Raw genomic sequence first — 144,179 nt, 5'->3', positions numbered from 1 at the left:
AGATTTTAATCCCGGCTCTGCAATGTAGTAAATATATGACTGAGGGCAAGTTACTTATGCTATCTGTGCTTCAGTTTCCAAATCTATAAAATTCAGATAATAGCGTTAACTTCATGAGTTTGAGTATATATATGTATTAGTGTTCAACATGATACCAGGCACATAGTATATATTATACAAGTGTGTTGCTAGTATTATCATGCTGGCAACACTAAGTTGTTTAACTCCTTCGTCACTGGAAACTGGACTGATCACAAACTGTAGGATTGGGTTTGTGACTCCAGATATGAAGAATTAGAGGCACCCCATGCAGGCATCTAGGCAGGTAATTGCATAAACCATCAGAAAGCTACTCCACATTGACCACAGCTCAGATTTTAATTCATGTGAGAAATGGACAGAAAAAGTGAACTTTTCCACCCCATTACTACATTCTAATCACATATTTGCACATAAGAAAGCAAACTAATTTGTTTAGGAAACTAGATAGACCCTGGTCATTATCTCTGTTGACCAACTGAAAAAAGTATGTAGAGTCAGTTTTATCATCTCCACTAATCTTGTTTTCCTTATTTTCACATTTGGTATCAAAGTAAAGGTATACATTTTTCTTATGCATTGTATACCAGTTGTACAAGGCCCTTGGTTTTCTTGTTTTGTTTTAGGTTCAGTGGTTTCCATTTAGATAACATATTTCTATTGATAAAAGAAAAACTTCAGCTGAATTAATTTAAAGAAGTTTAATTGAGCAATGAAAGATTCTTGAATCAGGCAGCCCTGAGAATCACAGCAGATTCACAGAGACTACAGAGGTGCCTCGTGGTCCTCGTGGTCAGAACAAATTTATAGACAAAAAGGTGAAGTGACTTACAGGAATTGGAAGTGAGGTACAGAAACAGTGAGACTGGTTAAGCTTGACGTTTGCCTTATTGGAATGCAGTTTGAACATTCAGCAGTCTATGAGTGGTTGAAGTATGGCCGCTGGGATTGGCCAACACTCAGCCGTTGTTACAGGTGCATACTATTAAGTTAGGTTTTCAATTTTGTCTGACTATTAAGCTATGTTACAGTTCATCCACAAGGACTCAAATAGAAAAGTATGGAGTCCTTCTCAGGTCATATTTAGTTTGTTTTAACAATTCCTCACTTTCAGTCATTTTCTCAATTTTGAGAAACTGACCAAAATCTTAGTCATCGATGTTACTATCACTATTGTAAATGTACTTATATGGTTTTGAAACTCACTGGGAAACAGTAGAATAGTAGGTTTTGCAAGGAGAGAATAAGAATTGAGTAGAGGGTACCTCCTTGTGCTGGAACATCCTGTTCACAGGAGAAAAACAAAACCTGATCTGTTCTAGGATCTATGTGTTTCTTAAAGCCTTAGTTTGGTTATGTCACATTTAGCACATGGGACTCCATTTTAGTTTGGTTTGGTTTGTTGGGGCCTACTGCATAAGCTCAGTCCAAAATAATGGCCTCCTATAATTTTGTTTAAAAAAACACCTCCTGGGGCGGAGCAAGATGGCCGAATAGGAGCAGCTCCAGTCTCCAACTCCCAGCGCGAGCGACACAGAAGACCGGTGATTTCTGCATTTTCAACTGAGGTACTGGGTTCATCTCACTGAGGAGTGCCGGACGATCGGTGATGGTCAGCTGCTGCAGCCCAACCAGCGAGAGCTGAAGCAGGGCGAGGCATTGCCTCACCTGGGAAGCGCAAGGGGGAAGGGAGTCCCTTTTCTTAGCAAGGGGAACTGAGACACACAACACCTGGAAAATCGGGTAACTCCCACCCCAATACTGCGCTTTAAGCAAACAGGCACACCAGGAGATCATATCCCACACCTGGCCGGGAGGGTCCCACACCCACGGAGCCTCCCTCATTGCTAGTGCAGCAGTCTGTGATCTACCGGCAAGGCAGCAGCGAGGCTGGGGGAGGGGCGCCCACCATTGCTGAGGCTTAAGTAGGTAAACAAAGCTGCTGGGAAGCTCGAACTGGGTGGAGCTCACAGCAGCTCAAGGAAACCTGCCTGTCTCTGTAGACTCCACCTCTGGGGACAGGGCAATAACAAACACAGCCGAAACCTCTGCAGACGCAAACGACTCTGTCTGACAGCTTTGAAGAGAGCAGTGGATCTCCCAACACGGAGGTTGAGATCTGAGAAGGGACAGACTCCCTGCTCAAGTGGGTCCCTGACCCCTGAGTAGCCTAACTGGGAGACATCCCCCACTAGGGGCAGTCTGACACCCCACACCTCACAGGGAGGAGTACACCCCTGAGAGGAAGCTTCCAAAGCAAGAATCAGACAGGTACACTCGCTGTTCAGAAATATTCTATCTTCTGCAGCCTCTGCTGCTGATACCCAGGCAAACAGGGTCTGGAGTGGACCTCAAACAATCTCCAACAGACCTACAGCTGAGGGTCCTGACTGTTAGAAGGAAAACTATCAAACAAGAAGGACACCTACACCAAAACCCCATCAGCACATAACCATCATCAAAGACCAGAGGCAGATAAAACCACAAAGATGGGGAAAAAGCAGGGCAGAAAAGCTGGAAATTCAAAAAATAAGAGCGCATCTCCCCCGGCAAAGGAGCGCAGCTCATCGCCAGCAACGGATCAAAGCTGGACGGAGAATGACTTTGACGAGATGAGAGAAGAAGGCTTCAGTCCATCAAATTTCTCAGAGCTAAAGGAGGAATTACGTACCCAGCGCAAAGAAACTAAAAGTCTTGAAAAAAAAAGTGGAAGAATTGATGGCTAGAGTAATTAATGCAGAGAAGGTCCTAAACGAAATGAAAGAGATGAAAACCATGACACGAGAAATACGTGACAAATGCACAAGCTTCAGTAACCGACTCGATCAACTGGAAGAAAGAGTATCTGCGATTGAGGATCAAATGAATGAAATGAAGCGAGAAGAGAAACCAAAAGAAAAAAGAAGAAAAAGAAATGAACAAAGCCTGCAAGAAGTATGGGATTATGTAAAAAGACCAAATCTACGTCTGATTGGGGTGCCTGAAAGTGAGGGGGAAAATGGAACCAAGTTGGAAAACACTCTTCAGGATATAATCCAGAACTTCCCCAACCTAGTAGGGCAGGCCAACATTCAAATCCAGGAAATACAGAGAACGCCACAAAGATACTCCTCGAGAAGAGCAACTCCAAGACACATAATTGCCAGATTCACCAAAGTTGAAATGAAGGAAAAAATCTTAAGGGCAGCCAGAGAGAAAGGTCGGGTTACCCACAAAGGGAAGCCCATCAGACTAACAGCAGATCTCTCGGCAGAAACTCTACAAGCCAGAAGAGAGTGGGGGCCAATATTCAACGTTCTTAAAGAAAAGAATTTTAAACCCAGAATTTCATATCCAGCCAAACTAAGTTTCATAAGTGAAGGAAAAATAAAATCCTTTACAGATAAGCAAATGCTTAGAGATTTTGTCACCACTAGGCCTGCCTTACAAGAGACCCTGAAGGAAGCACTCAACATGGAAAGGAACAACCGGTACCAGCCATTGCAAAAACATGCCAAAATGTAAAGACCATCGAGGCTAGGAAGAAACTGCATCAACTAACGAGCAAAATAACCAGTTAATATCATAATGGCAGGATCAAGTTCACACATAACGATCTTAACCTTAAATGTAAATGGACTAAATGCTCCAATTAAAAGACACAGACTGGCAAACTGGATAAAGAGTCAAGACCCATCAGTCTGCTGTATTCAGGAGACCCATCTCACACGCAGAGACATACATAGGCTCAAAATAAAGGGATGGAGGAAGATTTACCAAGCAAATGGAGAACAAAAAAAAGCAGGGGTTGCAATACTAGTCTCTGATAAAACAGACTTTAAACCATCAAAGATCAAAAGAGAAAAAGAAGGCCATTACATAATGGTAAAGGGATCAATTCAACAGGAAGAGCTAACTATCCTAAATATATATGCACCCAATACAGGAGCACCCAGATTCATAAAGCAAGTCCTTAGAGACTTACAAAGAGACTTAGACTCCCATACAATAATAATGGGAGACTTCAACACTCTACTGTCAACATTAGACAGATCAACGAGACAGAAAGTTAACAAGGATATCCAGGAATTGAACTCATCTCTGCAGCAAGCAGACCTAATAGACATCTATAGAACTCTCCACCCCAAATCAACAGAATATACATTCTTCTCAGCACCGATCATACTTACTCCAAAATTGACCACGTAATTGGAAGTAAAGCACTCCTCAGCAAATGTACAAGAACAGAAATTATAACAAACTGTCTCTCAGACCACAGTGCAATCAAACTAGAACTCAGGACTAAGAAACTCAATCAAAACCGCTCAACTACATGGAAACTGAACAACCTGCTCCTGAATGACTACTGGGTACATAACGAAATGAAGGCAGAAATAAAGATGTTCTTTGAAACCAATGAGAACAAATATACAACATACCAGAATCTCTGGGACACATTTAAAGCAGTGTGTAGAGGGAAATTTATAGCACTAAATGCCCACAAGAGAAAGCAGGAAAGATCTAAAATTGACACTCTAACATCGCAATTAAAAGAACTAGAGAAGCAAGAGCAAACACATTTGAAAGCTAGCAGAAGGCAAGAAATAACTAAGATCAAAGCAGAACTGAAGGAGATAGAGACACAAAAAACCCTCCAAAAAATCAATGAATCCAGGAGTTGGTTTTTTGAAAAGATCAACAAAATTGACAGCCCACTAGCCAGACTAATAAAGAAGAAAAGAGAGAAGAATCAAATCGACGCAATTAAAAATGATAAAGGGGATATCACCACCGACCCCACAGAAATACAAACTACCATCAGAGAATACTATAAACACCTCTACGCAAATAAACTGGAAAATCTAGAAGAAATGGATAATTTCCTGGACACTTACACTCTTCCAAGACTAAACCAGGAAGAAGTTGAATCCCTGAATAGACCAATAGCAGGCTCTGAAATTGAGGCAACAATTAATAGCCTACCAACCAAAAAAAGTCCAGGACCAGATGGATTCACAGCTGAATTCTACCAGAGGTACAAGGAGGAGTTGGTACCATTCCTTCTGAAACTATTCCAATCAATAGAAAAAGAGGGAATCCTCCCTAACTCATTTTATGAGGCCAACATCATCCTGATACCAAAGCCTGGCAGAGACACAACAAAAAAAGAGAATTTTAGACCAATATCCCTGATGAACATCGATGCAAAAATCCTCAATAAAATACTGGCAAACCGGATTCAGCAACACATCAAAAAGCTTATCCACCATGATCAAGTGGGCTTCATCCCTGGGATGCAAGGCTGGTTCAACATTCGCAAATCAATAAACATAATCCAGCATATAAACAGAACCAAAGACAAGAACCACATGATTATCTCAATTGATGCAGAAAAGGCTTTTGACAAAATTCAACAGCCCTTCATGCTAAAAACGCTCAATAAATTCGGTATTGATGGAACGTACCTCAAAATCATAAGAGCTATTTATGACAAACCCACAGCCAATATCATACTGAATGGGCAAAAACTGGAAAAATTCCCTTTGAAAACTGGCACAAGACAGGGATGCCCTCTCTCACCACTCCTATTCAACATAGTGTTGGAAGTTCTGGCTAGGGCAATCAGGCAAGAGAAAGAAATCAAGGGTATTCAGTTAGGAAAAGAAGAAGTCAAATTGTCCCTGTTTGCAGATGACATGATTGTATATTTAGAAAACCCCATTGTCTCAGCCCCAAATCTCCTTAAGCTGATAAGCAACTTCAGCAAAGTCTCAGGATACAAAATCAATGTGCAAAAATCACAAGCATTCTTATACACCAGTAACAGACAAACAGAGAGCCAAATCAGGAATGAACTTCCATTCACAATTGCTTCAAAGAGAATGAAATACCTAGGAATCCAACTTACAAGGGATGTAAAGGACCTCTTCAAGGAGAACTACAAACCACTGCTCAGTGAAATAAAAGAGGACACAAACAAATGGAAGAACATACCATGCTCATAGATAGGAAGAATCAATATCGTGAAAATGGCCATACTGCCCAAGGTAATTTATAGATTCAATGCCATCCCCATCAAGCTACCAATGAGTTTCTTCACAGAATTGGAAAAAACTGCTTTAAACTTCATATGGAACCAAAAAAGAGCCCGCATCTCCAAGACAATCCTAAGTCAAAAGAACAAAGCTGGAGGCATCACGCTACCTGACTTCAAACTATACTACAAGGCTACAGTAACCAAAACAGCATGGTACTGGTACCAAAACAGATATGTAGACCAATGGAACAGAACAGAGTCCTCAGAAATAATACCACACATCTACAGCCATTTGATCTTTGACAAACCTGAGAGAAACAAGAAATGGGGAAAGGATTCCCTGTTTAATAAATGGTGCTGGGAAAATTGGCTAGCCATAAGTAGAAAGCTGAAACTGGATTCTTTCCTTACTCCTTATACGAAAATTAATTCAAGATGGATTAGAGACTTAAATGTTAGACCTAATACCATAAAAATCCTAGAGGAAAACCTAGGTAGTACCATTCAGGACATAGGCATGGGCAAAGACTTCATGTCTAAAACACCAAAAGCAACGGCAGCAAAAGCCAAAATTGACAAATGGGATCTCATTAAACTAAAGAGCTTCTGCACAGCAAAAGAAACTACCATCAGAGTGAACAGGCAACCTACAGAATGGGAGAAAATTTTTGCAATCTACTCATCCGACAAAGGGCTAATATCCAGAACCTACAAAGAACTCAAACAAATTTACAAGAAAAAAACAAACAACCCCATCAAAAAGTGGGCAAAGGATATGAACAGACATTTCTCAAAAGAAGACATTCATACAGCCAACAGACACATGAAAAAATGCTCATCATCACTGGCCATCAGAGAAATGCAAATCAAAACCACATTGAGATACCATCTCACACCAGTTAGAATGGCGATCATTAAAAAGTCAGGAAACAACAGGTGCTGGAGAGGATGTGGAGAAATAGGAACACTTTTACACTGTTGGTGGGATTGTAAACTAGTTCAACCATTATGGAAAACAGTATGGTGATTCCTCAAGGATCTAGAACTAGATGTACCATTTGACCCAGCCATCCCATTACTGGGTATATACCCAAAGGATTATAAATTATGCTGCTATAAAGACACATGCACACGTATGTTTATTGCAGCACTATTCATAATAGCAAAGACTTGGAATCAACCCAAATGTCCATCAGTGACAGACTGGATTAAGAAAATGTGGCACATATACACCATGGAATACTATGCAGCCATAAAAAAGGATGAGTTTGAGTCCTTTGTAGGGACTTGGATGCAGCTGGAATCCATCATTCTTAGCAAACTATCACAAGAACAGAAAACCAAACACCGCATGTTCTCACTCATAGGTGGGAACTGAACAATGAGATCACTCGGACTCAGGAAGGGGAACATCACACACCGGGGCCTGTCATGGGGAGCGGGGAGGGGGGAGGGATTGCATTGGGAGTTATACCTGATGTAAATGACGAGGTGATGGGTGCAGCACAGCAACATGGCACAAGTATACATATGTAACAAACCTGCACGTTATGCACATGTACCCTACAACTTAAAGTATAATAAAAATAAATAAATTTAAAAAAAAAAAAAAAACACTTCCTCCTTTTTAGCCAGGTTCTCACTTAGGTGAGAGTGTGACCAAAACTTAGGGCCTCAGCACTACTCTCAGTTACCATCATTTTGGGTTTCTAGTCTCAACATGTCATTGATAGGTTACAGTGTCCTCATGGTCACACGTTTCTTTCAGCTTTTATCATTCTAGTTGAAGAGAGACCATTTGACATTCTAGAGATGGCTGCATGGAAACACTTAAAACCTTTGAGAGAATACAGTGCACCAGGGAGACTATTACTATGACTATCAGGAGGATAATACTAAGAGTTTGGAGTATGCTCCTTACCCAGAATTCCCATAAACCAAACCACATAAAATTAAATAGATTAAAGAATGAGCTAGATGAAGAGTCTACTCACTTGACTAAGTGTCTTTTTCATTAAAACCCTACAATTGAATTTTTATAATCTACATTTGATGTATTTCTCCATCAGCCACAAGTGTCAGCATCTGCACAGGTACTTTTCTGTTTAGCCAATTGATTTATTTAGCATAACTTTCACAAGAGGAATTAAAGTCTTTTGTGTAATGACAGCCTTTAAAGTAGAATTTGCTGTAGAGCCTATTGTGAGGGTGACATATCTAAGTGTTGCCTCTTTCATTCTAAATCATGGAGAAAGGGCCTATGTTCCTCTAGAAGAGTGAAAACCTCCCGGCAATGTTCTCTTGAATCCATGATATGGATTAAGAGGAGTTTTGACCCCAAAAGTTTCTTACCTACATGGGGCCTTCATCTTTTATCTATTAAAGTCTAAGTTTATTCACATATAAGACTGGCTGCAAATTCCTTCACAAATAAAAGTATGCCCTATAAGTTCAAATAATAGACCCCCATTTTATTTCTGTTGGTCATAGAGGCATAAACAGAGACAAAATATTCAAAGATAAGAGTCTGATGATAATAGAAGTCTTGATCTGCGATTTTGGGAAAAGCTGTTCACATCAAGGGTGTCCAGCTTTTTCTGGGGAGAAACTTTCCTGGTTAGTTTTACCTTAAGGTTTCTAATGGGTGTACAGTTCCAGAAATATGATGGGCCCCTTGTCAGTTGTGAGATTATGAACCCAAGGTTCATGGCCCCAAAGATTTGCTGTAGTGTGGATGGCAAGGACAGTCTTTCTCTGATGTTTTCAGAAAATCCAATCTTCCTATTCTGAATTGTGAAGGGATTGTCCTCAGTGAACTTTACCTGGCAAAAATACACTGTGGCATAATAACCTACTATTATAACATCAGTCTTCTTGCATGGGAAAGCTTTTATACATCCAGAAAGCAGGCATTGAAAATGACAATTGAATGAAATCCCTTTATAAATGTTTAAATGGCCAATCAGGTAGCGAAATGTATCTGAAGCTTTGATTGTCTTCCCAGGAATATAGAACCGAACATTGGTTTTAAACTATTTCTGCAATTTATAAGTCACCACATCAATATGTTCAGTTTGGATTATTTTATCTTTTCCATGATGAGTCATGGAATGCAGAACCTTTAATAACAAAAGCTCTAAGGAATCAGAAAGGACAAAGGTGGCTGTCCTGGTTCTTCAAGAGTCCACGCTTAACATTGAACTTATGTCCTCTTGAATATCATTTGTTTCTCCAATTTAGGTGCATAGCACTGATAACTAATGGTTTATCACAGGTAATTTGAGTTAGATCATGGAGTTCACTCAAATTGTATATTTAAATAATTTTAATATTGGCTTATGTAGCATGATAATCTCGAGCTTGATTTTGAAAGGTTTGTTAAATACCAAAGGTTTAAAAACATTGGATATTACAAAATAGAATCTTAGGACTATAAATCATTCATTAAGCAAAATGATAACTCAAAACTTCTTTTAAGTAAAAAACATTATTCTGATAGAGAGGAGACTCAGCTTTCCAAACAAGACCCAGTGAAGATAGCATGAAGCCAACTGACTCTGCCTCTTTTCTTTCCCAGCTCCCCTTTTTTTTTTTGTAGTTCACTTAAAAGGTAAACAAAAACCTTTTGTTATCTTTTAATATTACATAAAAATCCTCTTTAGAAGACCACATTTTATGTTTCCATTAGTGTATTTTTAATGTTAAAGCTAGTTTTTCATAACATTTTATAAATCTATTCAGCTTTAATTAGTTTGACCATAAGGTAAGATGTTTATAAACCTTTTATAGCCCTTTACAATTTTTTTCTCAGAGTAGCACAATGCTCTATGAAAACTCTGTTGTGCTTCTATTCCAATGTCCAATTTATGAAAAAAACCCTGAATAATGCCATTTTAGTTTTAGCCAATATGTTCACACGTATAATCTATTATAATTAGCTGTTATAAACCTTCTACAACTTTTTCAAACTTCATTTAATTTAAAACAGTCCTTTAACCCTCTAACCTAGGCAAAAGTTTACATTCCTACACTTTCTTATAATCTTACAAAAAACACATTTCATTCTCCTTACACACCTTGCACGTAAACCTATTTTTTCAGTAATCTCAATTACATTGTTACCATGTTGACTCTTAGAAACTTTTACTTTTGGTGAAAGCCTTGGTAAGTAATGGATTTTAATTATGTACTAGGTATGGAGCCTAGGACCCAGACAGAAATGCAGATAAGGTCTGACTCTTTCCAGCATCTAACACCATGTGTCCCATGTCTTGCCTAGCTGTAAAACAGGCAAGCTGTACAGTTAAGAGTCATAGTGGCCTTTTACGAAGCATTTGGGAGGCCTCATCACCTTTAAATTGAACAATGTTTCTGGCATGAACTTTTCATAAATTCTTTCACAACTTACATAGCCCATGTACAACATGTTTAGATATTCTGACTTGCCTTAAACATGTCCCTTAAACTAGTCATTTTACTTTAGGACAAGAATTTACCGTATAACATCCTTTCTTATATAAAATATCCTTATAACATTCTTTGCATAGCTAGGGGGCATGGCTAATTCCATATATCTCCTCATCTTATTTAGAACTTAGTGCCCCCAAAATAAATTGAACAATTTTCAAAAGTCAAAGTAGTTTATGACCTTAAAGCATTTAGCAAACCTAATATCTGACCTGCATAATTTAGACAAAAATGTATTTATTTTATCAATAATCTTAAAAGCTGTTTTTCCCCAAAGATTACTAAAGTTACATAAACTAAAAGGAATTACAGTTTTTATTTTGCTTTCAAGATATTTGATTTAAGTGCTTATTTTTGTTTAAGCCAATTAATTAATTAGAGCTCTTTTATATAAACATTACACAGAACACAGGTATAATTACACAGACAGACAGAAGAAGATTACTTCAGTAGTTGTAAAATGTTCCATTTGCCAGTTTTTAAGTTTCTTAATGGATTATTGGCTTTAGGGTGGAGCCCTTGGAAGAATAGGGCCAGGAAAGGGGTTTCAGGTGCCTCCTGTTTTTCCCAAGGAGTCCGGGCTGTTAGAGCTTGAATATCCACTTTTAACTAAGCTGACTTTTAACCATAGCACTCTTTAATAAAGTCCTTTTAAGATTTCTTACCACCCAATTTTAGCCAGGTCAGTGAATTTTCAAAAGAAAATTTCAAAGGTAACCTCCCAGGGGATCAGAGAAAAGACAATTTAAGATAGTTTATAGTGGAGAAGAGACACAAGCTTATGCAGATATTAAACCAAAAAAGGGCTTACTTCCTAAGCAGAAAATCAAACCCAGACCACCAGTGGGAAAGGCCAAAATCTTCGACACTGAGCTACAGCACAGAGCAGTCTCAACTGTCCTTCCCAGGAGTCTAAAGACTAGTTCATTTTGAAATTACAAAGGCTTTTAACTACTCAAGATAATTTTTAGAGTTAACTATGACATAAACCCTAAAATTCCTGTTCCCTGGAAGGCAGAATCCAAGAGAAAATACTGTCATGTGGTCACAAGGTCAAGTTCCCAAGGACATAAAACAAGACGGATACCCTATCCAGTTTTTTTGTTTGTTTTAGGGACCTGCAGGAAAGTTTGTTATTGACCAGCTTGCTGGGCCGTCTTGAGCAGCAAGCTTATGAGGGCCTAAGTCTATGTTTTATCCTAAGGTACCCCTCAAACCAGGAAAACAAATTCATAGCACAAATACATCAGTTTAAGACTAGCCTCAGAATTCTTTTTCATATTAATCAACACTTTACAGAAGAGATAAACAGCGATTTTTACCATTCATTCAACTGTACAGAGAGAGAGAAGCCAAACATCTGACTGGTAAGAAATTCTTACCCTTTTGCCAGCATGCCAGGTTTCTGGGTTCCCTTTCCCTGAGCGGCCCTAGTGACTCAGCTTGCTGTAACATTGCACTGGGGCAAAGTTGCATGATAAAGGAAAATTATTTTTTTTTTTGTTCTGGCCAGAGTAAAATACATGTGATAAAACATAGACACTAGCCCCTCTGCTTAGCACACAATATCAAACTGGCAAGGCTTAAATTTGCCCCTGGTTGGGCCCCATCATCATTAATCCAACCTCTGACCATGAGTTTCAACATGTCATCTCTGGGCAGGATGGTTGCCCTGAGTAATAGGCAAGGTAAGAAAGGGAAAGGAGAGAGAGAAAAGCATTGCCTGTGGCAGGGTGGGGAAGGCAAAAAGGCCAGAGAAGCCTCCCCCGCCCTGCCCGCCCTCCACATTCCAGAAACACTGAAAAGTTCAGGCGGCTGCTTTTTTATAGCAAAGGGATCTTTTCCAGCAGTCCCATCATCTCTCAAGTTTCCCCTTTTAGGGAGGAAAAAGCTACCCATATCCCACAATCCTATGCCTAATTCTGTCACCTACAGCTATCAGGAAAGAGTACAAGGCAGCTTATTCCAAAGAGAATAACAGTTGACATGCTGTAGTGCCAAGCCCATTCTTAGCCAAAAGGAACTTCACTGAGAGCCCTCATTTCTTAAATGTACTTCAATGCATTGTTGTTCATTCGGACGTTCCACTGTAAGTTATCTTTAGTAATATTTTGGTGTTTCTGTAAGACTTGGTTGCCTCCCAGGCCTAATGTATAAGCCAGAAGGACCTCAGTTTTTCAGAATGAACATTTAGCAGTCTATGAGTGGTTGAAGCATAGCCACTGGGATTGGCCAACACTCAGTCATTGTTACAGGTGCCTACTATTAAGTTAGGTTTTCAATTGTGCCTGCCTATTAAGATAGGTTACAGTTCATTCACAAGGACTCAAATATAGAAGTATGGAGTCTCTCTCAGGCCATATTTATCTTGCTTTAACTCTACCTTCTATTTTATAACCATTTGTTCCTCAATAACATCTAGAATGCCACAAAACACCATAAAAGTAAAAACTAGGTGATGGATTAAATGAGAGGGAGGTAGGGATGGATGGATGGATGGATGGATGGATGGATGGATGGATGGATGGATGGGTGGATGGATGGATGGGTGGATGGATGGGTGGATGGATGGATGGAAAGAGAGAAACATTTGTCCTTGACTCTTTTTTTATTGTGGTGATTTACACACAATAAAAGAAAAGAAAGCTAACAAACTATTTAATCAGAACTATATCAACTTTTAGGTTTAAAAATTATTTTGTGAAAAATCCATTAGAATGTTTCAGAGATATGATGATTGGTATGTGAATAAATTTAATTTTTAAATATTTGCTTAGGAAAAGTTAGAATTTTTCAAAATATACAATTATGAATTACATAAACAATCATATTCTGTCCCTTTTGATTATGTGAGTAAAAGGAATGCAAAAAAAAAAGAATATAGATGGACTCAATGACATACAAAATCTTTATAATCTAAACCAAATAAAATTATATAGCATTGACAACTTTGTCATAACTAAATTTATGAATGTAACACTAAATAATGAACTGTTTTGTGTGTGACTTATAAAGTAGACTCATTGTTGAATGGGAGAAATATATTATTCAATGCATTTTGAGCAAGATGAAATGTAAGGCACCATTTTTATAGAAATATTTTAGAGGAAGCTGTTCAATATTGGAGGATAATAGCCACTACTTATAAAATACAGCATTTCCCCTCTGAGTCACAGGAAAGTAACAAGATCTTTATCAGAATGTTGTCATTTCCACATAATTCAAATACCATGTATATCAAAAAATAACAAGTAAAGACAAAATTGATTAAGTTTTAGAATATGAATGGCACGGATCATAGTGAATACATTTGACGAAATCAAATATCCAATGGAACATATTCACTTTGGTGGGCATTCTCAGTAAAGTCTTTAGGTCTCACTTTCTTTTGAAAAATAAACTGGTTGTGAATATTACATGAGATAAAATAAACAGAAAGGCACATAGTAAAAGAGCAATACAGCAATACATAAATATAAATTTCAAATGTTATAACATTGTGCACAGCCATTGTGCATGTTAAATGTTCAATAAATAGCTGAGTTAATGATTGAGCCATTGCAGGAAGTCTGGGGTGAGGCATTTGGCAGGAACTGCCACACAGGACTATTTTCTTCACTATGACAATGCTCTAGCTGAGAGTGAATGTTTTCAATCTGAACGGTTTTACTCAGCTTAACAACCTACTGGATTCACTATTACAGTCATGAGTCATTTAACCACAGAGACACATTCTGAGAAATGTGTTGTTAGGCTATTTTGTCATGTGAACATCGCAGATTATACCTACATAAACCTAGACTGTGTGTCCTACTATGCTCCTAGGCTATTGCTCATAGGCTGCAAATCTGTACAGCATGTGACTGAACTGAATTTTGTAGGTAATTGTAACAAAATGGTATCTGCGTGTATCTACACATAGCTCAATATAGAAAAAGTACAGTAAATATATGTTATAAAATATTAAAAATGATATACCTGAATAGATCACTTATCATGAATGGAGGTTACAGGAGTAGAATTGGCTTGGTTGAGTTTGTGAGTGAGTAATGAGCAAAGGCTTAGGACAATACTGTACACTACAGTAGTGTCAGTAATGTTTAAACTGTACACACTTAGGCTACACTAAACTTATTCTTTTTAGTTTTCTTCAATAATAAATTAACTTTTGCTTACTGTAATTTTTTCTTTACAGACTTTTTAATTTTTTAACTTTTTAACTCTCTCATAAGTGCACTTAGCTCAAAACACAAACACTTTTTTTCTTTATGTACTTATTCTATAAGGTTTTTCTATTTTTAGGAATTTTCTTTTACTTTTCAGACTTTTTTGCTAAAAACTAAGACACAAGCACACATATTAGCTTGGGCTTACAGATGATCAGGATCATTAATGTCACTGTCTTCCACTTCCAAATCTTGTCCAATTGGAAGGTCTTCACAGGTAGTAACATGCATGGAGCTGTCATCTCCTATGATAACAGTGCCTTCTTCTGGAATACCTCTTGAAGGAGTTGCCTGAGGCTGTTTTATAGTAGCTTTTTTGGTTTTAATAAGTAGAAGAAATACACTCTAAAATTACAATAAAAACTATAGTATAATAAAACATAAACCAGTAACATAGTTATTTACTATCATTACCAAGTATTATGCACTATGCTTAAATGTATGTGCTACACTTATATATTCCCAGCAGCACAGTAGGTTTTTTTACACCAGCATCACTACAAACATGTGAGTAGTGCCTTGCCCTACTACATTGGAACGGCTACAATATCATTAGGTGATAGCAATTATTCAGCTGCTATGATCTTATTCAACCACTTTAGTATATGCAGTTCATTGTTGACCAAAACAGTGTAATGCAATACATGACTGTATTTAATACTGTTTCCACTATTCAAGCTCAACAGATCATTCATCATTGCAATATTATTATAATCAATACTATTCAAAGGAGAAAACACAAGCTCTGGAAACAATTTCAAGGTAGAAGTTTAAATCAGTAATGCAAAAAAGACACATCATCAGAAAAACAGTACATAAAATGTGAAGTTGATGACACTTACAATATCATTATTCATAGCATGAAGAATTCTGGCATTTCCATTCATCTTTCTATGACCTATATGTCTAAGGCAGACATTGCAGAGCAACTACCTCAACAACCTTACAGCCCTTTTCCATATGCCTTTCTATAATGCAGAAACAGGAAACTTACAAAAAATGATATTTCTCAGACTTCTTGCAGGTGAATTTTAAAATATGATTTAGATCCAAATGGAATTAAGACTTGGACAACAGAATGAAAAAGAGGCCACCCTTCTGCTGCTTCACATAATTCTGCTGGCAAGACCAATAGTGATGATAGTTGGACTTCCAAAGCAGCAGTAGTAGAACTTGCAGACACAAACAGGGCAGGATTTGAATAGGTTTGGACATGTAATTAATTATACCCTATGTTTGCAAAAACCCTAAATATTAAAAAATAATGAAATAAAAATTTTAGAACTAAAAAATACAACAATCAAAATAGCAACTCACTGGATGGACTCAACAGAGGATGGTCATAACAGAGGAAAGAATCAGTAAAGTTGAAATTATCTGAACAACAGAGTTTTATTCTAGAAAAATATCACAAGCAGGATCTTAGAGACCTGTGGCAAAATATCAAAAGACCTACTATTCATATCATCAGAATCCCAAAAAGAAAGAAAGTTTGATGCAGAAAAATATTTAAAGTGATAATGCATTTTAAAAACTTCCAAAATTGAGTTGAGTGTGGTAGTGAATTACCAGTCCCAGCTATTCAGGAGGCTGAGGCAGGAAGATTGTCTGAACCCAGGGGTAAAAATTCAGCCTGGGCAACATAATAAGACCCCATCTCTAAAAAAACAAAAGAATAACAGGGAGGCTTCCAAGATGGCCGAATAGGACCAGCTCTGTTCTGCAGCTCCCAGAGAGATCGACACAGATGGGTGATTTCTGGATTTCCAACTGAGGTACAATGTTCATCTCACTGGGGCTAGTTGGACTGTGGGTGCAGCCCACAGAGGGCAAGCTGAAGCAGGGTAGGGTGTGTCCTCACACAGGAAGCACAAGGGGTTGGGGGATTTCCCTTTCCTAGCCAAGGGAAGCCGTGACAGACTGTACCTGGAGGAATGATACACTTCTGCCCAAATACTGCATTTTTCCATTGGTCTTAGCAACCGGCAGACCAGGAGATTCCCTCCTGTGCCTGGATCAGCAGGTCTCCTGCCCACAAACCCTTTCTCACTGCTGGCACAGCAGTCTGAAATTGACCTGCAATGCTGCAGATTGGCAAGGGAGAGGTGTCCAACATTGCTGAGGCTTGAGTTGTCAGTTTCATGCTCACAAAGTGGCCAGGAAGCTCACACAAGGCAGAGTCCACCACAGCTCAGCAAGACCTACTGCCTATCTAGATTCTACCTCTGTGGGCAGAGCATAGCTGAACAAAAGAAAGACAGCCTCTGCACACTTAAACTTTCCTCTCTGACAGCTCTGAAGAGAGCAGTGGTTCTCCCAGCATGGTGTTTGAGCTCTGAGAACAGACAGACTACCTCCTCAAGTGGGTCCCTGAACCCCCTCTAGCCTGACTGGGAGACAACTCCCAGTAGGGGCTGACAGACACCTCACACAGGTGGGTGAGCCTCTGGGATGAAGCTTCCAGAGGATCAGGCAGCAATATTTGCTGTACTGCAGCCTCCACTGGTGATACCCAGGAAAATAGTGTCTGGAGTAGACCTCCAGCAAACTACAACATACCCTCAACTGACGGGCCTGAGTAGTAGAAAGAAAACTAATAAACAGAAAGGAATAGCATCAACATCAACAAAAAGGACATTCACACCAAAACCCGATCTGTTGGTCACCAACATCCAAGACCAAAGGTAGATAAAACCACAAAGACGGGGAGAAAGCAGAGCAGAAAGGCTGAAAATTCCAGTAACTAGAGCACCTCTTCTCCTCCAAAGGATCGCAACTCCTCGCCAAAAAGGGAACAAAACTGGACGGAGAATGACTTTGACGAGTTGACAGAAGTAAGCTTCAGAAGGTCGGTAATAACAAACTTCTCCAAGCTAAAGGAGCATGTTCTAACCCATTGCAAGGAAGCTAAAATCCTTGATGAAAGGTTAGATGAATGGTTAACGAGAATAAACATTGTAGAGAAAACAATACTTGAAATGTCCTGATGGAGCTCAAAACCAAAGCACATGAACTTCGTGATGCATGCACAAGCTTCAGTAGCAGATTCAATCAAGTGGAAGACAGGGTATCAGTGATTGAAGATCAAATTAATGAAATAAACTGAGGAGAAAAGATTAGAGAAAAAAAGTGTGAAAAAAAATAATGAACAAAGCCTCCAAGAAATATGGGACTATGTGAAAAGACCAAATATATGTTTCACTGGTGTACCTGAAAGTGACATGGAGTTAGAAAACACTATTCAGGACATTATCCAGGAGAACTTCCCCAACCTAGCAGGGCAAACCAACATTCAAATTCAGGAAATACAGAGAACACCACAAAGAAACTCCTTGAGAAGAGCAACCCCAAGACACATAACTGTCAGATTCACCCAAGTTTAAATAAAGGAAAAAATGTTAAGGGCAGCCAGAGAGAAAGGTCAGGTTACCCACAAAGGGAAGCCCATCAGACTAACAGCAGATCTCTCAGCAGAAACCCTACAAGCCAGAAGAGAGTGGGGGTCAATATTCAACATTCTTAAAGAAAAGAATGCTCAATCCAGAATCCCATATCCAGGCAAACTAAGCTTCACAAGTGAAGGGGAAATAACATTCTTTACAGACCAGCAAATGTCTAGAGATTTTGTCACCACCAGGCCTGCCATACAAGAGCTCCTGAAGGAAGTATTAAACATGGAAAGGAACAACCCATACCAGCCACTGCAAAAACATGCCAAATGGTAAAGACCATCGATGCTATGAAGAAACTGCACCAATTAATGGGCAAAATAACCAGCTAACATCATAATGACAGGATCAAATTCACACATAACAATATTAACCTTAAATGTAAATGGGCTAAATGCCCCAATTAAAAGACACAGAATGGCAAATTAGATAAAGAGTCAAGATCCATTGGTGTGCTGTATTCAACAGACCCATCTCACATGCAGAGACACACATAGGCTTAAAATAAAGGGATGGAGGAAGATCTACTAAGCAAATGGAAAGCAAAAAACAAGCAGTGGTTGCAATCCTAGTCTCTGATAAAACAGACTTTAAAACAGCAAAGATCAAAAGAGACAAAGAAGGCCGTTACATAATGGTAAAGGGATCAACTCAAAAGGAAGAGCTATTTGTCCTAAATATATATGCACCCAATACAGGAGCACCCAGATTCATACAGCAAGTCCTTAGAGACCTACAAGGAGACTTAGACTCCCAGACAATAATAGTGGGAGACTTTAACTTCCCACCATCAATATTATATAGATCAATGAGACAGAAGGTTAACAAGGATATTCAGGACTAGAACTCAGCTCTGCACCAAGCAGACCTAACAGACATTTACAGAACTCTCCACCCCAAATCAACAGAATATACATTCTTCTCAGCAACACGTCACACTTATTCTAAAATTGACCACATAATTGGTAGTAAAACACTCCTCAGCAAATGTAGCAGAAATCACAACAAACTATCTCTCAAACCACAGTGCAATCAAATTAGAACTCAGGATCAAGAAACTCACTCAAAACCACACAACTATATGGAAACTAAACAAACTGTTCCTGAATGACTACTGGGTAAACAACGAAATGAAGGCAGAAATAAAGATGTTCTTTGAAACCAATGAGAACAAAGACACAGCATACCAGAATCACTGGGACACATTTAAGGCAGTGTGTAGACAGAAATTTACAGCACTAAATGCCCACAAGAGAAAGCAAGAAAGATCTAAAATCGACATCCTAACATCACAATTAAAAGAACTGGGGAAGCAAGAGCAAACAAATTGAAAAGCTAGTAGAAGGCAAGAAATAACTAAGATCAGAGCAGAACTGAAGGAGATAGACACACCAAAAAAACCCTTCAAAAAATCAATGAATTCAAGAGCGGATTTTTTGAAAAGATCAACAAAATAGACCCCTAGCAAGACTAATAAAGAGGAAAATAAGAGAAGAATCAAACAGATGCAATAAAAACTGATTAAGGGGATATCACCACCAATCCCACAGAAATACAAACTACCATCAGAGAATACTATAAATACCTCTACACAAATAAACTAGAAAATCTAGAAGAAATGGATAAATTCCTGGACACATACACCCTTCCAAGACTAATCCAGGAAGAAGTCAAATCTCTGAATAGACAATAACAAGTTCTGAAATTGAGGCACTAATTAATAGCCTACCAACCAAAAAAAGTCCAGGACCAGACAGATTGACAGCTGAATTCCACTAGAGGTATAAAGAGGAGCTGTTATCATTCCTTCTGAAACTATTCCAATCAATAGAAAAAGAGGGACTCCTCCCTAACTCATTTTATGAGGCCAGCATCATCCTGATAACCAAAGCCTGGCAGAGACACAACAAAAGAAGAATTTTAAGTCAAATATCCGTGAAGAACATTGATACAATATCCTCAATAAAATACTGACAAACCAAATCCAGCAGCACATCAAAAAGCTTATCCACCATGATCAGATTGGCTTCATCCCTGGGATGCAAGGCTGGTTCAACCTATGCAAATCCATAAACATAATCCATCACATAAAAAGGACCAATGACAAAAACCACATGATTATCTCAATAGATGCAGAAAAAGCCTTCAACAAAATTCAGCAGCCCTTAATACTAAAAACTCTCAATAAACTAGATATTGATGGAATGTATCTCAAAATAATAAGAACTATTTGTGACAAACCCACAGCCAATATCATACTGAATGGGCAAAAACTAGAATCATTCCCTTTGAAAACTGGCACAAGATAAGGATGCCCTCTCTCACCACTCCTATTCAACCATAGTGTTGGAAGTTCTGGTCAGGGCTATCAGGAAAGAGAAAGAAATAAAGGCTATTCAATTAGGAAAAGAGGAAATCAAGCTGCCTCTGTTTGCAAATGACATGTTTCTATATTTAGAAAACCCCATCATCTCAGCCCAAAATCTCCTTAAGCTGATAAGCAACTTCAGCAAAGTCTCAGGATACAAAATCAACATGCAAACCTCACAAGCATTCCTATACACCAATAACAGACAAACAGAGAGCCAAATCATGAGTGAACTCCCATTCACAATTACTACAAAGAAAATAAAATTCCTAGGATTCCACCTTACAAGGGATATGAAGGACCTCTTCAAGGACAACTACAAACCACTGCTCAATGAAATAAAAGAGGACACAAACAAATGGAAGAACATTCCATGCTCATGGATAGGAAGAATCGTTATCATGAAAATGGCCATTTTGAACAAGGTAATTTATAGATTCAATGCTATCCCTATCAAGCTACTAATGACTTTCTTCACAGAATTGAAAAAACTACTTTAAAGTTCATATGGAATCAAAAAAGAGCCCACCTAGCCAAGACAATCCTAAATAAAAAGAACAAAGCTGGAAGCATCATGCTGCCTGACTTCAAACTATACTACAAGGCTACAGTAACCAAAACAGCAAGGTACTGGTACCAAAACAGATATGTAGACCAATGGAACAGAACAGAGGCCTCAGAAAGAACACCACACATCTACAACCATCTGATCTTTGACAAACCTGACAAAAACAAGAAATGGGGAAAGGATTCCCTATTTAATCAATGGTGCTGGGAAAACTGGCTTGCCAAATGTATGAAAGCTGAAATGGGGTTCCTTCCTTACACCGTATACAAAAATTAACTCAAGATGGATTAAAGACTTGAATGTAAGATCTAACACCATAAAAACCCTAGAAGAAAACCTAGGCAATACTATTCAGCATATAGGCATGGGCAAAGACTTCATGACTAAAACACCAAAAGCAATGGCAACAAAAACCAAAATAGAAATGTGGGATCTAACTAAACTACAGAGCTTTTGCACAGCAAAAGAAACTATCATCGGAGTGAACAGGCAACCTACAGAATGGGAGAAAATTTTTGCCATCTACCCATCTGACAAAGGGCTAATATCCAGAATCTACAAAGAACTTGAACAAATTTACAAGAAAAAAACAAACAACTCCATCAAAAAGTGGGCAAAGGATATGAACAGATTCAAAAGAAGACATTTATGCAGCCCAGAAGACATATGAAAAAATGCTCATAATCACTGGTCATCAGAGAAAGGCAAATCAAAACCACAATGAGATACCATCTCACGCCAGTTAGAATGGCGATCATTAAAATGTCAGGAAACAACAGATGCTGGAGAGGATGTGGAGAAATAGGAATGGTTTTACACTGTTGGTGAGTGTAAATTAGTTCAACCATTGTGGAAGACAGTGTGGCGATTCCTCAAGAATCTATAACAAGAAATACAATTTGACCCAGCCATCCCATTACTGAGTATATACCCAAAGGATTATAAATCATGCTACTATAAAGACACATGCACACGTATGTTTACTGCCGCACTATTCACAATAGCAAAGTCTTGGAACCAATCCAAATGCCCATCAGTGATAGACTGGATTAAGCAATTGTGGCACATATACACCATGGAATACTATGCAGCCATAGAAGGATGAGTTCATGTCCTTTGCAATGACATGGATAAAGCTGGGAACCATCATTCTAAGCAAACTATCACAAGGACAGAAAACCAAACATCGCATGTTCTCACTTATAGGTGGGAGTTGAACAATGAGAACACATGGACACAGGGTAGGGAACATCACACACTGGGGCCTGTCAAAGGGTGGGGGCTACGGGAGGGATGGCATTAGGAAAAATACCTAATGTAAATGATGAGTTGATGGGTGCATCAAACCAACATGGCACATGTATACCTGTGTAACAAACCTGCATGTTGTGCACATGTACCCTAGAACTTAAAGTATAATAATAAAAAAAAAACAGAGAAAACAACAACAACAACAAAACAAACAAACCTTTATGAACTTAATTAAGCTAAAAAGCTTCTGCAAAGCAAAAGAAATAATCATCAGAGTAAACAGACAATCCACAGAGTGGGCTAAAATCTTTGCAAACTATGCAACCAATGAAGGACTAGTATCTAGAACCTACAAGAATCTCAAATAAATCATCAAGAACAAAACAAACAATCCCATCAAAAAGTGGCCTAAGGTCATAAATAGACAATTCTCAAAAGAAGATATATAAGTGGCCAACAAGTGTATGGAAAAATGCTCAACATCACTAATGATCAGGATAAAGCAAATCAAAACCACTATGCAATACCACCTTACTCCTGAAAGAATGGTGATAATTTAAATTTTTTTAAAAAATAGATGTTGATGGCCGGGCGCGGTGGCTCAAGCCTGTAATCCCAGCACTTTGGGAGGCTGAGACGGGCGGATCACAAGGTCAGGAGATCGAGACCATCCTGGCTAACACGGTGAAACCCCGTCTCTACTAAAAAAATACAAAAAACTAGCTGGGCGAGGTGGCGGGCGCCTGTAGTCCCAGCTACTCGGGAGGCTGAGGCAGGAGAATGGCGTGAACCCAGGAGGCGGAGCTTGCAGTGAGCTGAGATCTGGCCAGGGCGACAGAGCGAGACTCCGTCTCAAAAAAAAAAAAAAAAAAAAAAAAGATGTTGATGTGGATTGAGTGAAAAGAGGACACTTTTACACTGTTGATGGGAATGTAAACTAATACAACCTCTATGAAAAACAGTGTGGAGACACATGTTTACAGCAGCACAATTCACAATTGCAAAAATATGGAACCAGCCCAAATGCCCATCAATCAATGAGTGGGTAAAGAAAATGTGATCTATCTATCTATCTATCTATCTATCTATCTGTCTGTCTGTCTGTCACATGAATTACTACTGAGTCTTAAAAAGGAATGAAATAATGGCTTTCACAGCAACCTGGATGGAATTGAAGACCATTATTCAAAGTGAAGTAACTCAGGAATGGAAAACCAAACATCATATGTTCTGTTATAAGTGGGAGCTAAGCTATAAGGACGCAAAGGCATAAGAATGATAAAATGCACTTTGGGGACTTGAGAGGAGAGAGTGTGGAAGGAAGTGAGGGACGAAAGACTACACATCAGGTACATTGTACACTGCTCGGGTAATGGGTGCACCGAACTCTCAGAAATCACTGCTAAAGAACTTATCCATGTAACCAAACACCACCTGTTCCCCAAGAACCTATTGAAATATAAAAAAGAAAAAGAATAACAGAATTGGAGGACTCCCACTACCTAATTTTAACAAGAGCTACAATAATTAAAAAGGTGTGGCAGTATTAATTAAAGGATAGACACATACATCAATGGGACAGAACAGAGCGTCCAGAAAAAGACCCACATGAATAGGATCAACTGGGCTTTGACAAAAGTAAAAAAGTAACTCAATGCAAAAAGGATAATCTTTTCAACAAATTAGGTTGGAAAAATTAGACATCCATACATAAGGAAAAAAAAGATCTTCAACTAAGATGCCTTAGGTATAACATAAAAAGCATGATTCATAAAGAAAATATAATAAATTTTATTTTACCAAAATTAAAACTTTTTGTGTGTAAGGCCTTATAAGACAATAAAAATGCCAGTTTCAGACTGGGGAAAAATTATTGCATATCACAAATGCAGTAAAAGACTAGTGTCCATAACCTCTCACCTTAAGATCCTAGCAAAAAGCAAACTAAACCCAAAACTACAAGAAAGGAAAGAAACAATAAAAATTAAAGTGGAGTTTTTAAAATTTGAGAGTAGAGAAATAAGAGAGAGTCAATAAAACCAAAAGTTCTTTCTTTGAAAATATCAACAAAATTGACAAACCTTTATTTACAATTACCGAGGAAAAATATAAATAATTCAAATTGTTAAAATCAAGAACGAAAGGTGGAATGTCACCACCAATCTTACAGAAGTAAAAAGAATGTATAAGATAATGCCATAAATAAATGTATGCCAACAAATTAGATAACTAATATGCAATGGGAATATTACTACAAAAACACAAATAACCAAAGCTGACTCAATAAGAAACAAAAAATCTGAGCAGACCTATAACAATTAAAAGGATTGCATCAGTAATCAAAAAACTTCCAACAAAGAAAAGCCCAGGGTCATATGGCTTCTCTAGTGAATTCTACTAAACATTTAAAGAGGAATTAACACCAATCCTTCTCAAATTCTTTTTTAAAATAGCGTAGATAGGGGGCACACCCAAGATGGCCAAATGGGAACAGCTCCAGCCTCCAGCTCCCAGCGTGAGTGACACAGAAGATGGATGATATCTGCACTTTCAACTGAGGTACCGGGTTCATCTCATTGGGTTGTGTCAGACAGTTGGCGCTGGTTCGCAGGTGCAGCCCAACTAGCAAGAGCTGAAGAAGGGAAAGGCATCACCTCACCTAGGAAGCATAAGGGGGAAGGGAATTCCTTTTCCTAGCCAAAGGAAATTGAGACACACAACACCTGGAAAATCGGGTAACTCCCACCCTAACGCTGTGCTTTACCAAGGGTCTTAACAAATGGCACACCAGGAGATTATATCCCACATCTGGCCCAAGGGTCCCATGCCCACGGAGCCTCCTTCATTGTTAGCACAGCAGTCTGAGATCTAACTGCAAGGTGGCAGAGAGGCTGGGGGAGGGGTGCCCACCATTGCTGAGACTTAGGTAGGTAAACAAAGCCACCAGGAAGTTCAAATGGGGTGGAGCCCACCACAGCCCAAGGAGGCCAGCCTGACTCTGTAAACTTCTCCTCTGGGGACAGGGCATAGCTAAACAAAAAGCAGCAGAAACCTTGGCAGAGGTAAATGTCCCTGTCTAACAGCTTTGAAGAGAGCAGTGGATCTCCCAGCACAGAGGTTGAGATCTGAGGACAGACAGACTGCCTGCTCAAGCGGGTCCTTGACTGCTGAGTAGCCTAACTTGGAAACATCCCCCACTAGGTGCAGACCGACACCTCACACCTCACATGGTGGGGTACACACGAGACAAAGCTTCCAGAGCAAGAATCAGACAGCAACACTCGCTGTTCAACAATAATCTCTCTTCTGCAGCCTCTGCTGCTGATGCCAAGGCAAACAGGGTCGTGAGTGGACCTCAAGCAAACTCCAACAGACCTACATTTGAGGGTCCTGACTGTTAGAAGGAAAACTAACAAACGGAAAGGACACCCACACAAAAATCCCATCAGTACATCACCATTATCAAAGACCAAAGGCAGATAAAACCACAAAGATGGGGAAAAAGCAGTGCAGAAAAGCTGGAAATTCAAAAAATCAGAGCGCATCTCCCCCTGAAGGAGATGGAGACACAAAAACCTTCCAAAAAATCAATGAATCCAGGAGCTGGTTTTTTGAAAAGTTCAACAAAATTGATAGACTGCTAGCAGGACTAATAAAGAAGAAAAGAGAGAAGAATCAAAGAGTTGCAATAAAAAATGATAAAGGGGATATCACTACCAACCCCACAGAAACACAAACTACCATCAGAGAATACTATAAACACCTCTTTGCAAATAAACTAGAAAACCTAGAAGAAATGGATAGTTTCCTGGACACTTACACCCCCCCAAGACTAAAACAGGAAGAAGTTGAATCCCTGAATAGACCAATAGCAGGCTCTGAAATTGAGGCAATCATTAATAGCCTAACAACCAAAAAAAGTCCAGGACCAGATGGATTCACAGCTGAATTCTACCAGAGGTACAAGGAGGAGCTGGTAAAATTCCTTCTGAAACTATTCCAATCAATAGAAAAAGAGGGAATTCTCCCTAACTCAATTTATGAGGCCAACATCATCCTGATACCAAAGCCTGGGAGAGATACAATAAAAAAAGAGAATTTTAGACCAATATCCCTGATGAACATCGATGCAAAAATCCTCAATAAAATACTGGCAAACCAAATCCAGCAGCACATCAAAAAGCTTATCCACCATGATCAAGTGGGCTTCATCTGTGGGATGCGAGGCTGGTTCAACATTCCCAAATCAATAAACATAATCCAGCATATAAACAGAACCATTGACAAAAACTGCATGATTATCTCAGTAGATGCAGAAAAGGCCTTTGACAAAATTCAACAGTCCTTCATGCTAAAAACTCTCAATAAATTTGGTATTGATAGAATGTATCTCAAAATAATAAGAGCTATTTATGACAAACCAACAGCCAATATCATACTGAATGGGCAAAAACTGGAAGCATTCCCTTTTAAAACTGGCACAAGACTGGGATGCCCTCTCTCACCACTCCTATTCAACATAGTGTTGGAAGTTCTAGCTAGGGCAATCAGGCAAGAGAGAGAAATCAAGGGTATTCAGTTAGGAAAAGAAGAAGTCAAATTGTCCCTGTTTGCAGATGACAGGATTGTATATTTAGAAAACCCCATTGTCTCAGCCCCAAATCTCCTTAAGCTGATAAGCAACTTCAGCAAAGTCTCAGGATACAAAATCAATGTGCAAAACTCACAAGCATTCTTATACATCAGTAACAGACAAACAGAGAGCCAAATCAGGAATGAACTTCCATTCACAATTGCTTCAAAGAGAATCAAATACCTAGGAATCCAACTTACAAGGGATGTAAAGGACCTCTTCAAGGAGAACTACAAACCACTGCTCAGTGAAATAAAAGAGGACACAAGCAAATGGAAGAACACACCATGCTCATGGATAGAAAGAATCAATATTGTGAAAATGGCCATATTGCCCAAGGTAATTTATAGATTCAATGCCATCCCCATTAAGTTACCAATGACTTTCTTCAAAGAATTGAAAAAACTGCTTTAAAGTTCATATGGAACCAAAAAAGACCCTGCATTGCCAAGACAATCCTAAGCCAACAGAATAAAGCTGGAGGCATCACGCTACCTGACTTCAAACTATACTGCAAGGTTACAGTAACCAAAACAGCACGGTACTTGTACCAAAACAGATATTTAGACCAATGGAACAGAACAGAGCCCTCAGAAATAATAACACACATCTACAACCATCTGATCTTTGACAAACCTGACAAAAACAAGAAATGGGGAAAGGATTCCCTATTTAATAAATGGTGCTGGGAAAATTGGCTAGCCATAAGTAGAAAGCTGAAACTGCATCCTTTCCTTACTCCTTATATGAAAATTAATTCAAGATGGATCAGAGACTTAAATGTTAGACCTAATACCATAAAAACCCTAGAAGAAAACCTAGGCAATACCATTCAGCATATAGGCATGGGCAAGGACTTCATGTCTAAAACACCAAAAGCAACGGCAACAAAAGCCAAAATTGACAAGTGGGATCTAATTCAACTAAAGAGCTTCTGCACAGCAAAAGAAACTACCATCAGAATGAACAGGCAACCTACAGAATGGGAGAAAATTTTTGCAATCTACTCATCTGACAAAGGGCTAATATCCAGAACCTATAAAGAACTCAATCAAATTTACAAGAAAAAAAAACCCCATCAAAAAGTGGGCAAAGGATATGAACAGACACTTCTCAAAAGAAGACATTCTTACAGCCAACAGACACATGAAAAAATGCTCATCATCACTGGCCATCAGAGAAATGTAAATCAAAACCACAATGAGATACCATCTGACACCAGTTAGAATGGCAATCATTAAAAAATCAGGAAACAACAGGTGCTGGAGAGGACGTGGAGAAATAGAACACTTTTACACTGTTGGTGGGACTGTAAACTAATTCAACCATTGTGGAAAACAGTGTGGTGATTCCTCAAGGATCTAGAACTAGAAATACATTTGACTCAGCCATCCCATTACTGCGTATATACCCAAAGGATTATAAGTCATGCTTCTATAAAGACACATGCACACATATGTTTATTGTGGCATGATTCGCAATAGCAAAGACTTGGAATCAACCCAAATGTCCATCAGTGACAGACTGGATTAAGAAAATGTGGCACATATATACCATGGAATACTATGCAGCCATAAAAAAGGATGAGTTCGTGTCCTTTGTACGGACATGGATGCAGCTGGAAACCATCATTCTCAGCAAACTATCGCAGGAACTGAAAACCAAATACTGCATGTTCTCACTTATAGGTGGGAATTGATCAATGAGATCACTTGGACACAGGAAGGGGATCATCACACACTGGATCCTATTGTGGGGAGGGGTGGGGGAGGGATAGCATTAGGAGATATACCTAATGTAAATGACGAGTTAATGGGTGCAGCACACCAACATGGCCCATGTATACATATGTAACAAACCTGCATGCTGTGCACATGTACCCTAGAACTTAAAGTATAATTAAAAAAAAAAAAGAATTTAAAAGAAAAAAATAGCATAGACATAAATACTTCTTAATTTATTTTATAGGGCTAGTATTAACCTGATAGCAAAATCAGATTGACATTAAAAAAAGCTACAGATCAATATTCTTTATATATACAGATACAAAAAATGCTTAACAAAATACTAGCAAACCAAATCCAGTAGCATATTTAAGAAACTATATACCATACACGATGACCAAGAAGAAATTTTATCCCAGAAGTGTAAGGCTTAGTTTAACATTCTAAAATTTGTCAATGTAATACACTATATTAATGAATGAAGAGAAAATATATCTCAATAGATGAAGAAAAAGCATTTTAAAACATCCTATTGTCATGACAAACATCTCAAATAAAGGAAAACTTCCTCAACTTGAACAAGAAAGTTCATAAAAAATCCACAGCTTATATCATACTTAATGTAGAAAAACCAAATAATTTCCTGCCAAGAATAAGAAAAAGATAAAGATGTCTACTCTCACTACTTCAAATGAAAATTGTGCTAAAACTTCTATCCTGAGAAAATAGGCAAAGAAATGCATATAAAAACATGCATGTAAATTTTCATAGCAGCATCATTCATAATAGCTCAAAATTGGAAGCCACCAAATATCTATCAACTTTTAAATGGATAAACAAAAAAACAAAAAACACGATGAATATATATATCCATACAATGAATATATATATGTGTGTGTGTGTGTGTGTGTGTGTGTGTGTGTATCTCCATCCAATGAAATATTGTTTGGCAATAAATATAAATGAAGTACTGATACGTGCTACAATATGGGTGAAACTGGAAAATATTCTGTTAAATGATAAAAGCCAGGCACCAAAAAACACATACTGTATGATCCTATTTGTGTAAAATGTTTTTCATTTATCTTGTTTTGCTTTTCTATTTTCCATAGAATAGCTTACTATTGGAGACAGGGGATGTGATAGGAATTAGTATTATGTCCTGAATTTTTATGTGTATTTTTCTATAATGTACAAAGAGTTACATCCTCAATGGAAAAATGATGCCCGTTTTTTCTCATCTTTTTTCATTACAGCTAACAGATTTTGTTTTTCTAATTTCTCAATGATTTTAATATTAGAGATGCCATAATTCTTATAAGAAGGAAGGAACCTCAGGAGGTCAGGCTATTAGAGAAGAACATACAATTTGTTATATAGAATGTAACTATTAATGGGAAAAAGGGTTCTATTAGTAAAATGCAAGGAAGATAACACTTAACAGCTGGAAATTTTCTCCAAACAATCTATGTTTCCATTTTAAATCTTACCACGGATATTCAGAGTGTCTTCCAGCTGATTCTATTTGTTAACTGAATTTGCACTAGAAATTTGTTCATATTACATTATGTGATATCATGATAAATAATTTTCTGTGACCATGCCAAGTTCGTGAACTCTACTTTATTTCCTGATATAGCACATATCTACTAGCTCATATGAAATATATATATGGGCATTATTTCTTTTCTAAGAAATATGCCAAAATCCTATTCCCTGATTCACCAGTTGTTATTTTAGTGGTGCCCTAAATATTTTTCTTTTCTTAGTGTCACACAGAATCTGATAAAATAAAAATTAAATGCTAACAATAGTTAAGTGAATAAAAGATGTAATTTAGAGGCATTTATATAGAGATGATTCACCAAACTGAATATTGACCTTAAAAATATTAATAGATGCCATTAGAAAAAGTAGTTAGATAAGTATAATTAAATCAAAGTATACTGTTAGAAATTTTTTAAATCTAACTTTAAACACTAGATTAATGTAATTACTACTAACTCTCTTTGATTATTTCACAAATATTTATTGAGTGGATATGATATGGAAGGTACTACGTCAAGAACTGTGTAAGGTAAGAAGATGAATAAGATAAGATCTTGCCCTCTAGAGTTTATAATATAGAACCAGAGATATGACATGAACAAAAACTATCACTGTACTTGAAAGTACAATGTGCCAAACAGCAAAACATAAGTACAGATAAACTGCTATAGATATTTCTCAGCTCAGGGACTCATTCTACTGCCTTAAGGTAACAGGTAGAAAGGCTGTCTTTTTCTTACCTGCATTTAATACTAATGTTATACTCCTTTGTTCAAATCATAATCTGAGAAATTAATTTAAGAAAGTAATCAACAGAAGGTAGGCATTATATCTATACCAGGAAAAAGTAGAAAAAACACCTGCACACTAAATAAATGGGAAATAATTAAATTACTACACAATGATTTGATGAAGCAGGATGAAATCATTACATGATGTTCAATTAAGTATAGACATACGAAGCATAATTTTAAATGTAAACAGGAAATTAGTTTTATTAGGATAGTGAGACTATGGATATTATTTGGGAGGCAATCTTTAATGTTGTGATATTTTTACAATGAAAAAAATAAAAGAACATACATTGGCATTTATTTATTGAGGTATCACATCAAAGTATTCTGTTTTCAACATGACACAGAAAAATTAAAAGATTAATTACCGGGGAAGCATTGCTTCTATACTAAACTGCACATCTGTATTGATGGTGCGGTTGATCCAGTAGCACCTAGATTATGATAAAGACAGAGGCACATAGCAACCAGGCATTATAAGGTTATGACATGATATTCCATAGAGTTCTCCAAAGAGCTCCAAGAGCATTTACACTGTACTGGCAAAACATGTCCTTAAGATGGATAGTCATGAAGCTAACCAACCCCAGATTATAGCTGTTTCTTTTTTACAAAAATTAAAACATCTGCTTTCTTTTTATCTATGTCCCTTCCTCTACTTTCATTGAAAAAAAAAAGAAAAATAATATGTTTATATCTTACTTAAACAGTTTAGTAGATGGATAAGTGTTGATTATTATACTAATAACTAGAAACAAGTTAATACAGAAAATTGTTAAAATTTCATATTATATCCCTTTTCACTAATTGTACTCCCAACAGGCTTATGTAATAAAAGTTGCCTTCAAGCCAAGTCCTAATGTCTACAGTCACATGGAATGGTTATCCACATTTCTTCCTCTTAAAGTTTTATTTTCTGATTTGGAAAGTATTACTTATTGAGCCAACTTTTCATTAAATACTGAATTTTTTCTTAGCCAGCTCCCAGAGGGGAGGTAATTTTATTGCAATATATGAATACATGGAATTGGCAGATATTTGTGGGCAAGCCCCTGCAACTATCTCATAGTTCACTGTACCAAATTTTTTATATCATGAGCCAAGTTTAACTATTCTTCCTCATCCGGGATAGAGTTCCCCTCTACAGGCTGACACACACAAAAAAGGAGGAGATACTGTGTATCACACCTAAACCTAAATACCTGAACCATGTTAAAACAGATTTTCTTTTTCACAACAAGAAGTAGACAGCAGTTTAGTATGAGTAGATTTTTTAAAACTAGTGCAGTGCCTCCAATTTTCTAAATTCAATTACAGAAGTATCAGAGAATATTGACGTTTCATCTATGTACCTCATATTTGTATTTAATTACTTACTAATTCATTCATTCATTCAATCACTATTTGTTGAGTGCTGACTATGGGTTAAAACACTCCTCTAGGCACTAGGAACATATTGCTAAACCGAAAGAAGATCACTTCTATCTTAACAGAGGTGAATACAGACATTAAAGAACCAATTACAGAATTGCTTATTTAAATACGCGCTATGAAGAACTACAGATTTTTGATAGCATGTAACTGAGGTGGTTTTGAAAGATTCCTCTGAGGAAAAAATAGCACATATTCTGAAATATGACAGACAAACAGACCTAGGCAAGGTCAAGCTGCGAATGAGGACACAGGAAAAAGTCAACAAAAGACATTTCAGATGAGAAAACAGCATGTGCATAGGCTCTGAGGCAGAAACAAAAAAAAAAAAAGGAAAGAAAGAAAAGAAGGAAGGAAGGAAGGAAGGAAGGAAGGAAGGAAGGAAGGAAGGAAGGAAGGAAGGAAGGAAGGAAGGAAGGAGCAAACTAGAGACAGGGAAGGTGGGGGTTGAAGATGGCTGACTAGAAGCATTTTAAGCTTGCTGCTAAACTTAGAAGAACTAGAGTAGTGCATAGATAGTTATACTTTGAGATTATTTTGCAAGAGAAAACACTGAATTCAACAGGGAAGTGACAGGAGACACCAAAAGTGGGAGTCACGGGGCGGGTGGGAGAAGAGGCAACCTCCCTGGCTGGGACTGGCTGCAAGCCTGGAGTGACTTCTCAACACAGGGAAGGAATGAGTAAAAGACTTCCAGCAGCCCACATCCCCACCATGCAATCATGCAATTCTGGCCTACGGAGATGCCCCTCATTTCTATCACCCCCTGAAACAACGTAGGAAGCTGCTGGGAGACTGTGGGATGGAACTCCTCCAGGGAGGGATCTCATACTATGTCTCACACTCTAAGACCTATGCAGCTACAGCAAGTTGTCATTTTCAAAACCAGCTCTGGCACTGCACACTGTTCTGGGACCCAGGGGCACTGGGAATGAGGCATTACTAAAACCCAAGCTGTCATTGCTGGGACAGCAGAGCAAGCCTGGAGCACTCCCACAGCCAGGGCTAGAAAGCAAGCAAGGAGTAAGCAGCAGTTTCCAGTCATGGGAAGAAAATGCTTAACTGCTGGGATCTAAGATGGGGATGAGAGCATGGTTTGAAATGCCACTGGGACTTGGTCCTAAACTGGATATAGGCTCCAATAGCCAGAGAAAGAGACAAGCTCTGAAGGGACTGGGGTGTGAAGGAGATCCATGTTGCCCACATATCAGCTGAGACCACTGAGGGAGGCCCCAATCTCTGCCGTGGCAGTGCCTCAGCTTTTCTGCTACTGCCCTTTATTCCAAGCACTGCTCCTGGGACCTGAGGATCACCACACCCTGACCCTCCACATCTGGTGCCCACTTTCACCATGGTGGGGGGTTGGGGGTACACCTAAGCACAAGCCCATGCAGCCCAGCTTTGGCCCCCTCAAGACAGTGCACATGGCCTGGGGTTCTGGGGATCACTAATCCACCACCTTGGGTACCTGAGCACTCCTCCTGGGAGCATAAGGTCTGACCTAACCTCCCAGCTGCTACCACCTCACCTGGCACCTACCGGCAAGTTCCACCTGTGGGCCTGGAGACTGGCTCACCCAACTCATCACAGCCATAGCCATACCACTTGAGACCCAGAGAATTTTCCCACCATTGCCACTATTATCACCCAATCCACACCAGCGGCCAGGGACCTGAGTACTTACCAGCCTGCCCAGTCCACTGCTGTCATTATCAGCATTCGAGCATGCCACCTAGAGACCCAAGAATAGACCCACCAGTAACTGCCAACACAGGTGCCACTGGGGCACCAAGGTAGGCACACTCAGCCTATGGCTGCCACTACTGGGGCCTGAGGACCAGCCCACCTAGTATCCTAGTCTCCAGAACAACTTTACCATAGCCTTCATAATAGCCACACCCTAACCCACCAAGTAAATCACAGACACCACTAATATCAATGAAATCATACAGAGAGACTACACTACTGAATATGTCCAGAATCAGCGCCAAAGTCACTTATCCAACCAACACCATAGATACATCTTCGGAAAAACATCCTCCCTCAGTAAAAGTATATTCAAAAATAGTGAGAACTGACTGTTACAACAGATGTGTAAATGTCAACGTATGTATGAACAAATGAGGCATGACAAAGCAAGGAAATATAACACCTTCAAAGGAACACAATAATTCTCCAGGAATAGATCTTAATCAAAATGAAATTTTCAAAATTCCAGATAAAGAATTAAAAATATTGGTTTTAAATAAGCTCAGTGAGATCCCAGGGAATTCTGAAAAACAATACAAAAAATCAGATATATAATTCAGGTGATGAGTGAGAATTATACTGAAGAAATGGATATTTTAGAAAGAATCAAATAGAAATTCTTGAACTGAAGAATTTATTGAAGGAAATCCAAAATACATTTGTAAGCTTCAACAATAGACTAGGTTACACAGAAGAGAGAACCTAATAACTTGAAGACATCTTTTAAAATAATCCAAACTGGAAAAAAAGGAAAAAGGAAAAACAAGAATGAGCAAAGCCATTGTAACGTTTGGGACAACATAAAGTGACTGAATATACAAATTATTACTCTCCCTGGGAATGAAGAAACAAGGAAAGAATCAGAAAACATATTTAACAAAATAATGGATGAAAACATCCCAGGTCTAGCAAGAGATTTAGACGTTTATATTCAGGAGGCTCAATCCCCAGATGGATAAATACAAGAAGACCTTCCCCAGGGCACATTAAAATCAGAATGACTAAAGTCAAAGTTTAAGAGAAAATCCTAAAAACACCAAGATAAAACTATCTAATAACCTATAGAGAAAACCCCAGCAGACAGGGCTTTTAAATCACATGGATTTAAACAGGGCTTTAGACCAAATGGACCTAACAGACATTTACAGAGCATTCTATCCAAAAGCTACAAAATATACATTCTTTTCATCAACACATTCTCCAGGATGGACCATATGTTAGGCCACAAAACAAGGCATAATTACTTTTTAAAAGTCAAAATTATACCAAGTATCCTCTCACACTACAATGTAATAAAACCAGAAATCAATACAAAGGGGAGCTTGAAACTATACAAATACAGGGAATTAAACAACATGTTCCTGAGTGACCACGGGGTCAACAAAAAAATTTCAAGATGGAAATCAAAAAGTTTCTTGAAACAAATAAAAATGGAAACACAGTATACCAAAACCTATGGGACATAGCAAAAGCAGTGCTAAAAGGGAAGTTTATAGCAATAAACACCAATTTCAAAAAAAAAGTAGAAAGATGAGAAACTAAAAATCTAACAGTGTATTTCAAGGGACTAGAAAAGAAAGAACAAACCAAACCCAAAATTAGCAGAAGAAAAGAAATAATAAAGACCAGAGCAGAGCTAAATTAAATAGAAATTAAAAATAAAAATACAAAGAATCAATGAAATTAACAGTTGGTTCTTTGAAAATAAGCAAAATTAATAAACCAGTAGCTAGACTAATCAAGAAAAGAAGAGAGAAGACCCCCTCAAAAAAACCCACAAAATCAGAAATGAAAAAAGAGACATTACAACTGATACCACAGATATATGAAAGATCAACAAAGACTACTATGAACAATTACACGTTGGCAGACCAGAAAACCTAGAGGAAATAAATTACTGGAAACATACAACCTACCAAGATGAACCAGGAAGAAATAGAAAACCAGAGCATACCAATAATGAAAAGTGAAATTGAATCAGTAATAAAAAATGTCTCCCAGCAAAGAAAAGTCCAAGACCGATGGATTGATAACCAAATTTTACCAAATGTACAAAGAAGAACTAATGTCAGTCCTCCTCAAACTATTCCAAAACAGCAAAGAGAGAATTCTTCCTAACTCAATTTACTTGCCCAGTATTACCCTGATACTAAAACCAAACTAGGACATGCCAAAACAAAAACATGCAAGTCAATATCCCTGAAGAACATAGACACAAAAATCCTCAACAAAATACTAGCAAACTGAACCTAACAGCACATAAATAAGATAATACACTATAATGAGGTAGAATTTTCAATAAATGTAATATATCACATGAACAGAATGAAGGACAAAAACCATATGATCATCTCAATAGACTCATACAAAAATTTAATTAAAGGTTTTATAATAAAAACCATATATGACAAGCCCACAGCTTACATCCTACTCAATGGGGAAAAGTTGAAAGCATTTTCTCTAAAATTGGAACAAGACATGGATGCCCACTTTCACCACTCCTAATAAACATACTACCGAAAGTTCAGGCCAGACCAATCAGGCAAAAGAAAAAGAAAAGAAAAGGTACACAAACTGGAAAAGAGGAAGTCAAACTCACTCTATTTGTTGATGAAAGGATCTTATATCTAAAAAAAAAAACTAAAGAATCCAGTAAAATAATCTTAGATCTGATAAATAAATTCAGTAAAGTTGCAGACCACAAAATCAATACACAAAAATTAGCATTTCTATATATTAACATTGATTGAGCTGAGAAAAAAATCAAAAAAACAATCCTTGGGCTGAGTGCAGTGGCTCACGTCTGTAACCTCAACAATTTGGGACAGCGAGACAGAAGGATCACCTGAAGCCAGTTCACGTCCAGCCTGGGCAGCATATCAAGACCCTGTCTTTACAAAAAATATACACTAAAATTAAAAAAAAAAAAATAAGCTGAGTAGAATGATGTGTGTCTGTAGTCCCAGCTACTCAGGAGACTGAGGCAAGAGGATCACTTGAATTCGGGAATTCAAGGCTGCAGTGAGCTATAATCACACCACTTTACTCCAGCCTGGGTGACAGACTGAGACTCTGTCAGTCTCAGTCGTTTGCAACAATGACATTTGCAAATAATGTCATTTGCAAACAAATGGAAAAACATCCCAATTTTATGGATTGGAAGAATTTATATTGTTAACATGACTATGTTGCCCAAAGCAATCTACATATTCAATATAATCCCTATGAAAATACCAATGTGATTCACAGACTTAGTAAAAACAATTCTGAAATGTGTTAATATATGAAACAAAAAGCCCAAATAAATAATGTAATCCCGAGCAAAAAGAACAAAGCTAGAGGTATCACAGTAAAAGGCTATAGTAACAAAAGCAATATGTTATTAGTATAAAAATAGACACATAGATCAATGGAAGAGGATAGAGCACCCAAAAATAAAGCCACATATTTACAGCCAACTGATATTTGATAAAACTGAAAAGAACTTACATTGGACAAAAGACACTCTCTTCAATAAATCGTGTTGGGAAAATTAAATAGCCACATGCAGAAGAATGAAATTGGATATTTATCTTTCACCACACACAAAAATCAACCAAGGCAGATTAAAGACTTAAATGTAAGACCTGAAGCTATAAAAGTACCAGGAAAAAAATCTAAAGAAAATTCTCCTAGACATTGGTCTAGGCAAAGGATTCATGACCAGTATCTCCAAAGCACAGGCAACAACAACAAAACAATAGAACAATGGAAATTAATTAAACTAAAAAGCTTTTGTGCAAAGACACAATCAATAATAAAGAGACAACCTGTTGAATGCAAGAAAGTATTTACAAAGTACCAACAAGGGACTAATATCCAGAATATACAATGAATTCAAACAAGTCAACAGGAAAAAATAAATCCCATTTAAAAGGATGCAAAGGACATGAAGAGACATTTCTCAAAAGAAGACATACAAATAACTAATAGGTACATTAAAAAAAAACCCTCAACTTTACTAATCATCAGAGAAATGCAAATAAAAATCCCAATTAGATAATATTTTACCCCAGTTAGAATGCCTATTATTAAAAATACAAAAATAACAAATATTGGCCAGGATACAGGATTCCCTTTGGGTATTTACCCGAAGGAAAATAAATCAACATATCAGAGTGATACCTGCACTCCTATGTCTACTGAAGCACGATTCACAATAGCAAAGATATGGAATTAACCTAAGTGTCCATCAACAAATGATTGGATAAAGAACATGTACTCTATATACACAATGAAATAATATTCAGTCATAAAAAATAGTGTCATTTGCAATAACATGGATGGAACTGGAGGTCATTATCTTAAGTGAAATAAACTAGGCACAAAAAGACAAATATCTCATGTTCTCACTTGTATGGCTAGGATACACAGAGGGTAAGGACAGAATGTTGTGAAGTGAGACTAACGGAGGAGTAGAGGCAGGTGAAGTCATGAGTAGTAGGTCATAGTAGGATTTGACTTTTGTTCTAAAAGCAGTGGAGCTCCACTAAAGTTACAGGTCATGTCTCATTATCAAATAACTATGGCATCATCAGTGACCTCTGCCTTCTCAGGGCTTCCAAGGTTTTTATTGTCTGCATCAGGAATCAGTCATGTAATCAATTTCTACCTTGTATTATTCACAAGTTTACATAATTTTGATGGCGGCAGCAGCAGCGCATCTGGAGTGGCCACTGCCATGATGCCAGCTGCAGTGGGGAAGCTGCAGCCAGGGTTGCTCACTCCATGGAGCCAGTGGGAGCCAGGAACACGTGGAATCCCCACCCCATTCCAAGTTGGAGAGGTGGGAGCCTCACCTTCCTGGGCACAGTTGCGACTGCCCAGCGCCCGCTGCAAACCCAACTATCTCTACACTCCCGGGGGCTCAGAAAGCCCCCTCCCCAGGAAGGCTTGAAAGTGCCTGCTCCTGCTACCTGCCCTCTCCCCAGTCCCAGTGCCCACTCCGATTTTGAAGCAAAGTTGTGGCTGAGCCCAGGCACTACCATGACCCGGCCGGGTGTGTGTACACTCAGGGCACACTGACATGTCAACCCTCTGCCGCCTTGGCCCCCTCCGGACTCTGGGTGCCAACAAGCACAAGAGGGAGGCCAAGAGGGTGCTAAGGGTGACTTAACGTGGGCCTTCAGGCACCCCTTGGCATGAATAGCCTGGGTGCCACGGGCACCATGGAGGGCAGGTAAGTGGCAGCAGGAGGCAGACAGGTTCCTGGGCAGAAAGGGTCAGGTCCTCACTAAAACCCCACTTTTGGGCCAGGGATGGCCTGAGGCCTGGGAGCTGGTTTGCCAGTTCCACAGACCCGAATGAGAATTTAGAGTGCTTTTTCCGAGCCTGCCCACGGCCACCCATGGATCAATCAGCACGCATTTCCTACCTTCTGAAGCCAATAAAAACCCCAGATTCAGGCAGACTTGGGCAGATGATATGACAACCTGCCTGTGGAGAGGAGCTACCGACTGTGGGTCTCCCCTCTGCCGAGAGGTGGACACTAGTCAAGACAATCTGCCTGCCGACAGGAGCTACCTACTGCAGGTCTCCTCTGAGCTGTTCTGTCACTCAATAAAGCACCTTTTCACCTCGCTAACCCTCCACTTGTCCATATACCTCATTCTTCCTGGATGCAATACAAGAACTCAGGACCCACCAAATAAATGGTGGGGCTAAAAGAGCTGTAACACAAACAGGGCTGAAACACATCCCTTATTTGCCATGTTGTGGGTGACAAGACGAACAGAAGGGAGAAGGAGACACCACCTGCGGCCCTTCAGAGAGCCCAGACGAAGGGGCACCCTGAAGGCTGTGACACCCTCTTCAGGCTCTGTGGTTCCTAGTATCTCCAAGTTTAGGGGTGACACTGCATTCCCCGGTGCCACATGGACCAGTACGCATGGTCCAGCCACAGCCTTTCAGGGAGTTGGCGCCCATGCCAGTGCCTGGAGCTGCCCATCCCAGGACAGCTGGTGTGCCTGGTTTTGCACAGTGGCTGGACCCCATGCTCACTCACTCACACACCCCACGCACCCCTCAGCACTTCGCGTCTGGCTTGCTCTTGGCAGGCGTGGGGATCCTGGCTGGTAGCACAAGCCAAGTGCAGCCTGCCAGGCCAAGTGGGTGGAACAAGCCCAGCAGGTGTGAGCAAAACATGGGCAAAGGTATCATCAGCCACAGAAGTTTCTGGCTGGGAAAGCAACACCCCAAGGATCCTGTGAGGCTTTCATTTAAATTTCCAACATTGACATGGACTAAGAGTCAAGGGAAAAGGGAACCTCATGTATTGAGTACCTATTCAATTGAAAGCATTGTGTAGGAACTTTAAATATATCATCTTATTTAATCTTCACAAAAGCCCATGAGATCAATGTCTCCATATTGTTACCAGAAAGTAGTCCCGATTTAAACAGAAAGAGAGGGTTCTTGGATCTTGTGCAAGAAAGAATTCTGGGAGAGTCCATAGAGTAAAGTGAAAGCAAGTTTATTAAGAAAGTAAAGGAATAAAAAATGGCTACTGCATAGACAGAGTAGCCCCAAGGGCTGCTGGTTGCCCATTTTACAGTTATTTCTTGGTTATATGCTAAACAAGGGGTGGATTATTCATAAGTTTTCAGGGAAAAAGGTGGGCAATTCCCAGAACTCAGGGTTCCTTCCCTTTTTAGACCATACACGATAACTTACTTACTGACCTTCCCATGGCATTTGTGAACTGTCATGGTGCTGGTGGGAGTGTCTTCTACCATGCTAATGTATTATAATTAGCATATAAGGAGCAGTGAGGTCAACTAGAGGTTACTCTTGTTGCCATCTTGGTTTTGGTGGGTTTTGGCCAGCATCTTTACTGTAACTTGTTTTATCAGCAACATCTTGTGCTGACCTCCTATCTTACCCTGTGACTTAGAATGACCTGTAGCATGTGCCTAACCTCCTGGGAATACAACCCAGTAGGTCTCAGCCTAATTTTACCCAGCCCCTATTCAAGATGGAGTTGTTCTGGTTTAAATGCTTCTGATAATATAATAAAAGAGGTCGATTCAAGAACAATCCCCAATCAACAACAGTTCAAGCTTACTGACCTCTAGTAAACTGAGAGTCTGGGTGTTTTGCAATAAGATCACAAATTGCAGAAGTGTTCAAACACTGCATATATCACTGGTATGTCTTCTTCCAATTCTTAGAAGACTAGGTCTACTTCTTATTTAGTATAGCCTGATCCAAAATGCAGTTAACCCTTGTTAATCGGTTTTTTTTTTTCCAAGTCTGCAGGGTTTCAGAAAAGTAGAGAAATGTTAATACTTGGTTTATTTAGGAAAATGTTGTTATAAGGTACATTTTTGTGATCATGCCACTGCACTCCAGCCTGAGGAACAAAGTGAGACTCCTTCTTCCCCCTCATCACCCAAAAAAAATAAGATTTTAGGAATCGTTTTTCACAATAAAGTCATCAACAAATGTCCATCTGCAAGGAAAAAGGGCTAGTGGATGATTTTCAAGTATTCTTTAGAAATATGATTTTAAACACTATATAAGCTTAACAATAGAACAGCACTGGCCTGTCTGTTGTTAACCTTTACGTAATAAAATTAATTAGGAATAATAACTCAACCCATGCAGAATTTGTCCATGATTTATATGAAGAGAATGTTGTTAGCCCAGTTTATATCAGAAAATTAGCAATTTTACTTGGTAATGCAAATCTTCTGGTTATATTTGTTTGTGTGTTTGTTGGCTTGCTTGCTTTATATTTATGATTCACTTAAAGATGCCAAGCTAAGTATGTGCTTTAGCTTAGGTTTACAGCAAAATAATAGGCTAAATTCACAGAGCGCCATGGTGTCTCGAATTAGAAAATAATTTGCCTTTGCTTTTGTTGAAATCGAGGAAATAGTTTTGCTTTAAAGTACCAATGCAGTGTTTTCTAAAAGAGGTCAAGCTGAAACTGATGTTTAACCTGGAGAGCCTTCCATGAATTTCTAATGGAGTTTTAGAAAGATTGTATTTCCTGATTTAATAATACATACGACTGCAGTGAAGGAGCATTTTAATATGACTCTGAATCTGAGTGCAACACACAGTCTTATGAGAGAGAAAGGAGAGGGAGGGAGGGAAGGAAAAAAGGGAGGGAGGGAGAGAAAGGAAAGGAAGATAGGATATATTATTCAAATTTGTTGTTACAATACTTTGTGAATGTGAAGTTAAGGATTTAAAGTAGCTATGAAATATGTATTCTGTAGGACATTATTTTTAGTCTGATGCCAATGATGCAATAATAATTATAGTCACTACCATTATTGACTTCTGACGAGGAGGTGGGCACTGTTGTAGGCATCATCCATTATACCATCTGGTCCTCACCATATCCCCAAGTGGATATGAATTACACACACATTTTAAAGACAAAAAGCCTGCAGCTTAAGAGAGTTATGGAGCTCAAGGAAGGTACCAGAATTAGAAGTGCAAAGCAAAAGCCCTCTCAGGTCCGACTTTAGAGTTTAACACTCATTACATGTTCATCCATTTATTGTATTAGTTTTTTGCTTTTTTGTTTTAATTTGTTATTCTTTTTGGGGAGAAGGTAAATGCTTAAAAATGCTTACTGAAGAAAATAATCTTTTGTTCTAAGCCCTCGTTCTCACTACATTTTTTTTTTTTTTTTTTTTGAGACGGAGTCTTACTCTGTCACCCAGGCTGTGGAGTGTACTGGCATAATCTCGGCTCACTGCAACCTCCACCTCCTGGGTTCAAGTAATTCTCCTGCCTCAGCCTCCTGAGTAGCTGGGATTACAGGAATGTGCCACCATGCCCAGCTAATTTTTGTATTTTTAGCAGAGAGGGGGTTTCACCATGTTGGTCAGGCTGGTCTTAACTCCTGATCTCATGATCCGCCCCCCTCAGGCTCCCAAAGTGCTGGGATTACAGGCGTGAGCCACCGTGTCCGGCCCCAAGACAAACTTCTAAAGGACCATATAATTTATTCAAATATATTTATGAGTATAACACACATTCACATGCACACACACACGCAGCGTGTGTCTCTTCCTGCACATCCTTAAAAATCACATCAAACCCTGGAAAAGAAGAGCCATACATAATAATAAGAATCTGGATTTCATGTCTGTGTTATTTTACTTATCTATCTAGCCTGTGTCTCTCAGATTACTACTACACTTTAGCAAGTAAAATAATAGATAATAGGGAAGAATGTAAACCTGCTATAACCTAAGATATATTCTTGTTACTCTTATGAAGGTATACGATACTCTTTAGAGCAAACTGTACGTGGTAAATCATCTTTTTTAGTTTCTCAAAATGTTTCTAATAAAATGTAATGTAAAGTTTGGCAAGTCCATTTTCATAAAAATTCCCGGTTTGCAATTTTATAAAACTAGCACCTAATTTAAAATCAACCTTGAACTATGTGAACCTGGAGAGAAAACATGCATTACCTGAAGCCCAAATCACTCTATTCCACAATTCTTTGTAGGGCTTTCTTAGCATGTAATTTTAGAGAATCCAAATTATGTCTTTACTCCACCTACATCATCAGTTTACACACAGTGAAATGTGGTCCTGCTTAAGTGGTACATACTACAGATCTTATGACAGAATGTGCTAAAGTGGACACACATTTCATGTTCATAAAAGTAGGGAAAACACCACTCTTGTTGTAATTTTTTAATTTAAAAAAGAAAGGCAATGCCCAAATTCTCTCAAAGAAAGGCTGTAAAGAGAGAGGGGGACATTCTCCCCCATGCCAGCAGCAATAGTGAGGGTGCAGAGTTGGAACATTGCTTCAGTCAGTGGTGATAGGAGGCAACAGGTAATGCCATTGTTCTACCCACATTTCTTTGGATTCTTTGCCAACTTTTGCACTCACCCTCCCTGTGTACCATCCCCTACAACAGTCAGCACCTGCATCTCCTAATTTGCAAGGTGGCCTCAGACTGCTAGATTCCCTTTGATAACTGATGTAAAGCTGGAATCTCTTGGGTATTTATATCACTCCTGGGGAAGCCTTTAACTACTGATTAATCTGTAGCTACCCCTACTCCCCTCCCTCTATAGAGGAGGGATCTAAGTGTGACCTTCATATCTGCACTTCAAAACGGAACCAAAGTTTTCTTAGCAGAACTTTGATACTATGCTCTTGCTTGGCCAAATTTTCTTTCCACTCCCATTTCTTCACACCCCAATTTTTCCAGCGAACACTAACTGAGTTACTTTCATATAAACTTTCACATCAATGCCTGCTTCTGAAGAAATCAACATCGTGTTGAGTCCCTACCAAGTAGGGGTTGCACTGGCTACTCTGCCTATTAAGTAGGAGGCTGAAATAATGGTCTTTTCATTGCAAGAAGCCCAACTAGCCTAGGGAAACAGAAAGAAGTTCCCTGAATGGAAATAATAAAAAGAAAATGCTGCCATGGGAAAGTGAGACCCATGTCTCCAAAAGATGCACATGTGAAATCAGAATTTACATGCTTGTTGAGAACAAGAATCCTCAATCTAAGAAATTAACATTAAAAAAACTTGTCTTGAGTGGGAGAGACGCAGATGGAAATTCAAAACTACCCTACAAAATGTCTACCATGAACGAGACAAACAACTCCCACAGGAGTGAGGGCAGGGAGAGGATGTGTTGGATAATGACAGAAGCTCACAGTCCAAAAACTTACAGACCACACAAAGAAATGGTTTCACATCGATAAAGTCTCATTTCAACGATTGGATGATTCTATGATCTGAAAAACGAATAAAGTGATATAATCAGCATGTTTAAAATGATTGAAGAAAGTAATAGAGAATGCGAATCATAATGAAAGAAAAACCACCATAAAAGTGAGAGACACTTAAAGAAGACTGTAGTAGAACATCTATAAAGATTATGACGGCAGATTCAACACATACCCAGAATTTACTCACTCCAGAAATCCTGCCAAAATTACAAGCCCAAAAAAACCTTTTAATCCACAAAGATGAAGAGAGCAGCAGGGGAGACAAGAGTGACAGGTTTTTGAAACCTGAAAAGCAGATGACCAGTGTCAGTGACTTATGAGACCTGTAAAAGATGAACAAAAATTGGCAGAAAAACTAATAACAAAATCCATTCCACTACAGAATCTTCCAAAGATTCTGGAGCCACCAACGCCCAATAACTCTAGACTTGTAATTTAGGGAAAAGTGACTCCGTGAAAAAGAGTGAGAAAAGCTGTTTCTGAAGCAGCTGGATTTCTACTAGATTCCTTCTGCTTTCCGGTTCCCAGTTTGTTCTTCAGAACTATTACCTCTGCCCAATAAATTTAAAGGACTTTTTCCTGGAAAGGGTAAAAACAAAAGGTTTTAGGGACTGTTAATTGCCAGTCAGAGTTGAAAGTCTGTATGGGAAATAATACCAAGAAAAGGAAAGTGAAATGATCATATGAATACTGAATGCTGAATGGTGGGCTCTCAGACCAAACACTTCAGACCTTTACTTTGGAGTATCTAACCCACCCATAAGGAAAACGCACAGATACTGATAACCCCATAGAGATATTCAAATTTGACCAGCCTCACTCACGCACTCAGATCTTCCAATCAGTTTTTAAGGCCCCAGCCATTAATCACAAATAACCAGTCAATAGAGACCAAAAGATCCACACAAAAACATTACCAAAGAAGAAAACAGGGTGAAGAAAACTTTAAATTAATAAGTATTAATAAGTAAAACCATTATTAATATCCCCAGAGAAAGAAGACTATATTTGGATTCATAAAAAGAATAGATTCTATAGGAACAATATAAACATGCAGACAACCGGGGAAAAAGGTTTGTGGAAATCTGGTTTTTTTTAATTATTGTAAAAATGAAACTCTCAATAAAAGAGTTGGTAGATAAAGTCAAGCAAATTTTTCTGAAAGTAGAGCAAAAAGAGATGGAAAAGAAAAGAAAGTTAGAAGACTATCCCAGAAACTCTAAGATCAAGGATTAGGAAATACAAAAAGAAAAAAAAATTTAAAAAAACAGTTGAAAAAATTAAAGATGAAATATTGCAAGTAATATTACCCCAAAATGAGAATTATAAATTTCCAGATTGAAAGGGGCTCCATGAGTTCTAGAATAATGAAAGAAATTAGATTCTCACCCACATCAACACATCAGCATCACCGCAACAAGTCAAAACACAGGAAACAAAAAGAAGATGCCACAAATATCTAAAGAGAAAAAAAAGAACAACTTATGATACAAATAAAGTAACCACATAATCTATCATCCTAACCAGAACACTTTAAAATTAGATAATTTTTTTAAATTTCTTGACTGACAATTGGTTTATGTCATTGGCAGGCCTATGAAATAGTTCTATTCGAAAACTTCTTTTAAAAATAAAATTGCTTCTAAAAAAATAGCACATATCTGTTGCATTGAAGCAAAAAAAAAAAACTTCATATAAATTTTCTGAACATTAAATAATAAACAGAATAATTGTTTTGGCAATATTCATTTATAGTAATCATTTTTAGCTGTTTCTATATATGTTTTTAGCTATCTATTAATACTAAGATGTCATTCGTATTTTTTTCAAGAATGTTTATTTTTATTGTGGTCATATGGTTTTCATCATTTATATGAAATTTTCATCAATCTTCTACATTTAATAGTTAATAAATTAGAAAATACCCTCTTGGTTGGCTCTTCTTTGTAGACCATATTTTTCATTGAAATACTACTTTCCCTATAGATGGTGAAGAAGTTCATAATATCAGATCAATTTTAATTTTTCCTGATGGAATTATATGGTTATTTCAGCTCAAATATTTTCATTAAAAGTATCTTAATTTATTATTATTTTCTCAGTAAACATTTTATTGAACACTTACTATGTGCTGAGCACTATCTCTGATTTGTCATAGTTGTTGTTGTTCATTTAGAAAATTCCACTTTTTATAATCCCAGTACTTTGGGAGGCCAAGGTGGGCAGATCACTTGAGGTCAGGAGTTCAAGACCAGCCTGGCCAACACGGAGAAACCCCATCTCTACTCAAAATACAAAAATTAGAGGGGCACGGTGGCGCATGCCTGTAGTCCCACCTACTTGGGAGGCTGAGGCAGGCGGAGGTTGCAGTGAACCAGATCATGTCACTGCACTATAGCCTGGATGACAGAGTGAGACTCCATCTCAAAAAAAAAAAAAAAAAAAAAAGAAAAAGAAAAGAAAATTCCACTTTTTATTTTAGGTTCAGAGATATATGTGCTAGTTTGTTATATAGGTAAATTACATGTAATAGGGGTTTGGTGCACAGATTATTTCATCACTCAGGTAATAAGCGTAATAGTCAATAGGTACTTTTTCAGTCCTTACCCTCTTCCCACCCTCCACCCTCCAGCAGGCCCTTGATGTCTGCTGTTCCATTCTTTGTGTTCATGTGTACTCAAAGTTTAGCTCCCACTTATGAGTGAGAACATGTGGCATTTGGTTTTATGTTCCTGCCTTGGTTTGCTTAGGATAATGACTTCCAGCTCCATCCATGCTGCTGCAAAGATACAATCTTGTTCTTTTTTATGGCTGTGTAGTATTCCACAGTGTATGCATACCACATTTTATTTATCCAGTCTACTATTTATGGGAATTTAGGTTGACTTCATGTTTTTGTTATTGTGAATAGTGCTGACTTATGGAGTGGTACTATTATGATGGGAAAGGCCAAGTGGAAGCCATGAGAACTGCCTCTACCTAAAAAAGGAAGCCAAAAGTGATACCACATTCCTGGAGGGATTGCAGAGATTAGTGCCATCATCAAGAACTTGAAATATGTTGGAGTGATGAAACCTATTCAACTCTCCCATTTATCCTGTATTAAAGACAGGTTGATCTTGGAGAATGACAGTGGATTATGATAAGCCTAACAAGGTGGTGGCTCCAATTGCAGCTGCTACATCAGAGGTGGTTTTATTCCTTGACCAAATTAATACATCCCTATATACTGGACATACAGTTAACGATCAGGCAAATGCTTTATTCTCCATCCCCTTTAATAAATAAAATAAAGCCCATCAGAAGCAGTTCACTTTTAGCTGGCAAGGCCACCAATACACCTCCACTGTCCCACATTAGGGGTATATCAATTCTCTAGCCCTATGTTCGTAATTTAGTTTGTAGAGATCTTGATCACCTTTCCCTTTCATAAGATATCATGCTGGTCTGCTTCTTGATGAAATTATGCTGATTGAACCTAGTGAGTAAGAATTAGCAACTACTCTAGACTTATTGGTAAGACATTTGCCTATCAGAAGGTGGAAACTTTGATAAATATTGAGGGATCTTCTATCAGTGAAATTTCCTGAGGACCGCTGGTGTCAGCCATGTCAAGGTATCCCTTCTAAGGTGAAGAACAAATTGCTGCCTTGACCCCTTTACAAGTGATATGGTTTGGATGTCTTACCCAAATCTCATGTTGAAATGTAATCCCCAGTGTTCGAGGTGGGGACTGATAGGAAGCGATTGGCTTGTGAACACAGTGTCTCCTGAATGGTTTCATACCATCCCTGTCCTCACATTAGTGAGTTCTTGTGACCATTTAAAAGTGTGTAGCAACTCTTGCCTCTCTAGTACTCCTGTGCTGGCCATATGATATGCTTGCTCCCCCTTTACCTTCTGCCATGATTGTAAGTTTCCTGAGGCCTCCCCAGAAGCAGAGCAGATGCCAGTATCATGCTTCCTGTGCAGCCTGCAGAACTATGAGCCAATTAAACCTCTTTTCTTTCTAAATTACCCAGTGTCAGGTATTTCTCTATAGCAATGCAAGAACGATCAAATACAACAACCAAAAAAAAAAAAAAGCAGTACCATGCCTAGTGGGCTTCTTGAGATTTTGGAGGCAACACATGCCTCATTTCGGTGTGCTACTCCATTCCCATTTACTGAATGACTCAAAAACTTCTAGTTTTGAGTGAGGCCCAGAACAAGAGAAGATTCTACAGCAGATCCATGTAAGCTGCTCTGCCGGTTGGGCCATATGATCCAGCATATCCAATAGTGCTTGAAGTTTAAGTGGCAAACAGGGATGCTGTTTGTGGCCTTTGGCATACCTCTACAGGTGAATCAAAGAGCAGGCCCCTGGGATTTTGGAGCAGTCTTGCCATCCTCTGCAGATAACTACTTTCCTTTTGAGAAACAACTCTTAGCCTGCTATTGTATCTTAGCAGAAACTGAATATTTAACTACAGCTCACCAAGTCAGCATGCAACCTGAGCTGCCCATTGTGAAATGGGTGTTATCTGACCAACCAACCCACAAAGTTGGGCATGCACAGCAGCACTCCATTATCAAGTGGAAGTATTATAGATATGATCAGGCCTGAGCAGGACTGGAAGGCATAAGTAAGTTACATGAAGAAGTGGTTCAAATGCCCATGATCCCCTACTAGCCTACCTCAACTCTCCCAACTTGCACCAATAGCCTCATAGAAAGTTTCCTACCATCAGTTGACAGAGAAAGAGAAAACTCAGGCATGGTTTTGTTCTTACTGGAATAGACACTTACTCTGCATATAATATTGCAATTCCTGCACACAATGTTTCTTCCAAAACTATCATCCATGGAGTTACAGAATGCCTTACCTACTGTCCCAGTATTTTACACAGTATTGCTTCTGATCAAGGAACTCACTTAAGAGCAAATAAAGTGCATCAATTGGCCCATGCTTATGGAATTCCATGGACTTAGCCATGTTTCCCACTATGCTAAAACAGCTAGCCTGGCAGAACAATGGAATGGCCCTTTGAAGACTCAGCTGCATTGCTAGGTAGGTGGCAACACCTTGCAAGGCTGAGACAAGTTTCTCCAGGAGGTTCTGAGTCAGCATCTAGTATATGGTGCTGTTACTCCTATAGTCAGGATTCATGGATCCAGGAGTCAAGAAATAGAAATAGGAGCAGCACCACTCACTATAATTCCTGGTGGCCCATTAGCTAATGTCTGCTTCCTGTTCTCATGACCTTGTGCTCTGCTTGCCTATAAGTCTTAGTTCTAGAGGGTTCTAGAGGGAAGACACACAACAAGGATTTCATTGAACTGGGAGTTAATATTAACACAACTACTTTGGGCTCTTCTTGCCTCTAAATCAACAGGCAGAGAAGAGAGTTATTGTACTGGCTGGGGTGATTCATTCAGGCTACCAAGATGAAAATGAACTGCTATTCTACAATGGATATAGAGAAGAGCATGTCCAAAAAGAGATCCCTCAGGTGCCTCTTACCATACTCTGTGATTAAGGTCAATAAAAAATTACATCTCAGTTCAGACAGGACTACTAATGACCCAGACTCTTCAAGAATGAAAGTTTGGGTTACCCCACCAGGTAAAAAACCATGCCAGCTTAGGTGCTTGCTAAAGGCAAAGGCAATACAAAAGGAGTAGTGAAAGAAGCTTGTTATAAATACCAACTATGCTCAGAGGATCAGTTATGAAAGAAGGACTGTCATTGTCATGAGTATTTCTTCCTTATTTTGTTATGAGTATGTGTGTGTGTGTATACATAGCAAATGTCTTTGTTTTCTTCCCTTTCTTAGCCCATTACAATGTAACATAAGAAGTATTGACTTTATATTTAAGATAAGTTTATTTAAGTATTTAAGTATTGGTAACTTTATATCATAGTATTTACCTTATGGAATACCAAGGAAAAGGGTAAACACCACCCAGAGACTTTGTATCCTCTTCTGAGGAGAGGGTTAGTGTGTTTTTGCTTGCACTTAAGAAAGTTGTATCATGTTAGGTTTAATTATGACTTTTTTATTGTCTTTATTTGAAGATTAAGGATAGTTTAAAGAGATGCATATGGGTGCCAGATTAATAACGAGTAGAATTGTGATAGCTAATTTTATGTGTCAATTTGGCTGGGCCGTAGTGCCCAGATGTTTGGTCAAACATTATTCTGAATGTTTTGGTGAGGGTCTTCCAGATGAAATTAACATTGAAATCAGTGGATTTTGAGTAAAGCATATTGCCCTCCATAATGTGAGTGGGCCTCATCCAATAAATTGAAGGCTTACATAGAACAAAGGACTATCTATCTGTCTATTTATCTGTCTGTATCTCTATCTAGCTATCCTTACACATATCCTATTGGTGATGTTTCTCTGGAGAATGCTGGCTAATGCAAGTGGTTAACAAAAAGTCAGGACAATGGTTACCAGTGGAAGAAAGTATGATTGAGAGAGACACACAGAAGGAGTCTTAGGTATTGGTAATATTCTATTTTGTTACCAAAGTAGAGGTACATGCATTTTATATTACCTCTATATAGGTTTAACACATTTTTCTGAATGAATACTGAATATCACACATGTACACACACACAAATTTAACTCTGGAAGTATAAAATAGACTACCAGCTGAAGATGAAAATAGCAAACTAAAACATACGTGTAAAAAATTATCCAAAATATATCAGAAGATAAACAAATGTAAAATATGAGAGATTAAGAAACAGAAACAAGAGAATGAGAAAGTCAAGCTCGAGTAAGAATTATGAAAGGATAACATATAATTAATGGCCAAGGGGAAATATTTAAGAAGATCATGACTGATAGATGCTCATATAAAATAAGCAGAAGAAGCAGGATTAATAAAATAAATACAAATAAACATATATGTAGAATAACATTCTATTTGGTGCTGCAATGACAGAATACTTAAGACTGAGTAATTTACAAAAAAACAGAAATGTATGTCTCACAGTTCTGGAGCCTGAGAAGGTGATGATTATGGCACTAGCATCTGGTCGGCCTTCTTTCTTGTTCCCACATGGCAGAAGGCAGAAAGGCAAAAGAGAATTGTATTAGTCTGTTCTTATGCTGCTAATAAAGACATACCTAAGACTGGGTAATTTATACAGGAAAGAGGTTTAATTGGCTCACAGTTTAGCATTGCTGTAGAGGCCTCAAGAAACTTACAATCACGGTGGAAAGGGGAAGCAAACATGTCCTTCTTCACATGGTGGCAGCAAAGAGAAGTGCTGAGCAAAAGGGTGAAAAACCCCTTATAAAACCATCAGATCTCATGAGAATTCACTCACAATCATGAGAAGAGCATAAAGGTAACTGCCCCCATGATTCAGTTACCTCCCCCTGGGTCCTATGACACCTGTGGATTACGGGAACTACAGTTCAAGATGAGATTTGGGTCTGGACACTGTCAAACCATATCAAAAAGGAACTCACTTCCTTAAGCCCTTTTTAGAGCATCATTAATCCTTTCATAAGTGCAGATCCCTCATGACTTAAACACCTCCCTCAAGGCCCTACCTCTAAACACCGTTGCACGGGGATCAAGTTGCCAACACATAAATTTGGGGGACACATTCAGACGATAGCATTTCACCCTGGGTCCTCAAATTTCATTTCCTTCTCACATGCAAAATACATTAATTCCAACCCAGTAGCCCTAAGTCTTAGCTCACTCCAGCACCAACTTTAAAGTTGAAGTCCAGAGTCTCATCTACATCAAATATGTGTGAGACTCAAGTCGTAATTCATACTGAGACAAAATGCTCTCCAGCTGTGAGCCTATAAAATCAAACAAGTTATGTACTTTTAAAATATAATGGTGTCTCACACAAATGATAGACATTCTCATTCCAAAAAAGAGAAATAGAAAAGAAAAGAATAATGAGTTTCAAGTAAGTAAAAATTCCAGCAGGGCAAATGACATTGAATCTCAAGGCTTGAGAATAGTCTTCTTGGACTCCATGTGCTGCCTTCTAGCACACTGAAGATTGGAGTTGGGTTTCAAAGCCTCAGGCAGCCCATGTGTCAGCCCTCACACATTTAAGTCAAAAGCTTATGGTTTTCTCAGGCTTGTGCTGCATACTGGTAGCTCAGCAGTTTTGGGGTCTTGGGAGGAGCCTTGCTCCCATGGCTGCCCTAGGCATTATCCTAGTGGGGACTCTCTATGGCAGCCCCCACCCCACAGTTCTGCTGGATATTGCTCTAATGGAGGCTCTCTGTGATCACTCTAATTCTGCAGCAGGTCTCTGCCTGCGCTCCAAGACTGCCTGAGACATCCATTGAAATCTAGGTGGAGGTAGCTATGCCTCCATAGCTCTTGCTCTCTGGGCCAGTGATGAGAGAAGCAGGCTCAAAGATCTCCAAAATGACTTTACGGCTACTTTCCCATTGTCTTGATGAATAGCACCTGACTTCCATCTATTCATACTAATTTCCTTATCAGACAATTACTTGGCCACACCCTTGGTTGTTTTTCCTAAAGATGCTTTTTTGTTCTTGACATGGCCAGGCTAAGAATTTTCCAAATCTTTACATTCTGCTTCCCTTTTGATTATAAATTCTATCTTTAAATATTTTATCTCTTTTCACATTTTACTATAAGCAGTTAAGAGATGCCATACAGCATCCTACATTTTTGCTACCTGGAGACTTCTTCTGCCAGATATCCTGGTTCATTGTTAAGTCCTGTCTTTCACAAAGTCTTAGGACAAAAACACAATTCAGTCAAGTTCTTTGCCGCTTCATAGCAAGGATCACCTTTTCTCTAGTTCGTACTACCTTGTTCCTCCTTTCAATCTGAGACCTCATTGAAATGGGCTTTACTGTCCATATTTCTACATTCTGTTCATAGTCACTTAAGTAATCGCTAAGAAGATAGAGGTGTTGGCTTACAGTTCTTCTCTTAAGACTTCACAAGAATTGCCCTTAAGGCTCCATTTATGGAAATGCAGGCTTTTTCAGCACTCAGTTCAAAACTGTCTCAGCCTCTGCTCACTACATAGTTTAAATGCTGATTCCACATTTTTAGATATTGGTTGTAACAAAGCCTCACTATTCTGGTTCCGATTTTTGCCTTAGTTTGTTTGGTGTTGCTATAACAGAATACTTGAGACTGGGTAATCTATAAAGAACAAAAATTCATTTCTCACAGTTCTTGAGGCTGGGAAGTTGAGGATCATGGCACCAGCAACTGGTGAGGGCCTTCTTGTGGTGCCCTCACATGGAAGAAGGCAGAAGGCCAAAAGAGAATGAACCCATGCCCACAAGCCCTTTCTATAGCAGCATTAATCCATTCATCAGGGTGAAGCGCTCATCACCTAAACACCTCCCGAAAGGCCCTGCCTCTCAACACTGCTGTGCTGGGGATCGAGTTTAAAATACATGATCTGGAAGACACGATCAGACCAAATATCAAATACTGAAAGAAACTATAGTAAATGAAGTCTTAAAGGAAACAAAAAGAAAACAATTAGATGTACAAGAGATTTTACATCGGAAAGAGACATGATTCTATACCTAGAAAATCCTAAAGACTGCCAAAAAGCTCCTAGAATTTATTAACAACTTTAGTAAAATTTCAAGGTACAAAATCTATGTACAAAAATTAGTAGCATTTCTATACACAAACAACATCCAGGCTGAGAGTGAAATCAAGAATACAATTCCACTTACAGTAGCCACAAAGAAAATGAAATACCTAGAAATACAGCTCGGTATTCATGTAAAATATCTCTACAAAGAGAACTGCAAAACATTGCTGTAAGAAATCAGAGACCACACAAATAAATGGAAAAGCATTCTACGCTCATGGATTAGAAGAATCAATATTGTAAAAACGGCCATACTGCCCAAAGCAATTTACAGACTCAGTGCTATTCCTATCAAAGTACCGATGTCATTCATCACAGAATTAGAAAAAAAAATCTAAAATTCATGTGCAACCGAAAAAGACCCTGAATAGCCAAAGCAATCCTAAACAAAGAGAACAAAGACATCATACTACCTGACTTCAAACTATAGTTTAAAGCCACAGTAACCAAAACAGGTTGGTACTGGTACAAAAACAGACAAATAGACTGATGGAACAAAATACAAAACTCAGAAATAAAGTCACACACAACCATCTAATCCTCAACAAGGCTAACAAAAACAAGCTATGGGGAAAGGACTGCTATTTCAATAAATGTTGCTAGAACAACTGGTTAAATATGCAGAAGACTAAAGCTGGACAATTTCACCATATGCAAAAATTAACTCAAAATGGATTAAAGCTTTGAATGTATGACCCCAAACTATAAAAATAATAGAAGAAAACCTAGGAAATACTCTTCTCAACATTGGCCTTGGCAAGGAATTTTTGGCTGAGTCCCCAAAAGCAATTGCAGCAAAAACAAAAATAGACAAATGGGACCTAATTTAACTAAAGAATTTCTGTGCAGCAGAAGAAACTATCAACAGAGTAAACAGACATCCTACAGAATGACAGAAGATTTTCATAAACTATGCATCCAACAGAGTCCTCATATCCAGAATCTACAGGGAACTTAAACAAATCAATGAGCAAAAACCAAATAATACCATTAATAAATGGGCAAAGTACATGAACAGACACTTCTCAAAAGAAGGCAGACAAGTGACCAACAAACAAAGAAATGCCCAGCATCACTAATTATCAGAGAAACGCAAATAAAAACCTCAATGAGATAACATCTCACACCAGTCAAAATGACCATTATTAAAAAGTCAAAAAACAACAGATATTGGTAAGGCTATGAAGAAAAGGGGAATGCTTATACACTGCTGGTGGGAATGTAAATTAGTTCAGCCACTATGGAAAGGAGTCTAGAGGTTTCTCAAAGAACTTAAAACGGAGCTACCATTTGACCCAGCAATCCCATTACTGGGTATATATACAATAGAAAATAAATAATTCTACCAAAAAGGCACATGCACTTGTATGTTTATTGCTGTGCTATTCGCAATAGCATAGACATGGAATTAGCCCTGGTACCTATCAACAGTAGACTGGATAAAGAAAATGTGGTACATATATTACACAGCCATGAAAAGAATGAAATCATGTCATCTTTAGCAATACGTACGGAGTTGGAAGCCATAATGCTAAGCAAATTAACACAGGAAAAGAAAACCAAATACCGCATATTCTCACTTATAAGTTGGAGCTAAGCATTGAGCACACATGGACGTAAATATTAGAACAACAGACACTGCAGACTACCAGAGGATAAAGGTAGGGTGGGTTAAAAAACTACCTATCTGGAACTATGCTCACTACCAGGGTGACAGTATCCATACCGCAAATTTCAGCATGACACAATATTCTCGTGTATTAATAACAAATCTGTGCATGTACTCCTGTATCTAAAGTAAAAGTTAAAATTTTCAAAAAAAGAGACACAGGAGATATCTGCTAAAGTGTGCTAAGAGAAAATAAGTGTCAATCTAGAACCCTATTCCCAGATGAACTATCATTTAGAAGTTGAGAAATAAAACATGTTGATACGAGGAAAGATTGAGCTTATTCTTTGAGACTCTTACTAAAAGAATCAGAGGAAGATATATTTCTGTTTAAAAATAAATTAAACCTCTAATAAGGGAGTAAGCTGCAAAAAATAGCAGTGGGAAAATAAAGTAATACAGATTAGGTAAGTCTAAATTAAAAGTAATGGTGCAAAAGATTAATGTGAAACAAGATATAAAAAAACAAGTTGGAAGTAAAGTACTAGAAAAATATTATATGGATTGTAGGAAAATAAATAGAAATAATTTCTCTAACATTTTTATATCATTTTGGAGGATGGTAAATATACTTATTAACTTGAAACTTTGGTTAAGTTCATACGCCAAACATTTCAGATAATCATTGATCTAGTAGACTGTGTAATTTCCCAAGATGTAGAGGATGAGAAAAGAAAACTTATTCAACATGAAACAAGAAAGGAGGAAGGTATAAAGCAACAAAAAGGGGGGTCATAAGAAGAAAACATGATGGTAGGAATATATCCAAGCATATCAGTAAACACATTACACAATAAACACAAACAGTTTTAACTGACAAACCCACAAACCTAGTAGTATATTTTAATGTTATAAACTCGAACTCTTAGAAAAATTGGAGAGAATGGCACTCAAAAAATTAATATAGACACTACAGATTCGGAATTTGATCTAATGGCTAAATATGGTTCATTCTTTTGAAAACTTGCATCCAACAATTAGACATTAAGCCTTTTTTTCCAAGCATACAAAGAATACGTATAAAACCTGACCATTCACATAGATTACTTTGGAAAAGTATGGCAAGCGCTGCCTCTTGCCTGCCCAATGCAGTGTCTGTCTCAATTCCTTATTAGATGAGCCTGTGTCTTTGTTCAGGAGCTAAAAAGAGTTTCCTTGATCTGTAGCAAGGGATGCCTCTCTCCAACTCCAGAGAGTGGCTACTGATCAGCTCCAACTAGAAATTTATACCTACACATTGTTGGTGTATAAGTATGCACATGATTTTTTTATTTTCTTTTTCTTTACTTTTTCTTTATTTCAGACACAGTCTTGCTCTGTCACCCAGCCTGGAGTGCAGTGGCACAATCATAGCTCGCTGCAGCCTCAGTGTCCTGGGCTGAAGTGATCCTCCTGCCCCAGCCTCCCCAGTCATTGGGACTACAGGTGCACACCACCATTCCTGGCTGATTATTGTTATTATTATTATTATTATTTGTAAAGATGAAGTCTCACTATGTTGCCCAGGGTGGTCTCAAACTCCTAGGCTTAAGCGATCCTCTGCCTCAGCCTCCCAAAGTGCTGGGATTACAGCTGTGAGCAACCACACTGAACCCTGATATTCTTATATTAATCCAACAATCATATTTAAAAAAAAAAAACTCTCTAATTTCCTATGTGGAGAATCATGTGGTATGCAAATTGTTGTTTTGTTTCTTTTCAATTCTTATGTATCTACTTTGTTTCTGATGTACAACTATCCCTATAGTACCTACTATCATATGAATCTGTATAGATGTACCTACAGATGAACTCATACACTGATAGCAAACATTATTACTTTATTCCTAATTTTCAAGGGAAGATTTTTAATACATCACCAAGAAGAATAATGTTTATAATAGGTTTTTAGTGGATTGCTTTTAATAGAATAAGGAAGTTTCTTGCTATTCTTGGTCTGCTATGAGTTTTGTCTGTTGTCATGAGTGATGATTGAGTGCTAATACTTCAGAATCTATTGAAGCAATCATAAGATTTTTTCCTTTAATCTACTGTTGTGCTAATTAACATAAATCATTTTAGTATTTCAACTTAGAAATCTACACAGATAATTTGGAAAAAAATGGGATAAATCCAACTTGGTCAAGATGCATATGTTTATGTATTCATATATTAATTTTATATTTCTATATAATATGTATGCATATGAACATATATGTATACAAACATAGAATAAACACTCCTACATTTAATTTATTATTTTCTCAGGGTTTTAAAATCTATGTTCATGAGTGAGATTGATTTATAAATTCTCCTTGCTCATATTTTGTCTGTTTTTTATACCAAAATCTTATTGAACTCATAAAAATTTAATGTTCCAATCTTCATATGCTCTCTAATTTTTGTACATCGTTTCTCAGATCTGAGAGACATTTATGAAAATCTTGTCAAGTTTTCCTTTCAATTTTGCAAACTTTTACTTCACATATTTTAATACTATGCTATTAGATGTCTAGAATTTAGAACTGTTAGATCTTTCTGTTGAAATACATATTTCAGTATTATGAAGTAACCCCTTTAATCTCTAAACACGCTTTGCCTTAAAGTTTGTCTGAAAATACTATTGATTTATAACTGACACCAGCTTTTTTATTTAATATTTGTTGGTCATATATTTTGCATCCTAAAATCCAGCCTGCCAATCATTGTTAACTGTTGAATTTAGAACATTTGTATTTATTACAATTACTGATGTGATTGAAATTATTTCTACCATTTTATTCTGTATTTTAATTCTTTCAGCTTTTTCCCATTTACCCCCTGCCTTTCTCTTCAAATATTACAATTCCTCCAATTCCCTCTTATAGTTTCCTGGTATATGTATGTTAGATCTTTTAGTTTTCTCCATGTTCCTGAACTTCCCTTTCAGAATAGATTGGAGGAGGCACAATATTGTTAAATTCTTTGCCTTCTAGTGGTGTGTTTTTCATAATTCCTTCAGATCCTATCTTCTTGCAAGTTCAGCCATGCATTTACAAGACTGTTTCTCGTATTTTATCCAATGTTTCTAGGCATTTGAAGTGGGGATGTTTCCAGGAATCGTTTGCCATGTTCCCAGACTGCAAGTTACATTATCAAGAGATCTACACTCCAGTCTCAGCTTCTTCCCCATCGAGCTATGGAATTATAGTCAAGTCACTTAGCCTGTCTTAGCTTGCTCATCTTCAAGGTTATCAAGCTGAGGAACGCAACTTGGTGCAGCTCTGAGCTTTTTAAACATATGATTGATGACTTATCTTCTTTTTTTTTTGGAGATGGAGTCTCACTCTGTTTCCAGGCTGGAGTACAGTGTCGAGATCTCTGCTCACCGCAATGTTCGACTCCCTGGTTCAAGTGATTCTCCGATCTCAGCCTCCCAAATAGCTGGGATTACAGGCATGAGCCATCACGTCCAGCTAATCGTCATATTTTTAGTAGAAACGGGATTTCACCATGTTGGCCAGGATGGTCTCGATCTCCTGACCTCATGATCCGCCTGCCTTGACCTCCCAAAGTGCTGGGATTACAGGCGTGAGCCAATAGATCACTCTGCAGTATCATATTGAATGTCTTTTTTGTTTGTTTTCCAAGGTTTTATTAAGTGCTAAAAATAATCACTCACTCTCTTTTAGGGTCTAGAGGTGACTACACATTTGGGGAATGAGGAAACAGTCTGTTCCTAAAGCTGTGCCAAGTTATGTGAATTTGACCAAGTCACTTTAAAGCCTGTTTACCTTTACTTCCTTTCCTCTGTTGTAGAAGTTATTGCTTTACAAATGCACATTAATAGCACAGGACTAAATCTTGGCAATCTAATCAACTTGTGAAAAGGAAGTGAGGACTTTAAAAGGAAATAAATTAGGAAGAAAACAGGAGTCCCTATCTTCCTATTATTGCTGGCAGCCCCTTCTTTCAATTTCTCTTGTTGAATTTTAGATAAAAGTAAAGGGAAAATGACAAAGCATAGCATTTTAGCTCTATCCTTGACCCTGAGTTATTTATGAACAGGAAATATCAAGATTCTAATGGTGAGAGAAGCACCTTTAGCAATTCCATGGGCAGTGCCAGAACATTGCTGACAAGGTGGACCCCAGTAGAATCAAACTGGAAGTTGGTTCATCACATTTTAATTTAAAAGACTGAAGCAGAAGCAGAATGACCAGGGAGCATCCCTTTCACTCTTGCTCAGAAGAGCTTTGTCTTAATTATCATGGCCCCATCCTATTCTAAAGGATGTCCTTACTATCTGCCCTCCTACTCCCCTGTTGTTTCCCCCTGCACATGTAAACAATGTCATGATCTCAACTGGACTCCATCTAGCTTCAGACTGATCCCATAAGGAGCACTGGGGCCTGAGTTGTTCACAGAGTTATTCCACCTTGAGGTGTGGGGATTGGCTTTAAGAAACCCTGTGTCAGTCAGTTGTCGGCTGAAAACTGCTCCTAGGGGCAGGGGTTATAACCTCCCATGATGTGGCTGCTGGTTGAGGCACTTACCCAGAGAAGAGGGTAGCTGCAAGCTTTTACGAAGTACTCACAATATCTAGAGTGAAAGTGGGGAAATGCAATAGCTAGTAATGAGGACGAAATGGGGACATACAGAATTAACTAGAGTTTCCAGATTTCATATTCCCATTGCAAACTCTGCACATTAACCCTGTCTACATGGTGAATGTGGCCCTGGGAATGATATTAAAAGGAACAATTAGGTTTCCCAAATCTCACGTTTGCCCTAGAGTTTACTGTCAACTTTTCAATAGTCAATACCCTCTTCATAGTATGGAAACATACATGTAGTCTAGAAGGAGTGGATAGAGAAAAAAGGAAGACGTTTCTAAAGACTCCTCCCAAAACTGCAGTTCCACCACAGTATTTTGCTGTCTTATTTTAAAGATCACATTTTGAAACTCACAGAAAAAGTCAGAGCTAATTTCAGACTTTTTATGCCTTGCAAAGGGCAGAATAGACTTTATAAGGAAAATATATTTGCATCAGGATACGCACATACCCAATAAATTCCATTAAGTACAGCAAGTTCTTTATCATCTAGGTTTAACCATATTGAACTGCCATATAAATTTAATATGTAACAAGGTAATGTTGGCACAAATACTAGAGCCATAAAATATGTCTCACAGTACTAAGCCTAGATGGAAGACAAATTTTAGCTGCGGTCTTAGGAAACTAACAACAGACATATATGTATCAAAGTGGCAGAACCTCAGGTCCTGGTGAAAAATAATAATTCTTCTTAGCAGTATAGATGAGAGAGACTCAGACTTAAAAACACTTTTAAGTGCAATATGGGGGAAATGTCTTTTTGCTTGTGCTGGTGGGTGCATCAATTTTCTCTAAGATATTTGAGGAAATGGTAACTTTAGTTACCTGTGAGAGGCAAACTTTGTAGTTGAGAAAACTGAGAGATACAAAGACTTTCAGCTGTTACTTCCTTTTTTTGCTTTTTGAATTTTATTATTTATTTATTTATTTATTTAGTAGAGACGGGATTTCACCATGTTGCCCATGCTGGTCTTGAACTCATAAGTTCAAAGTGATCCATCTGCCTCAGCCTCTCAAAGTGCTAGGATTACAGGTCTGAGCCACTGTGCCCGGTCTGCTTTTTGAATTTTAAAGCATGAGAATATATTATATATTCTATAGTTATTAAGAGTGTTTTGTCCTTTTGAAATTCCCCCGAATATCTGAATTTTGGTTTAGGGGAACATGCTTAAAATGGTTTATATTGATACAGATAGAGGTTAGAATAAACTTTTATTGAGGAATAAGTATAATGATATCATAATTCATCAGTTGCTTATTACATGATAGCTATTTTGCTAAGAGATTTAGGTGCTTTCTTATTTAATCCTCACCACAAAATATGGGGTATGCGATGACATTTTCCCCATTGTACAAATAAGGTAATTAATGTTTATTATGGATAAGCAGCTTATCTGAGATTTCACAGCTAGTAAGTAACTGGTATAAAATGTTGCCATCACCCAGACAGTCTAACTATAGGTCCTCGAAAATACAACCAAGTTAGTAGACATCTCCCAATCTGAGCCCTCCTTTTCTGTAACATTAACTGATAGGTGCCAATTAATGCTTTGGTATCATTCATTGCCCTTCAAGTTAGCGTTAGGAAAATTTACCTCGGTGACTGTCATCTTGCTTGGATGGGTCTAGATCAGACCTGAAGCAAGTAGGCTCCAAGGGATGCTCACCAGGTTAACCCTCAGGCCAAAGGATGGACTAATGTTGAGGGACGGTCTCTTTCCCCATGTTTTGTGTTTCATGTTTTCCCTAAAATTATTTGATCTATGGACCTCAAAGCCACCTAACCAAAGAACATTTAAGTTTCTAACAGGCCACTGGGATTGGCAAGACAGATGATATAAAACTATCATCACTTGACCTAGTTCATCTCATTATTGTATATTTTTCATAAACTCATCTATTTTATGATTTATTTTCATAAATATATGAATATAGCCAGTGTTAAGGTAATTACAAGGGAACGAGAAACTTCCCAGACAGAATTGACCTGCGTGGTATTCTATTCTAATTCTGAAGTCAGGAATTACTCCAGCAGATCCATCCATTGCTAAAAACATTCTGGTCTTGTGTCTCGCCTATTCCAGGTGAGAAGAACCTACTTAGTCCTACCTATGGATTCCACCACAGTCCCTGGCCACATAGTGTCCTGGAAGAAAATTTATTGAATCTGTTTATCTCATTTCCTCCTGAAATATGTTAGACATAGCAATACGAAGACCTTTGGAGTATTCTAGGCAAAGTATGGTAGAACTGAATATAGGACGATGGCAATAGAGAGGAAGAAGGAAGAGGATGAATTGTGGATGTTTCGGGGGTGAAATCTATTGGACCTGAGTAATGATAGGATGACAAGCCTGAGGGAGGAAAAAAAAAGTCAAAATAATTTTTAAAAAAAGAGTATCAGATTTCCCAATAGGGTAATGAAGGAGATAATTGGTGCCATCTATGAAGGCACTGAGAAAGAAGCTGAGGTTTTTGGCTGTTGATTTTGGCTTTCATTTGGTTTCACTTACATTGGGTTGCTTTTTATTTTGGTGAGTTAGCATTAACTAACCAACTTCATTTCCTTTTCTTTGGTTTCTAGTCAACACTTTGTGGTTCTCTAAGGCACAGAGAGAGAGAGACCCCAAAGCACTCACAAGACCGAAGTCCTGAAGTTCCTACATCCAAAAAGTTTTCTAAGGCCAGATGTCACCAACTGGCAGCCATCAGACTGACTCTAGTCTTCACAGCATCAATACCTTTCATATATCTTTGAAATTATTTGCCAAGGTTTAAAAGTAGAGACGTTTTATTTTAAAATATAGATTTTTATTTTCTATGTTTGAGAAACAAGCACAGATTCCCACCTGGCACTATCAGTAGGAGCTGACCCTTCACACAGGGAATCTGCCCTTCGTTTTCCCACTGCCTCCTCCACTCGGTTTCGGTTTTGAATAGTGCCTGCCTGCCCTCCTTGGCGTGCTATTTTAAATATCCAGCCTCAGGTCAATCAGCTTCATAACCCTTTCCCCACTCTCTAAAAGTTATACACCAGCCCCACCCCTAGCCCAGGATTGTGATTACCCCTAAGGGCCATCCAAAGTAAAGGAGGAGAAATATTTTCTTCCTAATTACAGGGTGGGCATTATTTTTTCTCTAACCACTGGATTCTGGGTAGGTGGCAATACTGTTTCACACTTCCGTGGTGGCCTCAAATTCTCTCTCCACCTGTAGCCATTATTAGGCCTTTAGTTAACACTGTTCACCGCAAAGGAGACTCAGTAGAGAAAGAAAATATAAAATGGGTACAGCTCAGGTGTTACATGACTGGGGTCCCTGGATTTGGACTAAACCTCATCTGATGAGTCCTCTTGTAACCTGCTCTTTCCTGATGTTGAATTCCTAGACACCTAGGCCTAATCTGCCAGGTTAGACACCAGAATACATCCACCCATAACGAACACTTGATTCCAAACACAGTATTTGCTCTTGGTAACTGTTACCTCTCAGTGCCCTCCTGCGCCATTCAAAACACCGGACACTGAGCTGACAGTATATCTCATTGAGTCTAGCAGAAAAGATGGGTGTGAGCTGTAGCAGAATGATATATGGTTGAGGGAGAACTTCCAGTGAAAACTCTGTTATAGTTAGTTATTCTTACTGCTGGAAAACTGCCTGATCTCTTGGGTGACTTGAGACAGAAAACATATTCAGAATCCCTGCCATATATGATTCTTGTTTTAGTCCATTCTTGCTGCTATAAAAAAATACCACAGACTGAGTAATTTATAAACAGTAGAAATTTATTTCTCACAGTTCTGGAGGATGGGAAGTCCAAAAGCACAGCACCAGCAGATTTTGTGTCTGGTGAGGGCCTTTTCTGTAGATGGTATTTTCTCACGGTATTCTCAAATGGTAGAGAAAACCAAAGGAACAATTGCGTGTTTACACCTGGCAGTATGTATGGGATGGAAGGGCTGGACAGCTCTTTGAAGTCTCTTTTATAAGGACATTAATCTCATTCATGAGGGTAGAGCGCTCATGGCCTAATCACATCCCACAGATTTTACCTCTTAATGCCATTACCTTGAGGTTTAAGGTCTAACATGAATCTTGGAGGGACACAAACATTTAAACCATAGCAGTCCCCTTAAGTAACTCTACCCTCTCCCAATATCCACTTACCTATGGACTAAAGTCATCCCTCATGAATCTCCTATCATGCCATTACTTTCTGGTTCCTAGGTCCAATACCTGCTTCTTTCTCGCTGGTAGCCCTGGAAAGCTGGCCACTACCCTGTCTTCTAATCACATTTTGACTTCAAGTGTATGAGGATGCATAGCCAGTTATAAATCTGAAAAAACTGCAGTTAGATCTGAAAAACTAAATTTAACATGTGAAAGTTTTCTTATTCATTCATTCAACATGAATTGAGCATCTAATATATGCCATGTGATAGAAATGCAGAAATGAGTAAGATATAATAATTGACCTAGTAGAACTGGCAAGATGTGTGAATTCTGTAATTCAATATGGAAATGCTCTAGTAGAGGCAGATCACAGCTTTATCATATATTAGAAGGTATAAACAAGGGGCAACTGACTTATAGAACAGTGTTCCTCAAACTTTATCATGCTTCTGAATCACAAAAAAATCTTGTTAAAATGAAGACACTGGTTCCATAGGTCTTGAGCAGGGCTGAGAATCTGCATTTCTAACAAACTCCCAAGTTATATCAATGGTGCTGATCCATGGACCAGTCTTGAAGTAACAAATTCTAGTGACTTGAAAATTAGCATGAAGAATGTTAGAATTGGGCTTCCTCTCTGGTGAAATTAATAGTGTTTGAGACATTTGAAATAACTAAATATTTTAGAAATAGTTTCCACCTTTGTCTTCATAAGAAACCACTGAGTCCTATACCCTGAGTTCCTTAGTGAAAGCACTGACTTTAGTCACTAATCAGTCAGTGTCCAGACAATAGTTTAGGACGGCACAAGAGCCAACCTCTGAAGGTCGACACGTGTGCTTTGGGTGAATGTTTCTTCTGTGTTGTTAAAGAACCTCCAACGATAGTTCACTTGAACTTCATCAGGCTCACAAACTCATTTGGTGCCTGCTCCTCTAATAAATGTCCATATGTATCATAGACCATTATCTGAGATATGCTGTCATTACAACCTGGCCTTGCAGTTATGGGGAGTGGCTAATCCTCAACGACTCACTCTTTGATTGCTCCTGTTTTCAACTAAAACCTGAAGAGTTGTTGGCTAAGTTTGGTCAGTTAACAATATCATATCTGTAAAATCAAGGTAAAAATGCTTGCCCTGCCTACTTTACACAACAAATTGAGATGAGATGTGCTTTGAAAACTTGAAATATGATGAAAGTGCTAGCTGTAATTAAAAGAACGTAGATGCTTTTCCTATAGTATCCAGTTCAGTTTCTGAATTTGTGATTATACGAATAGTCTAAGGTTCTTATTAAAACGTACATATTCTTGGGTCCTATCATTGGGAATTTCGGTTTAGTAGTCTGGGGGAACTATACATGTATGTACAATATATGTAATAAGCACCCCTAAATGACCCTTATAATTGTGTCACCTGCATTTTACAGATATGTTGTTAATCGATCCAACTCCACCAACAACTCCTCAGGTTTTAACCAAAAACAGGCGCAATCAATGAGCGAATGAAATAGTGAGAAATTGAGAAATTCCACATTGAGCAATGGAATTTGGTGCACACAAGAGAACTCTACCTCCCATCACCAGTTTCATTATGCCAGATAGTACGTCTATATCATTACCATTGCTACAAATGACTCACGGCAAATCCTTCCCACTCATGTAGCTCCCTTCCTCCTGGAAGTTTATGTAAAACATTAGAGACTAAGTTGACAATATGCACAATACAACCTACAAAAATATGTGAGAAGATAAAATTTGAGACTTCCAATGCAAAAACTTATTTTTCTTAATCTTTTCATAATCAAGAAATTGCCCTTACCTGAAAGTTATATCATTTGAACTTTTAGTCCCAAGATCTTCAAAAAACAATGAGTCACTTACAGATGTCATCTGGTAACTATTTCATTCTAAAGCTGTGCTTTATTATGTTCCTTAAAGGTGTGGCCAACAGAAGAACATTACTTTATGATGAATAAATATCCTCTGTTATACTTACATTTATGTAAAGTATCTATGACTAAAACAAACTAAAAGGTCATCTACATACCTAATTTTAACTGCCACCTAAAGACTCACAGGTGGAGAGTACACGTGGATTACTTAAGTAAATTTCTTACCTGAGAGTCACAACTGGCTGGATGAATCCTCTTGTACCTCCTTCAGAGAAACAGACTCATGACTCTGTAACTAGATGAAATTCAGACTGAATTGCTTAGAGAAAGCAATCAAGTCTATTGATTAAATTATAAAGTACTACTTTGGTTACAAGGTGACAAACTTCCAGATCTTATTATCTCTAAAGGTTATGTAGTCTGAAAACCTCAGTTGATTTAAGATAAATCTGTGCTGAAAGGTTATAAATGGGAAAATGTAGGACATTCCAGATACAGCCTTTACTTGAAGGTTGACAGAAGGAGGATAAACAGATGCCTGCAGGATGACCTATGGTGACACTGTCACAAGTAAACTGAAGAGACTGTGTCCAAGCCAATCAGTCTGTGTGGAGGATTTGTTGCTATTTGTTCATTTCCTTTTTCCAATGTGATTGAAGTTCCTTACATTTAGCCCAATAAACATCTCCCCCGCTACTAGTGACTAGAGCAAAAAAAAAATGTGTGTAACACAATATGCAATATAGAGCTCAAACTGTTTTACAAAATCTTCAAAAACCTAAATGTTTTCTTAGCAAATGATGGCATGTCCTTCAAACACTTGAACACCATATTGTTTATTTTGCTTTCAGGCTGATTATAAGGTCAATTTAACTCAGACAGACTTGATCTTCTTCCCAATTTACCTGCTTCAACAAGAAACCATGAGTATTCATTATCAACCATATTTTGAAAATTGAATAATAAATAATGGTAACTACTTCATTAATAAAACAAATATGTTTTTAGTTAAGTGACTGTGGCTTCCAGACTCCAAAAAGTTAAAATGCCATCAATAGATAGACAGCTAAATTCTCAAAGCAGTTAAATTGCAGAGTACTTGAGAACTGGTAATTTTAGATGAAAGACAGCTAAGACATAAATTTAAAAGCCTATTGTTGTTCCTTTTTAGAATTATATGAAGAGATGTTGTACATCACAACTGCTATGGACTGAATATTTGTGTCATCCCCAAATTCATATTAAAGCCTATATCCCCAATGTGATGGTATTGGGGGACTGGACTTTTGGGAAGTTACTAGGTCATGATGGTGGAGCCGTCCCCTAATTTCATTCATCCTCCACCATGAATGAGATTAGTGCCTCTGTCATAAGAGGCAAACAAGAGATCATTTCTCTCTGCCATGTTAAGATACAAGAAAAAAACAGCTGTCTGCAAACTAGGAAGAGTGCGCTCACCATATACCAGATCTACCAGTGCTCTCATCTTAGACTTCCCAGCCTTCAAATTGCATAGTATTTTGTCATAGTCTATGGTATTTTGTTGTAGCAGCCTGAGCTGATTAAGACAATTTTCTTCATAGATCATTTTCTTGGGAATGGTGGTAAGATGCTCATAAATGCTTAAAACTACACATAACAATCACACAGCTAGAAGAGATCCCAGAAAAGCTTTCAGAGAAAATTCAGAATCAGAGTTCTGGCTCTCACTTTATCTCCAGCCTTAACTGAGCTGGAGAATCAGTTATGTAACTAAATGTCTTATGCCTCAGATTCCTCATGCATTCATTGGGAAGAACGCCTGTGCAATGTGTCTTTAGGGTTACCATGGAGATGAATGAGGTAATGTATAGAAGAAGCACAATCCCAAATCATATTTCCTTTACCATAACTTTTCTGCTAAATAGCATCTAAAATTTTAGCCCTTGTTTAATTTAGACTCATATTTCTCATCTCTTGCCCTTTGTAAATACTGTGTTCACTGATTAAATTTGAGGAGAAGGGAGAGTAGGCTGCTGGTCAGGGACTTTCACACTGAGACAAGAAACCAGAGCAAAAGTGATTCCCCCGTGAGTGGCTAAACTATGGTTGCCGAAGCAAAAGGCATTGGAGCAGAAATATTTCCCTTCAAACTTTCCACTTTATGATGTACAATGAGTCCACTTAATGCTGTTGATAGGTTCTTGGAAACTGTGACTTAAAGTGAAATGACATACAACAGGTCTTTGAATAATATCATTTCTTTCAACATCCTTGATAAGAATAAACCATTGGTTTCATTCTATGTTGTTTTGCTTCAAGTCACAGTTTCCAAAAACCTATCAACAACATTAAGTGAGGACTTACTGTATAGGATTTCCTTTATTTTCATTTTCTATTTTGCCAACATAACCAGCAGCCTTTGCTTTACTACAGTACTTACTTTTGAAGCTACCCCGTCAGTGTTCACTGATTAAATATGAGGAGAAGGGAGAGGTAGGCTGCTGGTCAGGGACTTTTCACACTAGGACAAGAAACCAGAGCAAAGGTGGTTCCCCTGTGAGTGGCTAAACTATGGTTGCTGAAGCAAAAGGCGTTGAAGCAGAAATATTTCCCTTCAAATCACTAGCAATGCATCAGGTAATAATGGATGCTTCATAAGCAAAGGAATTCCCACTAAACCATCAGGAAGTCTAGTATAATAGCTTATTTCCAACCTGCCAGATTCATTGAGTGAATTGGAGCAAATCTCATCTATACTTCTCACTTTCTGATATAATTTTATATCGACTAAATAGTAATTTTCACCGTAATGCTGGATGAGCCTCACCTGTGAAGCATTCACTCAGTATATACCTGGCATAATCTCCCCAGATTGGTACTCTTTCAGATTTAAGAGGGAAATAGCTTGAAACTGAGAACAAATAGCAAATTACATGCCCTTAAGATGATACACCCTTCAATGACAAAACACTGTAGCACACCTCCAGGTCTGAAGTTAACAAACAGGGCTGTCACTTCATTCAGCTGAGTCCCTCCTGCCCTCCCCGTGCATACACCCCAGGCAACCTTTGCCCTACTACAATCTAGCTCATTAATTTAGTCAATGCCGTTATTTCTCATTTAAATCTTCCTGTAAGACATAGAATAGTCATTTCACTCTTACATTATCCCCATTTTTTTCAAAAGCTTGCCACGAAGGGAAGGAAGCTAAGTAAGAGAAAGGTCAATAAAGTCAATTGCAAAGAAGATTGTGAAATGTTGCTCATTTCTGCTTTTTTTTTCTTTTGAACCTCTGAATTATTTCTTCTTTCCATCTGTCTACAAAGAAGTCGTGGGTGCACATTAAGATATACAGACAGAATTCACAAACCCTTTGGTAAATTCACTCTTAGCCCTAAATATCAACAGAGGAGGAAAAAGAAACTTACTATGTTTCCCAAAAGAAGTATGGAGAGACTATTTTCTATGATTAAAAGCATAAGAAAAAAAAATGAAACTGATCCAAGAGCCCAGACACTGTTTTTATATGTGAAAAATATATTCTTTAGCTAGGATTTGTAACTTCAGTAACTCCCTTTGGAAACCAAATTTCCACCCTGTCACAGTGTTTGGTTATTTAGGACTGAGTCACTTTGAGCATGATGACTTTGGAATGCCAGCTGGCTGCAGAAGTGTGAAGAAACTTGTGTGGTCACCAACACTTTAAACATCACTCACAGTTCTGAAGTAGGGCCATCCCGGGAGCACTTCCTGGGTGCTGGTGATCCGCAATCACCAGACCATTTCCACTCCTCAAAAGGAAAGAGAATGGGGCCCTAGCTTGCCAGGAAGAGGAATCTGACAAGCAGGCTGAGAACAAGCTGCACACAAGGCAATTCTTGCCAAGTGAGTCACCCATATCCCCTGGGTACAGGTGAAGCTCAAGGAATGGACCATTCACACTTCCAGCCTGCAGGAGCTGCACAATCAGCTCCTGAACTCCCGTATTCAACTCATCTCGAAACACATTTTTGTTTAAACCTTTAAAGCCAAAGAAGGTATCTAACCATTGTCCCGGCCTTCTCTTCTTTTATAGTATCACTAATTCCATAGTTACGTAAGTGCCTTTTATGTGAATGCACTGTGCTAGGCCCTTGATAGAGAATGGTTAGCAGAAAAATTAAAAAGCAACCAAGATTCTACATTCTTGATTCTCATGGGAAAAATAGAGAACTGAGAAAAGTCCTAAGAAGAAAACACTAGGATAGACACTAACAGGGGAAGTTTTACTCAAGGTGGTCCTATGTTCTAATTTTAATGCGATCACTTGGGGATCCTGTTTTTAAAAAAAATAGATTCCAAATACTAAATGCAGATTTGATATATCTTGGGGAGAGTCTGGTATTATGCATTTTTTTTACAGGCTCCCAGATACTGCTGCTGCTGCTCCACAAACCACATTTTTTAATAACAAGCCTCTAGGGTTTCTCTACATCTGCAGTTCTAGTTCTCTAAGTGTGGTCACCAGACCAGCTAGCTACAGTGTAACTGGGAAACTTCTTAGAAATGCAAATTCTCAAGCCTCACCCCAGACCTACCGAATCAAAAGCTGGAGAGGGAGACAGGGAGGCAAGGACACCAACAATCTATATTTTAACAAACTCTAAAGGTGATTATGATGCCCGCTAAACCCCATTCATCCAATAGTAGTCATGAGCCACAGGTGGCAACTGAGCACTCAAAATGTGGCTAGTTTGAATTGAAATATGCTGTTAGGATAAATGATATGCTAGATTTCAAGGACTTGAAAATATAAAAATCCCTTATAATAATATTTTTTATATTAAATGCATGTTGAAATACTATCTTGGATAGAAGTTAAATCACATTATTAAGATGAGTTTCACCTGTTTCATTTTGCTTATTTTAATGTGGCTACTAAAAATGTTTTAATTACACATGCTCATAATGGTTAGCATTATATTTCTACTGGGTAATGTTACACTAACCTTTCAGAATTATTGCTGTAGAGCAATGATTTTCAAGTGTGGCAATTTTGCCCCCTAAGGGACATTTGGCAACATCTGAAGACCTTTTTGATTTTTACAGATGGAGTCAGGGGTTCTGTAAGTAAAGGCCAGGCTGCTGCTAAACATCCTATAATGCACAGGGCAGCTTGCTACAACAAAAGATTCTCCAGTCCAAAGTATCAATAGTGTCAAAGTTAAGAAATCTGTTCTATTACACTGATTCTGCTCATTAGAAACACTTCAGGAGAGTTAAAAATACTGATGCCCTTGGCTCATCCCCAGATTAATTAAATTGGAATCTCTGGTACAGAAGCCGTGGCATTGGTTGTTCATTTTGTTTTAAGTTCCCTGTGGATTATAAGGTGCTTCTAGGGTCAAGAACCTCTTCTTCTAGGGCGAAGGACAGAGGCCCCTCGTTCGTTCGTCTCTGTACTGCCAACACTCATCACCTGCATACCTGGGAATTGGCATTTCCAACAAGTGTCCAGGTGATGCTGAAGCTGATGCTCTGGTTTCCTCTGGAGAATTTTATATCCCATTCAACATAACGCTACACACTTCAACTCTCCAGATGGCCCAGGGAGCCTCACCAGACCTGGACAGTTGTTTCCCACTCAGGAGAAGACAGTCCCACCAGTGATTCCCCTTCCAGACTCTATCAAAATGATTTCCCATTTAGCTGAGGTAGAAGCAGCTCTTTTATCAAGTGCATGGGGGGATGGTTAAAGGAGTCACACACTAAGTCCTTTCTGTTTGCACTCCAAGCAGGAAACAAACTTTTCTGTTACTGGATCATCTTAGGGAAACCTGTTTCATTCAACCATTTAATTTTTACCAATATATAACTTAAATCACTTTAAAATAAATTTGTACAGATTATAAAATGGCATAGATTAAGACAACTTCTCAGCCAGGCACGGTGGCTCATGCCTGTTATCCCAGCACTTCGGGAGGCCGAGGCAAGCAGATCACGAGATCAGGAGTTCAAGACCAGCCTGGTCAACATGGTGAAACCCTGTCTCTACTAAAAATACAAAAATTAGCTGGGTGTGGTGGTGCGCGCCTGTAATCCCAGCTACTCAGGAGGCTGAGGCAGGAAAACCATTTGAAACCAGGAGGTAGAGTTTGCAATGAGGCAAGATGGCACCATTGCACTCCAGCCTGGGCAACAGGGCTAGACTCCAACTCAAAAATAAAATAAGTTCTCCCTAAAACTAATCCCCTAAGAAAGTAGAAACCAGAGAAATTTGGGCTTTAAATATTTTACAGTGCCTCTGCCTTCATAGTTAACTTTTGAAAAATATATATCTACGTAAATCTAAAATAGTTGGCCCTACATGATCTCTCTCTCACACACACGTGCACACACACACTATTATCTTCATGAACGCATCACCTACTTTGCTCCAGTCCAGCTGACAGCCTTAGGCCCTTCACACTAAGACCCTTTCCCCAACATCATCTGAATGTATAACTTCCTCACTCTTGTCTCCCCTGGTCTTTGCCCAGATGTTATCTGCTCCCTCCCATCTGGGTTCCTCTTTCTCAACCTTCTTCTCTCTGCCTCACTGGTTTTTTCATAGTACTTACTATATTTTTAAAGTACCACCTGATTTACTTATTCTGTTTATTGTTTACTGTCTTTCTCCCATGCTGGAATCCTAGCAATCTTTTTGTTCATTTACATTTCTCCAATGTCTAACAGGACACCTGGCACTCAGGTCTGTAACAAAAAATTTCTAATTGAATAGGTGTTTTTAAAAATCTAAAAATCTTTCCTTTTTCTCACAAGTTTATTGCATTTGTTAAATAAATTCTTCGCAAAATTATTTTTAGAGTTCTTTTAAAGTATCTTTGCTATACACTGAGCAAGTGATTAGAATGCCTATTTGACAGCCATAGCCAATTACACTGAGGATTCAAGCAGCTTCTGGAACTCAAATGATGTCCCAGTAGCTGCATTGTGGTGAATGAGGTGAAATGATTACAGTGAAGGTCAAAAAAAATACACAGAAATCAGGCTACTGAGGGTCTTGTGAGCCAGGGCAAGGAGTCTGAATTATGTTTTCAGGTAATTAGGAAGCTACTGAAAGTTTTAGGTGGAGGTAGATGAAGACACTGAGCATCATAGAATATGGTTGATAAGGCCCACTGGATTGCTCTGAGGGTGGCATTGTCCATTGTTCATTTTTTTTTAATTCAATGTCCCTCATCTCCTGATGATGAATAATTTAACAAGCTTGGTTGTGCTCGATAGTAGAGCACTAGCTAGAAGTGTAGGGTCAAACCATCTTCGGGGTGCTAAATTTCACCCCTAGATCCTCACTAACTGAAGTGTTGTCTGTGGGTTCATAAGACATGCAGAATCCCAGGCCCCATGCCAGACTTACCAAACTGGAATCTGCATTTTAACAAGATCTCCAGGTTAAAGATGAAGCAGCACTGTCCTAAGGTATAGAATATTGATTGAGCCCCTCACTTATAGCTCTGCAAGGACAATATTGGGGAGGATTGGATGAGAAAATTCTTTCTTTCCATAGTCTGGACTACATGTTGACCCACTGCCTATGGCAGTGACTTCTATCCTTGGCTAAGAGCATAAAAGTGTCCACGGATCAGAAAGCTTGAGAACTGCCACATTAGATCAAAGTAAAATGAAGCCTCTTGCGGGAAACAGGAAACTTTTTGAGTAGGCTTTTGGGTAAGCAGGATGGAATGTACTGATGAGAAGAAAGAAATGACAAGAAGAAAGAAGACTCAACCTGCTTCTAAAACAAATAAACACACCATGAGAAGGAATATCAGGGTCTAAATTTGGATCTCAATGTCCTCTTCATTGTGACTTTTTCTTTGTCATACGTAACTGACTTGCTAAAACCAGGCACACTCCCCTACTTAGTGCCCCGCTGTTCTCTCTGCCCCAAATGCTCTTCCACCAGGTAGCCATGTAATTAATTCCTGCTCCTCCTTCAAGACTTTTATAAAGATTTACCAATGATGCCCACCTGAACAATCTACTGAAAATTATAATCCACCTCACTGCGTTCACCACATTCCCAACTCCCTTCACCTAGCTTTGCTTTTCTTTTTCCGTATTACTTACAACCTGCTAAACAACCACATAACTTATTTATTTATTATATCTACTGATACTATACTCCCCCCTGGCTAAAATAGAAGCTCCATGAGGAAAGACTTCTTATTTGTTCTCTGATCTATCCCAAGCATCTACTCCAGAGCAATGCCTGATACATTATACATCCACAATAAATATTTTTTAATTGAAGAAGAGAGTTTTGAAGGTAGAGGCAGTGGAGTTTAAGAGATCAAAGTTGGCTGTTAGACTCAGGCCAAACCTGAATTTGAATTCTGGTTCAGACAATTACCAGGTTCGTGATCTTTGGCAAGTTATTAAACTCTCTAGACCTCAATTTTTTCACATGTAAAATCTGCTTCACAGGGTTGTGATGAGAATAAATAAGATAATATCTGAACACCGTATATCACCTGGCACTTAGTAATTGGTCATTCACTATGGTTGTCACATCATTATTAGCTCCTTTATCTTTGGTGCTCCCAGCAATTGGTGTCCAACTGCTTCCTGATTGGATTAAAGGCAACAGGCAGCCCCAGGTTCTCTCTGGCTGCATAAAGACTAGCTCAATTTTCCATTGCTCAAGAAGATAATATCGTTCCAAACTCAGAGATATGAATAAAACACATTTACCTCACAGCATGTCTGTGCCAAAAACATTGTGAGAGGTCATTTAGTTGAAACTTTATATTACTTTAACAGGTAAGGAAGGCCTGAGGCAAAGAGATTAAAAGTCACATTGCTTGTTAGTGTAGAGTAGAACCTGAAATCCAGGCTTTTAGATTCCCAGGCCAGCTCAATTTTCCATTACCCCAGAAGATAGTATTGTCCCAAACTCAGGGATATGAATAAAACGTATTTACCTCACAGCATGTCTGTGCTAAAAGCATTGTGCGAGGTCATTTAGCTGAACCTTTATATTACTTTAACAGGTAAGGAAGGCCTGAGGCAAAGAGATGAAAAGTCACATCGCTTGTTAGTGTAGAGTAGAACCTGAAATCCAGGCTTTTAGATTCCCAGGCCAACATTCTTTCCACTTCATTCAGCAGGGAAACTGTTGTAAAAAGTTCCAAAGTTTTCACCCTATACAAAGTTAGCATAGAGAAGTAGAAGATAATTGAGATCATGTCTGCGAGGGACCCAGGGTGCCTCTCCAGCATTCAGTAGCCTCTGCCAAAACATGCCCATCATCGATGTAATTCATAATTAATGATCTGCACACAAATAAACCTTATATAAACCCTGCTTATACCCTGTAAGAACACTAAAGTCCTTTATAAAGTTATACAGAAGATCCAAAACGAGCAAAGGTAAGTCCATCAAGGAATTGTTGCAGAGATTTTTCAAACTTAGGATAGTGATTTTAGATATTATAGGCTATACCTATAATTGCCTATTTGGATTGAAATTTATTAACGAATGTTGTCAACTATCTTGGCTGATTTTTTTTTCCCAGAATGTTGTTTAAAAGTGTCAGAAGGCCGGGCGCGGTGGCTCAAGCCTGTAATCCCAGCACTTTGGGAGGCTGAGATGGGCGGATCGCGAGGTCAGGAGATCGAGACCATCCTGGCTAACACGGTGAAACCCTGTCTCTACTAAAAATACAAAAAACTAGCCGGGCGAGGTGGCGGGCGCCTGTAGTCCCAGCTACTCGGGAGGCTGAGGCAGGAGAATGGCGTAAACCCGGGAGGCGGAGCTTGCAGTGAGCTGAGATCTGGCCACTGCACTCCAGCCAGGGCGACAGAGCCAGACTCCGTCTCAAAAAAAAAAAAAAAAAGTGTCAGAAAAGTAAAATCTATGGGATTTAGATATATGTAAGTAATCACAAACTTGGTTCTTCCACTTCTACAGTCAAATGACCAAATAACATACACTAAAAGAGAAGCTGTACAAAAATTCAAATATGCAAGATATAACAGGCCAGTCTGTGATTAAGCAAGCCTGAATTACTAAAAATAAAATGAGGAAGCAAACAAAACAGTTGTTATGGAAATATGTTTGAATCACTGAAAGCAAATTAAAGATCCCTCCTATTTGCCAAACATTACCACTCAGACTCCACTGCACAGTACAAGCCTGTGCAAATCAACATCATGAAACAATACATGGAATGCAGCACCATAGTAGACCTCCAACACAGAGCAAAACACTGAGTAATATGAAAGTCCCCATGGGTAGTTGATTATGAAGTTCTTTACCTGAAGAATCTAATCTTCTAATCCATTTTAAGCTCATTTTTTTTTCATAAATATGTATTAAGAATCTCCCACGTAGGGTTTGAAACATTAGGAATTCAGAGATAAATAATGTTTTTACATATTCCAAACCCAGTTTAGAACTTAGGGAAGAAAGTCTAGACAGAGTTTGTTCTCAAAGCGATGGGTAGATTAGGAAATGAAAATAAAAACATCCATGTTTAGCTGGGGCAGATGTCCCACAGCCCTCACAGTCAGGCAAAGGCTAAATATATAATTATACAGGGCTGATTTAGGAGGAAAATAAACAAACAGGAAATGTAAACATTGTTTTAAAACACTAAATCTAAGTTTCAGGGATTGAATAGGAAATACAAGCAGTAATTTCCTTATGGCTAAGCAGGAAATAGATAAGGAAAGGCAAGCTTCTGTCTAGAACAAATGACAAGTAGGTAGAATGTGAGGAAATGGATAAATGCCAGCCTGAGTCTGAAGTGTATTGGAGCATCCACTGGAGAAGTCAGCCATGGCATTATCGTAGATGAGCACTCTCCTGCATAAGGATCAGGACATCTCTGATATAAGATAAGTTTATTCCCATTGCATTTCTTACCCCAGTAGACAGAACCCAGACAGGCCCCACACAGAAATATGCAACAGATCAGGCAGGACATGGCAAAATGCCAAATAATAGAATATCAGAAAGTTATTGGGATCATTCTAGCCATCTGAGAATCAAATGAATAAACATTACCTGTGTGTTTAGCTCTGGAATAGTGAAGGAATAGACTGTTTCACAATGCAACTTGCCTTCTCTAGCTGCAAATAAAAGATTCTAGAAGTTTTGGGGAAGATTTTAGGGTCCTGAACTCCCGGTTGCCAGTTCCTAAATAATGACAGTCAACTCTTTCTTAATCCCACAAACACAATTAGAACAGCTCATTCCCATTTCTGTGCTTGCCAGTTTCTGCAGATCGTCTCCCTAAGACAGCATCAAACATTGCAGTAGGAGCACAAACTGAAATTGGACAGCCTGGGTCAGAATCGGGCCCAACCTGATTCTGTGTGATCTTAGAAGAGTTAACATCGCTCAACCTCAATTTCTTCATGTTTTAAAGGGGGAAGTTAGTAGAAAACTAACAAGGATTTCTGTGAGGCTTGAAAAAAGTTACCACATGATAAAAGTTCAGTTACCTTCTTCATGATTAGCGTACAGTATCCTCGGCAATGGTGAGGGTGGTGCCAGTGGCCATCAGGAAGCAGTCAGTGTGGCATTTTTAATATTTATTGTCATTCTTACTGGTCTCCTTGCTAAATGCATTCAAATACTGACTAATATGTACTATCTAGCTCATCTATACCAGCCGGCCCTGAGTGGTCCTTCAGGGTCTTTCCAAATATCCTTATCCCCACTGAACTAATACTAATACCTAGAAGGATTGTGCCTCTGTATTCTCCATGAGTTAGGCTCTCGGAAAGTCAGTTCCCATTTCAGACTTCATTTGATGTTCAAGGAAGGCAGATTCCATGACTGAATTCTCACTTTCAACATCATTCAGTAGGGATTAGGACAGTGTGTGTCTTCAGGGCATTACCCTGTTCAGCCAGGCGGGGGCAAAGTTCCAGGAGCAGTGATGGCTTCTAGACCCAAGGTGATCCTGGGGGCCGTGGTTAAGTCAGTTTCCTTCTATACATATCAGTGCCTAGACAACATAGAATTCTCCTTAACATTCCTTTATGTGTGCTCACAATGCACACATTATGTTCAATGTACAATAATTAATTAGGTCTTCAAATTATCAAGACAAAGATAGTTTGATAATTTGAAAATTTACTTTGAAAAAGTAAAAGCAACCAAAAAGGTACTTCAAGTAAGAGCGAAACATTAATGAGAAGCAGAAACATCTCTCCCGTCCTTGGGTCCTTTTTTATCAGAACATTTCATCTGTTCAGCCCTGAATCTCAATACACCAAGATCTTGAAATCTTATACCAAGTTTAGATACAGATCCCAGGGCCATTATTGTAGCTTGAGTTACGGGTGCCTGGAATGTAGAATTAGAAAATGTCAAAGTCTCGGTCTCTCTAAATCAAGACTGCGTAGCATTATAAAAACATGGTAAAATTGTCCCAATTGTCTCTCTATCCTGAGGCACTCTCTTCAGTTCCTCTTATGCAGAGAGCTGAAGGACAATTTGATGGTTTATGAATCTGTCCTATTTCTTCCACACACACCAAGCAACTGTACTTTATATTTCTAGGCCTAATGATGCTGGAAATTGCTGTAAGGACATCATGCCTAAAAGAGGATTGACTTGAAGCAAATACTTTACAATAAAGTGTATCTTTTAAGAGTTGCCACAGTAAGAATTAAAATAAAGCACGTATGTGTCTATTGAAACATCATAAAGCATACATTTGCATTACCAGTGTATATTTGCCATTATAACAAGACAAGAATCAGCTATTCTTGATGTTCTTAAACCACGATAACGAAGATACAGAATCTTATACTTCTGTTTCCAGGAAACACATGCAGCCCCAGCAAGTTCCAAAAAAAGAAAAACATAACAATAACAATACCTTCAATGTGAGTAAACCCCATTTCACATACAATAGCATGACTGTTGTGAAAGAAGAACAATAACTTTGGAAGGAGGAATAAAAATATGCTCATTTTCCTCTAACTGCCATGTAGAAATTTTTGTAAAAATGACATTAATTTCCAATGTGTCTTATTAGTACAGGGTTTCTCAACCTTGGCACCACTGACATTCCAGGCCAGATAATTGCTTTGGGGGCTGTTCTGTGCATTGTCAGATGTTTAGCAGCATCTTTAGCCTCTGCACACAGCATGACAAAAGCATTCCCATCCTCAACGTGATGATCAAAAATGCCTCCAGACATTGTCCATGACGGCAAAATGACCTCTGGTTAGAATAATAGTCCATGGTGGTAATCACATAACCTGCTTTTAACTGATTAAAGTAGCCCATTATAGAGTGGAATTTACCCATTCCTGGAATACCCTAATTAGTACCATATTGCTTTCCCTATACTGTTGTTTAAACATAGCAATACTCAGACAAAGAAAGGCAAGCTATTAGTAGCTGTCATAAAGAAGGTACACACGAGCAGGAGAAGACGACCACAATCACAATCTACCACAGAAACCTCAGAGTGAAAACACACTGGGATTGATTCAAAGTGCTTCCTAGTATCCATAATGTATCCATAACCAAGGGTGACCAAAGAAGGGGACTGGAGCCATGGCTCTACCACTACCTATCCCTTATTTGGCATGATCCTCTTATGTACCCAGGTCTGAATGTACATAAAGGTATGGTGTAAACAGTGTTTGTTTTGATTGTCCCCTTGGTGACTTGATGTTCTTAAGTCATGGGCTTTGGAGTCGCACTGACAGAAGTTCATATTCTAGTTATGCCACTAACTGGTTCTGTGATTTTTAATAAATTATTTAACCTCTTCAATTCTCAGTTCCTTTATCTAGAAGGTGATAATAATAAATCAAGCCCATAGGGTATGGAGACAATAAAGAAAGTGTGTAAAACACAGGTACAACTTAAGCACCCAATGAAAACAAATTTTTTTATTGTTTTTGCTGTTGCTTTTGCTGCTATGGTAATTATTGGCATTATTATCATTATACCAATTGATGTTAAGTTCCTTAAACCCCAGTGAATTCAGGAATTTCAAGGCAAGGACCACTGCCCCAGCCCATTCCTCTTCTTCTCTTTCATATCTAGGAAATCCCTATGTCCTTCTAACTTTGATGAGTGATTTCATAGAAAAGTGTTATCATCTTGGTCACTAACCAAGCCACCACTACCAATTTTATGAATATCTTTAAAAGAATGCCCTCGATGAATTAACTTGGAGCCCTAATCCTCGTGATGGAAATTTTGAACATTTCAGCAGATTTGAGGTCCCAGAATTTGGAGGTTAGGAGGATCTTTCAATGGTCCTCCATTCACATTAGCTTGTGAGATGTCACCTAAGAGTAAGAAGAATCAGCTCTTCCAGCATCTCCAACTTCAGTTAGTGCTGGGTGGAGAAAGGATAAAGACAATTGAGACAGAGGATTTGGCTAGCGACAACATGTGATATACAAATTTCCACTTTCAACCCCCATTCCATCCTTCCACGTTTGACTACTTGCTGGATAAATTGCATACTTCCCACAGCCTGAAAAGCCATGTTCCTCTCCCCTCTCTAGGGAAATCTTACCCATTCTTCAAAGATCAATTCAAAAGTAGTTTTCTGCGAAGCCTTCACTGCTAAACCCAAGTTGAGGGTAATCACTCATAGAACTTTAGAACTGGACAAAATCTCTATCTTTTTGTAGTTAAAGTCCATGTTTTGGAGGTATGATTAAAGAGATTTTAGTAGGAAAAAGGACTGGCTGATTCCAGCTGTTGGTATTCTACTTGGAATTATGATTAGTATTTTTAATGTCTTTAGATTACACTAGATTCTAAGTTGTTGAGGTGGAATCCCTGTTGTACTCAATATTGTCTGTCCATAGCATCTAAAACAGTGCATGAACCATAGTTCATACTTAAGAAATATCAGTTGAATGAATGAACCCTATGTTATTAACCAAGCAGGTTTAGTAGACACTATTTGCTGCTCCTTATCAATGTCACTTAATTGTTCCTCTTGAGTATCCATGGATATCCACAAGCCACATTGATCATGTTAAAGGTTATGAGGAGTAGTTTTACAAAAATCTTGTATTACTAAAGCTTTTTACAAATCTTTTGGTTATCTTATTATTCACCCCAACATAAGAATTTTAAAAAATAGAAAGAGAATAATAATAAAAATCAACACATGAGTAATGCTATCTAAACCAAGTGATTTGGTGTACATGTCCTCATTTAATCTTCAGAGCAACTTGTAGTTAACATAATTATTCCCAGTCTACAGAAAGTTAAGCTGAGGATGCTTTGCTCATAGTCACATGGCCAAGCAGAGACCATGTTTCTCAACAGCAACCACATGTCTTTCTTACTTCATTGTTAGATTCACTGTAACTAGGGAGTATGTAATCTCTCAAATCCATCCACACTCATTGAAGTCTATGGAAAACAAACTGGAGACAAAAACACCCAAAAGCAACAATGAGTTGGCTCTCTCTGTGGTTAGTTTTTCTCTGTATTTTTTTTTCAAATCTGTTTATTCTTCCTGACTACAGCATCATTTGCCATAGTCTTCTCCTAAGTCAATGTCATACTTCCTCTCAACCACTTGAGAGATTGCAGATCTTTGTCATTCAACATTGTTTAATTTCCTGAATAAAGAAACAAAAAAATGGAAGAGGTTTAGGTATACAGCTAGAGTTGATTTTAATTTCCTGTTTGCCCTTGTAATTATGGTTTTTCTTCTTTGCTTTTGAAAACTATAATGAGTGTTTGAAGTATTACAATTACTTTCAATTGCAAAAACTGCAATTACTTTTGCACCAGCCGAATATATTTTCTGTCTATGTAGTCTTTCTCATCTTTAAAAGAGCAAGAAATTCATTGTAAAACAATGGTGTCAACAGCCATTAGATATCTACCAATTATCCAATATGACAATTTCTCTAATGAATTATCTTTTAGGTCACCTACATACTTAAATTTGGTTACAACACACTTTTACACTCTTATATGTAAGACAGAAGAACAAGCAGCTCAAATCTCGAGTTCCCTTGCTGCCAATAATGATGGAGTTTATGAAAAATTAAAATGGTGAAGAATGCTTCAGGTGTTCATTTCTAAACACAATGTATTTCTTTTTATTTTTTCCATTTTAAAAATAATATGCACCCATTATAAAAAAAAACTTCATCATCATCATCATCATTAAATAAATAGAGGCAATTTCCTTCATAACCTCTTCTGTTCCACCTTCACCCCCAACCCAACTCTCTCTCCAGTGGTATTATGTTAATAATTTGTGTGTTTGTGCGTGTGTGTGTGCATGCGTGTATACATGTGTTTCCAGGAAGAGAGAGAAAAAATGCAGATATATAGAGAGCATGATACACATTTTTAATTTGATTTTCTTTGCTTACCAGTATATCATAGACGTTTATGACCTCATGCTTTTTAATAGCTTCATAGTGTTTTATAGAATGCTTATACTACAAATTTGCTAAATCATTCCCCTATCAGTGATATTTTGACAGACATTGACAGATATTTTTAATTTTTTTTATTGTGTGACAATCCACAGAGAGCATCTTCATGTTTACATCTTTGTGCTCATTTGGGCATTACTACTGAAGAAAGTCTTAAACAAAGAATTCCTGATTCAAAGTGTATGCAATTTTGAAATGCAAGTCATGGGCTTTGGAGTCACACTGACAGAAGTTCATATTACTTTCCTACTTCATAAGCCTGTTCAATCACCCTCCAAAGGGCTATGAAAATTTCTGCTTTCCACACAATGTATGAGTCGCCTTATTTCTCTACACCCTCACAAGCGTGGATATCATCAACTGGCTTCACTTGAATTCCCCTGAAAGCAGGTCCTGAGACAAAAATGTGAATGCAATACAGATGGTCACTGACTTCCAGTGATTCCACTTATACTTTTTCAACTTTACGATGGTACACATACTATAGACATTCAGTAGAAAACAGTGTGATTCTCTCACATGATGCTGGGCCATGGCAGTGAGCTGCAGCTCTCACTCAGCCACACAAGGGTAAAAACTCCAATACTGTACAGTACATTGTGTTGCCAGATGATTTTGCCCAACTATAGGCCAATGTAAGTGTTCCAAGCACGTTTAAGGTGGGCTAAGTTAAGTTATGGTATTTGGTAGGTTAAGTATATTAAATGCATTTTTGACTTAATCATATTTTCAATTTACAATGCTTTATCAGGACATAACCTCATTGTGAATTGGGGAGCATCTGTAGTTTATTTTGAAGATAATTCCAGGAATCACTATGAGGTTGTAAGGAAGTAAGACAAGAAGTGGGGAACCAATAGACAGAACACTGACGAACCAGTTACCTCTACTGGTAGTGTGGTCAACTCTCACAGTTTGCATGGAATCAATGGGGTGACCCAGGACACAGAATTTCCAATGCTAAAACTGGGACAGTTCTAGTAAAACAGAGGTAAGTTGGTTACCCTACTGTGTGGGCAATTGGGCTCAATTATTCCAGAGACCCTTGGAGAGGCCATATGGAACGCAATTTAGGATTGTTCCAACCAAAGGCAAAGATGTGAAGTATTTATTCGCCAGCCCTTAGTGGTTGGGAGATACTCCAAGGCATTCTGGCTCAGTTATTTCCCATCTGACCTGTGCAGGGACAAAGCATTGTCCTGTGTCCCAAGATAGCCCACTGGAGGAAAGGTGCAGGAATTTGTTGTCATGTCTGAGAAATGTCTGCAGACAAACTCTGGGATTGGCCAAAAGGATCTGGAGGTAGGCATGCCAATACCATCTATACGTGATTATCTGTCCCCAATCTGATCAGCAAAATGTTGCTATCTCAATGTTGTTTTCATTTACATTCTCTAGTTAGTGGGAATTTAGGACCTAACTTCATATTTGCATCCCTTTTTGAGACTCAAGTTTTCAAGCATTTAAATACAGTTTTAGGGTAGGTTATTTTCTTGGCCTGAGACAACCAACTTCCATAATAGAAAAAAAATTTCACTCAGTTTACCTAAAATAGGTGTGTATTGGAATGGGATGGGATGGAATGGGGGAGCAGGGTAAACTCTTCCAGGTGAATTAAAGGTGAGAATTAAAGATTTAGTTATAGCATTTTCATGGCCAGAATCCTTGTTAGACTTTCCTTTACCTTTTTTTTTTAAAAAAACTGTACATATGTATGGGGTACAGTATATACACGTGTCATTATACATATGTATCATATACATATCATTATCTATTGTGTACATATATGTATCATTATATATTATACAGTTTTATGTAGAGTTTTTAAAAAAAGTACATATGTATGCGGTGCAATGTATAGTGATCAAGTCAGTGTAGTTAGTATATCCATCACCTCAAACACTTATCATTTCTTTGTGTTGGGAACATTTCAAATCTTCTCCTCCAGGTATTTTGAAATATACAATAAATTACTGTTAACTGTAGTCACCCTACAGTGCTGAAGCAGAATTGAGCTCCTTGAGTTTCGTACGTCATGTATTTTTAGGTTCCCACTGAGCTGATTTTTGGCCATGATGCACACATCTCTCTCCTCCAAGGCTCCTCTCACAATGCATTTCCTCCCAGTCACATTTTCAAATGACTTCTCATTCCCTGTAAGCCTGCGTGTGCACGGCCTCATCTCACTTTTGCTGTGACCATTGCTGCTCATTTCTATTTCCTTCAAGCCTCACTCACCGCTGCCTCATTTGCCTTTAGCTCACTAGTGGGGAAAGCAGAGATGTTTAATGGAGCTCTCAGAATCATCATTACTGAAACCTGACACAGTCAAATCCCTCGTGTCCCTTAATAACGCATAACATTGCTTAGCGTAAAAGCCACAGTCTGGGAGACTCACTGTATCATAATGAGAACATTCAGAAGATAACTAAATCATAAATTTAAACTTTAGATTCTATCACTTCACTGATTAAGCTCTCAGACATTTCCCCAACTACCTAAGACCTGCCATTATTAATCTTACCTGTTTCATTAATTCCATTTCACTGTGTTTCTTAGCACATATGTTACAGCCTCTCACCAAGACTCTCCTCCAATCATGATTACAAACTGGCAGTACCTTAGAATGATGATTTTTTGATAGTTTTATTGCTGAGCAGGAAGCAATCTGTATAGTTTCTGTCTCACAAATTAATTGCTTAGACTTTTCCCGCTAAGCTTCCACCTCAGAACTTGTCCCCATTTCAAAGAGTAAACCAACCCTCATTTTACAAAGATAGCAACTAAGACTCCAAGACATTAAATGACTTGCCTGAGGCTACACAATTCATGGCCACAGACAGAACTCCTCCTAGGCTACTTGCGTTATGGCGGGGTGATTCATCTTTTCTTTGCTTCTCTGAAAAAAAACAGAATCTGTCAAGCAGTCATCTCCCCATCCCCCCATCTGCCTCAGACCCCTGTGCTTCAGTTCTGTTCTCTACCACAAATCTACCCTACCCCTCAATCACTTCACTTCAGAGAAGCTAAGACCCCTTCAGAGCATCAGCACATCCACAGGCATGGAATGAACTCCAGTCTTCTCCAGATACTTGGGCACTCACAGTGTCCTATCTGGATAGTCATTCATCTCTTTGTGAATAATACATCTGCCTGAGCAACCTAAATTCAAGGCCCTGAGTGCATATAAATTTACATAATTCCTTGCACTCACCATCATGCCTAAATGCCTATCACAATGCATATGGTAGATATTTCACAAGTATTTAATGAGGATGATAATGATAACAATGTCGTGGGAAGAATCAATTTTTAAAATTGTGTTGTGGAAAAAATATACACACATATATAATATATATATATAATACACATAGTATACATGCACACATATACATATAGCTGTAGTTTTCTATTCTTAAGAATAAAATTAATCATATTGAGATTGAAAGACTGGTAAGAGATAATGGCTCACAAACATAGTGCTGCCCGTGCAGAGACCAGACCAGATTTCACAAGGGTGTCTATTTGTAAGAAGGTAGGGAGCTTGTTTCTTTTTTTGTCTTGCTTTTGTTTTTGTGTTGCTGTTTGTTAAAGCAACTGAATTACAAACCTGAAGAGATGAATTGAGGTTGAGAAAGCTGACAATTTTAGTAGACCCCTGATGTAAAATGCCTTTTTCAGTATTCTTCCCCAGAGATGGCAAAGATCCTGGACCTAAAGTCAAATTCTGCAACATTAGGGAACTGATGAATCCCAAAGGTGATTGCCTTGTTTACAGATGACGGTCAAAGGAGTATCAGACACGGGAGACCACTTCTGTGGGTCAATGAACAATAAGGCCAGGAAAAGGCAGCTCACATGTGTAATCTTGCCACTGTAAGATGTAAGATGTTAGGAGTTTGAAATTCAGCCTAAATCTCTGCATTAAGGTATATGTGGAGATCTTTAAAGTGAGTGGTGAAGAAAGGGTTAAGAAATAGGATTTAATGGGTAATAGATTTTTTTAAAAATGAGAAGGAGAATTAGCTAAACAAAAGAAGAAGGCGGGGGGTTTTTTGTTTTTGTTTTTTGTTTTTTCTGGGTGTTTAAAGGTAAGCAATGGTTTTTCATTCCTACCAGACTAAGACTGGTTGCAATTGATTTAGAGCAGTTGAGAATTTTGTAGGCAAAGAAGAAACCATATTAGGAAAAAATAATATTTTGCTAAACTGACAGGATACTATAAATACCCAAAACTAGGACTTATACAAACCGGGGGGGATGGGGGGTTAAGCTACCCCTGGATAGACTGGTACAATGAGAAAAAACATAGTCCACATGTCTGAGTATGCACAAATTTTCTGAGGGAAAATCTTAGCTTGGATTTGTAACTCAAGTCTTTTAATGCATTGAGGAAAGAACAACAGTAAGAGCCTCATATAGTTTGGATCTGTGTCCTCACCCAAACCTCATGTCGCATCCTCCGGTGTTGGAAAAAGGGCCTGGTGAGATATGATTGGATCATGGGAACAGACTTCCCCCTTGCTGTTCTCATGACAGTGAGTGAGTTCTTACAAGGTCTGCTTGGTTGTGTTTTTGTTTGTTTGTTTGTTTGTTTGTTTGTTTTGAGACAGAGTCTCGCACTTTCCCCCCGCTGGAGTGCAATGCCATGATCTTGGCTCACTGCAACCTCTGCCTCCCAAGTTCAAATGATTCTCCTGCCTCAGTCTCCTCAGTAGCTGGGATTACAGGCGCCTGCCACCACACCTGGCTAACTTTTTGAGTTTTTAGTAGAGACTGGGTTTTGCTGTGTTGGCCAGGCTGGTCTTGAACTCCTGAACTCGTAATCTGCCCACCTCTGCCTCCCAAAGTGCTGAGATTACAGGCATTACCCACCATGCCCAGCCACAGCATCTGCTTGTTTAATAGTGTGTTGCACCTCCCACTTTGCTCTCTTCCTCCTACTCTGGCCATGTAAGACATGCCTCCTTCCTCTTCATCTTCCACTGTGACTGTGAATTTACTGAGGCCTCCCCAGCCATACTTCAATTAAACATCTTTTCTTTATAAATTACCCAGTCTCAGGTAGTTATCGATATTGCAATATTTGCCATTACTTTCAATTACTTTTGCACCAACCTAAATAGCAGTGTGAGAATACACTAATACAGAGCCCAGTGTTTCAAAGGACCATGAATAGCTGGCCTCTGAAGATAACTGCTTTTAACAATACATTGGGGGTAACTCATTTGGTATTTCTGAAGCCATCAGAGTGTCTTTCTATCAGAGGCAAGGCATTTAGGCCTTTCAGGCTTAAAATTACCAGTTTGATATTAGCCAACAAAAATTAATAAATGCAATGAACTATGCCCAACTACAGACTATAAGCAGAAAGATACTGGCACAAGACTTTAAACCACTAATACTCATTCCATCTGTTCAGATACAAAGAGCTAGAAAGAATCAGAGGGCTGGGAAATGCCACAGAAACCTCCACTGATCACATGGCTCTGTCATGTGAAAGAGAAAGCAAACTAGAAAATTTCACATTTATGAAGACTAGGAAACACATGTATATATACATATAGTTCATGAGGCAGTGTAAAATGAGGAAATCTTTTTTTTCTACTTGGATAGAACTGGTAGAGTTTGGCACAATTCCACTTTAAAAAAATGAAGTATTCAGTATTCCTTGTGTAAGGTGTTGCTAGAAAAAGAAATTTGCTGAGAAAAAAAATCATCCTTTCTTTGCAAGGAAGATCTTAGGACAGTGGCATCAACATGAGACACTGCATTGATAACACTTTCGTATTCTGCTTTGAATTCTTTTTGGAAGCTGGTAGAGTGTAAATCGCAATTTATTTTTAATAATATGGAATTGTAAAAGTTAAGCATGGATAATGACAAAGAAAAGTACTTAATTCTGTCTTTATGCCTGGACTTGAAAAAGAACAGTAAGCATTCTAGCCATTTAAGTGGAATTTCTAAACCATATTATCCTTCCCCAGAAACGGACATCAAGTTCTAAAGGCCAAAAAGCTGTAACTGACCTTAGACTCCAAACAGAACCCAGTAGGCTGGACTTAAGCATGCTGGAGGATGTTCACATTCTTAAGTCAGGGTTATCATAAGTTATTTCCTGCATTTCATCATAACCGGTCACATGTGGTCACTTGTCAGATCCAGGACAAGTGCTTCCACCAGCAAATAAAAAAAGTATATTTTTTTCATCTTTCTAAACAGCCCTGAGTTCAGATCCTGTCAAGGTTACCTACCTGTGATTCACGAAGATGCCACCCTAAAATATGACAGGAAAGTACATTGGTGGAAAGTCAACCTTTGAATTTTGCGCTTTGAGTGTTTAGGAGTCACGATTAGACTACAAACACCCTTGTCAGCTCTATTCTCTTAGGTCTCATCAGGACTTTCTTGGCTGCCAGCAGACAGCAAAGCTCCGAGGGACTGGGGCCCATGTTTAGTGCCAAAGTGGTAGTTTGGGATGATGGCAAGTAGACACCACAAGAAGCTGAAAGGGAATTCCGGGCAATATTACCTCTTTGGAATTTCAAGAGAATGAAGAACAAAATTTATCTCTTCAGAGGGCTGAGATTTAAAAACCACCCTATCAATGACTCCTGAAAAACCAAGAGAAGTTTGGATAAAACGCCTAGTGATTAGCCCCCAGCTGCTTACACCAGGTAAGAAATGATAGCTCTTCAGAGCTCCCTTTCCATATCAAAAGAACTTGAATTGTTCTTTGAGGCAATTTGAGGCCACTGTCCCAGTGGAAAGCTTCTTTTCAAATTGTGTAGCGTGCTACTATATCAGACTCTGAAATGCTGCATGTGCTAAAATAAGTCAGAGATGGCTAGTCAGATTAGGAAAAAAATATTGTAGGCAGGCAACCAGAGACAAATTTGGCAAGAAAGGATGTCAGGGGATTTCCAAAGTCTCCTAACTGAGGGGCAATGGTAGTGACTATGAATAATTCAGAGTGAGTTAATGAAGAAGATCCACCAATTTCAAAAACTATGTAATATTTTTGAAGAAAAAGAGAGTTTAAGGACTATGAAAACACATGTCAAGAAGGTCCCCCTTAAATATCAATTCTGCCATGAAGGAAAATAAAGGAAAAGCTGTTTCATAGAAAAACTCTCCTCCCGGCAAGATCTTACCACAGATGTTTTTCAGATCTTTAAAGACGGATTATTAATGGTTTAGCTCTCCACTACATTATAAAGCATTTTTCAAAGGTTTGTTCTATCTCTGTTTACACTATCTGATAATAATAAAGCAGAGTTCATTTTTAGCCAGTGAAAATGACTTTTCACAAGGTTGTACATTTGTTTGAACCCAGACAAGCCACAAAAAGTACAAACTCTTCTGCATGTTCAAAGTTCTCGTAACACACACACCTAATACCACCACCAACAACAAAGACAGGAACTGCGGACCAGCTCTCCAGTCCCAGCCCACAATTTTTTGAGTAACTGCTTCACCATGTGGAGACCTTGCTCTGATCCATCTCTGCATCAGAGAGAAAAAGAAGAAAAGAAAAACGTACAATCCTATTTTCATCAATAAGACAGGCCCTTTTCTTTCTCTGTGTGAAAACATCAAGTTTCTGGTTGCCTGGAGAAAATTTACAATCCGGCCCCACAACCTCATGTGACTTTTTATAGAACAAGGAAGTACTGGAGTCTATCTGCAACAGTGACAAGGTGCTGTGGCCGCTCAGTGTTGGCCACAACAGCTTCAGTTACTAAAAACTCTGACCAACAGGGGAAACGTACAAGGAGGCTATCAGGCATCAGCTATGGGAGAAGAAAACAAGTTTCCCACGGGGAACAAAGAGAAAGCAACTGTTATGGCAGGTCAAGGCCTACAGCTGCAAGAAAAGGAAATACAATTACAAAACCAGATGCAAGGCAGCAGAAGGGTCTGGATTTCTCTTTCAGCTGGTGAAACTACATATGGCTATAACCTTGCTGACCTCTCTGGTCATCAAATCACAGCAGAAGGAGTGCCCCAGTTGATGAAGAAATATTATAGTGTTTGGAACACCTTATCTGTCCATAAAATATCTATGTATTTAAATATCTATATCCTGTGTGCATTTGTGGTCTTCTTGTGTATTCTAAGTGACTAGATTTTCTCCAAAAAATTCCAGGCCCTGAACTGACATTATCTTGGCTTGCGTTTTCTTTAGCTATTTCTACACAGTGAGAGACGGCTGATTCCTCTTTCCGATGAATGAAAAAAATAAATTAGGCCAGCTGTGGCGGCTCACATCTATAATCCCAGCACTTTAGGAGGCTAAGGAGAGCAGATTGCTTGAGCCCAGGAGTTCGAAACCAGCCTGGGCAACAGGGTGAAATCCCACTCTCCAAAAAATAAAAAAATTAGCTGAGCATGGTGGCATGTACCTGTAGTCCCAGCTACTTGGGAGGCTGTGGTGGGAGGATCACTTGAGCACAGGAGGCCGAGGCTGCAGTGAGCCATGATTGCACGACTGTACCCTGGCTTGGGTGACAGAGTGAGACCTTGCTTCAAAGAAAAAAAAAAAATGTATCTTCCAAATGATATTATGTAAGATGTCCTTAAGTATAGTATACAGGAATGTAGTTTAGAACTTCCCTCCCAGACAGCTGGGGTTCAGAGTGGGCCTGCAGGCCTCCTAGCTCCTCTTTTAAGTATTTGAAGAGGTGAAGTAGACTGTTCAGGGCAAAAATCACTTTCTGAAAAAGGTACCCAGTGTCCTTTGGCTATTTCCTCATAACTGCCTGGCCTGAGCTGGTCCTCTCTTTGTCTAGACACCTGACAATTCCAGAACTCAGAAATGAGAACATGAAAGACAGTTTAAGAAAGATAATATGTTATGAGGACAAGGGAGGCTGCCCTACATAACCGAAATAAGTGAAGTTAAAAATAAAACTAGAAACAGCCTATGTTTCTATGACAGATTAAAGATGGCCACAAATTCTTTAACACTCTTCCATTTGAGAGGTGGGGTCTATTTCCCCTCCTTTTGAATCTGAGCTTGCTCGTAACTGCTTTGATGCATACAACGTGGCCGTAATGACACTCTGCCCTCTGGGCCTTAACTCTAAGAGAACTGGCAGTCTCCAACTTGGTCTCTGGGACCTCTGAGCCACCACAGCTCTGACTGCCCTGCTGCAGAGATCAGACGGAGAAGCCCTGAGACTACTGAGAGAAGGGGCCAGCTGAGCCCCCTTTCTCATCATCCCAATCAAGGCAGCAGGCACAGAACCCTCTAGAGTAGCCTGGGTTCAGCACTGGCTGAATACCTCTCCAGTAATGCCAGTGAAACTGTGTGGAGCAGAAGAATCCCCAGCTAAGCCCTGCCTGAATTCCTAGCCCACAAAAGTATGTCATATAAATAAATAATTAATTAATTAAAATGGTTATTATTTTAAATCACTGGGTTTGGGGTAATTTGCGTGCAGTAATAGATAGCCAGTACACAGCCTCTGAGAAGAGTATATACTTTTAAGAATAAAATCTTCAATTGTGGAAAATGTGATAAATTCCAAATTTGTGTGATCAGTTAAAAAGAAGATTACACTCTAAGTGTGTATGTTCCATAACATGTATACAGAGAAGACAAAAGCTAAGGAGAAAAGATATGAATCTCTTGCCTGCTGGCAAAGCTTCCCGAAACAGATATTCTTCTTAAGGCTGCATAGGAGCTGGATCATTGTAAATCTTTCCAACAAATATCTATTGAGTAACTGCTACAAGTCAGTCACTGTGTTAACCACTAAGGTTTTCATAATGATAAAAATATCATTCCTGCCCTGGGTAATTTTGCTTTCTTGTGGGCCATTAGCAAATTAATATGTAAATTTTAAAATTGGTTTAAATCAGAGGTTGACAAACTTTTTCTGTAAAGAGCCACACAGTGAATGTTTCAGCTTTGCAGGCCAACTCTGCCAGTGTAATGCAAAAACAGCATTTTAGACAATACATAAACAGATGAGAGCAATGGAATCCCATGAAACTTTATTTAAGGATGCCAAAATTTGAATTTCACATGATTTTCATGTGTCTTGAAACATTATTTTTCTTTTAATTCTTTTCAACAATTTGAAAATGTAAACTTGGTCTTTAATACATAGGCTGTACAAGAGGCAGTGGGCTGGATTTGATCCTCAGGTGTAGCTTGCCTACCTCTTTTTAAAATTTTTATTAGATGGGCCTAAAGCAGGTAGAACTTGCAAAAAGTTAAAGAGCATTATCAGATGAATTTAATTTCCTGGATTGTCATGGATACAAATAACCTGCCTTCTATTTCTGGTGTTCTCCATGCACAAGGAAGGGCATGAACTCACAGCCGGCAAGAGCAGCTTAGAGTTTTACCAGGAAGGAGCTCTGGGAAGCATCAAGACCCCAGAGGAGGGGAGGACTCAGCCCAAGGAACGAGAGAAGAAACCATAGAGATGAGTGGGAGGGCACGTCTGCAAAGGCAGCCGGATGTTGTGCAAGCATTCAGCAAGAAGCACTCAAGAGCGAAAGTGGGACTTCATGGGGAAAGAACAGTGTGACAATATTTTTTTTTTAATTTTCCTCCTTTGTAAACTCCTAGTGCCTTTGGATAAAGCTGTTCATTGAGCTTATTTAAGACATTTAGAGCCAAGTAAATTGGAAGCACAGAAATGAATAAAGAAGAAAATTTAGGACATCCTTGTTACTGAAAGGCTAGTTCATCAGGTTGCCACCTACCCTTCCTTTAAATTTTGCTATTCCACTTTATGCTGAAATAAGCTCATTTTGGCAAAAGACTTGCTAAAGATTTGAAGCTTTGTATATTAATGTTTTGTATTTGCTTTGTTTTTATGTAGCCTTCAAAAACTATTGTAAAAATTAAAAATATATGCAATAGATCTCCACAGTAAGAGTGCACAAACATGCACCCTGCCCCACACCATCCGCCAAGTACGATTATACGATTGCTTAAATGAGTTAACTCAGAAGAAAAAGGAAGTCTGAGACATGCACATTTCTACACTATGTATTCAGAGAGGATGTGTCTCCTCGTGTACATTCCCCCTGAATCCTCCTCATGCTTTCAACGTCATGAAGGTATAAAAGTGTACTCCCTATCGCCAAGGTAGCAGCTGTGACCTATATTTTCTTCACGTTCTGATGCTGTTTGTGGCTTCCTCTTCCCTTCAGGCGGCCCACAATGTCTTTGTTCAAAGCACTGTTTCCAATAGCTGATGACTTAGTGTCAGGCAAGTCCACAGCTGTTTCAACCATTCTGTCCACACAGACACCAAACAACAGGAATTAGGTAGGCATGTAAACCAACCTAAGATAAATGTAGTCTACTCTGGGGAAAAAAATAGAAAATCATTTCACGATATACAGACAACATTTTGGGTGATTTACTTGACATCAACTAGATGACTAATCGCTTGTGGGTTTCTTTACACACAGATCACGTGATTCTTCTCTAGGGTCTCAATCAACTATTTCCATTTTGCTTAACTTAAAAAAATCAGAGCCGGGTGCGGTGGCTCACGCCTGTAATCCCAGCACTTTGGGAGGCTGAGGCGGGCGGATCACAAGGTCAGTAGATCAAGACCATCCTAGCTAACACGGTGAAATCCTGTCTCTGCTAAAAAACACAAAAAATTAGCCAGGCATGGTGGCGGGCACCTGTAGTCCCAGTTACTCAGGAGGCTGAGGCAGGAGAATGGCGTAAACCCGGGAGGCGGAGCTTGCAGTGAGCAGAGATCAGGCCACTGCACTCCGGCCTGGGCGACAGAGTGAGACTCTGTCTCAAAAAAAAAAAAAAATCAAAAGCCTCCAACAGTCAACAGTACAATTTTTGAAGTAAATTTTGTACACCTCCCACACTCCCCAATCATGCCCTTTTTAATTACTGCTTTCGCTCTCATTAGAAGAATATAAGTTTAAAATTTTGAATGTGGATGTCAAGTTTTGCTGTTATCTTTAGTGTTGTTTTCTATATGAATGAGCCTAGCTTTGACACTATGAACACAGCCTGTTTAGACAAGAGCAGTGCTTATGTAATCATAGCTTCCCAAACCACAGCAACAGCACAAATTTGGCAGCTAGAAGAAGGAAGTGAGGGTGGGGAAGCGAAAAGGAAAGAAATGGAGTTTCAGTTTCAATGAAAGACATATTTGGCTCACATTTCCACCTCTTTTAACTGAGATGGCAAGAGGTCCTCTCCATTCATCCCTCCATGCCTGACCTGGGGAGCAACTTGGCTTTTCCCCTGCTAAGGGGAAAACCCTTAGTGCCTTCCTTCTCTACAAACATTAGAAACAACTCAATCAAGTTGTCCTCAGGCAACAAGGATACTTCAGCCTTTCCAGGTGTGACACAGTCTCTTCCCTTCTTATCTGCTAGCCAGTTAACAGCTCTTCCACCACTAGTGCTCTGCTAGCATGTGTGACTGCCAAAGGCACCTCGCTGGCCAAGTGGAAGGAAGCTTTCCTTACAAGTCAAACATCCAGTCTTCAATGAATAAGCCCTATGTGCTGAAACGTGCCCGTTTCCCCCAGTCACCTTACTCTTTAGGAAACTGTGGTAGGCAAGTAAAGACTCCCCAAAATACTCATATTCATATCCTATTCTCTGGAACCTATGAATATGTTGGGTTACATGGAAAAGAGGAACCAAGATGGAATTGAGGTTTCTAATAAGCTGACTTTAGAATAGAGAGATCATCCTCCATTATCTGAGCAGGCACAACATAATCACAAGGGTTCTTAAAAGTGGAAGAGGAAGACAGAAGAGGAGATCAAAGTGATACCATGTGAACAGAACTCAACCAGCCATTGCTGGCTTTGAAGATGGAGAAAGGGGGGCCATGAGCAAAGGAATGTGGGCAGCCTCTAAAAGTTGGAAAAAGCAAAGAAGAGGATTTTCCCCTAGAGCTTCCAGAAATGTACACAGCCCTGCTGACACTTTGAGTTTAGCCCAGTGAGACCTGCATCAGACTTCTTACCTACAGAACTGTAAGACTATAAATTTGTTTTGCTTTAGCTACTAAGTTTGTGGTAATTGTTACAGTAGCAATTAAAAACTAATACAAAAACCATTGGTTCAAGGCAAGTCCATACTGCTTGGGTAGCCACTTTCCATTTATCAAAGACCCTCCACTGAGGCCCAGGTGCATAGCTCATTCCATCTGGGCATGTGGCTGCAAGTCTCCCCATTGCACCCTCCTGGAGATTGACACCAGATCACATCGGCACTGCCATTGCTTTCATTTTTCTCTCATGTTAGTCTTCTCTAGAAATTTAAAGAATTACAGATCAAAAAAGGCTGGAGGCAGTGTTGTGCACCTGCAGTCCCAGCTACTTGGGACTTGGGAGGCTGAGGTGGGAGGATTGCTTGAGCCCAAGAATTTGAGTCCAGCTTAGGAAACATAGCAAGACCTGATCTCTTAAAACATACTTAAAACAAAAACAAACAAGCAAACAACAACAACAACAAAACACAAGCTTTAAGTGGCATGAAGTTCATGGCTTTGCCTCCATAGGAAATTGTCTTAATATGAAAACCTTTTTCTTTAGCAAAAGCATAAATGAGTTTTCCAGAAAACCAGCCCTTTACTAGTGATGTAGTGCAGGGTGAAGGTCTAGACCCCAGGGCCTTCTGCTCTGAGCGGGTCAGACTGCTCGAGTCCAGACAATCCTGACTATTTCTTATAAGCTACAGGAGGGGACAAGTTACTTAACATCTTACTTCTTTATTTTCCCATGTGTAAAATGGGCAAAGTAATAATATCCACTACATAGGGTAGTTGTAAGATGAAATAAGTTAATACATATAAGAAGCTTAGAGCAGTACCTGGCACAGAGGAAGGCCCGTTGATCACTGTCATACTTTGTCATGTCTTTGGTTCTCCCATCATCATGGTTTTGCATATCCTGATAGCATCTGCTTCTGCCAAAGGCCTGACTTTCCAACACACACTTTCCAAAAGGAAATAAAAAGATGTACTTGTTCCCAGTGGCCATCTAAATGTTAAATCCATGTTCAGAAAACTTTGTGATGCTTCTTTTATACTTCTAAGTGCCCCTTAATTAAGGTTAAAACCATTCCTCCAATGGTTTTAAAGCATAGGTCACCCAAAATTAACTCCCGTAGGCTATTTTACAAACTTCCTTTTGAGAAGTAATTCCTCAAAATGTAGAAGGCAGAATATTAGCTTCAAAAGTACCTGGAGTATTCATTAAAAATGTAAATTATTGGGCTTTACTTAAGATTTAATGGAGGCCCACGAGTCTGAATATTAATAAATGTGTTACATATAGCATGTAATTCTTATGCATACAAAGGTTAGGAATCATTGCCTTAACATATCTTTAGTTTGAAGCCTACCCTAATTTTATTATGCTTGATAATTGGCAGGTAAAAACAACTACAAAAAAAGGGCAGGTTTAGCTGATTTGTACATCATTCTCTCATAAGATGTTAAAAGCAAACCAGTAATTTACTTTCTTAAGAAAGAGCAATAGGAAGGCCTGGCATACTAGAAAAAAAAGTGATTCACTCTAGAGAAGTGCATTTATTATCTTCTCATAGCACAGACACAACTGCATGTGTCTCTATGTATATATATATAAAATATATACACAAATGGATATAGAATAAGTGAGTTTTATAATGCAGTATTTGCAACACAATTATATATGGTTTTCCAAATGGACCTTACATTATCAAAATGTAGATTCTAATATTGGAGTGTTTGAAAAGAACCCACATGTGATAATAATATTGAAAATGCTATTTGTAACTGAATGCAATCCTTATTAACTTTCCTTTAACTTGTGATATAATTGACATACAATTATCAGCTCATAAAACAAAAAGAACATTGCCTCAGCATGTATATTGTGAAATAAAGGGATTACGTGTCAAAAATGTGCTAGGAATAGAAGAGTTGACATCATCTACAGCTTGGTGATGAGTTTTCCTTACAGATCTCCAAAAAAGGAAAAGCAAAACCACGTTTTAGGAGGCAACACCAAATATTTTTTAGTACTTTTTTCCTTTTATTGGTTGTTTTATTTTCACAGTGATAAATTAGTGTTCAACTCCAAATATTTAATGAAAATATTTTATGGCAACATATGTGTCCATGTGGCTATCTTTTTTCCCTCAAAGTGTGAATAGTAGAGTTATCTACCTCAGAATCTTCTTTTCTCCTTCTTTCCAACAACTATCTCCAACCTTACCCTAAGCCTCTGATGTTAGGGCCTAGAAACATGCATTTTTAGCAAGCTTGTCAGGAGATCTTTGTGCACATTTAATTTTGAGACCCACTTCTTTGAGAATATATAATGGAAATTAAACTTAATGATGTATTTTTTCTTATTTTTGAAGTATTTTTAAATTATCTTAATGGTTTATCTAAACTCAATAAAAATTTCTCTCCCAAACTCAATAAACAGATATCTAGCAAATTCATTCATGGGATATCCCACTTCACAAAAAATTAAGACTAAAACTGTATAAGAATCAATTAATATTTGCCAAATAAATGAGTAAACTAATTAACACATGAGGAAATAAAATTCAGATGATGAGCTATGAATTCTTTGACTTGACAGAAAAATAAATCATTAAGGCTACATCGTCTCTATTAAACTTGTACTGATAGGCCTAAGCAACATAGAATGATCTTAAAACCTACGTATCCCACTGATACCCTTCATATTCTCTTACTTGTCTAGGTGGGTGGGGTGGAGGGTGGGAAGCATATTTATTCACCAAAAACAGAAATAGAATGTAAAATAAATCAACAAAGTTTGCAATTTCTCGTTGTAGTTGTTACTGTGTTATCTTTGTTTTGATTTCACGGATTTTTCCTGACACAAGCAGTATCACTCAAGAATTAGTTTTCATCTACGTGAGTTCTTCTTCATGGAGGCATGGTCTGTGTATGCTCAGGGGTTTGTTTTTGGCCTCATAACTCAAGAGTCTAGTTCACTGACAATGCAGGTAGGAATCATCAGACTTGCTACTCCTCCCATGATACGTGTTTGTCCAAGTCTGTTTGAGAAATGACGCTTGCTTCCACTCAATGCCAACAGCAGTGCTGCAAGCATCTCAGCCTCTATCCACCACCAAACGGTAAGCAGGACTATCTATAGCACTTCTCATTCCTATTAAGATGCCTGAGTCTATGAATTATCTCTTTTACATTATCAGTTTCCTATTTAAAACTATAAAGAAATATTTTTAAATTGTAGGAAATTCATAACATGGAAATTATAAAAAGTATTTTGACATTACTTCATGTGCTTTTTACAATTACAAATCCATTTTTAGTTGTTATTCTCCTTTTTCACTTAATATATATAGCTATTTTTCACAGCTATATTTTTTAAAATAACAGTATAATGTTCCTTCAAATAAGCAAAGCATAGTACCTAAACTACCCCTATTGTTAGGCATTTATGTTGCTTCCAATTTTTTACTGTTATAAATTATGTTTATATAATTAATAATTATATTTTGATGAGTATTTGTGGTATTTTCTATATTTGGGGTTATTATCTTAGCACAGATTCCCAGTTCTGGGATTAATAAGGCAAAAGCATAATATTTTTGTTGATTTTCTGGAAAAGGTTACGCCAATTTATAGAACCCCAACAAAGGTAATAAAATTCACTTTTTTTTTTCATCCTCCTTGTCAAAATTGGATATACTTTCTTGTTTTTGCTAATTAAGTGAAGTCCTTTTGCCATTAGCATAATCTTTAGTACTTTGTTATTTTGTTCCCAAAGCATGTTTACTGTAAAGCTTCTTTAAGCTGATACCAGGGAAGTGGAACCAAGCTGAAACTGCTTGGTAGTTTGGAAGGACTGATGCACAAAACAATTGCAACCAGCCGGGGAAGAATGCTTGAAACTGGGACATAATGCAGAAAACGGAAAAGGCTAACTGAGTGAAAACAGAATGGGTTCAGGGTAGGGAAGGGGAGGTCACAGGGCTGATCACTACAGGGGAGGTCACAGGGCTGGGACTGGAGAATAAGAACGAGAACCCACATTTGTTGAGCACCTACTGTATGCCAGCAACTATGCTAGATAATTCATATTATATTATTTAGTCCTTGCAATAGTCCTGTATGCTAGTATACTGGGTTAAATAGTATCCTCTTAAGACTACATGTCTATCCAGAACCTCAGAATGTGAACTTATTTGGAAATAGAGTCTTTGTGGATGTAATTAGTTAAGATGTGACCACGTTAGATTAGAGTGAACAATAAATCCAATGACTAATGTCCTTATTAAAGGCCACATGAAGACACACACAAAGAAGATCATGTGATATAAAGTTTGAGAGTGGGCTGGTGCAGCTATAAATCTAGGAACCTCAAGAACTGCTGGCAACTACCAGAAACTAGAAAGAGGCAGGAAAGGATCCTTTCCTAGATCCTTCAAAGGGATCATGGTCCTGCTGACTGTTTGATTTTAGACTTCTAGCCCCCAGAACTATGAAATAATACATTTCTGTCATTTTAAGCCACCCAGTTGGTGATAATGTGTGATGGCATCCTTAGGAAACTAACACAACTAAGTATTTAGTCATGGTCTTCAAATGAAAATACAGTTCAGAGAGATTTAATAACTTCTAAGGATATGTAAGTGGAAGAACTAGGATTCAAACTAAAGCAGCCTGACTCCAACTGTGTTCTTTCTTTCACATTTTGCTGTTTCATAGGAACCTTTGTAACCATAAAGCATTTATTGCCCAATGTGCACAGCAAGTCAATACACTGAGACACCAGGTGCAGCAGAGAAAGAAGTTTAATTATAGGGTCACCAAACAAGGAGAGAGGAGGAAACTTCAAACTGGTCTCCCCAGGGAGTTTAGGGCCAAGGATTTTAAAAGTTTTGGAGTGAACCAAAGGGTGGCAATCATTGATTGATCAGAGTACAGGGTGAAGTCAAGGGACAGAGAGACGAAGAAACTGCATTCTCCTGCTGATGGAGACCACCAGGATAAGTTCCTCTGTGGGGGTCTTCACTGGTTAGAATTTACTGTTCTGCTGGGATTTGTGACTAGAAAAACATCTTAATTTTTAAACAAACACCTTATAATTTTAACCTCAGAAATCCTTCCTGTAGGAACAATGGGGATGCAAATGGTCAACATATGACTTTTAGTTACAAGGAAGTCAACCAAAGTACAGCCTGATTCATCCTTACTTTTTTTTTAGTATACTTTAAATTCTATGGTACATGTGCACAACATGCAGATTTGTTACATAGGTATACATGCGCCAAGTTGGTTTGCTGCACCCATTAACTCGTCATTTACAGTGGGCATTTCTCCTAATGCTATCCCTCCCCTAGCCCCCCACCCCACAACAGGCCCCAGTGTGTCACGTTCCCCACCCTGTGTCCAGGTGTTCTCATTGTTCAATTCCCACCTATGAGTGAGAATATGTGGTGTTTGGTTTTCTGTCCTTGTGATAGTTTGCTGAGAATGATGGTTTCCAGCTTCGTCTATGTCCCTGCAAAGGACATGAATTCATCCTTTTTATGGCTGCATAGTATTCCATGGTATATATGTGCCCATTTTCTTAATCCAGTCTACCATTGATGGACATTTGGGTTGGTTCCAACCCTTTGCTATTGAGAATAGTGCCACAATAAACATATGTGTGCATGTGTCTTTATAGTAGCATGATTTATAATCCTTTGGGTATATACCTAGTAATGGGATCACTGGGTCAATTGGCATTTCTAGTTCTAGATCCTTGAGGAATTGCCACACTGTCTTCCGCAATGGTTGAACTAGTTTACACTCCCACCAACAGTGTAAGAGCGTTCCTATTTCTCCACATCCTCTCCAGCATCTGTTGTTCCCTGACTTTTTAATGATTGTCATTCTAACTGGTGTGAGATGGTATCTCATTATGGTTTTGATTTGCATTTCTCTGATGACCACCGATGATGACCATTTTTTTCATGTGTCTGTTGGTTGCATAAGTGTCTTCTTTTGAGAAGTATCTGCTCATATCTTTTGCCCACTTTTTGATGGGGTTGTTTGTTTGTTTTTTCTTGTAAGTTGGTTTAAGTTATTTGTAGATTCTGAGTATTAGCCCTTTGTCAGATGAGTAGATTGCAATAATTTACTCCCATTTTATAGGGTGCCTTCACTCCAATGGTAGTTTCTTTTTCTCGCAGAAGCTATTTAGTTTAATTAGGTCCCCATTTTGGGTTTTGTTACCATTGCTTGTGGTGTTTTAGTCATGAAGTTCTTGCCCATGCCTATGTCCTGACTGGAATTGTCTAGGTTTTCTTCTGGGGTTGTTATGGTTTTAGGTCTAATATTTAAGTCTTTAATCCATCTTGAATTAATTTTCGTATAAGGTAAAAAGAAGGGATCTAGTTTCAACTTCCTACATATGGTTAGCAAGTTTTCCCAGCACCATTTATTAAATAGAAAATCCTTTCCCCGTTTCTTTGTTTTTGTCAGGTTTGTCAAAGATCAGATGGTTGTAGATGTGTGGTGCTATTTCTGAGTCCTCTATTCTCTTCCTTTGTCTATATATCTGTTTTGGTGCCAGTATCATGCTGCTGTGGCTACTGTAGCTTTGTAGTATAGTTTGAAGTCAGGTAGGGTGAAGCCTCCAGCTTTGTTCTTTTTGCTTAGGATTGTCTTGGCAATGTGTGCTCTTTTTTGGTTCCATATGAACTTTAAAATAACTTTTTCAAATTCTGTGAAGAAAGTCATTGGTAGCTTGATGGGGATGGCATTGAATCTATAAATTACCTTGGGCAGTGTGGTCATTTTCTTCCTATCCATGAGCATGGAATGTTCTTCCATTTGTTTGTGTCCTCCTTTATTTCGTTGAGCAGTGGTTTATAGTTCTCTTTGAAGAGGTCCTTCACATCCCTTGTAAGTTGGATTACTAGGTATTTTATTCTCTTTGTAAAAATTGTGAATGGGACTTCACTCATGATTTGGCTCTCTGTTTGTATGTTATTGGTGTATAGGAATGCTTGTGTTTTTTGCACATTGATTTTGTATCCTGAGACTTTGCTGAAGTTGCTTATAAGCTCAAGGAGATTTTGGGCTGAGATGATGGGGTTTTCTAATATACAATCATGTCATCTGCAAACAGGGACAATTTGACTTCTTCTTTCCTATTTGAATACCCTTTATTTCTTTCTCTTGCCTGATTGCCTCAACCAGAACTTCCAACACTATGTTGAATAGGAGTGGTGAGAAAGGGCATCCCCGTCTTGCATCAGTTTTCAAAGGGAATGCTTCCAGTTTTTGCCCATTCAGTATGATATTGGCTGTGGGTTTGTCATAAATAGCTCTCATTATTTTGAGATGCAGTCCATCATTACCTAGTTTATTGAGAGTTTTTAGCATAAAGGGCTGTTGAATTTTGTTTTAGGCCTTTTCTGCATCTGTTGAGATAATCATGTGGTTTTTGTCATTGGTCCTGTTTATGCGATGGATTACATTTATTGATTTGTTTATGTTGAACCAGCCTTGCATCCCAGAGATGAAGCCGACTTGATCGTGGTGGATAAGCTTTTTCATATGCTGCTGTATTCGGTTTGTCAGTATTTTGTTGAGGATTTTTCATCAATATTCATCAGGGATATTGGTCTCAAATTCTCTCTTTTTTTTTTTTTTTTTTTTTTTTGTTGTTGTTGTTGTGTCTCTGCCAGGCCTTTGGTATCAGGGTGATGCTGGCCTCTTAAAATGAGTCAGGGAGGATTCTCTCATTTTCTATTGATTGGAATAGTTTCAGAAGGAATGGTACCAGCGCCACTTTGTACCTCTGGTAGAATTAGGCTGTGAACCCATCTTGTCCTGGACTTTTTTTGGTTGGTAGGCTATTGATTATTGCCTCAATTTCAGATCCTGATATTGGTCTATTCCGAGATTCAACTTCTTCCTGGTTTAGTCTTGGGAGGGTGTATGTGTCCAGGAATGTATCCATTTCTTCTAGATTTTCTAGTTTATTTGCTTAGAGGTGTTTATAGTGTTCTCTGATGCTAGTTTCTATTTCTGTGGGATCAGTGGTGTATCCCCTTTATCATTTTTTATTGCATCTGTTTGCTTTCTCTCTCTTTTCTTCTTTATTAGTCTTGCTAGCAGTCTATCAATTTTATTGATCATTTCAAAAAAACAGGTCCTGGATTCATTGATCTTTTGAAGGGTTTTTGTGTCTCTAACGCCTTCAGTTCTGCTCTGATCTTAGTTATTTCTTGTCTTCTGCTAGCTTTTGAATTTATTTGCTCTTGCTTCTCTAGTTCTTTTAATTGTGATATTAGGGTATTAATTTTAGATCTTTCCTGCTTTCTCTTATGGGCATTTCTCTTGTGGGCATCTTGCTATAAATTTCCCTCTACATACTGCTTTAAATGTGTCCCAGAGATTCTGGTACATTCTGTCTTTGTTCTCATTTATTTCAAAGAACATCTTTATTTCTGCCTTCATTTTGGTATTTACCCAGTAGTCATTCAGGAGCAGGTTGTTCAGTTTCATGTAGTTGTGTGGTTTTGAGTGAGTTTCTTAATCCTGAGTTCTAATTTGATTGCACTGTGGTCTGAGAGACAGTTTGTTGTGATTTTTGTTGTTGTTTTTTTACATTTGCTGAGGAGTGCTTTACTTCCAACTACGAGGTCAATTTTGGAATAAGTGTGATGTGGTGCTGAGAATGTACATTCTGTTGATTTGGGGTGCAGAGTTGTTTAGATGTCTATTAGGTCCATTTGGTGCAGAACTGAGTTCAAGTCCTGGATATCCTTGTTAATCTTCTGTCTCATTGATCTGTCCAACATTGACGGTGGGGTATTCAAGTCTCCCATTATTATTGTGTGGGAGTCTAAGTCTCTTTGTAGGTCTCTAGGGATTTGCTTTATCAATCTGCATTCTCCTGTATTGGGTACATATATATTTAGGACAGTTAGCTCTTCTTGTTAAATTGATCCCTTTACCATTATGTAATGGCCTTGTTTCTTTCAATCTTTGTTGGTTTAAAGTCTGTTTTATCGGAGACTAGGATTGCAACCCCTGCCTTTTTTTGTTTTCCATTTGCTTGGTAGATCTTCCTCCATCCCTTTATTTTGAGCCTATGTGTGTCTCTGCATGTGAGATGGGTCTCCTGCATAGACACACCAGTGGGTCTTGATTCTTTATGAAATTTGCCAGTCTGTGTCTTTTAATTGGGGCATTTAGCCCATTTACATTTAAGGTTAATACTGTTAAGTGTTAATTTGATTCTGACATTATGATATTACCCGATTATTTTGCCCGTTAGTTGATGCAGTTTCTTCCTAGCATCAATGGTCTTTACAATTTGGAATGTTTTTGCAGTGGATGGTACCGGTTGTTCCTTTCCACGTTTAGTACTTCCTTTAGGAACTCTTGTAAGGCAGGCCTGGTGGTGACAAAATCTCTCAGCATTTGCTTGTCTATAAAGGATTTTCTTTCTCCTTCATGTAAGAAGCTTAGATTAGTTGGATATGAAATTCTGGGTTGAAAATTCTTTTCTTTAAGAATGTTGAATATTGGCCCCCACTCTCTTCTGGCTTGTAGAGTTTCTGCTGAGAGATCTGCTGTTAGTCTGATGGGCTTCCCTTTGTGGGTAACCTGACCTTTCTCTCTGGCTGCCCCTAACATTTTTTCCTTCATTTCAACCTTGGTGAATCTGACAGTTATATGTCTTTGGGTTGCTCTTCTTGATGAGTATCTTTGTGGTGTTCTCTGTATTTCCTGAATTTGAATGTTGGCCTGTCTCCCTAGGTTGGGGAAGTTCTCCTGGATAATACCTTGAAGAGTGTTTTCCAATTTAGTTCCATTGTCCCTGTCACTTTCAGGTACACCAATCAAACATAGATTTGGTCCTTTCACATAGTCCCATATTGCTTGGAGGCTTTGTTTGTTTCTTTTTACTCTTTTTTCTCTAATCTTATCTTCTCACTTTATTTCATTAATTTGATCTTCAACTGCTGATACCCTTTCTTCCACTTGATCGAATCGGCTACTGAAGCTTGTGCACATGTCACATAGTTCTCATGCCATGGTTTTCAGCTCCATCAGGTCTTTTAAGGTCTTCTCTACACTGTTTATTCTAGTTAGCCATTTGTCTGATCTTTTTTCAAGGTTTTTAGCTTCCTTGCAATGGGTTCAAGCATCATCCTTTAGCTCAGAGAAATTTGTTGTTACCAACCTTCTGAAGCCTACTTCTCATCAAAGTCATTATCCATCCAGTTTTGTTCCCTTGCTGGCAAGAAGCAGAAATCCTTTGGAGGAAAAGAGATGCTCTGGTTTTTTTTTTTTTTTTTTTGAAATTCTCAACTTTTCTGCTCTGGTTTCTTCCCATCTTTGTGGTTTTATCTACCTTAGGTCTTTGATGTTGGTGACCTACAGATGGGGTTTTGGTGTGGATGTCCTTTTTGTTGATGTTGATGCTATTCTTTTCTGTTTGTTAGTTTTCCTTCTAACAGTCAGGTCCCTCAGCTACAGGTCTGTTGGAGTTTGCTGGAGGTCCACTCCAGACCCTGTTTGCCTGGGTATCACCAGCGGAGGCTGCAGAACAGCAAATATTGCAGAACAGCAAATATTGCTGCCTGATCCTTCCTCTGGAAGCTTCATCCCAGAGGGGCACTCACATGTATGAGGTGTCTATCGGCCCCTACTGGGAGATGTCTCCCAGTTAGGCTACACAGGGGTCAGGCACCCACTTGAGGAGGCAGTCTGTCCTTTCTCAGAGCTCAAATGCTATCCTGGAGAACAACTGCTCTCTTCAGAGCTGTCAGACAGGGATGTTTAAGTCTGCAGAAGTTTCAGCTGCCTTTTGTTCAACTATGCCCTGCCTCCACAGGTGGAGTCAACAGAAGTGGCAGGCCTTGCGGAGCTGCGGTGGACTCTACCCAGTTCGAGTTTCCCAGGCTGTTTTGTTTACCTACTCAAGCCTCAGCAATGGCAGATGCCCCTCCCCCTGTCAGGCTGCTGCCTTGCAGTTCGGTCTCAGACTGCTGCGCTAGCAGTGAGCAAGGATCTGTGAGCATGGGACCTGCTGAGCCAGGTGCGAGATATAATCTCCTGGTGTGGCATTTGCTAAAACCATTGGAAAAGTGCAGTATTTAGGCAGGAATGTCCTGTTTTTCCAGGTACAGTCTGTCACAGCTTCCCTTGGCTAGGAAAGGGAAATCCCCTAACCCCTTGAGTTTCCCCGGGTGAGGCAATGCCCTGCCCTGCTTCAGCTCACCCTCCATGGGCTGCACCCACTGTCAAACCAGTCCCAGTGAAATGAACCAGGTACTTCAGTTGGAAATGCAGAAATCACCCATCTTCTGCATCGATCATGCTGGGAGCTGCAGACCGGAGCTGTTCTTATTCAGCCATCTTAGAACAGACTGCCTCATCCTTAATTGTAACTATATTTCTGTCTGGAAATTCTTAACTATGTGAAGATGGATTCAGCTTTATTTCTAAGCCTGTTTTGCCACCAATTCTCTGTGTGACCTTGAGAAGTTCATGTAATCTCTTTTTGACATTAGTTCCCTGTGTGTAAAACAAAATTACTTGATAGGGTGATTTCTGAGGTCCTTCTTCCTCTACAACATTCTGCAGGCAATCCTGGGAGCACTCCTAAAGAGGGATGTTCAAGAACCCTGGAGATCTTTGCTGGTAGCTCCATTCAAGGCATTTTCAATGCCTTACCTCCACCTACATAATTCAGGTCCACAATAGGTTTGTGGAAAAAGACCTAGAAGAAAGAAAGAAGGCTTGAGATACTTAATATCATGGTGTCTAAATCTGCTATTATCAAGGTCAAGTCATATTGTATTAACGAAATAAGATAAAAGTCACCATGCTCAGAGTGGAATACCCTGCAACCAACTTTTTCCCCTATACCTGACTTCAGTAACTGGTTTTGCCAATATAATGCCATTGCTACACCAAGATTCACAGTATGTCTTCATGCTCTGGTGGTTATAAACGCCTCATACTGGACTTACTATGCCTTTCTAAATTGTAAGTAAAGGCCAGCATGAATAATTTTACTTCCTCTGAATAAACTATTAATAACATCTCTGTTTTTCAATGAGAAATAAAATAATGGCAATAATAACTTCCATTTACACAATGCTTGTCATACACCAGGTGATAAATCAGCACTATAAATACTAATCTAATTCAAGCCTCAGAACTCTGGGCACTATAGTTGTTGCTATTATTCTCATATTTTTCTGGAAACTATTTGAGAACCAAGAAGTTCAAAGTTACTTATTCATTTAACATACATTTATTAAATATCTCTATGTACCCGGCACTAAGGATAAAAAGAACAAACAAGTCATGGTCACTAAATAATAACAATTTTGATGAAATATATACCCACAGAGAGAAGAATCTGGAAAGCTGTGTCACAAAATGTTATGAGCTATGTATGACTTTTATTTTCTCTCTTATTCTTCCATTTTTCTACGTGAATATTGATTACCTCTGTAATCATAAAGGAAAATAATTTTTTACAAGGCAACATCTTCACCTTCCAGGGACTTGCAATATAATGAGGGAAGCCAACTTATCAACAACCATAACTTACTTGGTCTCATAGAACTCGTCAGCAAGGGGGCCAGATTCGAACCTAGGGCTGTCAGAATTCCAAACTCCATTTTATCTTCCCCACCCTATACTATCTCTGACAATATATTCATTTGCCTGGAGGTGTGCTTACATTTATTTTCCTTTATTGAAGTTAAGTTATAGACGTCAGAGGGAAGTGCCAACAATGCAATCTGAAAGATTTGCCATTTATGGGCTCACCCATGGTTGATGGTGGCCCTCTCTCCTTCCCTTCTCCACCCACAGATCTTCATATCAAAGAAAATGTGGAGGTGGTGAGCAATTTATCTGATATCCTGGCCCCATAATAGGTGCTTTGGATGCAATTAAGAGCTTCTAAAATATTCATCACACAAATTATATTTTACCTGCCCTATCACTTAAATCTGAAATATAATGCATATTCCTTAATGATAACTGTATAATCCTAACCAGCCTAAGACTACAGCTGACAAAAGAAAGTTCAAAAGGAAATGCCAAACTCTTTCTCCTTCTCTAATTTCTTCATTTGCAAAACATATATTTACTGAAAGCCTAATATGTCCAAATCTGTCTTTCTTAAATACTCACTAAGTCACAGGATGTGAGTTTTTATATATGTCCACCTATGTTTGATTTGCTTTCTGGTCCTACTGCAATAGTCTTATGGGTATTTTCAGAATTATTTTGATTTTTCTAACTTTATTAATGTTTTTAGTCTCCTGTCTTAGAATCAGGTCAGAGATTATGATGAATATGTCTATATTCCTGACAGTCTTTGTTACAGTACTAAGCACAGAGTGAGTAATGGATAAACACTGACCAGTAGATTAATTTATTGTTATAATTAGGCTTAAGGGATCTTTTGCTAAGTCTCAAAAATGATACAGAATCATCATTTGCCCATTATAAACTACACAATGATTAACTCTTAATCTTACAGTTATTCAATAGAAAATTTTCCCAAATTCCCTGCTTTACCTTTCTGATATTTTTCCTACCCACCATTGCCTTCCTCCACTTGATGGAGAGTGGAATTCTTAACTGCATAGTTTTTGTAAAAAGCAACTAAAGCATAGACAGGAAGCTGAGTGCATTTTGGACTATACTGTTTCCCTGTCCTCCTGTAACATTTTTCTTTCAGTATTCAGTTCAGTTTCTGTGTAAAATATTATTTTCCACTGAAACTCCCAATTAGGGTCATTTGCTCCTCAAAAATAAGAAGCAATGCAGGAGTCTAAGAAGGGCCCATGTGATTTAGATTGAGCTCAAATCATTACACCACAACATAACTCCCTCTGTACAATGAGTTCCCCTCCTGCAGTCACAAAAAAAAGAAAGGAAGGAAGAAAGGAAGAAAGGAAGGAAGGAAAGAAGGAAGGAAGAAAGGAAGGAAGGAAGGAAGGAAGGAAGGAAGGAAGGAAGGAAGGAAGGAAGGAAGGAAGGAAGGAAGGACAAAAAGAAAAGATTATTAAAAAGAAGAGTAAAAGGAAAGAGAAATATAAGAAAATAAAATGGGATTTGGAATTCTGTCCCCAAATGGAGCTTTTCCCCTGATCCATGATAAAAAGATTAAGAGACTGGCAAATGGTAAACAGATTTGATTTTCTCATCTCACCATGACTTCAGAGAGACAGCACAAGCTGGGGAAATCGAGCAGGAACCCATGAAAACGGTTTTATTACTTTCCATGAGGGATGCATTCAGGGTTATTGTTTTTATTCATAAATTGGATTTCAAATGTTAAATAACTTGGATAAAGAATAGAAATGACAGCCTCTGGACAAAACGATAGTATTGTGTTACTGGCTGAGATCAATGGTGAATGTAAACTAAAATCTATCTTAAAGCAGCTATTTAAATCACAGTCATTTTCAAAGGCAAGCACTACATTGAAACACACATACAGTTGTCCTTCGGTTTCCACAAGGGATTGGTTTTAGGACACCCTCACTCCCACCCCATCCAACAAATACCAAAATCTGAGAATGCTCAAGCCCCTGATATAAAACGGTGTATTATTTGCATATAACCTATGTACATCCTCCCACTTCAAATCATCTCTAGATTACTTATAATATCTAAAACAATATAAATGCTATGTTAATAGTTGTTATATGGTATTGTTTAGGACATCGTGACAACAAATAGTCTGTACATGTTTAATACAAATACAATTTTTATTTCTAATATTTTCAATACTCGGTTGGTTGAATCCACACTTGACTGAACCCATAGATTTTGACCCCACAGGTATGGAAGGCCAAATTATGTAGGTGTTCATGAAACAAATTCAGCAAATTTGACCATAAAACAAAATAATGTAGGGCAATTCTATTTTTCCAGGGAGATACATAGATAGATAGATAGCAAGGTCTCACTCTGTCACCCAGGCTGGAGTGCAGTGGTGCCATCATGGCTCACTGTAGCCTTGAACTTCTGAGCTCAAGAGATCCTCCCACCTCAGCCTACCAAGTAGCTAGGACTACAGGCGTGTACCGCCACACCTGACTACGTGTTTTAGTTTTTTAAAATGTTTCGTAAAGACAAGATCCCACTATGTTGCCCAGTCTGGTCTCAAACTCATAGGCTCAAGTGATCCTCCTGTCTCAGCCTCCCAAAGTGCTGGGATTATAGGCATGAGCCACATTACCTGGCCATATTTTTAAAGCTCACATGTAGAATTTCATATTTAAAATTGTCCTTCAGAGAATTCAGCTGAAAATAATGCTAAAGAGAGTTTGAGGTGATAGCATTTAAAAATCAAAGTCCAAAACAGAAACATACCTACTGGCAGCCATAGCTTTCTCCCAACCCATCTCAATCTATTCATTTCATGAGCAACTTTTCTCAATTCGGCTCATTTCTGCATGCCTCACACCTCTAACCCTCATCTGTTGCTATACATCCTTGTTGGCAACCTCAAACCATAAATCTGCCCTAGGTTTGGGCCTTTCCTCCTTTAACAATGCCAGCCCCATCAAGCCTATTGTCTAGCTCTAACATAATATCACCCTAATATTGACTGTTACCTCCCAAAATACTATATTCCAGATTCATAATTCTGTCCATTCAGGCTTCCAAATTGTATAAAATTAACTTATTGTCTGATTTATCATGTGTGAAATTTAAAAATCTTCTATGGTTGCAATTTCCTTACCAAAAATGGTAATAGTAGTTAGCTAACTTTCACTGAGTACTTAAGTGGTGTCAGAAGCAGTTCCTATGTATAATAATATCTCATTTTATCCTCACAAAACTCCATAAGGATGACACTCGTATTACGCCCTACTTTGCAATTATTCACAAACCTAGAGTAGTTAATTGTCTCTGAGGACTGGCGAAGATGAATTTCAAATGCAGTCAGCTGTCCTCTGGGGACCCTCCTCTGACTCACCACATTAGACTGCATTGGAGTCAACTAATCAGTTGATAAACAGCTGAATAACCAACAAATTTCTGACACTAATGCAAGACCTGACCACAGAAAGTAGGTACATAGTAAGCAAATAATTAAAAATGATTATTTTCCTGGCATTTTCTTTAAATTATACCTTTTTCCCCTTTGAGTTATAAACTAATGAATTAATATACAACTTCACAGAATGCCCCAACTACTTCTTTTCCAGGACCCAATCAAAAAGTATTACAAACTTCTAGTTCCGGGATCCTGGGGTTATTAGAGCTTTATGAAAGGTATCATGAGGCCACTCAATAATTGTTTTGAGAATACAATGATTTTCTACTAGCGCTGATACATAGCCAGCAAAGTACAAAAGAGTTGAGGCACTAGAGTGAGCTTTTAAAGTCATAAATCAGATAGCTTCAGTTCCATGTTGGAAATTCACAAGGCTTCCCAGCCAGCAGAGATTGAAGCCCCCCACCACGAACCAGCCCCAGACACTGCCGTATTTCATTTCCTCCACACTCTTCTCCCGCCCCAGGTCTTCCTCAGGTTACCTCTCGAACTTAATTCAAGTTTCTACTTAATCACTTTTTCTCATATCTCTCACTTTACCTGAAATTGTATTTTATGTTCACCTGTTTCCCTGTTTTTCTCTCCCTCCAGCATACTTCATGAGGTCTAGCCCTGGATCCTTTTACTACAGTAACCCCAGGTCCTAATAAATATCTGTTGACACAAAATAAATATATGTGGAATGTTTGACTCATTCAGGACCCAGAAATGTATAGAATGCACCTTAGCTGATGCTCTGGAGAAAAAATTCACTTTACCCTTGTATCCCCTTGCCCATCTCAGTATGTCAGTGGTCAATTACATTCTAATTCCACATCAAGGGGCTAGAAGGTAAAAATCAGTGTTCCCTTCCACTCTTGGTTATTTGGCTCCTTTCTTTGTCTGTAGTTGTCAGCACTTGGAAAATGACTTTCTTTCTTTAGGCCCAGCCAGGTGATAATAACCTCAAATCTTGACATTTTTTTCACAGCAAAAGCACTATGGAGTTGAAATGCTGAAAGAACATTTCACACACACATGCACATACACATACACATGTTTACACATGCAGTGAAAACCTGCTAGAAAACACCTACTCAGGGCACCAGGGTTAAGTAGAAGGAGACATCAGAAAATAGATCACAATCCCATAAGCTGTCTTACAAATGAAAAATAAGAACAGTGATTCCGCAACACTGCCATTAGAGAAATAATTTTAACCAAGCTGCACCTATCTGTCTTCAAATCTAGTGCAACTCCAGAAAAAGTCACAGATGCAATCCATAGAACCACTCATGACCAAACTGGCAAGTAAAGGGAATGTGGTAGTTTCAAGAACTTACATACCCAAGCCTTGCCTGAACATGTTCTAACAGTCACTGATAACTGTATATACCAAACCCTGATTTTATCTTCAAAGAAACTTGTATTACCCACATAAATTGAGCTGGAAACTGTAAAGTATAGATAATTGTAAAGATAAAATTCTTAAAGTGTCTTAATTTCCAGTTTCCCAGGCAACATGGGGTTTGTCTAGAAAACTTGGTGCCTCTCTCTCTCTTGCAGGTCCCCTGGTGCAGACGATTAAATGACTAACACTTCCCGTTCCCAGGGTAATGTATCTGCTTCCTGATGGTGTTGGTTCTGTCTTCCTACTTCCACCCAGTGGCTCCAGCTGTGGCTGCCAAGAAAAAGCCAGCTGATGGAGGATGAGAGGTGAAATCAGGACACACGAAGACCTGTTACCATCATCTTTCACCTGGATACTCCTAAAGCAACAGCTGCTCATCTCATCACTCTGAGTTACTAATCCTTCTTTCTGAGACAAAAGCCCAAAAGGCAAATGGGAAATGACTTGTCAGATGACATCACCAATAATTGAACATAAAGTAGACTCAAATTAGGACAAAATCATTTGTATTTACTCAGTTTATATCAGTAATATGATTGTATCAAAGTTCTAATGAAGCAGCCTGCCACAAGGGGTAACAAAAAACATAGTCACCCATAGTCACTGATTTGTCCTAGAATATCTCCAGCTGGGACAACTTATTCTGCCATCTCTGCTCTGCCCAGACGACCACACACATTGCCTTGCCTAGGGAAAGGGGCAGGGAAATGATGCAGGCTTTACTGTTGCTGTTGACCCTTGCGGCTAATCCAAAGGGACATAAAAATCCCTCATTTCAGACTTTTATGACATAGTGCAGGCCTCCCTGGAGATAAGTAGGAACTCTAGTCTCCCGTCCCCACTTGCCCTTCGGGAAAGATCATCACATCAGCCAGGCAGAGAATAGCCCCAGCTGACCCAATGTACTTTCTCTTTAGCCTCTCAACCCTTCTTCCTTTGGTTGTTCATGACAACCTGAGTTTTCACGGAATTTCAGATTGATGACGACAAGCTGTTTGTGCTATCTCAATCTGCTGAAGATGTTTAAAATAAGGTGCTATAGTGAATAGAGAGTTAAAAAAAAATTCTTTGGGGTGGATGGCACATTGACCCAAACCATTCTGATCACACACAACTCTAAGCTTCCATTTGGTGGATGACATTAAATGCTGAAAAGGTTTGGAGTGCACATATATTAGCTATTCTTCCACCGCCTGTGTACAAAAAGTCCTATGCCCTATTCTGCCATACATGTTGACTGACTAGCTTCATTATTAAGGAAGAACAAAATAGTCAATGCCATCTTCTTCTGTGAGCTCAGTGAAGTCCTAGCTCTCCTTTTTGGTGTCAAACCATCACCTTCCATGAAAGGTTTTTGTGAGGTGGACACAATTTTCATAAGGTAGGGTCCCGGTACTCTGACATTAGTGTTAACCTACTTGAAATCTTCCTACTTAATGGCTAGACACAGTATTACTTAGGAATTAAGCTTCAAGCAACATTCTTAAAGAACAGGTTATAGAATTTATTATTTGTTAGAATTTCTTTGTGCAAAAGTGGGAAGTGTCTTTAAAAATATTTTAGCCAATCTATATGTCTTGAATAACTTTAATGTTATCAATGTGAGCCTGTTTCTAGTATCAGTCATGTTAACTAACCACAAATGTCACAAATTAAAGAAATATATCTGACATTCATTATGCTAACAAACCGACTGTCTGGTGTTGATCCACATATGGATAGCTGAAATGCTTTTGGTAGCCAACTTGGGAAGATGACTTTTCTGATATAATGTTTGCGATCCACTTATGGGGTGTAAATTCTCCATTAGGACACTTGACAATTTTAAGAGTCAAGGTGCTAGCTAACTAGAAATTATATAATATCACATTGTTCCAGGATGCAATATTTAAAATTAAATAACCTGCATCATAGCTAGATCTGGAAGAATCGAGTTTTAATAATCAATTGTTAGCAAGAATTATTTTTAAAGTAACTCAACTTTTCTCCTCATTCAGTTGACAGACATGAAAGAAAGTAAAGTGAAAGCTCAGAGATTTTTGTCTTTGGCCCAAGGAGCAGAGCCTACAAAAGTACATATATAAGGTCTTCTTGCTACTAGGGAGTGAGGTTAGAGCAATGAAGTAGCATGGGTGTGTGCATGCATGCATGCTGTGTGTGTGTCCTTTGCCCAGAGGTAAATATTTTCTTTTTATTTTTATTGTGGTTTGTTGGTTGGTTCCTTGTATTGGTTGAGTTTAACTTCCAACCTCCACTCCACCCTGAGGTAGAAGAATTCTTCTCAGAAGAGGATGCTTGAAATGAGGCAAAATTATTGAAGTTAAATACAGGTCCAAGAGACTCTAGCACTTAGAACTGCAGAAGCTTCCATTTAAAGCTGCTTCATCCTTTTGAGTTTCAAAGCCAAAAAACAGACATTTAGCAGGACTAACAACTGTTAATGATTGTACTGTTAAGCTAATTACTTAATGCTAAATTTACTTAAAAGGCATTACTTGGAAGTGTTTACAGCATGTGATTTGATTAACAAAACTATTAAATGTATACTTACTATCATCAATAATTTTTGCTATACATTTATTTGTATTGGGAATACATTATTTGTTCTCTTAGAATTCTGACAAATATAATCTTAGCTTTGATTTGGAGAAGTTGTTCTGCTGGAGATAAATCAGACTGATTTTTATTGCTCCTGGAGGCAAAACTTAATGAGTGGAAACACCCTAAGAATCTTTCTCACCATCAGAGTTGTCTAACAATGGAATGCAATTTTTTGAAACATATAATTCTCTCTTTTTCCTGTATTTCCAGTTGCTTTATGCTCCTGCATTACTTTTCTTCCTGGTCCACTGACATTTCTCCACCTCCATTTCCAAACATAAATCCATAAACACAAGCCCATACAACCCTCTCTATGTACCATCCTGAATGTATATACATCTAGATTCCTTCTGAGTTAAGATTCTAAAGGAAACTTTGATAATAAATGAAGTGTGTAGCAGAAGAAGAGGGAGAGAATAAAGCACAGGGATACAATAAGAGACCCAGTTGTGAAATACAATTGGTCTATAAACTGAGGAAAGTCATTTTTCAGGGTCCACTTGGGGCCTCAATGCCTCCTTAATTCTGTTTCCTAATTTAACCACCAAGACCATCATTTCTGACTCCAATCCACTTTGCCTTCTGCAAATCCCATTCTTACTTTTACCCCCAAAGATTCTCTCTCTGAATTGTGAATACCATAGAATTACCCCCTTTCTCTCCCTTGAAGATCTATTACTGGACCCCTGGAGTACCTTGTCATACTTATTTTCTGAGACAAGTACCAGGGCAGGTGTTGACTGATATCTTTTAGGAAAGTTAAACTATTCAGTCTACTGACATTTACCCTTGATAGCAGATGGCACACTTCTCAAAGTCTGTCCACTCACCAAGTCTTTTCGTATTTTGAAGGCTACTTTCCCTTTTGGGCTCTTTTTTCCACTAGTGGTTACTTCCAACACAGTTCACTCAAGAATTGGAGGTAATTGGCATCACTTAGCCCAGCTTGACCCAGGGTGGTAACTGTCAACTTCCCCAGGTTCTCTTTAGGTGACTCAACTTTTGCAATTTTCAAGGTAGTAGTTTACGAAACTCTTATTTCTATAATGTTGGGATAGTAAAATACTTGGTAATGTGTTAAGTGAGAGACACATTCTCTTCCCCTAAAGGAAGAAGGAAATTTCATTATTTCACTGAAAGGTGCCTTTCAATGCGACATAATTAAGTGATTAAAAAGCACAGTCATTGTCAGATAAGAAGCTTTAAGTACAGGTAGCATGAAATCAATGCTAAAAAATCTAAAGTATGTATTCAAAAACTGTGTTCTAAGAAATATTTAGAATATGTGACCCCTGAGCCTGTGCAAAATGGTTGTAGGGAAATTGGAAAGTCAAAGAAAGAGGTCTTCTTGGGGCATCTAAGCTATGAACCTTAATTCCTATGATGCATGTCAGAAAGTACCCCTAGGAAAATAGACACAAGAAGTGAAGACCAGGACAAACTCAGCCTAATGAGACTTTTACAAACTAAACTCATTTTCTGCAAGGAAAGCTAGAACAGCTCTTGCTGTGTGGGGAATTTCTAGTCATTCCCCTTACTGCTGAAAGTTATAGAGAAAAGAAAGGAAACTGGGACACTCTATAGCAATGGTCCACTAATAGAATTAAGAAATTTGGAGAGTAAACAATATATAAAGCCTGGAAGAAGTTGGTTCAATATACACATCTACCACAATGGCGCCCAAGCAGCAGTCTCAGGCAGCAAAGATGTCACAGAAGAATTCACATGTCACATCACCCCTCATCATTCCGCCCTCCATTCATCAGGGTTTTTATGAAGCACTTTGTGGTATAAGTGAAAGTTCGGTTCCATCATTGATACACTCCTATACCTCAAAGTGTGTTTTCTGATTGATTACTGTTTTTGGCATTACAGTGCTTTTTCTACTTTTCAAAATGATTCCTTTTATCTATAAGGTTTCTTCCTTCTCCCTCTTCATTGATGATATTCACGACATAATGAATTCAAATAATATTTAAAGAGGTCTCTACAGTGGATTTCTTTGGTAGTTACTGAGGGAGAAACAAAGATAAATTTGGCAGTTCTTTATACTCTAACATATAAAATAAAACATTACACAGTAAATTTAAGTAAAAAGTAAAATATACAATAAATGCAAAATATAATTCGCCCAAATGCGACCAACTTAAGTAGTAAATACAAGTATAATAAATAATACAATACATATATAATAAAGAAATACAAAACAATAAGCATAAGTGAATACACAAATACAATATACAATAAATTCAAGTAAGAAATACAAGATACAAAATTTAAAAATGCAAAATATAATACATTCCAGAAATAAATGCAATATGCATTTAAGTAATTCAAGTAATTTACACTCTAGCATACACAATAAAGCACTAAATTTAATACCCATCATGAGTAATGTAAGAATTGAGCTTTCCATTCCTCTCTTCTTTAAGTGGAAAATTCAACTAATATTTCTGATCTTCAGTACCCTCGTCTGTAAAATGAGAAGGCAATGTTGGTTTGTGTTATCTCTAAGGTTTTTATAACTATAAATATCCTACAGGTCTACAAATACTTCATGTTTGAAGAGGAAGCATGGAAGAGTAGCAAATGCTCCTGGTGACCAAGGCAGTCTCCTTATTCCTTGGTAAGAGAAGCCTAGTTTTATCTGGGACAGCAATATGCAAGTGATAGAGGTTGGCATGTAAGACCTAATAATGAGATATAAGCAGACATTGTTGAGTGGAGCTTTAGGGAAAGGCTTTTAGGATAGAAATTTAACTGGTATTCTTCTTTGGTCCTTTACTCTTTATCCATTTTCAAATGTCCCAATGATGTACAGGAGTCTAGGGGTTCAGCAGCTAGCTGTGACCATGAGGTGGCAAACAAGAGGTCCAAATCTTACATTTTTAAGACAGGAATAGAAAGAATCAGCTTGAGTCCCTAATGGCATCCCTAAATTACTTACCCCCAGATTTCTTTGTGTGTGTTTGTGTGTGTGTGTGTGTGTGTGTGTGTGTTTATAACACAAATAAATTCCTGTTTATGTAAGCCACTGCTAGTTGAGTTTTTTGTAATTCCTAATGTAAACCTAATTCTAAATAAAACAGAGAGTGAAGATAGAAACACACCCATATAATTGTCATCATTATATAATATTTAAAATAAAACATAATTATCTTTGCCTGAAATGACTTAGTTTTCTTTGGAAAGAGATTAGATAAGAAAACATGAATTTTTTAAAATCCCACCATGATCTATAAGGAAACATGCAGCTGCAAGAGTGAGGCATTTTTGAAGCACCCTGACTTTTGAAACCTGTGAATAATTTTGTGTTATCTGGCACCACTTCTTATTTCAATGACAACTAGTTTGTTTTTGTTAATTCCAATTAGGTCCACATCCATAATCTGCAGTAGGCCATTCTCTGGAGATAAGAGTTTCTGATACCAGCAGAACCTTTGTCATCTGTGACTGGTCAGTGGGGTGATGGCCCTGAGTGGAGAGCAAGCTTTCGTGGAGCACAGTGTGAATATGGGTTCAACATTGAGATAGACAGGACCGGACTCCCCTATAAATACGTAGGCATCAATTGCAAATTCTATTGTTGTTCCCCCCAAAATCAGCAGACCAGTTAAAATGAAAAGCTGACTTTTTTTGAAAAATTACATAAGAAATTATTCCTTAGGAAATCTCCAGAGCTTTATCCAGTTCTTAGATATAACCCAAAGGAAAACTTTCATTCTTTATTCCTTTTCCCTAATAAGAAAGAGTAATTTGGGGGATAAAAACCAAGTTTTGTTTTCCACCCTTACCTGCTACCCCACAACAGGCATGGGCGCACACACACACACACACACACCCCTACACACACACACACACACACACACACACACACGCAGGCTCCTTTTCCAACTGTAAATTTAAGCACTTTGAAGGCAATGGATTTTTTTAGAATTATAATAGAAGCAATACAAAAACTTAAAACGGAACCTTAGACTCACTGTTTGAAAAAGTACTAGCCATTTCCTGCCGTGAATAACTTCTCGCTGGTTTGTTCCCCGCTCATCAGCCCCATAACAACTCTTCCGCTTCTCTGGTTCCTTTCCTCTGGTTCCTAGCTGCAACCTGTCACACGTCCATTCTGTTAATGTCTTACGCATAACATTTTAGCTCTCACCCATCTATCTCAAGCTTAATTCCACATTGAGGTTTCTATATCCAAAAGTTTAAAGGCCTCCTCCTTTCCACTTTTTTGAGCTCAAAGAACAGGCAGGTATTTTGAAATGACAGATTGTGGAGTTAGATTCCCTACCCACTAGTCCCTTTAAGAAGAAGCTCCTGTACATCAAGAGTTCTCTTTTCCTCTTTCTGCCTCATACACCTAATGAAAGAGACCTGCCCAATTCATCATACCTTTATTAACCACTGTCTACGTAGCAGATACTGCTCAGTATCGGAGAAACTGAAGGAAAAACATGCAGTCCTTTACCTTGAGAAGTTCAGAGTCAACATCTGTGGAGACACAAATGTTGACACACAACTCTAAAGCCCTGTGGTCATCACCACAAGAAAATCATGTATAAAGGATTATGAGAACAAAGCTAAATCCTGTCAAATATAATCTTCAAAATCTTAAATATGTCTACAGCACAGGTGTGGACACCTTGGTCAGGGGACAACACACCTGCACATGTGATTTGGCATGCCAGTGAATTTATGCACATTCTTCTAACTTTCACCCAATTGTGCTAGGCTTCAGCCTTGTAGAAGTTATCATAGGTTTATTCTTAGTATTTCTCTAAATTAAATGTTTACATTTGAAATTATTGGTAAAAGTAGGAAGTAACATTTTCACTTCTGCAGTTGGATTTGCTTCATGTTTCACTAAATAGGTAATATCAGTGGGTTCCCCTTATACTCTTTCCTGAGTCAAACCAGTGATGTAACCCTACGGTGGCTCACACACAGATAGCACAATGCTGCAGGCTAGAACCCACCCTTTTCACTGCACCCACCTAGCTTTTATCTGTCAAATTATCAGCTTGACAAACACCAATTCAGCAATTTTCAGTATTTCCTGGTGCGAAAAGGCCATCAACCTCAGTATTTCTCAAGATGAAAATCATCTAGTGGTTAGAATGCAACTGTGAGTCACAGTGATGCTAATGCCAGCCCTGGCCCTGACTCACTCTTTGACCGCCGTCCTGTACTCTGCACCTGTAGATTCCCCAACATATTTAGGTACATTTTTCTATTTACTTGTCATAAGGAAGGAGCTATACTTAGAGATTAATTGAAAATTGGCTATTGTTGTGGGAACCTAAATGGTTGTTCATAATAAATAGCTTTCTGAGGCTTAAACATCTATTGGAGAAAGAACTCAAATTTGGAAATTAAGAAAACAAAATCCAAGTCTACAAAAAGCAGGTCCAAGTCATTACTTTTTTCTCCTGCCTTTGAGAGACATGCATGCTGAAGTCCAAACAGCTAACCACTCTTTTCCAAAAGGCCCAGCTCTGCAGTGCCTAAATCAGCACCATCCAACAAAAATATAATATGGGCCACAAGTACAAGCCATGTGTGCGTATATATATATAGCTTTTTTTGAGACAGAGTCTCACTAATGTAGGTCACAAGTACAAACCTTGTGTGTGTGTGTGTGTGTGTGTGTATATATATATATATATATATATATATATATATATATATATATATATTTTTTTGAGATGGAGTCTCGCTTTGTCACCCAGGCTGGAGTGCAGTGGCACAATCTTGGTTCACTGCAACCTCTGCCTCCCAGGTTCAAGTGATTCTCCTGCCTCAGCCTCCTAAGTAGCTGAGAATACAGGTGCATGCCACCACACCTGGCTAATTTTTCGTATTTTTAGTAGAGATGGGGTTTCACTGTATTAGCCAGGATTGTCTCGATCTCCTGACCCTGTGATCCGCCCACCTCGGCCTCCCAAAGTGCTGGCATGACAGGCATAAGCCACCACGCCTGGCCACCATGTGTATAATTTTTAATTTTCTAGTAAAAAAAGTTAAAAAGAAATAAGTGACATTAACTTGAATAATATATTTTACTTAGCCTAGTATGTTCAAAATATTAATGTTCCAACATGTAGTCAATTTTTTAGAATTATCAATTAGTTTGTTGCACTCTTTTTTTATACTAAGTCTTTTTTCACACCAAATTTTCATACTAAAATACAGTGACTATTTCACACTTGCAGTACATCTCAATTTAGACTAGCCACATGTCAAGTGCTCCAGTAGCCACATGTGACTAGTGGCTACCATATTGGACAACATAGGCCTAACCTAACTCCAGTGATTCAGTCTTCTAGCAGAGGTCAGCATCAACTAACAGGATAAAACTAAAAGCCACATAACTTCTTTAAGCTTATCGAGCCCTATTGCTACCTCTTCTTGTATTCTTTATGACCCTTTTTAAAAAAGAATATCATTCTTCTGTATAACATCATTCTCCCTCCCTATTCCATTCTGGGACTTCACTCTGATTAAATCCCTTTGAAATTCACTTAAAAAAAATCCCTTTTCTGTTGCTCCCTGAGTATGCCTAGGGAAATTATCAGTAGGAATTTTCTTACTGCTTGTAAATTAAGTTTAATTCCTAAATTTCCCTTTTTCTGCCTTGTCTGAAAGCATTCCAAACAGAAACTAGTCACAGAAACTAGTTTCTTCTTGTTTTTCCATCAGTTGGTGACCTCATGGGGAGAACCGAAAAGGTCATTGTGATTATAAACCTTCTTAGGAGGTTGCTCTAACTTTGTCAACATAAGGTTCATTCTCAATAATAATGTGTCTTAAAATGATGTTTCCTTGGATCCTTAAACAGAGTAATGCATGACTTCAAGTTAGGAATTTCCAGTGATGAATATTTCAAGTGAGTAGGATTACAATGAACTGAGATGTCCACAGAAAGTTAAAGGGTGAGTGGATAAGATCTGGGCAGCACACTACTTTTTTTCCTGACTTTCCAGGAGAAACCACAGGAGCTCAAGTAGCTCCTAAGCAAAAATATGAAGTCTACAAAATTAGATTCCATGCATGGAATTCATTGTCCCACTTACACAGCACTGTCTAATATGTGTTACAGATAAGAAGTTGGATTCCAGCTGAAAGGCAGAAAGGCCATGACATCAACAAAAGGAGAATTTGAGGGAAGACTTTCAAAAAGTCAGAAGGATGCCAGACAATATGAGTCTCAGAGAAAAAACATTTCAGTGACTAACGAAAGTGTGTGCGTGCTTAAAATAAAAAAGGAGAATGTCTCAGAACATATTTTTAACCATCTTGGAACCTCCTAGCCTTACAAAACAGAGTGTAGATGCCAGAAAACAGGGATGAATTGGGCTACCTGGGGCTACTGGAAGGACAGGTTGGATTGTGGGTTCTCCTCTCAGCTCTGTCTTTAAGGTATTATAGGACTTGATCATAGAGCTAACTTTTGTTTGCACATTTTAACTGATGTTTAAGTTCCCTTAATGCTCAACAATGGAAAATTTATTAACAGAAGCACAGAGATGGCTTAGAAAAGCTTATGAGAAAGGGGCGGGGCAAGTGGCAGGAAAGAAACTAGGTATTGTTAACACCCATCCCACATATTTCCAACCACACCACCTCCTTCCAGAGAACAAATTTCCTCTGCCTCTGGCACTCAGCTAGATCTCACAAAGGTTAGAGCAAAAAAAAAAAAAATCCTGCAGCCCCCTCAGTTCACATTGAGCCACGCTTGCTATCACCAAGGACATCCTGGAAACATAAAGGTAATATAACAAGGACGGACTGGGAGGCAGAGCCAGATATGGAAGTCTATGCTAGTAGAATAGCACTGTACATGTTACTACTTCCTCCTCCCACACCCCGTTTCAGGTACTTCATGCCCAGCCCTGTCTGTCTAAGGGTTGCTATGATTATAAAATCACTATAAATTGGACATAAAATATAAATGAGTTTTATTGTCTACAGCCTACACTGAATGCAATAATCACTAAACAGTCAGTATGACATCTATTTTTTTATCAAAGTATTAGTTCCCAAAATAAGTTCACCCAGCTTTAATCCTTGGGAGAGAAACTGCCTCAATCTTTGGTATCCCCAAGGAACAACATAAAGTAATAAGACATCAAATACTAGCTGTAGTCTGAGAAGCCCACGACATCATATGATTAAAATGTACTCTTTGTTTGCTATCATGACACGAATTATCCTTCCCTGTGGTGCTGCTCACTTTGTCACTAACATCTGAACTCTTTTGAAATACATTGTATGCGTAGCAATAGCAAGTATGAAAGGGCTTCAAGAAAGCCTTGTTGTTTTATGAGATTTGGTGCTGCAAAAGTTAAACATTTAATCTGGCAGGAACTCAAAGTCCAGGCGGACTCAAGTGTTTGAACTAATTGTGTTTTAAAAGTATGTAGATTAGTGTTTTGAACTTGGATACAAATTGCAACAGAAACATTACTGTGAATAGTGATTAGGTTCCAGATCCAGCATGATGTCCAGTGTAGCTGTCATACTAAACTTTCATAATAAATGTAGTTGGAAAGAGTATTGTTTTAAAAATTCTGTGTTATGATTCAACTCTGCACATGCCCCTGCTTACAATTGCTCCTTGGAATATTGAAATGAACCTTCATTCATTCAGGCTCAGTATATTAATTCAATATAAACTATGATAAAGGATAACTAACACATCTTTAATATAATGTGGGCATGGGACATGTATTTTGTTTTGGAAATATCCAAAATTCTTCAGACTCAGGTCTAATGAATGAATTAGACTGAACTTGTCTTCCAAATTAAAAATTAAACACCACAATAAGAATAGTTGGAGATTTCCATATTCCATTTTCAATGGATAGAACAAACAGGCAGAGGATCAACAAGGAAATAGAAGTCTTCAATGACACTACAAACTAACAAGACATAATAGATATCTCTATAAAACACTGCACCAGTCAGACAGAATATGTATTCCGCTAACGTACACATGGAACATTCTTCAGGAAAGAACATACACTAGGCCGTAAAATGAATCTTGCAACATTTTAAAGGGCTGAAATCAAAGTATATTCTCTGACCACAATGAAATGAAATTAGGAATCAATAACAGACAGAAATTTGGGAAATTTAATTTCTCACAAATATGTGGAAATTAAACAACATGCTTCTCAACAATGGGCTAAAGAAAAAATCAAAGAGGAAATTAGAAAATATTTTGAGATGAATAAAGTGAAAATACAACATACCAAAACACATAGAATTTAGCTGAATAAGTTCTTAGAGAAACACCTACAGTTGTAAATACCTATATTAAAAAAGATAAAGATCACAAATAAATAACCTAATCTTCAAACAACCTTAAGACACTAGGAAAAGAAGAGAAATCTAAACCTAAAGCAGGAAGAAGGAAGGGAAAACTAAAGATAAGCATGGAAATAAATAACAGAGAATTAAAAATAGAGAAAAATAATAAAACAAATAATGAAAATCAACAAAATTGACAAACTTTTAACTAGATTGACCAACAAAAAATTACATAATAATATTTCCAACTACTAGAACCAGAAATGAAAGAGGAGAAATTAATAATAACTTTTCAGAAATAGAAAGAATAATAAACAAATACTATGAACAATTGTATACCAATAAATTAGATAACCTAGATAAAATGGACAAGTTCCTAGAAAAGCACAGACTACCAAAACTGACTCAAGAAGAAATACATATTCTGAATACATCTATAACAAGTGAAGAGATTGAATTTATAATAAAAAGCTATTCACACAACGAAACTCCAGGCCCAGATTGCTTTACCGATAAATTCTGCCAAACATTTACCATACATTAATATAAATTCTTCACAAACTCGTCAAAAAATAGTTGAGAAGAATATACTTCATAGAATATACTTCATAACCCTATTTTTAAGGAAAATATAATCCTGATGTCAAAGTCAGTCAAGAAAAGAAAACTATAGACCAATATTTCTTATAAATTTGGCTGCAAAAATTCTCAACAAAATTGTAAACTAAATCTGGCAACATATAATACAAACTGTATCATGACCTAGTGGGATCCCAGCAATCCAAGATTGAATTAACATCTGAAAATCAAGTAATGCAATATACCATATCAATAAAATATAAATAGAATATAATACATTGTTATTACAGTCACCATGTTGTACAATAGATCTCTTGAACTTCCTTCTCCTGTCTAACTGAAATTTTGTATCTTGTGACCAACATCTCACTGACCCCTCCCCCATCCACCCCGATAGCCATTTTTCTCTCTAGTTCCATTAGTTCAACTATTTTAGATTACACATATAAGTGAGATCATGCAATATTTGCCTTTCTGTGGCTAGCTTATTTCACTTAATATAATGTTTATATATTACATTTTCCAATTTCATCCCTATTGTTGCAAATGGCAGGGTTTTTTTCTTTTTAAATGATGAATAGTATTCCATTGTGGATATATATGATATTTTCTTTATCTATTCTTCCACTGGACACTTGGGCTGACTCCATGTCTTTACTGTTGTGAATAGCACTGCAATGAATATGGGAGTGCAGACACCTCTTTAACATACTGATTTCATTTTCTTTGGATACGTTCCCAGTAGTGGGATCGTATCACTTGGGCCTTCCTAATCTGGTGTCTATGACAGACCTGGGAAGTGTGAGGAGTCTATGCAGCATGTGAAATGTATGTCAACATTTTTCTGTACACCTTGGAAATACAGAGAAGCTATAGCAATTTTTATGTTCTCAAAGAAGTCCTTCTACCCAAAATAGTTCAGAAATTTAGTCTTATGTCTTCCCTAGAACAATATTATTCATACTCTTTGCACAAGACACAACAGAGTGTAAAGTAGCTAAGTCTGACTCAATGGAGAAGATTGATTAATCCTTGATTAGCTCTCCAAAGACTAAAGAGACATTAATACACTAAGTAAGAAAATAAATTTGAAATAAAAGTACTGAGAGGAAAACGGGAACAAAACAGAAGCTTAAAATCATTTCTAATGCATAAAGAAGAAAATGAACATGAAGGGGAAATATGCCATTACAGTTAAGGAATTTATCTACCTTAAGTGATTGAGGCAGTTGGGACCATCCTGAAATCTAATTAGAAAAAACATAAATGTCTCAAACTACAATGAGAAAAATGTAAACACCTGACAAGTTTTCTCAAGGAAGTCATTGTAAGTTATTTCACTTCGTCACTTGCACCTGTTTTACCTCTCACTATTGAAAAACACATTTCGGTATTGAGATAAAACAGCCTCCCTTTCCTGAAAATACTGAGGAGACATACTGGAAAGCTTGCAACATCATAAACCACTGAAGCAGACAATAACCTTTTTTTCCAAAACCAATCTTTGTATGATTGTGCCCAAAGACAAATGTAGAGATAGAAGAAGATGAAGTTGTCTTTCACACTTTAATTTTCTGAGGGACTATATTAAAAAGAATAATTCAGCCATATTCTCATCATCCCTTGTGGTCTTAGACATCTAAATACAAATTGAATATTTGAGGTACAACCCAGAAAAGGAAATGTGAATACTAATCATATGCAAGCAAGTGATATTGGAATGAAGCAATATTGTTATAAATTTAACACTAAAACTTGTCATTCTTGCAGTAAAAGAAAGAAAAACACTGGTTTTCAAATCAATACACTTGATCTTGTAATGATAAATTACTGAATATATTACAAACCATACTTAATTTTTGTTCCAAGGCCTTTCCTCTGTTCTATTTCTTCATTTTATACTTATTCTCATAAATCAGAGGTTTCAATTAAGAGTTTTTCAGCATGCATTTCCTAAAACATATGTATAGACAGTATATCACCAATGATTGCCTGAATATGTTTACTATACTTGCCCGGCCAGATCATTTCATGGCTTTCTACAAATGTTATATAGGAAAATAACATAATTTATTATAAATCCTGGCCCTTCTAAAAGTGGGTTATGCTCATTAGGTGTGATGTTTATGTAAATATAAGTTTCTAAAGAGCAGAAATTCTGTCTTTTGAATAATTTGTGCCTACTCTAATCCCACGCATATCCAGGCACTTAACATTATTCAATGAGACATAATAATATAATAATGCCATCTTATTTGTATTCATCTATTTTTTACACCAATGCTTTTTCAGCTACTTGTTAGACAATTTCAATGGGAACATTTTTGTAAATTCAAAACCTGAAAGAAAAGCTCAATTCAACTTATCTAATGTTGGGATATTTCTATATGTTGAATAATATGTTAAGTGCTATTGAGCTTACAAAAGCAATATACAACATTTTGTCTGCTCTCTAGGAGCTTAATAGATTGTTGAAAATACAGAACAAACACAGGGAGCAGTTGGAAAACAACACAAACTAGTATAATTAAATGTTAAATGTGAAATAAAAACAACAAATTCCTGAGAATTCAGAGAAAAGATACACCTCCATGAGTAAAATAAATTGAGATAGGTTTCAGGGAAGAGGTCAGACAAGAGCTGGCCTTTAAAAAATAATAAAAAGAGAAACTTAGAAATCTTAGAACATCATCCAAACAAGAAAATGGAATTAGTAAAACCAGGCAGGCATGGATCTCGTGCATTAGGGAGGATGACGAAATTGACGGGAAGAAACAGCCTTTATTCCAGCAAAAGAAAGTAGAAAGCTACAGGGTCAATAGGTAACAAAGGACTATAGCCGGGCGCGGTGGCTCACGCCTGTAATCCCAGCACTTTGGGAGGCTGAGGCAGGCGGATCACAAGGTCAGGAGATCGAGACCATCCTGGCTAACACGGTGAAACCCCGTCTCTACTAAAAATACAAAAAATTAGCCGGGCGCAGTGGCAGGCACCTGTGGTCCCAGCTACTTGGGAGGCTGAGTCAGGAGAATGGCGTGGGCCTGGGAGGCGGAGCTTGCAGTGAGCCGAGATCGCGCCACTGCACTCCAGCCTGGGCGGCAGAGTGAGACTCCATCTCAAAAAAAAACACAAAGGACTATAATAGGAATGACTGTGAGGATTATTAGATAAAAACAAATAAATATGACTTGAAATGGACTCTAATTCTCAGCATGTAAAATGTCATAAAACACCTTTTTGTTTAATGCCAAGAAAACTCGTGGAAATTCCATTTTATAACACACTGTTAGTTTTCAAATAAGACTAATTGAAGGGGTAAAAAAATTACTCACAGAGCTTTTTCCTATAACTTGTGCCTGTCTTCGGTTTCTAAAACATCCTTCTCAGACCATGTGCCAGAATCATTGGAAAGGAATATAAAATGCCTAATTGGAAAAGGGTCTACACTTACCCTGCTTCAGAAGATAACCATAACAGAAGGGCTTTGGAAGACCACATAATGGAATCTTTAAGCGACAACACACTGCAGGACCAATTTATTTTCCTAGCCCAATGTGCCTGACATTTAAATGCACAGAGTAGGTCTCTTCCCCACATCCTGCTATTCTCACGAAACACGTGACTTGAGTTTTATTTTAACTTCCTGCAAAGAAACAAAATATCTCAACCAGAAGCAAGCAACTGAAGTTCATTAATGTGACACATAGAAACATAATAAAGCCAGGTTTCAAAAAAAAATACAGAAACGTCATAGGTTTATAGCCTATGTTAACCTTCTGTGGCATAGATTCTGGCATTATCTTGTGGTGTTACTACATTCCTTTAAAGATTTTGTAAGTGGAAAGAAAAACTGATCTTTAGATTGTAAGGTCATCAGATAGTAATAGACAGATGAGCTCATCTTATTATTTAATGAACGGGTATTTTATTAAATGCACATTTTAGTAAAGCATTCAGGGTTTTTGTTTTCATCTTTGTTTATTGTTATGAGCTCAGAATATTCTGGGTTGAAGTATATTTACTAATGCAGGGAAATACAAATTTACAATATGGCACATACCGTGGATACCCAGAAAGCACCATATCTTGATTTGGTGACCACCAGCACAGCCAACAAATGGTCCTGGTAGATATTAGAGACCAAAGAAACAGGACTGCTACATTTTGAATGTTCCCTCCAAAACCCATGTGAAATTTAATTGTCATTGGAACAGTATTATGAGGCGGGGCTTTTAAGAAGTAATTAGGTCTTGGAGGGGGTCCACTTTCATGACTAGATTAATGCCATTATCATGGGAGTGGGTGAGTTATCATAGGAGTGCCTTTGTTCTAAAATTGAGCTCCCACTCACATGCACTTTCTTGCCCTTCCATCATATTTCATTGCAGCAAAAAGGTCCTCACCATATGCTGAGCAGATGCCAGTACCATGCTCTTGGACTTCCCAGCTTTCAGAACTATGAGTCAAATATATCTATTTTTAAATAAACCACCCAGCCTATGGTATTCTAGTGTAGCAGTAGAAAATAAACTATAATGGTTTGAATGTTTGTCCCCTCTGAAACTTATGTTAAAACATAACGCCCATTGTGGCAGTATTGAGAGGTGAGGCCTTTAAGAGGTGATTAGGATGCTAGGGCTATGTCCTTATGAATGTATTAATACACTTGTGGATTAATAGACTTATGGATTAACAGACTAATGGGTTAATAGATTAATGGATTATCATGGGACTGAGACTGGTGACTTTATAAGAGAAAGAAACTCTACAGAGGGTACCCAACTATAAGAAGGACCTCACCAGAAGTGGGCCCTGACCTTGAATTTTCCAGCCTCCAGAAATGTTTTTTAAATAAATTATTTAAATAAAATATTTCTAAAATAAATTATCCAGTGTCAAGTATTCTGTTATAAGCAAACAAAAATGGTCTAAGACAGAAAATTGACACCGGGAGTACGACATTCCTAATAATGAACATGTGAAAATGTGGATGTCACTTTGCAACTGGATAATGGGTAGAGGCTGGAACAATTTGAAGCAGCTGGTTAGTAAATGCTCAGATTCTAGTGAGGGCTTGGAAGACAAGACCAGGGAAAGTTTTAAACACTTTAGAGAGTGGTTAACTTGTCATGATCAGAATGTTGATAGAGATATGGCCAGCAAGAAACATTGTGATGAAATTTTAGGAGAAACTGAGGAAAAAGGTACTGGAAACTCAAGTAAAGGCCATTCTTGTTATAAACTGTCAAATCACTTAGCTGTACTCTGTCTGTGACTGAAGTCTTTGTGGAAGTCCAAACTTAAGGAAGATGTACTAGAATATCTGGCGCAGAAAAAAAATTAAGTAAAGTATAGAAGGCATTCATAGTTACCTTTGGCCATTTACACTGATACAAGAGAACAAAGTAATAATTTAAAGACAGAATTTATAGTTAAAAAGGAAGCAGAATAGAAAAATTTGGAAAACAATTTGACCACAAAAAGAATGAAAAAATGTTTTCAGGAGAGAAACCGAGTGTAGCCAATGAACCACTTGCTAAGGAGATTAGCAGAGATAGAAGGCAGCCATGTGCTATTTGTCAAGACAATGGAAGAAATACCCCCAAAGATATTGCCCAGATATTTAAGGATGCCACTCCCATCACAGGCTTAGGAGAGCAGAATGGTTTCAAGGAACAGCCCTGGAGGACACAGATTCACTGGTCAGGGCCACCTTGGGACTCTGCTACCCACATCCCAGCACAGCAGTTCTGCAGCTGCCTTAGCCACAGCTCAAGAAGCCTCAGGTGCAGCTCATGCTGCAGCTCCAGAAGGTACAAGTTATAAATTTTTACAACGTCCATGTAGTACTAATTCTGCAGCCTTGTAGAAAGCAAGAGCTATGGGAGATTGACAACTTCCACCCAAATTTCAAACAATGTTGTTGAAAGTCTAGAGACCCTGGCAGAGCTACTGTAAAGATTCCTGCTATAATAATGCAGAGCAGAAATGTAAAGTTGGAGCTGCCACCAAGAGTCCCTATTATAGTAATGCCTAATGAACTCAGGACTACCACTGAGATCTCGGAATTATGGAACCACCAGCAGCATGAAACACCCACCAAAGAAAACTTTAGGCCAAGGACTTTATTCTGTATAAGCAGTCACATGGGCTTCACCAATCTAAGCCCATAATACTGCCAAAGGCCTTGGGGGCCCAAAGCCCACCCCAGTGTGTCCAGAAGGTAACATATGGAGTCAAAAGAAATCATTCTCCTGCTTAAAGATTTAATGTCTGCCCTACTCAGTTTCTAACAAGCTTGAACTTGTTATTCATTTCTCTTTGCCTATTCCTCCCTGTTGAAATAGAAGTGTCTGTCTTATGCCTGAACCACTACTGTATGTTGGAAGTTAATAACTAGTCTTGATTTCACAGGCTCACAGATGGGATTCTGAACTTTGGACTTTTGAGTTGGGGCTAGAATTAGTTAATACTTTGGGGTTAACTTTAGAAAGTTTGGAAGGGTGATTGTTCCACAAAATGCACAGACATCAATGGAAGGACATAAGAAACACGAAAAAGCAAGGAAATGTAACTCTACTAAAGGAAAACTTTTAGTAACAAACCCCAATAAAAAGAAAATTAATGGAGAGCCAGAAAAGGAATTCAAAATTATGATCTTAAGGAACCTCAGTGAGGTATAAAAAATACATCTAGACAATTCAACAAAATCAGGAAAAAGCATATGCATGAGAAATTTAACAAAGATATAATAAAGGAAAAAATAACAAATCATGCAACTAAAGAATTCAATGAATGAAATTTAAAAAAAAACACCCAGAGTTTCAACAGCAGATTTGATCAAACAGAAGAATCTCTGAACTTGAAGGCAGATCATTTGAAATTATTTGGTTAGAAAAAATAATAATGGGCCGGGCGCGGTGGCTCAAGCCTGTAATCCCAGCACTTTGGGAGGCCGAGACGGGCGGATCACAAGGTCAGGAGATCGAGACCAGCCTGGCTAATACGGTGAAACCCCGTCTCTACTAAAAAATACAAAAAACTAGCCAGGTGAGGTGGCGGGCACCTGTAGTCCCAGCTACTCGGGAGGCTGAGGCAGGAGAATGGCGTAGACCTGGGAGGCGGAGCTTGCAGTGAGCTGAGATGCGGCCACTGCACTCCAGCCTGGGCGACAGAGTGAGACTCCATCTCAAAAAAAAAAAAAAAAAAAAAAGAAAGAAAAAATAATAATGGAAAAGAGCTCTTAAAAGGTTGTAAAAACTTATGGGACACCATTAAGTAGACAAATATTCATTATAGAAGTTCCAGAATGAAAAAAATGGAAAAAATGCATAGAAAACCTATGTAATAAAATAATAGCTGAAAATTTTCCAAATCTGGGGACAGATACAAACATCCAGATCCAGGAAGTTCAAAGATCCCAAACTATATTTAAATCAGAAAAGTACTGTCTGAGGTAAAAAATAGTCAAAATGTCAAAAGTCAAAGACAAAAAGAATTCTAAAAACAACAAGAGAAAAGCATCAAGTCACATATAAAGGAATGTTCATTAGACTCACATTAGGTTTCTCCTCAGAAACCTTACAGATCAAGAGAGAATAAAATGATACATTCAAAGTGCTGAAAGAAAAAATTGACAGTCAAGAATGCTATACTCAACAAAGCTATTCCTTAGACTGAGAGAGAAGTAAAGCCATTCCCAGACAAACAAAAAAATGAGGAAATTTATCACTAGACTGACTTTACAAAAAATGCTGAAAAGAGTCCTGCATCTGGAAACAAAAGTGTGATAATCACAATCATGAAAACATGCAAAAGTATATAACTCATTGATAGGGCAGATAAAGAAGAAATAAAAAAGTTCATACCATTCAAATAATCTATAAATTAAATGTAGTGCCTATCAAAATACCAATAATATTCTTCATAGAAATAGAAAAAAATCCTAAAAATTGTAGAGAACTGCAGAAGACCCCAAATAATCAAAGGATTATAAGCAAAAAGAACAAAGCTAGAGGCATCACACTACCCAACTTCAAAATATACTACAAAGCTTTAGTAACCAAAACAGCATGGTACCAGCATAAAAACAGCCAGACAGACCAAAGGAACAGCTTTAGTAACCAAAACAGCATGGTACCAGCATAAAAACAGCCAGATAGACCAAAGGAACAGAATAGACAACCTAGAAAACAATTCACATATTTACAGCCAACTCAATTTTGACAGAGGCACAAAGAATATTCAGTGCATAAAGGACAGTCTATTCAATAAATGATAGTGTCTATCAATCAATGTCTATCAATCAATGAATGTGGAATATATACATGATGAAATATTTTTAAATGATAAAAAGAATGAAATTCTGTCACAGCAAAATGAATTGAACTGGAAATTATTATTATAAGTGAAACATCCAATCAAAGAAAGAAAAATATTGCACGTTCTCATTCATATGTGGGAGGTAAAGAAGTTGATCTCATGGAGGTAGAGAGTAGAATGATAGTTACCAGAGGCTGGGAAGGTTCGTGGAAGGGATAAAGAGAGGCTGTTTAATGGGTTCAAAAACACAGATAGAAAAAAGAAGTTCAGAGACAAAACTAAATTTGAGAAGTTGGGGAAAAAAGAATAGTGTATGTATACAATAATTTACTGTATATTTCAACATAGCTAGAACAGAATATTTGCAATGTTCCCAATACAAAGAAATGATAAATGTTTGGGGTTATAAATATCTTAATTATCTTTATTTGATTACTACACATTGTATGCATGTGTCAAAATTATCATATGTACCCCATAAATATGTACAATTATTATATGTCATTTTTAAAAACCTTGGGGCTATGAGAGTAGAATTAATGTATTTGTGAGAAGAACATGCATTTTGGAGAGCCAGGGGAAGAATTATACAGTTTTAATATTTGTTCCTTCTGAAACCCATGTTGAAATGTAATCCCCAGTGTGGCAGTTTGAGGAAGTGGGACCTTTGAGAGGTGATTGGATTGACAGGGCTCTTCTCTGATAAATGGATTAATCTACTCATTGCTTAACAGATTGATGGGTTAAAAGACTAATGGGTAAGCATGGGAGTGGAACTGGAGGCTTTATAAGAAGAAGATGGACCTGAGATAGCAAGCTCATCCCATTGCCATGTGATCCCCTGTAGCACCTCAGGACCGTGGTGTCCTCTCTGATGAGAAGACTCACACAAGATGCAATCTCTCACCCCTGGACTTCCCAGCCTCCAGACCTGTAAGAAATGTGTTTTGTTGTTGTTGTTGTTGTTGTTGTTTTACTAAATTACCCAGTTCCAGGTATACTGCTACGAGCAACAGAAATCTGACTAAGACACAAACTAAGACAAGAAATTTCTTCATACTTATTTTTTGGTGGCCTGGAGAGTCAGATTTTATTTAAAAAGAGAAAATAATGGAGTTTTGAACCACATTTCCTTGATTCTAAAATACAATCTGTCCATTTTAATGTTTCTAAAATCAGGATGCCTCTTTTGTTGGGCATGTACCTTTGATACAGAAACTTACCTTCTGAAGATATCATTGAATAGATAATACATCTTAAAATTTATTGTACTTTATAATTAAGTATTACAGTATGAAAAAATAATATAGGAATATTTGTGGTGATTTGTGAATACACAGGACAGTTCATGGTAAGATTGATGAGCATATACTGTGGCTTCATTCCCACCTCCACCCTTTAAATACAAGCCTTCGAATAAGGAATTCCTGACAATACCTCCACACAGCCATATGTTTATGATGAGATCCATCTCACATGTGAAGGATGGTGCATAAAAATATAAAATGACCTGAGCAATGCCAAGTATTGAAAAGCCAGAAGTATAACGTAGTGTTCTGACCCCATCTTACAGTAAGTAGTTAACTTTTCCACCCCTACCTCCCTTTTATGTAATCAATTATCAATCTACCTTACGGCAAACAATGTAAAACATTTTCCCTCTTGTTTAAGTAAAGATAGAAATTCATGGAAGCAAATTTCAGGTCAATTCCTGGTATTATATTAGGAAACAGAGTGCTGTTTTGAAGAAGGAGCATAATTCAGAGAGAAAGAGCAAGTATCACGATGGAAGGATTTGGGTTTTAACCCTGACTTCTTCACCTGGGTTTATATCAGTGACTTAATCTTTCCTTGAATTCTTTTGACTGTCCCCAGCTAATAACATCCAAAAGAGAATAGTAAAACATCGACTCACTTCCCAGGGATGTTTTAAAGAGAGATGAGAAATATTTTCAAAGGTTATTCACTGTTACTCTTAAAGCATATTTCAAAATCAAAACAGCATAATTTTCTTTAAGCTCCTACTTCTACAAAAGCATAATGCTTTTGTGTTTAATAGCTTAATCAGAGACAAAACTAAATTTGAGAAGTTGGGGAAAAAAAAATAGTGTATGTAGTAAATAAAATAGCTGCAGAAGCCAGATTTGTAAGCTCAAATAAATAATCTATTGTCAACCATGAACTACTTCAAGCAATAAGCTTCCGTTCAAACATAAAACTTCTTAACTACCCCTCACAGTGCACCCTGATTTTCAGTGATGGTAGAGTTCAGTTTCAAAGCTTAGTAGCTGCCTAGATCTGAAAAACAAGGCTTTCATCTTTAAGAATGTTCCAAGAATTGTTTTTGAGAAACTCACAGTGAAGGGCAAATAGCTACAAACAACAGGCAGTTACCTTGTGATCACATCTTGCCATTAACGTAAATAAACATTCTTTCCCTGAGGAAAAATGTGGAGAACAATCATGATTGGGTTGTCTTCCTAAAAGGAAAAAGTCCTAATTGTAAATGGAGTAGCTATCAGTAGATCAATGTCAGATTCAATCATGGAAACACTTCTGAATTCCAGTGAAAGTAACCTTGACAAAAATCAACCCTATTTGAGGTGAAGGGAAAAATTCAAGAGTTCACAGTACACATAAATGCTCTTTTTCTTAATTACCAGTGTTTCCAGAAGTACACTGGTCTAGTTAGCACTGCTTACCTGGAATTGCTAAACTACCCTACTGGATAGATGTCAGCTTCCCAGGAGAGTCCCTACCTGATAATATAATATGATATAAAATTACAGTTTATTGTTTGAAGCAGCTTTATGGTCTTCCAGTAGTACTTCCTTCATCTACCAGAGGAAACACTCTTTGAAATATTTCTGGAGACTTCATCTGCATAACAAGAATCTTGACTTCCACAACTCCCCTTATCTTAACCCCAAGCACTTCTTTCTGCTGATTTCAGCTCTTTAGGCAAAACTTAACTCTTTCAACCAATTGCCAATCAGGAAATCTTTGAATCCATCTGTGACCTGAAAGGCCCCATTTCAGGATGCCCCACCTTTCCAGACTGAACCAATGTACACCTTACATGAATTGATGATGTCTGCCTGTAACTTCTGCCCCTTCTATAATGTATAAAATCAAACTGTGACCCAACCATCTTGAGCACTTGTTCTCAGGGCCTCCTGAGGCTGTGTTATGGGCATGTATATAACCTTGGTAAAATAAACTTCAAATCTGGGGGAAAAAAAGTGTCTACAGAAGTAAAAAAATGTCTGCCTGCTCTATCTCAAATGTATCTCTCTCTCTCTCTCTCTCTCTCTCTCTCTCTCACTCACTCACACACACACATACACACACACATTCATGCCTTCTCACACTTGATGATTAATAAATATTGATAGACTCAATCAATAGTACTATTTCCCTAGAAAATACAGGAGATTTTTTCTCTATTTTATCACAAAATAACTCAAAAAATAGTGAAAAAATTATGAAAGGAATTAAGATGTTACAATAGAAACTACTTAATGCAAAAGAAAGTAGTAAAGCAGAAAGACAGGAACATAAAAGACACGAGACAAAAAAAATGAAACATAAAATAGCAAATGTAAACCCAGTTATATGAACAATTGAATTAAATGTGAATGAATTAAAGATCTCAAAATCAGAGATTATTAGACTATATAAAGAACAAGATCCAACTACATGCTACCTATAGAAGAACGTTGTCTAGGTTCAAAGACAAAATATTAGAAGTAAAAGGATGCAAAAATATATATTGTGCAAACAGCAAACTCAAGAAAGCTGGAGTAGTTACATATTATTCAAAACAGACTTTAAAACAAAAATTAATTATTCAAAGTAAAGATGGACATTTTATTATGATAAAAGGGTTCATCCAGGAGAAAGTTATAAAATTGATATACATACAGACATTTAACAACAGAGCTTCAAATTATATAAAGCAAAAGCTGACAAAAATCAAGGAGAAAATAGGTGATTCAACAATAATAGTTATTTCTTTCTAGAAAAGGAGAAAAACTAGATTTTAAAATAAATAGAAAATTTGAACATAATAAGAAACTAGACCTAATGAACATCTATAGAATGCTCTAAAGAACAGCAGTAGAGTACACATTTTTTCTAAGCACACACAGAAATTTCTTCAGAATTTGCCATATGTTAGATGATAAAGCAAGGCTTGATAAACTTAAAATGATTGAAATTATGCAAAAAGCACACACCAACCATAATAGCATGTGATTAGAAATCAATAGCAAAATGAAATTTGGAAAACTTGTGAATATGAGGAAATTAACATATTTCTGAATAGTCAGTGGCTCAAAGATAAAAATCACAATAGAAATTTTAAAATATTTTTGATGAATGAAAATAAAAGCATGACATCAAAACTTATGGGATGCAGCTAACGCAGGACTTAGAGAAAAATTTATAGATGGGAATGCCTGTATTTAAAAAATGGGACAATCTCAAAATCAGTAATCAAAACTTCACCTTAAAACACTGAAAACAGAACAAGTTAATCCCAGTTAAGCAGAAGGAAGAAAATAATAAAATTTACACTGGAAATTAAGGGTAACAGAAAAGCAAAAGAGAAAATAAATAAAACCAAAAATTCATCCTCTGAAAAGATTAGAAAATATTGACAAACTTTTAGCTTTACTGACTAAGAAAAAATAAGAGAAAACTCAAACTACTAAAATAAGAAATGAAAGAGGAAACATCACTGTCAACCTCACAAAATTTAAAAGTGTTATAAAGAAATACTCTGGACTAATGACAACAAATTAAATAGTTTAAATCAAATGGACACAATTTTAGAAGTAAAACTGTCTCAGGAGAAAAGAAATTCTGAATGGACCTATAAAAAGTAAGGAAATTGCATTAATAATTTTTAAATTTCCATAAAGAAACTTAAACACATATGTTGAATTCTACTATTTGAAGAAGAATATCAATTTTTTACAAATTGTTAGAAAAGGAGAAAGGAAATATTTCCCAACTAATACTATAAGTCCAGTGTTATCCTAATAACAAAACCAGACAAAAACATTACAAGAAAAGAAAAACACAGATCAATATATCCTTTGCCTATAAACTCAGAAATCTTCAACAAAATGCTATCATATCAAATCCAGCAACATATAAAAAGTATTATACACCATGATCAAGAGAATTTATCCCCAGAATGAAAGATTGGTTTAACATACTTCTTATCAGTAAAATAAAGAACAAACTCACATGACCATCTTACTAAATGCAGAGAAAGCATTTGACAAAATTTAAGCTACTTTCCCTTTTAAAAAACTCAACACACTGAATAGAAGAAACCTCCTCAACCTCATAAAAGGCATCTATGAGGAAAACACACACACACACACACACACACACACATACACACACACAGTACTGGAAGTTTTAACTAGGGAAAATAGGCAAGCAAAAGAAATAAATAGTATTTAAATTGGAAAGAAAGAAGTAAATCTCTGCAGATGGAATGATCTTATATGTAGAAAATCCTAAGAAATCCATTAAAGAACTATTACAGCTAATGCATAAGCTAATAATTCTCCATGGTATGAGATCAAGATACAAAAATCAATGTATTTCTATACATTAACAATGAATAATCAAAATGAAGTTAAACCATTCTATTTACAATAATAAAAATAATACAATATTTAGGATAAACATAGAAAAAGTTTAAAACTTATACTCTTAAAATCCCAAAACACTATTGAAAGAAAAAATTTAAAGATCTAAATAAATTCAAAAGATCTAAATAAATGAATGGAAAGGCTTAATCATCTTTGAGATGGCAATACTTCCCAAAATGACCTAGAAAATAAATGCAATCTCTGTCAAAATCTCAGCTGATATTTTGCAGAAATATATAAGCATATAATCAAATTCATGTGGAAATTCAAGGAATCCATTATAGCCAAGACAATTTTGAGGAACAAAATAGAGGGACTCACATTTCCCAATTTCAAAACATACTACAAAGCTGGACTAATCAGGGCAGCATGGTACTGGCATAAGAGTAGACACATAGATCAATGAAATGAAATTAGAAAAGAAAAAATAAAATAATTATAATACAATGAATTATTAAACTTAATAATTTAGCAAAATTATTAAAAATAAATCCTCATATTTATGGTTAATTGATTTTCAACAAGGTGTCAAGACAATTTAACGAGGAAAAACAGTCATTTCAACAAATGGTTTTAGAACAACTGTATATCTACAAGTAAACTAATAAAGTTTAATCCTTTCCTTACATCATACACAAAAATTAACTCCAAATAAATATAAGACCTAAATGTAAGAGCTAAAACAATAAAAATCTTAGAAGAAAACACAGGAATAAATCTTAGTGACCTTCAGTTGGGCAAAGCTTACTTAGATAACAGCACCAAAAAGCATAAGCGACTAAAGAAGAGATTAATTAACTTCAAACTTGAAACAAACTTGCTGAGAGTTCTTTAATTTTTCCTGTAAAATTACAGAGTAAAATGTATTATGGAGATCTTCCTGGCAACTAACCAAAAAATTATGCCTTCTGGATTTTATATTATTTGGGGTGTGTGTGTGTCAGCTTTTTAAAGTTTATATTTTTTTGTTATTTATTTCCTAATTCTAAATAAATATTAATTTTCTTACCTAAAAAAAAACAACTAAAAATGTTTGTACTTTGAAGGATACCTTCAAGAAAATGAAAAGACAATCCAAAAAATGGGGGGAAAATTTGTGAATCATGTATCTAATATGGAACTCGTATCTAGAATATATAAAGCACTTTTACTACTCAATAATAAAATGACAAATGATGCAATTTAAAAATCGACAAATGATTTGAATAGACATTTCTCCAAGGAAATTATACTAATAGTAAACAAGCTCATAAAAAGATGCTTAACATCACTAGTCATTAGGGAAATGTAAATCAAAATTATAAAAACATACTACTTCACACCCACTAAGATGGCTATAATTTAAAAGTAGATAATAACAAGTATTACTGAAACTATGGATAAATTGGAGCCCTCATTCAATGCTGGTGGGAATAGAAGATGGTGCAGCCACTTTTGAATAGTTTCACAGCTCCTTAAAATATTAATCATAGAGTTATGATATGACTCCGCAATTATACTTTTAGGCATATACCCAAGAGAAATGAAAACACAGGTCACACAAAACATTATGGATGGATGCTCATAGCCGCATAATTTCTTTTTTTTTTTTTTTTTTTTTACTATTTGGTTATTGAAATTTTTTCTTTAAATTTTTTTTTTTTAATATATACTTTAAGTTCTAGGTTACATGTACACAACATGCAGGTTTGTTACATAAGTATACATGAGCCATGGTGGTTTGCTGCACCCACCAACTCATCATTTATATTAGGTATTTCTCCTAATGCTATCCCTCCCCCAGCCCCCTATCCCCGCCACAGGCCCCGGTGTGTGATGTTCCCCGCCCCATGTCCAAGTATTCTCATTGTTCAATTCCCACCTGTAAGTGAGAACATACAGTGTTTGGTTTTCTGTTCTTGTGATAGTTTGCTGAGAATGACGGTTTCCAGGTTCATCCATTTCCCTGCAACAAACATGAATTCATCCTTTTTATGGTTGCATAGTATTCCATGGTATATATGTGCCACATTTTCATAATCCAGTCTATCATTGATGGACATTTGGGTTGGTTCCAAGTATTTGCTATTGTGAATGGTGATCCTATAAACATACGTGTGCATGTGTCTTTATAGTAGCATAATTTATAATCCTTTGGGTTTATAACCAGTAATGGGATCACTGGGTCAAATGGTATTTCTAGTTCTAGATCCTTGAGGAATCACCACACTGTCTTCCACAATGGTTGAACTAATTTACACTCCCACCAACAGTGTAAAAGTGTTCCTATTTCAAGACATCCTCTCCAGCATCTGTTGTTTCCTGACTTTTTAATTATTGCCATTCTAACTGGTGTGAGATGGTGTCTCATTGTGGTTTCAATTTGCATTTCTCTGATGACCAGTGATGATTAGCATTTTTTCATGTGCCTGTGGGCTGTGTAAATGTCTTCTTTTGAGAAGTATCCGTTCGTATCCTTTGCCCACTTTTTGTTTCTTTTTTTCTTGTAAATTTGTTTAAGTTCTTTGTAGATTCTGGATATTAGCCCTTTGTCAGATGGGTAGATTGCAAAAATGTTCTCCCATTCTGTAGGTTGCCTGTTCACTCTGATAGTAGTTTCTTTTGCTGTACAGAAGCTCTTTAGTTAGTTAGATCCCATTTGTTTATTTTGGCTTTTGTTGCCATTGCTTTTGGTGTTTTAGTCATGATGTCTTTGCCCATGCGTATGTCCTGGATGGTATTGCCTAGGTTTTCTTCTAGGGTTTTTATGGTTATAGGTCTAACATTTCAGTCTTTAATCCCTCTTGAATTAATTTTTGCATAAGGTGTAATTAAGGGATCCAGTTTCAGTTTTCTACATATGGCTAGCCAGTTTTCACAACACAATTTATTAAACAGAAAATCCTTTCCCCATTTCCTGTTTTTGTCAGGTTTGTCAAAGATCAGATAGTTGTAGATGTGTGATGTTATTTCTGAGGCCTCTATTCTGTCCATTGGTGATTATATCTGTTTTGGTGCCAGTACCATGCTGTTTTGGTTACTGTAGCCTTGTAGTATAGTTTGAAGTCACGTAGTGTGATGCTTCCAGCTTTGTTCTTTTTGCTTAGGATTGTCTTGGCAATGCAGGCTCTTTTTTGTTCCATGTGAACTTTAAAGCAGTTTTTCCAGTTCTGTGAAGAAAGTGCATGGTAGTTTGATGGGGATGGCATTGAATCTATAAATTACATTGGGCAGAATGGCCATTTTCACAATATTGATTCTTCCTATCCAGGAGCATGGAATGTTCTTCCAATTGTTGTATCCTCTTTTATTTTGTTCGGCAGTGGATTGTAGTTCTCCTTAAAGAGGTCCCTCACATCCCTTGTAAGTTGGATTCCTAGGTATTTTATTCCCTTTGTAACAGTTGTAAATGAGAGATTACTTATGATTTGGCTGTTTGTCTGTTATTGGTGTATAGGAATGCTTGTGATTTCTGCACATTGATCTTGTATCTTGAGACCTTTGCTGAAGTTGCTTATCAGCTTAAGGAGATTTTGGGCTGAGACAATGGGGTTTTCTAAATATACAATCATGTCATCTGCAAACAGGGACAATTTGACTTCCTCTTTTCCTAGTTGAATACCCTTTATTTCTTTCTCTTGCCTGATTGTCTTGGCCAGAATTTCCAACACTATGTTGAATTTCCAACACTATGTTCAACACTATGTTGAAGTAGTATGTTTTTATAATTTTGATTTACATTTCCCTAATGACTAGTGATGTTAAGCATCTTTTTATGAGCTTGTTTACTATTAGTATAATTTCCTTGGAGAAATGTCTATTCAAATCATTTTTCGATTTTTAAATTGCATCATTTGTCTTTT

This window comes from Macaca nemestrina, chromosome 6, assembly GCF_043159975.1.
Source record: "Macaca nemestrina isolate mMacNem1 chromosome 6, mMacNem.hap1, whole genome shotgun sequence".
Classification (NCBI taxonomy): domain Eukaryota; kingdom Metazoa; phylum Chordata; class Mammalia; order Primates; family Cercopithecidae; genus Macaca; species Macaca nemestrina.
This window is presented reverse-complemented; position numbering follows the sequence as displayed.